Below are 127,692 nucleotides of genomic sequence, written 5' to 3'. Positions count from 1 at the left end.
AAACATTCTGCATCTTCAGCCACTCCTATACCGTCTTATATGTTGCTAATTAAATTACTTAACAAACATTTAAAGATTAAACATGAATAATGTAAGTTTATTTTATCAATTAATTATTATGTTGTAAAACATACAACTTCATTTTTATGAGGTATATATATATAACAATTATTTGTATTCATTTTACATTACTTATATTGATTTAATTAATTACTACTGATTTGACTATATATTGTGATTTAACCTCAGATGAATTAATATTTCGTAAACCAATGCTTTTATCAATTTAATTATTGGTCTCATTATAAAATATTAAACTAAATAAAACTATTTTTAAAAAATATTTACATCGCTAATGCGTAATATTATTTTTATCTACCAAAAATTAAATGGTGCACCAGGATTAAATAATGTATATGTATCCATTATTCACACATGTGAAAAGCACAATTAATTAATAGTCTCACATGACTCATTCTGAGGGGGCATGAATGATATCCATCCTTATCAATTCTCATAATTGGTGCTTCTCTATTCGAGAACAAAATAAATTGCTGTATACAATGACAGTTTTTTTTTTTTTTTTTTTTTTTTTTTTTTTTTTTTTTACCTTTATAATTTGAGAACCAGGTCTGTATATCTAATGACACGTCCTCGTAGAATAAGTTTAGAATAAATTTATCAAAATTTATTTCATCCAATAACTCATATTTTATATCAAATTTTCATGATTTAATTATTAAATTAAAATTTGTTAATGTAAATATCAAATTTATAAATTTTAAAAATTTTAAAAATTTTAAAAATTATATATATAATACTCTATTTCATTAATTCAAATTGATAAATAATCATAAAAATATTATATATTTCAATTTAAATTAATGAAATAAAATATTAAATAATTTTTATTTTTTCTAAAAATTTACAAACTTAATTTATATGCTAAATTTTTTTAATTTAACAATTAAATCATTAAGATTTAATACAAAACATAAGTTATTGAGTGAAGTAAGTCTTAATAAACTTATTCTTGAAGTAAATTGATCCCTTAGACATACTTATATGTATAACAAAAATTCATTTTCTTGAAATAACATATACATGAGGCAAAGTTAAAAAAAATAAAATTTAATTATGTTTTGTCAGGAATTTATTTACTTTTTATCCTAAGTTTTTTGCTTTATAATCACAACTAATTAAATATTTGTATGGTAATAACATTTTGTGTTTCCTAGAAGAAAAATGCCAAACTAATTACACAGAAATCATCTAATTAAGTTTACAAGAGCAAGCGTTATATATATGTGGGTGTGTGATTCCTTTGTTTATATTTTTTTTCACCTATTAATTTATTAATTTCAGCAATCCATAGTTTACAAACACAATATTTCATGGCATTCTTGCTATATTGTTTTTTAATATTACAAAACATTATAATATATGTATCAATAATGGCGATAACAATATAACGGATACACCAACCCACTTAAACATGCAAAATTTGAGGTAGGCAAGATTTGTCTTCACTAACAGCTCTTGTTACAATGTAAAGGGACAAGTAGAGGGTTTTAAGGCTCCAGTTGGTTTCAACGATTTCCAACTTTTCCTACATGGTTCTGATTAAGACTAAATACTCTTCCCCTCAAGTTAATATATATAATCAATTGTTAATATCCTCCCTTATATATGTAAAAAAAATGTTAATATCCACTTGTATGATTAATATTACATCATATTTGTCATACCATGCATACTTTTTTCATAAAACAAAATGCATTATACATAGTATTGAAGCTTTTATATATTTTTGCAAAAGAATTAAAATGCGATAGAATGCTTTTCATTACTAATTATTATATAAAATACATTCCCATCATTCGATATTTATTTTAAAATAATTACAAAACTATACCTATATTACACCAAAATTTACTATTAACAATAATTATTTAATGATAATAAGTTATTTATCTATATTTTATTATCTAATAAAAATATTAATGATTAATAAATAATAGTCACAAAAAATATATTTATAAGAATAATTATTAAAAGTCAATAAAAAGTACGAGTAATTTTTAATTTATTTTGTTGGAAAAAATACCTAGGTCCCACATCATTTAAAGACAAGCCAATTAAAAAGTATACAAGTGGAGGGTAACTCTCACCTTATAATTAAGCTGATTTGTAGGATGTATTTATACCCACGATGGTTACTCTTTGGTAAATAAAATAGTCTATATTGTGGGTGATGACCATGAGGTGTCTTGTTCCCATTAGCCAAACATGGTCGTAGTTTGGATAATAGAATTGTTTTCTTCTCGAATCCTCTTCTTGGATTCATTTTGATTTGCTTGTTGATTTGTCAGCTGTTACATTTTTTAGAGGTTTTTAGTTTTAGTTTCTAACCCCGTTCATGTACCCAAAAAAAAATTGATTTGTAGGATTAAATTAAATTCTTGATTTATTATTTTAAAATAACATCAAATCACTCATCATTTATTCACGTACCAAACTTAATACTATAATTCTTGAAGAAGTGTATTGGAGATCACCCATCATTTATTCAAGTTTCATATTATATAAGTAAATTATAATTTTTACCTTACAAGTGATAAAGACAATTAAAAAGTATATAAAAAGCCTAAATTCTACATCGATTAAAAATAAGATAATTAAAAAATATATGAGTAAATAATAAATTTTACCTTACAAGTAATAAGACAATTAAAAAGTATATTAGTCAGAATTCAAACCAATAAAAATACTAAAAAAATTTATACATTTTTTGATATTTAATCAAACTTATTGAATTTTATTGCACCCTTTATAACACATCGCACTAAACATAGCAGCTATAACATGAATGTATCGCTGACCCCGTCTCATTTATCAACTTTTTTTTTTTCTATCGAAATTTTAATGACACTAAGCTACTAACTTAAGACCTTGTAGTTCAGTAAAAAATTGAACTTTGTTGAGAGATTATATACTCAACTTTGGTAAGAGGAAAAATAGTGAAGAAAAGGTAAAGATTAGAGAGAATAAATAAATTCATTTTATTCTTTTTCTTTTCTAATTTTTAAACCAAATATTCTTAATTTTACTCTATTTCATACTTATTTTTAATTATTGTATTTATTATTATTATTTTTTCAAAAAAAATATGAAACACCTTACAGAGTATGTGTTTAGTATTTTCTGTAGGTAATTTAGAAGAGACAGCATATTAGTAGTAGGTAGGTGGAAGGTAGTGCACATATAAGGCAGTTGGTATCTGATGGTTTGACAACAAAGTACGACACCCAGCTGGCTCAACTCTTCCATCCATCTCATCATTTTGGTGCTTTAATGTTGCCAGTTGGAATTCAATACAATATATGGCCCTTCGCTACACACTTTTTTTCTTTAAATACATGTTTATAACAGTTTTAAGATTTTTTTTATTAAAAATAAATACTTTTTTAATAAAAAAACTCTACTAAAGTTATATTTAAACAAACTTTAAACTATTAATTAACTCTATTTTTAATGTCATCACATTAAGATAATTCATGCTTCATATGCGTTTTTATCATATAACTATTAGCTAGCAAAATTAATTATGCATTTCAACATATACGTACACATCAAGAAAAATAGAGATAAAATAAAGAGAGCTGCAGATTTAATAAGTGATATGATGTAATAATGCAAGATAAACAAAAACCAAATAAAGGGTATCAATTAGGTATATATATATTGCCGGTATGTATACACATATCATTATTCTATAAAGTAACTCCCCGCCAAAAGCAAGATAATAATTGTCTTTTGATATTATCGTACGTGGTTGAGTCTAGCCAGCGAAAGTGATTATTATCCTACAACATACTAAATCACCTTCCAATGTCTATTGAGATATGTGTTTATATTATATTATATATATATATATAAATTTATTTATTTTAATAGTGAGTCTAATTAAATTTATTTTATATAATTTATAATTTAAATTAATTTTTAATAATTTAATCTTATAAAGTGTTTATAAAGTGTGAAGAAGTGTAAGAAAATAAAGTAAAAATAAATATTATTTGTTAAAAGAAAAATAGAAATAAAATATAATGAAAGTTTATTTTTTTTTTTTATAGATATTCTCTTTTAAAAATAAATATATTATTAATTTTAAATAAATAATTTTATGTAAACATAATAAATACTTTTATTATATTTATTATTATTTTAAATAAATAAATATAATATTTATAAATAATTTTATTTAAAATATAAATAAAAACCATTTTTTACTGTCATTATATATATATATATATATATATATATCCACTTACTTCAAAAGAAAGTCTATATAAAATTATTTCATTTAATAATTCATGTTTTACATCAAATTTTTATATGATCCAATTGTTAAATTAAAGTTTCTTAATGCATAAATTCAGCTTGCAAAGTTTTAAAAATTTGAAAACTATTTGATATTCCATTTTATTAATTCAAATCAATGTATAAAATATTTTTACGATTATTTATCAATTTGAATTAATGAAATGGAGTATCAAATAATTTTTTTTAAACTTACATATTTGATATATGCATTAAGAACTTTTAATTTAACGGTTGAATCGTTAAAATTTGATGGAAAATATGACTTATTGAGTTGAATAAGTTTAAATAAACTTACTCTTGGAGTAAGTAGATCTCTCTTCTGTATATATGTATGTGTGTGTAAGAAGTTTTAGCAGTAATTTTGTGAGGCACTTGAGGTGTGTTGTGGGACTATGAGAGTTGAGGAACTCTCATGAGTTTGGTCTTGGGGTCTCTGGCCAGAGGTCCAATTGACATTAAGAGAAAAAAGCTATATAAGATTTTTTGTTTAGAACTGAGCTCTATAAGCTCATGATCTTCAAACCATGGAGAGAGAAACAAGAAAGATAGCCTCTAGAGATTTCTGACTTTTCTTCTTCTAGATCTCCCGAGCTCGTAGGATCATTGTTGATCTGCTAAGTTGGTGATTCTAGGCTGTTGGGGCCCAAAAATCAATGGTGGTGTGGAGTCTCAAAGCTTAGAACCGTTCTTCTTCCTCTCCTCCTTTCTTAACTTGGCTTAGAATTGAGAGATAAGGGAAACTAGGATTGTTTTGGTTGTGATGTGTGGGTTATGCATGAATCGAATGGAAAATGAGTGTGACTATATTGGTGAATTTCATGATTTTTGGTTGAAAATGTTGAACTTGAGTAAGATGAGTTCATGAAGGTGAAAATTGTGTGATTTACTTTATTAGTGGTTGCATATTGTTTCTAATGCCAAGAATGAGTTGGAGGTGTTGTAAATGTATGTTTTTCATGCTTAGGGTTTTTTGAGTTTCTAGTCTCAGGGGCGATTTTCATGATTTGTAGATATAGATTTCTGGTATGACGTTGGGTACACTTCCATTGCTTCAGACATTAATCCAACTAAAGGTCTTTGTCTTGATCACATTGGGTGCAGAATCAATAATGTCGAACGTGAAAAGAGAGACTCATCTCAGGTTAGAATGCTATCGAGTATAGTTTGAATGGTGTCGAGCGTGAGAGTATTAGAAAGTCTTTAATTTGGTGACATTGGGCCCTAAATTGAGTGGCACCAAGCCTGATCAGGGAAGAGGCTCTTTATGTAGATGACGTCAGATGCCACTAAGGTGACATCAAACATGAGTCAAACAAAAGCTCTTTGCCTGATATGAGGTTGGACATGAATTTAATTTTCCACACCAAGCGTGAGGCCCCAATGGCTCCCTACCTTAGTCACATTAGGCGTGGGTTGAGTGTCGATGGACATGGATGAGGTAGAGAGATTTTTGCCTCAGTGGCGTCAAGCGTGAGGTAAGTTGCATCGAGCATGAGTTTTTTTGATGATACATGAGGTTTGATGGGTAAATTGAAGAACATGAATAGAGTAATTGAGCCTATTACTTGTTGTATGATGTATGATGAATGTTAAGCCTATATATGGATTTGTGATGATAAATATAGACATTGTATGGGGTATTATGATTGATATGCTATGAATTGCATGGTTGAAGTGTTAAATAGGTGTTGGTATGCCATTATTGAATAAGTTATTGAGCATTGAAATGCTAGTCTTAGATGAGGTGTATAGCATTAGTTTGCTAATTATGATTAGTGTGATTTGATCTCTATATGCATTGACCTGAGGTAATGTATATAAATGATGTATGATGAGACGTTGATTCTAAGAATATAATGGACATTAAAACATGTTGATTTGCTTAATATTAGAGGATAGGGTGTTGTTGAAAGTTGAATATCTCATATAAAGAATCTTGTTTTAGCGTTTGGGGAGGCCAATGTTTGAAAACACTCCTTGAGTAGGTGTGAAACTCTCAAAGCGGATTTTGTTGAATCTCCACTAGGTCTTTAGTCAATATGGAGTAAAGTATGAAGTCGAGGGCTATAACTCTTTACTGATTGGAAAGGTTGTGTGGTTCCTTGTGGATAGTTAGTGAGTTAACTCCATATGTGACTTGATACTGCATGTCAAGGTCGAGGTATGCCTATACCTAGCTATATTATTTATGATATTGGAAATGGACTTTTCTAGTGCAAGTAACAACACCCAAGAAATCAAAAGTTAGGGATTAATATTTCATTTTAGTTGTGATTGAGCGAATATATTTTGGCATGAAAATCATTGGGTTGGTTTGGTAAGGTCAAACCACTTAGACTACTTTGGTGTATTAAGAGATCCCGTAGGTGAATGCGTGATAACATATTAGTGGTTAAGTATGCATATGATGTGGTGTGAGTTGTTATTGTTGTTCATATGCATTGAATGAGCATATTGTTGTGCTATATAATTGTGGTGAATGTTTGATTGCTTGAGTGTTTTAACTTTCAAACATGTTGGTGTTGTGTGGTTTGGTGAATGTTATAAATTAACCATGTGATGTGTTTTGGTTGGTTTACATTTTGGCAAGTAATATAGATGTTCCTTCCTATACGTACATGTTTTTGATATTTAGCTCACCCTTGTTTTTGTTCCATGTGACATGGATTATGATGATCATGATTTTCATGAGAGCAGGACATGGTTAACTGGAGAGAGCTAGTGGAGCTATTGGTGGGTCATGTTTTGATTGGCGATGTAGTCATTGACTACTTTTGTAGTTATATAGTTGTTCTTGATTGCCACATAGAATTTTATACTATTTTTATACTAGGTAACTGTACATATATTGTATATATTAATATGTTTGTTTTTAGTTGCTTATGTTTATGTACATGTCATAGTGTGCAAACCATTCAATATAAGATAATTTTTATTGCTAATAGTTGTGATCTATAAGTGTGATGGTCATGATGAATCGTTACAATATATATATATATATATATATATATATATACGAGGAATGATCTACTTATTCTAAGTTTATTTAGACTTTTTTCATTCAATATATAATTCATATTTTATATTAAATTTTAACAATTAAATCTTTAAATTAAAAGTCTTAATATATAGATCAAGTTTGTAAATTTTTTAAAAAATTAAAAATTGTTTGATACTTCATTTCATTAATTCAAATTGATGGATAATCATAAAAGCATTTTATACATTAATTTGAATTAATGAAATGGAGTATCAAATAGTTTTCAAATTTTTAAAATAAATTTATAAACCTGATCCATACATTAAGAACTTTTAATTCAATGATTATATCATTGAAATTTGATGTAAAACATGAGTTATAAATTTATAAATTTTCGACGGAAAATTTCCGATGGATATGGATCCGTCGGAAATTTCTGACGATTTATATTTCCATCAGATTTTTGACAGAATTTTTCGTCAGAAATTTTTCGTCAAAAATTTCCGACGGAAATATAAATCCGTCGGAAATTTTCGACAGAAACTTTCTGACGGAAAATTCCGTCGGAAATTTCTGACAAAAAAATAAATCCGTCGAAACTTTCTGCCGGAAATCCATCGGAAATTTCCGACGGAATATTCCGTCGGAGATCTTATTTTTAATTTTTATTTTTAATTTTTATTTTTAATTTCTTATTTTTAATTTATTATTTTTAATTTCTTATATATATTTGTAGTATTAAAAATTTTATATATCTTTTAAAGATATAAATATATATTATAATTATTTATTACAAGTTTTTTATATCTACGATTAGTATTAAAGATGAAAATAAATTAGGTTATACTATATTTTATTATAATTTACTTGTTTTGAACCTAACTTTCTTTAAAAATATATATTTTAAGAATGACTTATTTATCTATCATAGACAATTTTTAAATGTTTGGGTAGAACTACAATCATAAAGACTTATTTTATAATAATTTAACACTATTAAAAATATAAAAATCTATATGTTAAATTTATAAAAATAAAGTTTAATTTATTTATGATAAAAATATGTTTTTAATATCTAATATATATTTTTAGATGATAATTTATTTTAAAATATATCTTATAATAACAATTCTAAATGGAATATAAATCTTATGATTTTTCTTATTTTGATTTTTTTAATCAATGTATACAATTTTACTATTTTGATTTTTTCAATCAACGTATACAATAAATAAAAAATACAAAAGATAAACATGCATGCTACAAATTTTATTTTATCAAAAAATTATTTGTTTCAATATATTACATTATATATGTGAATATTAAGACATATATATATATACATATATATATTATAATTAAACTTTTTTTAAAAATTAATTCATTATTAAGAATTTTTTTTTATCACATGAGAATTAATTTCCTTCAAAAATTTGACAGATATCAAATAAATAAACATTTTTTCTGAATCTATATATTTATTTTATTAGAATATAATTTTTATTTTTTAAAATATATTATTTTTTTAGATAAAAAATTATGTATATGTCAAATAGTAGTGAGGGCAAGTGCCTCACTATTCCAAACGTGCATTTTGTAAATAGGGGTTATAATTATACCGGTGTAATTTTTACTAAGTGTTATGTCGCTCTATAACTTTATATTAAATGTGAATTTTGTAAATCTAACCGTTAAATTGAAAGCTCATATCACTTTATACGTGTATATCAAATTTTGTTAAAATTGAACAACAACTGGAAGATAATCCAAGTGTTCATATTTTAGTGTATTTTGAAATGAATATATTACATCAATTTTGTTTTATAAAAATGAAGTATCAAATCATCTTGGTTTAATATAAAGTTTTGTATATATAATCTATAAGAGATATGAACTTTCAATTTAACAGTTGGATTTACCAAATTCACATTTAATATATATATATATATATATATATATATATATATATATGAGGGGGGTTATAATTACAATGATATAAATTTTACTAAATGTTACACCGCTCAATAACTTTATATTAAATGTGTAACGACCCACCCTAGGTCGTCACATTAATAACCAGCCAAAATAAAATAATATAAAATAAAGAAAATAGAGCAAAAGCCAGCTACGCTAGAGTGTAAAAATTGTTTCATAATATCAAACATAATTATATCAGAGTCAATCTTAGTAAAATTATACAGTAATCCAATAGTAACATCATGAAATATAAGTTAGACACCCTAGGTGCTGGTCAAGCTCTACGTCTAGCCACTTCTCAAAGCAGCTACCCCAAAAGACTCCTTGCTATCCCAAGGCCTCACACCTGATCTGCTCCCCCACATAGTGAGATCATCACAGTCCAAACCACATGGAAACATAAGGGTTAGCACATATAAAACCAACCATAGTATATCATAATAAAATATCATTAAATAGATATTTATCCACATTATTTATCCATGCCAAAAAGTCATTTCCATTCTAAATTTAAACCAATATATTGTATACACATCCATGTCAATGCGTACATATTTTATGATAATAAGAAAATCCATAACCAACGTATACAATTCATACCATATGTATACATATTCCACATCCAAAACAAAGTCACATCACTGTATAATCCATGATGTAACCAACACATCCAAACCAAATGTTGGCCTCGACACCATCCAAACCAAGTGTCAAATACGGTGAAACAGGTGATCAACCCATGTCCCACTCCGAACCTCTCATGGAAAATATACAGTTGGATTGCGTCGTCACGTAACCCTGGTGATCATGGCCACTTCATCCATCGGTATGACTCGACCTTGCCCCCATACTGGTAGCAAATAGAATGCTTAAAGGAGTACTTAAGAATCCACCTAACATCTGAAGTGGTTTATTATAAAACCTTTGAAAAAGTTCCATATTGGAATCCTCACCATGGGATTCCCAATTTTTATATTTTCCAAAGATTATATCCTGATCTCACCAAGAGATCTAATCCATACCATAACCTTACTCGTTTAAGTCCTATTTACTTTTCCAAACCACATACACATAGCATATTCCATAATTAAACATAACCATAACCATGCCAATTTGTCAATATAATAATAATATAAATAATTAAATATCCAAAACAACCATCAATTGATCCAAATTATACTATATGAAATGAAAATCTCCACATAAAATAGCATATTAAAATTATACTATTCCTATCATGCTCATATATACTAGATTAATTTTATAAGCACTACCCTTACTTGTATAAACCTGAACTGAAACTCGGGCAGAACCACCTCCTCTCTCTTGCTTAAACAAGAACCGAAACTCGGGCAAAATCTCCTCTTCTCCCTCCTCTTTTCTCTTCCCTGGCAGAACCTCCTCTACTGGATTCCTCTTTCTCTCTCCTCTTTTCTTTTCTTTCTCTCTCTCTCCCTTCTCTTTCTCTCTCTCTCTTCTCTTTCTCTCTCTCTAAGATTTTCACTTCCCTCAGTATATTTTTTTTCACCCCCTGCCTCCTATTTATAGGCAACCAGAGTCACCCGGAACGGCCCGTATTGAATTCGGAACGGCCCGTTCCGAATCTTTCAAATGTACGCAAATTTTTAAACTGGAACGGCCCGTTCCGAAATCGGAACGGCCCGTTCCGAAATCGGAACGGCCCGTTCCCAAAAAGCAGAACGACCCGTTCTAAAATCAGAACGGCCCGTTCCGAGACTCATCCAGAACGGCCCGTTCTCCTTCCGGAACGGCCCGTTCTCCCTCCAGAATGGCCCGTTCCAAAGTCAGAACGACCCGTTCTCCCAGTTGGAACGGCCCGTTCCAAGTTTCCAAAACACCCCTTAAAATTTTTTTTTTAAAATTGCGAAAATGCCATCAGTAATAAAATTACAAGAATACCCCTATACCTTTATAAAATTTATGAAAATGCCATTGATAATTAATAATAAAAAAATGGGTATTACAAAATGTGAATTTTGTAAATTCAACCGTTAAATTGAAATTTTTTTACTCTTAAATCATATATATATATATAGACACACACACACACACACACACATACACACACACACACACACACACACACACACATATATATATATATATATATATATATATATATATATAGACACACACACACACACACACACACACACACACACACACACATATATATATATATATATATGAGGGGGGTTATAATTACAATGGTATAAATTTTACTAAGTGTTACACCGCTCAATAATTTTATATTAAATGTGAATTTTGTAAATTCAACCATTAAATTGAAAATCTTTTACTCTTAAATCATATATACAAAATGTTATATTAATCGAAGATGATTTCTTATAAAACCAAAATTAAATCTGTCAAAAAATTTATATTTTTGATGAGAAATTTTTTGTAGGAAAAGTTATATTATTGATAGAATATTTCAGACAAATTTATATTTGTCGAAAATGTAAGAACTGATTTTAAATTTGATATGAAAATATTATGATATAATTAGATAAGATTTTAAGTTAGTATTTTATTAATGGTTGATAATTAAAAAATAAAACATGGATAAATAAATTTTTTGAATTTTAAATGTTTGATTTAAGATAACTTACAAAATAACTCTTGGTAAAGTTATTCCGCTCAATAACTCATGGTGTGTTGAATTTCATCGATCCAATTAATTGTTAAATTAAAAATTATTAAATTTTACTAATAATTAATATAAAAAAATTAATTAGTTTTGGAATAAATTATTTGCTAATTAACAATATAATTGAAATATTAATTATTTTAAATTATTTAACTAAAATCTTATTGACAATTTACTATATGATCTTAATATTTTTGTATAATTAATATCTGGTTTTAAATTTGATATGAAAATATTATATATAATTAGATAAGATTTTAGGTTAGTATTTTATTAATAGTTGATAATTAGAAAAAAAAATAAGGATAAATACATTTTTTGAATTTTATATGTTTGATTTAAGGTAAATAAATATATTAAATTAATTAATAATTTATTTAAGATATTAAAATTTAATTTATAAGTATGTAATAAATAAATATTTATAATTTTATAAATTATATTATCATTATAAATTATAAAATTAAATAATTTAAATTATAATTTTAAATAAAAATAAGTAGATGTTAATTATAAAAGTAAGTACATATAAATAAAGAATAATTAAATATATTATTATTATTATTATTATTATTATTATTATTATTCGTAATATAAAATTATTATATATGATTATTATAGTACAAATATGAGATTGTTTATTTGAGGATGACTTAAATGAATTAATTTGTACAAGTTATACTGACAACATACATAGACATTTCGGTAGCTTACTCATCAGAACTTCACAGTTAAGCGTATTTGACCTAGAGTAGTACTGGGATGGGTGACCTTCTGGAAGTCTCCCAGAAATTACACAGGTAAGGATAAAACACGCTAAATAGTGAAATATTGTGAAATAAAACCCTTGAGAGGCCAAATACGAGAGTTGTTACATTAATAAATTTATTAAAATTAAAAAAAAATTATAATTTTCGACGGATTTTTCTGTCAAAAATTTTGACAGCAATTTTCGACAAATTTTTCTGTCAGAAATTTCTGACGGAATTTTTCGATGGCATTTTCCATCGGAAAATTGTCGCAAAAATTATTTCCGACGGATTTTTTTTTCCGACGCCATTTTTTCCGACGGATTTCAATCCGTTGAAAATCTGTCAAAAAAAAGCAAAATCCGTCAGAAATTTACCTATTTCTGTCGGAAATTTCCGTCGGAAATCAACATTTTTCTTGTAGTGTACACTATACTTTAAGAAAAAAAATATTATCTTTAATGATGATCATTGATTGGAACACCAATATAAAAAAAATTATATAAAAAAAATCTGGCGTAAAAGGAAATTTCATTTAATTTCTACGGTAAAATCCTTAAATTTGTCCCAGTATATAAAAATTTGTTGCTATACATTTTCGTTTTTTCTTTTGTACCAAAATCAAATTTATTGTTTTTTTTTTATAAATATTTTTCAGGTATGATGATATGATTTTGTGACTGCAATATGTAATTTTAATGACAAAGCATTTAATTCAGAATCTGTGACACATTGGCAATTCTGTTCTGATCACAAATTTAGAGTCCAATTATATAAATCTCGTGCGCCTCCTTTTTAATTACAACCAAACAAATATTTAACTACTATTAACAAAATCAATGACAGTGATTGGGCGCGTCACGCTATTATCATATAAATAATTTAACTACCATCGGCATCACAATTTTTAATTTTGCCGGTGAACTCACTCAAAGTCTGAATTATGTTCTACAAGCACCAGCGGCGTGTATCATCTACCCTCTACACTAATGCTTGCAAATTAATTACTATTAAATTTCAAATTGAAGATGGACCAGTTTTTTCGCTTGTGATTTTGTAAAACAAATTTCGCCATTATAAACATTAAAATTAGGGGTAAAACGGATATCCTTTCCGATGGATGAATCTAGTTATATTATGCTTGAAAACTCTGAAAATAAAAGAATCATATTTAACATTTCAATATTATAATTATTAACTTTTAAAAATTACATTTAAAATATGAAAAATCACATTACAAATGTGAAATTAATGTATGTTTGACAACATAGTAATTCAAATCGAAAAAATCTTAATCAAGTTTTTTTTATTTGATAGTTGTAAGGTCTGTTATAAAATATAAGAGTTGACTTGGTACTCTTAAATTTAATTTTTGTTTATATTAAAATAATATTTAATTAATGAAAATCACATCTCTTAAATACAGATAATTAATTTTTATGTATCAAATTTAAAACATTACGTAGATTATATTCATGGACCAAAGAAAAAAAAAATGGTGATAGTCTTAAAACTACGTTTTTGGTATGTGGAAATTGTGGTACTATGATGATTTCAACATATATAGATTTACTTTCGGGAAAATTGTTAGTATGTGAAAATCAATAATCATGACTTGAGTTATTTTAAGCTATTATCTGAGTAACTCATGCTTCGCTTAACTCACTCTACTGTACTTGTTAATTTAGAACATTGAGGGACTTATCATTTAGTTTTACACTTAACTCGCTTATTAGAAAGGAATGAAGAATGGTGATAACTATTAGAAACTGGATCGGCAAGATCACTAGGCGGATCCCCCTAGAGAAACACACTGTCGTCAGTAGCTTAGCTTCTTGTCGTTGAACAGCACTGCCTCTTTGGCCACCAAAGTTTCATAAAGTCTCGTCTCACCTCCCTTTGTAAAATAACTCCTTTATAGAAGAAAAATATAAAATGATTAATGTGTCCTTACTAAGAAATTTCAATATAATAAAAACCTATATTATTAAAAAAAAAAAAAGTGGTAAATAATAATGGTAATGATGGTGATTTGACTTGGTATATTTTAGTCAGCGAAGGAGGGGACATTGGGAGGGAAATAATGAAACGTCAAAAGGCATGCAAAACGTTCATTAAAGCCCCCAACCAAACTTTCTCAGCCATTTAATCACATGCATCTAATTTTGAACCACTACTATAAAGCTTCTCTAGTATCCACGCTTCTCCATTACCAGAGGAATCCACAGCATTAACACACACATACCAGGATGAGTCGTCTCACATGGCTATTATTGTTGACCCTAAATCTGGTGGCAACTTCGGAGGCAAGGAATAATATCCCTGCCGTTATAGTGTTCGGAGACTCCTCTGTGGATTCTGGGAACAACAACGTCATAGCCACTGTTCTGAAGAGCAACTTCAAGCCTTATGGACGAGACTTCGAAGGTGGTCGTCCCACGGGACGGTTCTGCAATGGTCGTGTCCCACCAGACTTCATTGCTGAGGCTTTAGGGATTAAACGCACCATTCCTGCTTACTTGGATCCTGCTTATGGTATTCAGGATTTTGCCACTGGGGTTTGCTTTGCCTCTGCTGGAACTGGATATGATAATGCTACTTCTGCTGTACTAGTAAGTCTCTTCTTAATTGCTTTTCCTCTTATATATATCAAACAAACCCTTCACTGTTTTTCATCTCCAAATCAAGTGATCTAACTTCTCTGGGCTTCTTCTGGAATTTGCTTTTAAGGAAATAATTACTACTCCTTTTCTTTAATTTAAAGCTTTTCAAGTTATAAGATTTAAAAATAATAAAAAAACTCGCAAAAATTAAGAAGAGATCAAAAGCATATTAATTATTGGGTATCAACTATAAAATGTATTTCAGATCTCTTAATTTTGGATCAATTAGTCTATTTCCTTAGTTTAAAATCAATGATATTAGTCTTCGTATATATATATATATATATATATATATATATATATATATATATATATATATATATATATATATATATATATATATATATATATATATATATATATTCTTTTTCTTTTGCAATAATGCTATTGATGAATTTCACCATGAATTTAGTTGACCACCTTTAATACAAATTACCTGTTTTCTATTCAGAAATTTCAATCTCAGTATTTAAAAAAACTCAACTTAAATGCACTTGGTCTGACTTGTCGTGTCTTTAATTTTTTATAACGAGTGAATTTTGTACTTCTTGAAACATGGGATACTAAAATAAGAGATAAAATTCACTAATTACAAAAAAATAAGGGGGGATCAAAAATGTCATCTTTAAAGTACTGGAGACAATTTTTTATTAAAAAAAATGAAAATCTAAAACACATCTTACTCTAAATTATTTTATTTTTAATAACTAACTAAATTTTAGGGACTATTAATTGTTGAGAGTGTATATGATTTATTTATTGAGTTAATTACCTATACATTACTAGTGTAAAATTTTTTATACTGACAGTCAATCAAAACTATTAATAATGTCTTTTTTATTTTAATTTAATTAAATAAATAAATAAAAAAATATTATTAACGATTCTGATAAATTTTACACTAGCATAGGTGATTAACTCTTATTTATTTACTTCTATAAAGTAATTAATTGACATGACGCGTTGTTGCTTGTTACATCTTCCAGAATGTGATACCACTGTGGAAGGAGCTAGAGTTCTACAAGGAGTTTCAAGCCAAATTGAGAGCACATGTTGGTGTAGAAAAAGCCAACTATATCATCGGAGAAGCGTTGTACTTGATGAGCCTAGGAACCAACGATTTCCTCGAAAACTATTACGTGTTCCCAACCCGACGACTCCATTATACCGTGTCACAATACGAGGATTTTTTGTTGGATATTGCGGATAATTTCATTCGGAAATTGTACGCACTTGGGGTACGAAAATTAGCCATAACGGGTCTTGTTCCCGTAGGGTGTCTCCCCTTAGAGAGGGCCACGAACGTTTTAGGGCACCATGGTTGCAACCAGGAATACAACAACGTGGCTTTGAGCTTCAATAAGAAGTTGGATAATGTGATATCCAAGCTTAATAGGGGGCTCCCAAGGTTCATGGCTATGTCGGCAAATGCCTATTCCATTGTCAATGACATCATTACACGACCTTCCGCATATGGTACGCTATCTTTGTTTCTTCTCACTTTTGTTCTTCTTTTTAACTTGTGTGCATCATTATATGGTGTTTTGTGCTGCACTTTTCTTTCTTCCTCGTGCTATGCCCATTTCTTGCATTTGTGGATATATCTATTTCCTATACTATTGTTGTTTCTGACTTCAATTTTCCAACTTCCATTTTTGAAATAGTACAAGAAAGCTCAACTCAAGACTTCCTCAAATATCTAACAAATGGTTCAAACAACTTTTCCCCCCCTTTTTATATATAAAAAATACAAATTAAATAGATTTATATGAGCTGATAAAAAAGGAGAAAAATATTAATTGAAATTTTCATTTAACTTAAGGAACGTGAATATAATTTGTTTATATTTATTATTTATATCCGGCCATAAAAAATCTGAATCCGTATGTATGTGCCATGCATGTGATACGCTTTAATTAACTTCCGTATCTGACCTGTGACGCTGTCAGAAACTGAGAAAACATAAAATATAGGGTTAATTGCATAATTAATGTATGTACCAAACCAGGGCATCTGTTCTCCTTATTGAAATTAAAACGGTATGTCAGTTGCAGATTTTCTCCTTCAATCTTTGATTTGACTAATTTATTTGTCATATTAATAAATATTATAAGAGTAGTGGGATATATTATACTAGCATATATATATATATATATATATATATATATATATATATATATATATATATATATCAACAGCTCGTTAATCCGTGTCGAATTTATTAAGGTCGCGTTCAAGTAAAATTTTCTAATAAAGATTAAATCAACAAGTAGTGATATTTTGCGGAAACTCATAATAAGAAGAAACATGAGGGCAGAAACATAACATTTAATTCTGAATTTTTATGGCCACCAAAACTATCGCCCAGTACTGTACTTTAAATTATGTTGCTGATGGAAGTTGATAATAATAGTGATGGTCAGCAAGGGACCTCTTGTGTGATTGTGGCCACACACACATGCAGCTTTTAGGTCTGCTTTTACTTCATATCATTAATTCTAATTTATGGAGACAAGCAACGTACACTGTGGCATATCTACCACCTAGAATGGCCAATTGCTAACTATTTTTGTTAATAACTGTTAATTTCAGGATATGAGGTTGTGGAGAAGGCATGCTGTTCCACAGGAACATTTGAGATGAGCTATTTGTGCAGTGATAAGAATCCACTTACATGCACAGACGCCAACAAGTACGTGTTTTGGGATGCCTTTCATCCTACAGAGAAGACAAATCGCATTGTCTCAGACTATTTGATACCCAAGGTTCTAGCAACCTTTAGATGATATCCAAATTACTTTCCATTTCAGATATATCATATAGCTACTCTTCCCTAGGGCTACTTCGGAACATACATATAGCGATATTTAATATCGGCTTATCAAGTCTCATGCTAGCTAATATGTATACGTTTTCTGTGTTCAGTTGTTATATATGACATGAATTAACAGCTGAATATCATGTAGATGTAGCCATGTACACGGCATTCGACCTACGCATGTTATACTGTGCTTCGGCTTTTGCTTCTTGTATCAGTTGTATTGTATGGCTCTTGGCTTTGGTTCCTTTACGTGATTCTAAGTGCCAACTTTTGCTTCCAACTTGTTTTGCACTACCAGGAAAAACCTAAGTTCCGCATGTCATATATCATTAAAAAAAGCTTGGTCATCGATGATACATGTATCATGTTTAATAATATTAAGTGTGAGATAGTATATTATTGCAAAAAATTTAAGTATTATCCTTCTTAAATCATTTAAAAAAGATTATCCACTATTAATACATGTATCAAGTTTAATGTTTGATGTGAGAGTGTTGAAAAAAACTAAGATTTAATCACATATACACTGTCAGTGTAAAATTTTTTTTACATTGACAATTAATTATATCTCTTAATTGTGTCATGTTAAAAGTAAATGTGTTTACAGTAATATGACACAATTAAGAGATATAATTGGTTACCAGTGTAAAAAAACTTTACACTGACAATGTATAGGTGATTAACTCAAAAACTAAAGTCCTACCTATCTTAAATTTTTATAAAGAATCACGTACTATTTATAAATGTATTTAGTAATATTATACATGAGGAGATATATATCATAGAAAATCAAATTTCATATCAACTAAAAATAAAATAAATAAGAATTTATAATTAAAAAGTAATCATCTCTTTATAACCTAATTTTGTAGAATTAAGTTAGATAAATAATGATACAATCCCATATCGAAATCAATCCAAACAATATACAGACCAATTAGGGAAAAAAAGGTTGCTACTGCTACCCCTAATGTACTAGAAAACCAAGGCCAAGATCTAACCTATAATATTACATCCAAAAGCATACCTACAAATGCTAGCGTTTCTTTGAAGCACAAGAGATCACACAAAGCATTTGTCATTACGAAAAATATGCAATTTAGCGACCACCAAAATCGGTTGCTAAATTGCTAAAATTGGTCACTATTTACCTTAGTGATTGAATTTAATCAGTCGTTAAAACCCTGGTCGCTAAGCTATTTAGCGACGGAAAAATTTTCAGTTGCTAATTCGGTCGCAAAATAGTTGCAATGATTTTGGTCGCTGAAGTGTATGAGACTAAATTAGCGACTGAATAAATCGGTCGCTAAATATTTATTTTTTATTTTATAAAATTTTATAGACGTCGCAAATTTGGTCGCTACGAACCACTCATATTTGGCCTCTTAAGGATTTTATTTCACAATAGCATGTTTTGTCCTTAATTACACAATTTTTGGAAACTTCCCAAAAAGTCACCCATCCCTATATTACTTCAAGTCAAGCACGCTTAACTGTGAAGTTCTTATGAGATAAGTTACCGAAAAGTAGATGCATGTTGTTAGTATAAATAGTACAAATTAATTCATTTAAGTCATCCTCAACTATTCAATCTCATACTTATATTATCTTTGGATCCTTATCAATTTGGTGTATCCGGACCGTTATAAATATATAATAATATATATAATAATTATATTACTAATAATAATAATTATTATATTATATTTAATTAATCTTTATTTATATATACTTACTTTTATAATTAACAATCAACTTATTTCTATTTAAAATTAATTTTATGATACAATTTAAATTATTTATTATAAATTTAAAAGTTTAAGTAATAATTTATATATTTTAAAATGAGAAGGGTTATAATAACATTGGTATAACTTTTACTAAGTATTACACTGCTCAATAACTTTATATTAAATGTAAATTTTGTAAATCCAACGTTAGATTGAAAGTTCATATCACTTTATATGTTTATATCAATTTTTGTTAAAATTGAACAACAACTTAAAAGTAGTCAAAGTGCTCATATTTTATTTGAAATGTATATATTACATCAATTTTGTTTTACAAGAATGAAGTATCAAATCATCTTGAATTCATATAAGATTTTGTATATATGATTCAAAAGTAAAAAACTTTCAATCTAACGGTTGAATTTATAAAATTCACATTTAATATAAAGTTATTGAGCGATGTAATACTTAGTAAAAGTTACACCGATGTTCTTATAACTCTTCTCTTTTAAAATATTATTTTTATAAATTAAATTTTAACATTTTAAATAAATTATTAATTAACTTAATATATTTATTCATCTTATATCTAAGATATAAAATTCAAAAAATGTATTTATCCTTGTTTTATTTTCTAATTAACAACCATTAATAAAATACTAATTTAAAATCTTATCTAGTTATATCATAATATTTTCATATCAAGTTTAAAATCAGATATTAGTTATACAAAAATATTAAAATTATATAGTAAATTATTGATAAGATTCTAGTTAAATAATTTAAAATAATCAATTTTATAACACAACAATAAAGAAATACTAATAGTTAAGAAAATACATTTGTACTCTTCCTATTAGAAAAAAGAGAGGATGTTATAATTCTTTTTTCCCTTAAGATATCACATCTCTTCTATCAATAAAATTTAAATATAAAAATTTATTTAAAAATAAAGTTATCATAAGTTAGAAATATATATTATAAATATGGATCAAAGTAAATAAGAAATTTTAAAAAATTCATATACTCTAATTAAAAAACTGCCTAAAAATCCAATCGTAAAAAAAATACCTCTAAATATTTTTTCACATAAATAACTATTGATATTAATTATGTAGGAGTGCATATAAATATTTTTTTATTATAAATTAATGTCTTGCTCTTACAAAAAGAAAAAATGAGATTGATACTCAACAACAATATTATCATCACTTTTAAGCAATTTATAATTTTTTTAAGTTTTATTTAGTGACCCAATAGAATTTTGTCGTTAATTTTAACTAATATTTAGTAACCAAATAGAATTTCGTTGTTAATTTTAACTAATATTTAGCGACCGAATAGAATTACATCGCTAATTATAACTAATATTTAGTAACCAAATTTAATTCCGTCGCTAAAAAAATCAAAATTTCTTATTTAGCGACGGAATTTAATGTGGTCGCTAAATATTAGTTAAATTTAGCGACTGAATTCAATTTCATCGCTAAATTTAACTAATATTTAGTGACCGAATTCAATTCCGTCGCTAATTTTAACTAATATTTAGCAATCGAATTATATTTTGTTGCTAAATTTAACTAATATTTAGTGACTGAATTAAATTTCGTTGCTAAAAAAATCAAAATTTCTTATTTAACAACCGAAATAGCGACCGATTTTTTAGCGACGACTTATTTTAGTCGCTATTTTGATTATTCATAATCGGTTGCTAAATAACAACTGATAAATTTTAGTCTCTAATTTCGGTCGCTATTTTACAATTTTCTAGTAGTTTCCATCAAGTTTTGCACTTCTTCCTGAAAACAACCCTAAAGATAGTTTTCACAAATATTTTAAGAAACATGAATACCAAACTTCATGAAACATGTTACGTATGTTTAAGCATGATGAGATTGTTTTTTTGATCAGCAAATAAAGAGATATATTATATAGGTACAAGGTACCAAAACCCGTATACAAGGATATCATATTCGTACATTATAGAAAAGCTCTTTTACTGTACATAGCCTACCACTCCCAAGTAAAGAACATAAGCTAATTCTTACTGCAAAATGATAGTGGGAGCTAGAATCCCACAATGATCCGATAGATAAAGCATGATGAGATTGTGATGCCTTGTACTTCTTCAACCATAACATTCCCTTTCAGTAAATTACTTCTGTTAGGATTTGATTCCCAATAATACGCCAAGAGAAAGCTAAGACTCTAGAAGGGGACAATTATGTATGAAAAGCTATTTCGCAATCACGTGTGCATATTTAGATGAAAAATTAACACAGCTTTCCAAAGACCACTCCACATGCCATACAGTTATCTCTAGCTAGGACCACTTACCTCAAAATATCAAACAATTCAGGCGTCAAGATTTCCTCCTAAATTAATCAAAAGAATAGGTTAGAGCCCTCATCCAACTAAACCAAACCCAATATTCAACAAACCACCTCCCAATATCTTACATTACCCTGCATCTAAAATAAAAAATATGATACAATTTATGGAAGCTAGCATTTCCCAATCAACCACTCCCGGTCCTTTTCAAACAAGAGGAAAACCAACCAAAAGAAATTTCATAACTGTTAAACTTGCATACATGCATCCTCACCACCAAAAGGAGGAATATTCACAATTTAGAACTTTTGACGAACTTAGGCAAACTCGCATTAAAATGACCTTACCTAGAACAAAGAGTATTTATCCACCAACCATCTTATTCAGACAGCAACCACCACCTCCATTAATTTTGCTAAATTAAACCATTTCTTGGACTTACAAATCACCTTCTAACTAACACAAGCAATCTTCCTTTCTATCTTGGCCACCACCGGCCTCTTGGCCAAAAGAAGTCTCTTTTTGAAATATTTAATACTAACCTTCCTTAACAATTTAGAAAAGGACAAATAATGGAAAAGGCTAGCTACAGGCCACTCAACAAAACATTTATATAAAACCTAATCTACCACCAAATAAGAGATGTTTACTTTTCCAAAACCCCAACTTCTACCTCATAGCATGGCTACCAAGTTGTTAAGCTCCTAGAATTAGCACCAATCGGAAGGCCTAGATACTTGAAAGGAATACTACCTAACTCGTGATTTAGAAAAGACAAGGCAGAATATCCAAGATACCATCATCCACATTTATACCAATGAAACCACTTTTATATAAAAGTTAAAGTTGAGATCTGAAACTGGCTCAAAGCACCTTAAAATAGATATCAAAACCCTTAAATTAGACCAGCTTGGTTCACCTATCGTATCAGTAGAGCATCGTCAGCAAACTGCAAATGAGAAACTTTTGGACCATATTCACTCCCGAGATTGGGACCTTGAACCTTCCTATTTCCCCTAAAGAAAAGTCAATATAGTTTAACTAATGTTTTTAAAATTGGACGGACGATTCGATATAGAACGATTTTTTAGACTAATCAAATTGATTTTGAACCAATTTTTATTAAATTGATTCCATCAGTTAGTTCAATCTAATTATTAAAACGTTTTAAACCACTTAACCCTCAGCAAAAATAAATGAGAAGGAAGTCAAAGCATCTCCTTGTTTGATACCGATAGGATGTGCTCTAGGCCAAAATAAGAGCATGTTTGCTTTTGCATGATGTTCAAACTTAAAGTTATGAATACTTACTTCTCCTTTATTTTAGTATTTTAGATGTGAATTTAGTGAAAAACGTGAATCTTGGATGCAGATTCAAACAGGCACTAAAATGATTAGAAGATTTTATTAGACATAGTTCACATATGTTAAATATATAATGTTTTATTATTTTTATAACTTCTTAATTTCTTAAGATGGTAAGACTCGTAAAAATTTCATCTACTTATTTCTCTTTTTACTTATTGTTTATTTTATGATATTCTAGATTATTAGTAGCATTTTCTTTAACGGCCTAACATAGGTGCTTTCATTGATTGCACCAATGTTATGAATATGAATTTCTTTAGTCAGACTTTCATTTAATTAGAAGAATATACAAGTTTTTGAGAAGATATAAGCTCTAATCCAAGATATCCATTTCTCCATCATATCTGATTTACCACTAATATTTTGAAGAAAATGCCGATACAAGGTTGCAAGCCTTCTCAATATCTAACTTCAAAATAAAAACAACTTTTACTAGGTTTTTTAGTCCATTCAACAACTTCGTCCAAAACTTGCTTCACAAGATAAATGCAAATTGATCGAAAGAAATTAAATTTTATGCTTCATAACATGATTAAGTGTGTATTTGTTATATCATTTTGAACCTCCACCAGACATTTATATTTTAGGAACAAGATGTGACTGAGAAATTTGAAGGATCGGCTCGACGGAATTTGAATGCGTAGATAAACAATAAATGTCTGTTAGAACTACGTCCAAGACGTGCATTAACCACTGGAACAACGTCCAAACATTTTTAAAATGCATTAATTGTAGAAATTAACTTCTAATTAAATGAATCAGATCCAAGTGGGACGCACCGCAAAAACAAACATGTGCCAAGTCTTGTAGCCAGTTAGTTATTTTGAAGTATATTTGTATATTACGCTTGGCCCATGGAATTGGAATTGCAATTCAAAATTATAATTTTAATTCCAATTTATAATTGGCTTAGAAAAATAATTCGTATGTTTGAGTTATGCAAAAAAAGTTTTACCTCTCGCTAATTAAAAATATTAAATAGGGTTACATTACATTTGAGTAAAAAAGTTTGATCCGTTTGATGGGGGTGGCATCAGGGGATGGTGTGCAGCCCAAAGAAAACCCAAATCTGTATATGGCAGGATCCAAACTCCAAAGGCTGATGATATATACACCTTCATTTTTTTATACATACATCCCATTTAAAAAAAAATATTAAATTCTTAAATTATCCTTAATATTATTTAAAATAAAAAAATTATCTTGGAATTTTTTTTTCCAGTGGTGTATTTGTACATAATTATGGAAAGTTCTTTCCGGAATACTAAAATTACTATTCCGGAAATAACTTTTCGTCAGAATAATTCTGGAAAGTACTTTCCGTAACACTAAAATTACTATTGCAGAAAGTTCTTTTCGGAATTGATGATATATACACCTCCATTTTTTTATACATACACCCCCTTTTTTTAAAAAAAATATTAAATTCCTAAATTATCCTTAATATTATTTGGAATAAAAAAAATTTATTCTGGAAAGTGTTTTTCAAAGGTTGATGATATATACACCTCCTTTTTCCTATAAGTACACCTCTTTTTCAAAAAAAATAATTAAATTTTAAAATATTCTTAATTTTTTGCTTTTTTTCTTTAATTTTACATTCACAACATTTAATTTAGTAATTTTTTTTACAGATCTTTCTTTTTTCTTCTTTTTTCTTTTTTCAATTTTTACATGCACCCCGTTATCTTTCCTTCACTCCACCTATTTTGGTAACATGTAAAAATTGAAAGAGAAAAAAAAGTGTGAAAAAAAGAAAAAAGTAAAAAATTGAAAGTTAAAGGTATAAAATTAAAAAATATATATATAATATTTTATAATTTTTTTAAAAAAATAAAGAAGGTGTACTTATAAAAAAAATAGAAGGTGTATATATCATGAGCCTTCCGAAAAGAACTTTCCGTCAGAATAATTACAGAAAGTACTTTCCAGAATACTAAAATTACTATTCCGAAAATAACTTTCCGTCAAAATAATTATGAAAAATACTTTCCGTAACACTAGAATTACTATTGCGAAAAATTCTTTCCGGAATATTAATAGTGTGTGTATTTGTTACCATAATTCCGGAAAGAACTTTACGCAATAGTAATTTTAGTGTTACGGAAAGTACTTTCCAGAATTATTCCGACGGAAAGTTATTTCTGGAATAGTAATTTTAGTATTCCGGAAAGAACTTTCCATAATTATGTACAAATACACCTCCGAAAAAAATTTTCCAGGATAATTTTTTTTATTTTAAACAATATTAAGGATAATTTAAGAATTTAATATTTTTTTTTTAAAAAGGAAGTGTATGTATAAAAAAAAATGTAGGTGTATATATCATCAGCCAACTCCAAAACTGGTTTCAAATAGCAGTCGTTGTTTTAGGCCCAAACAAGATAATACAAAATGGTAGCGACATAAACAGTTTGACCGAATACAGAAACAGTTGTGGAATACGAGGTTCAACATTAGAAAAAAGAGAAATATTACACACCTTTTAACACATTACTAAAACTTATTAAAAACAACTGCACAAGTTTTTTATGAGATTCACTTTTCATTTAATTGTTTCTTAACTTTATAATTTTTGGTAATAAATTTTAAATAATTAATAAGAGTAAAACGTGTACTATTAATTAAAGAGTGCATTCTCGTCACTCCAAAGCGTAACTTCATCTATGCGATTTTCAAATAAAACCTCGTGTGTTTGGTAACACATAGGTTTGTTTGTAGTGAACGTATATTTCCAAAGCAATTAATAATGGCACTAACTCCGTCTATCTTGTTAGAGTATGCACCTACTGACTCAAATTAATTGATTGAAAATGTGAGATGGAAATCGAGCAGTTAGTTGTTGGAAGAATGGATTAAATAAGAGCATAGAGATTAGAGAGTGGAACTGCTCTGCTCACAAAATAAGTGTTCATGATAAGCAAGTCTCGTGATCACTTAATATGAATCATAATGTAATATTTTAGTATTTTCTAATCAACAATAAATCTTATGTTATTTTTAAATATTGTGGTCATATGGGTATTTCGGTTAAAATTAACGATTGTTGTTGGGTTTCTTAGAATTTTCTATAGTTGAATTTTTTTTAATCATCCTTAATTTCTTTAACTGTTTTATTGTAGGATTATGATTGTAAATCATAAATTATTGAATTTGAAGTTTAACAACACGAGTGATTGTTATGAAAGATCTCAACTAAGAATACGTCAATAAAATATTAGTACTTCTATTATATTTTATGAATTGTAAAACTTGTCCAATAAAAATGAGAAATGATTTAGTAATAATGGTCCTCTATGTTAACTAAGAAAGTGAATACATGTCAATATGATAATTAACCGTTGACTAGTCATAAAACTAATAAAGTTAGTAACTGAATATAACCAAAAAACTAACTTGCAGAACAAAGTTAAAATTTAAGAGTTTAAATGCTAAAAAAAAAATTCAAGAACCTATCAGTCACCTCTACCATCTTTTAAGGATCAAATTGAGTGTAAATTTTTTCTAATATATATTTTAATGTTAGTAATAGTGTATTTTTTCTAATTTTTTTTATAACAAAATCTAAATTTTTTATTTAAATTGTTTTGAACTTTCTCTCTTCCTTTCATTCTTTATTGTATTCCTTGTGATTTAGGATTGTTGGAATACAATATCTTTTATTATAATTCAATTCACCCCTCTTAAATCATTGGGACCACTCAATTTACAAAAAATCTTTGAATTTTATTCATAATAAATTTTAAAGATCATATTATAATTTTTTCACGTTAAAAAACATGGTATAAAAGTATTCATTTTTAAAGTAACCAATAATACAAATCATTTGTTAGCACTATTAATGTTCTTATACAGTTATATTTTTCCTTTATATTTTAAATTTTTTAAATATAAATTACTTTTTCACTAAAAGTTTTTTTTTAATCTTATACTTTGTTAGATTTTTTTATATAATAATATTTCGATAACTTTTTGTCCTCTTTCATCATCACATTTTGTAAATTTGTTCTCCCGGCCCCGTTACTTCAAGGATGTAATTTTGATTTATCCATTAACTTGATATTTATTATTTAAAAAAAAAATGCTAACATAACATTTTATGACACTACCTTGAGCACATCTATGTTGACGCTCCACTGCTGCATCATCAGTCATCACATCAATATTTCTATTAAATGTTAAATTAACGTAAATATATATAAGCAAAAGTTACACGATTGAAATAATAAAAGACCAAATTCTAAAAAAGAATGGACAAATTAATGGAATGAGAATAATAAAGAAATCAAAAGTGTCACCAAACCTAATATCTTTCTATAAAAAAAAAAATAGTATATAATTTAACATACTATGGTTTTTGGTCTGCAATGCTTCTTAAATGACGAGACACCTAATTAAACCCTAAGAGTACGATATATATAATGTGGAAGCAATATAAAAGTTGAGACGATGGATGTCTTTAGTATAAGTTTCTGTTTTTTAATGTATTGTGTACCGAAAAAAGAGTGTGTGATTGAAGGAAACGGTATATATGCAAGTGTTTGTACATGCACGTAATTTATGAAGTATGGTGGTAGCTAGCTAGGCTGCAACATATTCGTTGGGTGCTTGAGGTTACCGTTTGTTTTGTGAAAGAGAGAATATGGTGTCATTTATTGAGTTTAGCAATGCATAAATGGTGTCACCTCCTTTCTTGTTGAGTTAGGATTATTGAATTTAAGAGCAGTGCAGTTGCAACTGCTTCAATGGCTAATTAATGCTGCTGTCGCCTCTCTCTTAAGAGACTTTCTATCTCTTTCGCTCGTGCCTGCTGGAATAAGTCAAACACATGATTCATAATGTTACTGCTATGGACTCTCGCTATCATATTTCTAACTTTTTTTCTTCCATGTATTCGAATAATTCTGAATTATGCTTCTGTTGCCTCTCTGCACCATCCTTTTATTATTACTCCTCCTTTTTGTTTTCATATCACAAATATTACATATATTTTATTATTTTATCAACAAATTATAATCTTTTATATATAAAAAAGAGTAGTTGAGAAGGAAAGACTCAACCAAATTCTCTATATCATAAAAAATTAAAAAGATACGACTTTGTACCATGCAATAAAATGGTTACTCAAAAATATATAGTATATTTTAATAGATTACATTTTTTTTTCTTCATATTTCATGTTATAAGAAGATATAACATTACACTGACACATATATTAACTAAGGTTGGCAATAGCGATAAAATTCAGTAAGTTTACTTCCCGTTAACTCATATACTATCATATAAGTGTTTTACTTTGTTTTAAAATAATAATAATAAAGTTGTTTTTTTTCTTCTAAGAATACACTCATTTATTAATTAGTATCTCACTTAAACATGGCAACGAAGTAAGTTGAGACAAATTTGACTTTTTCATCCTTGTTTCCACAAAAGGGAAGCTGTTTTGAGTCCTGACCTAAAAGAGATGAAAAAAAAAAAAGACTAAGCTCCAACTTCAATCTCATCAGGTTTTACTGGATTCGATAACAAAGAATCTAGCTATCTTATTTTTAATTTTTTAATTCATTTATATATTTTTAAATAAGTTGTATGCTAAGTTATTAATTACAGTATATTTTAATTTAACAATATATAAAATTAATAAATAATAAAGAGCTTAAAAATAAAAAATAAAAAATATATTATATTTTTAGCTAAATATATAGTTTTAACTATGTTCATTAATTATTATAATTTAAATATTTGTGTTGAACCGAAGAAGTAACTAACAACCTAAGTAAAAAATAGTGTAAACATCTAATACGTACTCATATATTGCAATAAGACTTTTTTCTCTTAAAAGATTTCCGAAGAGACTCAAAACTTAAAGAAAATTTATTAAAGTAATAAGTGTGAGTAAAAACAAGTTAAATATATTATATATTAGAGGGAAAAACTCATTTAACTTTTGATGTATATAGTGTCAAATATACTAATTATATAATTTGCTTGTGACTCGTTAGATAAGGAATATATCCTACTATTTTAGCTCTATCAACATATTGTGATGTGTATAGTGTATTGAACTCTTTGTAAAATTTGTACGTGGTGGTCGTCCTCGTGCAGGCTGGTATACTTGTTATTCGATCCATCTCACGGTTTCAAGACTTTTTGGTGTGAATTGACCACTTTACGTTAGTCTTGTATAAGGTGTGATGGGAGAAATATAAATAGATTTAATACGTAGGGTCTGGTAGAAATTTCCAAGATCTTATTCAATATACATTTTTCTACGTACTCACATGAATTATCACGTAAAAATCTCGTATCATAAGATTTATTATAGAGAAATTCATGTCACAAGCCCGCTACTCTCGGTCACATTCACATGACACGCGTCATACTTCGGATGTGATTGGTTGGTTGCTATTTAATTAGGTTCTTTTTTTTTCATATATTTTTATTAACGATTACAAAAAATGAAAGAATGCAAGCAAACAAATTGAAACTCTCGAAATGGGAGAAAAGTAAATAAAAATAAAGCGAGAAAAAAACATTTTAAAGAAGGAGTCAAAACCACAGCAAAAGAAATGAATCCCATCCATTGGAGTGTGGTCTTGTCTTAGCAATTATGGTTTCCAACAACTTCTTCACCCAAACACCTAAAGATCAAAGTTCCATTAATAGTTGTAACTAATATTTATTTTGTCACAAGTTCACTTCCCTAGCACACTTGAAACTACACAATGGAAGGGCATGGAAAAATAATGAGACTAATACTATGCTCCCACTTTGTGCTTCATTTCCTCTCCCTAGTGGCGGAGAGCACGGCCAAGGTTCCGGCGGTGATCGTCTTTGGCGACTCCTCCGTGGACGCCGGCAACAACAACTTCATTCCCACCATAGCTCGGAGCAATTTTAGGCCATATGGACGTGACTTTGAAGGTGGAAAAGCAACTGGGAGGTTTTGCAATGGGAGAATACCAACGGATTTTATTTCTGAGGCTTTTGGTCTCAAACCTTATGTGCCACCGTACTTGGATCCCAAGTATAATATTTCAGATTTTGCTAGTGGAGTCACTTTTGCTTCGGCTGCAACTGGCTATGATAATGCAACTTCAGCTGTGCTGGTAATTCTTCATGGATTTCCCTGCATGATCTCTAGTGTTGTTATAGATCTCGTTTTCAGAGCCAATGTTTTTGTTTGTTTTCTGTTGGAAAATGAGTAAAAGGTAGCCACGTATGTGGAACTAATTCAAACTATACTAAATACAAATATAATTCCTTGTTTGTTTTGGTGGAAAGGTAACAAAGAGCAAGATAAAATTTTGAATTGAAAATTTAAAATAAATAATTTTCTTTTATTTCTATTTTTTCTTAGATCAAACCAAAAAAGTAAATAAAAAACATTGTTTTGTAATTTTTCTTCCTCTGTGTTGTCTTTCTTCTCTTCTAGACAAATCACATGTTTATGAGACACCTCTCTTTTAAGATTTGAAATTAATTTTATTAATTATATTTTCTGTCACTCTTTTATCGTAAGAATGTATATTTTAAATGATAAAATATAATTATAATTATTGATTAGGAAAAATTATACGTTTTCAATTTTGATTAAAATATGCATAATTAGCCTAGAAAAGTCTCAAATAAATAATATAGATTAACAAATAGAAAGATGTGTATAATTCATGTAAAATGTTTAAATCTGAGAATGAATTGTGATAAAAAAAATATTTTTTAAACAAAATTAATCTAAAAAAATGTCACTTCCAAAAAAATATATTCAAATTTGGTATACAAGATTGTGCACGTGGTTAGATTACATAATACACTTATTTATACCAACCTTTTCCACTGTTCCTCACAGCTACTTCCTCTTTGCCTCTCCTCTGTTTCTCTTCTCCCTTTTGTCAAACAAATGCAAAAGTAAAAATAAAAATAATTGCCTTCTTTTAATTATAATTTTTTCATAATTTTGAATTTTCTTTTGGGAAAATATGAAATTTTAGAAATAAACTTGTGAGTCCATTATCCAACATATAATTATGCAAATGATAACATTGGTTGCAGTCTGTGATACCACTATGGAAACAATTAGAGTACTACAAGGGATACCAGAAGAATCTGAGTGCCTATCTTGGTGAAAGCAAAGCAAAGGAGATCATAGCAGATGCACTATATCTAATGAGCCTAGGAACAAATGATTTCCTAGAGAACTACTACACCATGCCTGGTAGAGCATCTCAGTTCACACCCCAACAGTACCAAATTTTCCTTGCTGGGATTGCTGAGAATTTCATAAGGAGCCTCTATGCTCTTGGTGCTAGAAAGATATCCCTAGGCGGGTTACCTCCTATGGGATGCTTGCCCTTAGAAAGAACCACAAATATTGCTGGTGGGAATGACTGTGTTGCCAGATTCAATAACATAGCATTGGAGTTCAATGATAGGCTTAAGAATTTGACCATCAAGCTCAACCATGAGCTCCCTGGAATCAAATTGGTGTTTTCAAATCCGTATTACATTATGTTGAATATCATAAGGAGACCTGAACTTTATGGTATGTTACACAAACCATGTATGCATATATGTTTAAGATATTATTGCCTCTTTCTCCCTTTTCTGTTCTTCATCACTTTTTAATTGGAAGAATACGGATGGAAACGTAAAATAAAGACAAGTGATTTGGTTCAACTTATTCCAGAGAAAAAAAAAATCATATGAATTGGCAAGACAAAATGATTATGTACATATTTTATCTGTTTTATACTGTTAGTACATAACTTACTTTCTCATGCTTCAGTTTTACAACTTGCATTTTCATTTTCACAAAGGGCTCTCCCATTTTATTTATTATGAAAAATAAAAACTTCACTTTTTTCATCCTCTTCCCAAACAAAACCAATTTATATTTTCATATAAGTTTGTTAACTTTTTAAAGTAATTATCCTAAAATTTATATCAAATGATTTCTGATGAGTTAATTGAGTAAAACTTTTACTCTAAGTTCAAGTCTATTAAGCTTATGATATATTCTTCTATTACAATATTTTATATAAATTAATTATGATCTGCATTAACTCATTCATTTTTTTTTTCTGTACAGGATTTGAATCGACCTCAGTGGCGTGTTGCGCTACTGGAATGTACGAGATGGGTTATGCATGCAGCAGGGGGCAAATGTTCAGTTGCACAGATGCTACCAAATATGTGTTTTGGGACTCTTTCCATCCAACTGAGAAGACAAATAGTATCGTTGCTAAGTACGTGGTGCTGCGTGTTTTATATCCATTTTTACAATAAATAACTAGTTCTAGAATTTTATTTATGTACTGGAATCTCTTCATGTTTGAACATTCGCCATAAAGTGCCATTTGGCCTTTTTATGAATGACGGCATGTCGATGTGTATATATATAAAAATGTTAATACAGCACATATGGTGTGCTGATAATTAGAAATAAGTCGTTTTGTTTTGATTGATATAGTATTTATACTTTTCAGACACTTTACCTTGCTAGATTCAGTGTCCTCCGTGTATGTTTTCTTCACACATATATATAAATGTCCTATTATGTTGGGTCTATAGTTTGTAATCTTAATCCAAGGTTTAGAAATGTCAAATCCCGAACGAGAGAATTTCCTGTTTTTCCTTGGTATGGGCAAACCTGCAAAGCCAAATGCCTACCTCATTGTAATGATTCATATACAAATTGGCATAAATTAAGGCTGAACGCAAAGCAGTGAAAGCACGCTAGATAAAACAGGCAAATCAATTAAAACGACAATAAAGAGAATAAGTAAACCATCTACATGATAAAAAAAATATAAAAATAAAAATAAAAAAGTTTTAACACAGAACAAAGACAAAAGTGAAAAACAGAATATAAAATGGTACAAAAGCAAATTATTGTGTTAAGTTACTAGGAATCTAAGCAAAAATCTTAGAGAATAAGTCAATTCAATTTGGTAAATTTTAGGCAGCATATACTATACGTAGTAAAAGCATTGATGGCTCGTAACACTCGTAAGATATACTTTGATTAGAGTTCAGAAACAACAAAAAAACAAGCAGGGGAAAAAGAAAACAGAAGAAAAAATAGGAAAATGGCGGCTCCAAGCAGAACTAGACAAATGGAAAGGTGGCAGAAGAAGATAAATGAAGAGAACGGTATGAAAAAAGTGATCAAGAAAAATGGCTTGGTTCTGCCCCCTGGCAAGTTAGAGTTGCTGGCTAACTTGCTGTGCATCTCTCACTGTAGATAAAAGGAAATGTTTTTGTATAAAGAAATCATGTCATGTATATTGTATATAGAGCAGAAACAGAGTTTGGTGATTAAAAGATTCAGTCAGTAAACTCAACTGTGATTGTGAATATCCATAGATCCACATATAAATAAAAAGTTGCAATTTTCTATCAACATTTTCAGTACTAAAATATTCTCCCACTAGAGATATTAAGCATGTCCTTTTCAATATTCCATGTGTTTGTTTCTTCTTCTGGTTGTTGATTTCATCATATATATGAAGTTTGCTTTCCACTGTTCAGCACTAAATTACTAATACGTTATCCAGTAGTGAGAATCTGGTTACGGATAGGTACTTTTAATTGATAACATTTCGTACAAGAACTTTTTTATTACCAACTAAACTATTTTCCTGGAAATTTTCGCTCCCAGAAATCCTATTCCTAGAAAAAAAAAAAAAGTTATGGAATGTGTTTGGTAATTATTTAACTTTGCCAGGAATAATATATTTACTATCAATTACCATGAAAAATTTTAGTAACTTTGCATTCAATTGCCACAGGAAAGTTTTATTCTCACCGATGAAGATGGGAAATTTTTATATTCACTTATTCATAATTTCATATATTAGCATTCCAATGAATTTTTTATTCCAGGGAAATATTCTCATTCTATATTACTAAACACAGAAAACTTTATTCCTTAGCCACATTTCCAGCAATGTTAAAACATTCTTTGTACCAAACACCACTTAAAAAAACAGTTTCTGTTTTCTGACTAGATTTATCAAACATCTAGTATAAATGGTTTCCCTCTTCAATGGGATTTGTTAAATGGTCATTAATTGTCCAAAACAAAATGAAATAGTTAAAATTGATTCATAATATAGAAGGAAAATTGAGCATACACACGTGGGTAAGATGAATCAACAATTAAATAGAATTTTTATTGTGCATAAAAGAAAGAAAGCCTATTCATTTGCAAAGATATTTCCTATCTAAAAAAAACAAGGTATTTTGGGTAAAATGAATTAGCAAGGCATATATTAAGATAAATAGGCATCTTAAACAAAACTTAAAGGAAGAGTTTGCTCTTATCTTTTTGCAATAACCGCCTTAGATCTTCCCAGATGATTGGACCTTCGGGATGCACATTCACAACGTATTTTACAAACTTTTCATTAGAACATGCAAGGATAGTGCTCAAGGTCATCATAGGTTTTGATGCTTTCCTTTCCGCCACCCAGGCATACATTGAAAATCTGAGCATAATTCTCTCCAAATCATAGCACAAGTATGCTGGAAATGACACAATGCAATCTAATGGATAACCTAAAATGTTTCTCAAGAAATCAATCTTCTTTTGAATCACAACTTTGTTCTGGTTTAGAATCATAGGAGCACGTTGTATCATTTTGATTGCAATGTTATAGTCCAAACCAGCTTCAACCAGACAATCAAACCTCTCCTGTAATTGATCACCTCTCCCTCGGAACTTTTTTACTGCTTTTGCCATCTCCTCAGAGTTCTCAGCATATCCTAACTTCAGCAAGAATGTTGTTTTATCCAGATGTTTACTTGGCTCATCGCAAGATAATTGTACAGTACTATTCTGTTTCAGTTTTGAAGCCAAACTAATTAGCTTTAGTGGATCATCCTTTATGATTTGACATAGATCAGTTTTTCTAATTTTTAACTGCAAACAAACAGATTTAGGACCTTTCAAGGGATGTGCGCTCAAGAGTTGCATGTGGTTAGACAAAATGTTTGAAATGCCATCTGTATCCATTCCAATAGAATACAAAAAGCCAATCACTCCCAATAGATTTTTCACACACTTATTTGACAAGATATGAGGATATTCTATAAAGGAAGAATAAATCACATTCTTATTGAGACCTAACTTAAATGCTCGACCCAAAAATACATACACCTTCTCAAGACCTTCCAATAATAATGCAGGGTTTTCCTTGAACAAATTGTGCATCTGTTCTTCAGAATAGCCCACTTTATGAAGAAATTCCATAGCATCAAGCATTCTTCTTGACTCGTACGTTTTCAAACAAGACAAATAATTCCCAATCCAATCATGTTCAATACCAATTTTCTTCAACCAATCCAAAACCATAACCAATTCACTGCATGTTTCACCAACCAAAAGTGAAGGGCAACAAACAACTAGTTTGATGACCATGGACCTACTCAAACCCAAATTCTCATAACCTCGAAATTTCGACAACAACAATCCACTAGGATACCCAAAAACCTCCTTTGCCTGCTGGTAAATTTTCCCTATTCTATTTCTTGGAACCCCATAGTTACTCAAAGCATGGAAATTGTCAAGCAAAACATGATCATCAGACAAATACATCATGCCACGTGGGAGAAACAAAGGCAACTCATGAGGGCTAATCCCCAAACTCTCAAAAAATGGTTCAAACTCATTAATGGGGTTGTACCTCAGGAATTTCGTCAAACACCTTGCAACATCTTCATCCTGGCCATGAAACTCGGACACCAAACCGTGAACAAAAGATGGCGAGTTTTGGCTAATGAATTCAGCATCCATGAAGCTGTATCCCCTGCTTGAATGCAAGTAATCTAACAGCACATCCTGCACCTTCCCCTTTACATGCCGAGATACCCGTTTCACAGAAAAGTGTGAGTTAACAGAATGCACCCATGAGACTTTAAGATAATGGGTAGCCGTAGAACCGGTAAAGCTTGGAACTTTGAGAAAAACGGAAAATGGGTTTTGTGGTGTCAGCGATTTTACATATGTACCAGGGTAGAAATGAAAGGGGTGGTTTTGATTGAGGTGGGAAATCATTTGGAAGAATACCCTTTTTTTGCAAATAAGGGGTTTTGTGGTGTCAGCGATTTTACATATGTACCAGGGTAGAAATGAAAGGGGTGGTTTTGATTGAGGTGGGAAATCATTTGGAAGAATACCCTTTTTTTGCAAATAAGGGATGAGTGCGAATACAAAGGGCTTCACATTTACAAAGAGCTCGTTTGAAGCATTGGAAAACAAGATAGTAAATTCCCTAAATTACATATAACAAGTTAAAGGGGCAACAATGATTTGCTAATAAAGACCTTATCTTTGTGTATGTTGAAATTAACTTTAGTTCTAATTACTTTTAATCTTCCGTACACTTTTTTGTTTTACTTTTTTAAGGGTTTAGGGTTTATTTTATTTTTAAAATTTTATTTTGATCTTTTATATTTTAGACAATTTGATTCTTTTAAAATAATTATTATTTTTAGTTTTATAACAAAATTTTGAATTAATTTTTATTAATTCAATATATGATATTTGTAATATGATATTCACCTATGTGAATAACAATTAATATTCAAATTTAAAAGGTCTATAAATATAATAAAAATTAATATATATATATATATATATATATTATATGAATAACTAGAAAATAATATAAAATTAATTTTTTTATTTTTACTATATTTATAACACATTTGGTTTGAGTTTTAATTATATTTAATAATTTTTATATAAATGATAGTTTTAAATAAGTAAAAAAAATCAAATAGATTAAATTGACTTAAATTTATAAGATAAATGACTAAAATAAATATTTTAAAATATAAAAGACCAAAATAAATCTATAAAATAAAATAAAAGATCAAAAGTATAATTTATCTTTTAATTTTTTATAACTAAAAAATTTTGTTCCCTTATCTATTTTTATAAAGATTAGAAACTAAAATTTATGCAATTACAAATAAATTAAAAGTAGATCTTATAACTATAAAAACTAAAAATAAATAAAATGGCATGTATAAAAAATAAAATAAAATATTTTAAATTATAATGATTAAAAATAAAAATTTAGAAACCTATTAAGATAAAAAAAAATATACTTTACCCAAGCAAATGTTTTAACTTTTGATAGGTTCCTTAATAAATAAATAAATAAACAACTTTTGACAGGTAAATTTCATTCATAGACCTAGTTCGTATAAAGTTTTCTTTTTTGGTGTAATAAATTAAAATCATTAGAGACAAAAAGTTTGTAATCATTTTAACTATAATTCTTAAATTATTATTATAATAAAAGTTAATAATTTTATAAAATATAATAATTTATAATTGAATGATAGTGTAAAAATATTTTAATTTATAATGCATAACAATAAAATTTATTTTTTTAACCAATTTCCTTTTTAAAGAAATGTTTATGTTATTTTATTTTATTTTGAAACTATCATATTTGCTCTACAAAAATGAAAATACATTGGTTTTTTCCTTTATTTTAAAAATTAATTGTCATCTTTTTTTCACAAATAAAATGATTATATTGTAACGTATTTACAACAAAAACAAAATTTATTATTAATGATAAACACATATACATATTTTGTTAAGAATAAGATAAACAATCCATAATTTTTTTGAAAATTTTTAAAGAAGTTAATGATTGACTTTGATCTTACATAGAATTGTGTCTCATCTTAATCTAAACTTTTCCAACTACCAAACAAAATATAAACATTGTCAGAATATAAGAGAGTCTTACATCATTAAATCGTAAGGAGAAATAAATATATAAAACATACATAATTTTCATTATTATGAGACTTTTTTAGAAAATATCTAAAAATAAAATCATGAATTTTTTTTTATAAAAAAAACAATATCATAACAATGTCGTGTCAGCCCCAAGTAGCCAACAAATATATGTTTTTAGTTTACTTTATTGTTAGCTTGAATAGGAGAACATTTTTATTATCAATTTTAAGAATTTCAAAATGAAATAATATTTTAAATATAATTTTAAAATTGATAATAAAAGTGTTTAATTTTCAAAATGAAAAATACTTTCAGAACTGAAAATTAATAAATAAATAAATAAATAAATGTCGTTGAAGAGTTCATTCATATTGCTTACAATATTAAAAATAAAAAAATTTCTCATATAAATAAACCACGCTCATGCTTTAGCAAACTGCCTAAATCAGATTGCCCAAGTTCACCAAGGAACTTAATGAAAAGAAACTCATAAGAGATAATTTTATTTATGATATCTTTCTTATTGCTCATTGCAACTTCAGCGTCAACATCGGCTGTTTGTAAGTATACCCTTGCTAGTTCGAACCTGGGGAGCACTAGTAGCTTTACCTCTTCTTGACCAAATATTATGATTCGTAAAGTTTTCTACATTGCTTTTACACACTTCCAAGGATTTCCATATCAAGCTGCAGGGTCCTGTTCTCTTTCATAATATTCAAAACTGCTTCTAGTGGCATTGACCAAATGATTGACTCTATCTGATGTGATGCGAGAGAGATGCTAAATGTGCACTTGTTTACGATATCTTGAACTATTTCATTGAGCAAGGACCCTTGGTCATCACAAAATTTATCAGTCAGCAGCTGTGCCTGTGATCTATACACATATTGCTTTTCTTCATCAGATAGAGAATCCACAGCAATTTCCTCAACAATTTTGATTTGGACATCGTTGTTGCCAGGCATACTTTTCCTCAACAGGCAGAAAAATGTTCTCCAAATTGAAATTTCCAGCTCCAGCAATAAAAGTATCTGCAACACTTCCATCGTCTGAGATACCGAGTATACATTCAGATTCCGATTCAGATTCTTTATGCATTATAATAGCTTCAGCTGTACTCTTCTCATCATGAGATGCAGTGGCTGTATGTACAACCCAGATGGAAAATGCTTTTCAAATGCATTGTCAATTGTCATGACCAGGTGGAAATGGTGAAGAAAAAGTATCAGGTGAATTATGGAATTGCTGCATTTTAGTCTCTAAAACAGCTTCCACAGCTGGCAAACAAGAAGCCCCGGAAAATATTCTGTCAAGGTTTCATCACATTTGACAACTGATCCACCTATGCTGGTAATAGAACCTGGCTTAGAGTCACACAATTTGTTTTCACCATCCAATATCGTAGGCAAATATGATGTTTTAGTTCCAAAAGGGTTACTCAGTATTCCAATTGCTTCCTCTTTTGATGGACTCTCCCTTTCTTCCTTATAACATAAAGAAACCATGTTTTCCAGCATCCAAGGTGTCAAGGGAATCACCTCTTTCGCAGATAGTTTATGTACCTAAGCAATTGCTTTCAAGTAGCAGTAAAACAGCATAATAATAGGTAGACAATATTATCAACAATAGAAACATTAGCAAAACTTGGATACATTATAAGAAACCATTAGTTTTTATCTTTATTTGATAACCTTTTTAAACTCTTCCAGACAGCTGGACCTTGAGGATGCACATTCACAAAGTATTTTAGAAAGCGTTTATCATTGGATGCAACTATGGTACTCAAGGTTAATGTAGGATTTACTGCATTCCTCTCCTTCAGCCACGCATACATTGAAAGTCTTTCAACAATTTTGTCCAAATCATGGCAAAAGTATGTTGGGAATCCCACGAGACATTCTAGTGGGTAACCTAAAACATTTCTTAAGAAATCAATCTTCTTTTTAATTATAGATTTGTTCTGGTTTAGAATCATAGGAGCTCGTTTTATCATTTCTATCACACTGTTATAGTCCAAACCAGCTTCTACCAGACAATCAAACCTCTCTTGTAATTGATCACCTCTCCCTCGAAACATTTTCAATGCTTTTGCCATCTCTTCAGTGTTCTCAGTATATCCCAATTTCAGCAGGAAAGTCATTTTTTCCAAATAATTACGTGGGTCGTGACTATCTACCTTTCCATCGCCCTTCTGTTCCTGTTTTGATGCCAAACTAATTAGCTTCAACGGATCATCCTTTATGATCCTGCACAAATCATCTTTTCCAACTTTTAATTCCTTACAAACAGTTTTATGACCTTTAAAGGAACGTGTACTCAAGAGATGCATGTACTCAGACAAAATGTGTGCAATGTCATCTTTCCCCATTCCAATAGCACACAAAAAACCAATCACTCTCAACAAATTTTTCGCACACTTATTCGACAAGATATCGGGATGCTCTACAAAATAAGAATAAATCACATTTATCTCAACACCCACCTTAAGCAACCTACCGAAAAACAAGTACAGCTTCCTCCCAAAACCTTCCAACAACAATTTCGGATTCCCCCTAAACAAGTTGCGCATTTGTTCCTCAGAATAGCCCACTTTATTCAGAAACTGCATGGTATCAAGCATCTTTTTCCAACTATACGCCCTTGAACAAGACAAATAACTCACCATCCAATCACTTTCAATCCCAATGCTTCTCAACCAATCAAGCACAGCAACAAACTCAGAATTAACATCACCAACCAAAAGAAAAGGGCAACAAACAACAAGCTTGGCAACAGTTGACCTACTCAAACCCAAACTCTCATAAGCTCCTAACTTTAAAGCCAACAACCCACTAGCATACCCAAAAATCTCTTTTGCATCCGTATAAAGCTTCCCCATCCTATTCCTGGGGAGCCCATAATTACACAAAACATGAAAGTTATCAAGTAAGACAAAATCATCAGCCAAGAAAAACACTCCACGTGGGAGAACCGAATGCAACTCGGAAGGGTCGATTCCCAAACTCTCGAAAAAGGGTTCAAACTCGTTAATGGGGTTATACCTGAGGAACTTTCGCAGCGAACGGGAAACGTCGTCGTCTTTGTCGTCGATCATCGAGAGCAGTGATTGGAGGAAGCGCGGGGAGTTGGTGGCGATGTATTCGGCGTCGGTGAAGGTGTGGCCGCGCGTGGAGTGGAGGTAATCGATTAGTACGTGCTGAATTTGAGTTCTGGCGAGGCGAGAGAGTCGTTTGGGTGGAGGTGGCGAGAGAAGGGGACTGGGAGGAGAAGGGGCGCGAAAGCACCGAACTTTGAGAGAAAGGGGAGATGGATGTGAGAGGGGTTTTGGAAGTGTGGCGCGGTGGGAGACAAAAGAGGCGTTTAAATTCAGCTGGCAAATCATTTGTGTGTACAAAACCATGCAATTTCCAAGAGAAGAGACTAGGTATCAAATTCAAATTGCTTAAACAAATGTGTTCACTTCGAGAGTAACACACCTGTGTTTTTTGGTTTAATACTCGGAAGAGGAACAATTTTGTCTACTCCAGTTCCAACAGGACTCTCTTCTCTGAAACATACCTGTGTTTTTTGGTAATAAATTTTTATATTAAAATAAATAATTATAACACGTATATTTATTGAAAAATTAAATTAAATTATTTTATTTTATATTTAATTAAAAATAAATTTATTATTAAATGAGTATCTATTTAATTATCTATTGTTTATACTTATAGCTGATTTTATCTACACATATTTACGGATACTTTTTTTTTTGCTGGGTAAAATAATATTTTAATTTAATTTATCTCTTTTTTCATTAAAAATAAAAATAAAAATAAAACGCATACAAACTTTGGGCCTATCTTTAAATCCCGTTCCAGTAACTGGGCCGGGCTGGGTCTTAACGAGTCACAGAGAGCTAAAACCAAAAAGTCCATCAAGTCCAAACGCTCCCATCTGGCCACCGTCAACAACCCCACACACACACACACACTCCAAGCGCACGTTAGCAACTCCGCCGTCTTCGCCACCGTCGATGGAGTCTCTGTTCGACACGATCAACGTCCGCGACCTTCTCTCGGCGCAAGACCTCTCTGACCCGACCTCCCCTCTCTCGGCGCCGGATCTCCGCCTTCTGATCCAGCGCCTCGAGTCGCAGTCCCTCCAGATCCGCTCTCAGGTGCAGTCCTATCTCGTCTCGCACCGCGATGACTTCGCGCGCCTCTTCTCCGTCTGCAACGACGCCGTTTCGCAGACGCGCGAGGTCTCCGAAGACGTCGCCGCCATCCTCCGCCTCCTCTCCGACCGCCCGATCGATGCGGAGGTGCGCGAGGTCGTGGCCGAGACGAGGGCCAAGCGCGAGGAGTTAAGGGTGAAGAGAGAACTGTTAGGGTTGGTCGGGACCGTTGTGGCATTGAACCAGAGGTTGGATAGTGTGAAAGAAGCGTTGAAGAGTGGAAACTTCGAATTCGCGGCGCATGGGTTGAAGGAGTTGAAGGTGGCGCTTAGAGTTGGTGAGGAGGATGATAGGGAGCCTTTGGTCTATGGCTTGTTGAGGAAGGAGTGGTCTCAGTGCTTTGAAGAGGTACTACTATGCTTTCGTGTTGTGCATTAGGTTTATAGTTATGTGTTAATGCGTGGATTTCGTGCTTTGAATGTATAATTGTGCCAATTGAGTTGAAACCTTTCAGAATGTGAAAGTGAAATATGTCTTGGGGAGTGGTAATTTGAAATGCATTGTCAATCGAGTGTGAAAGGAATGGAGTTCATGTTGATGTATGGGAATGTGCAATAAACAAATACAGTATTTCATGGCTTTGTACATTATTTTTCTTTCCATATTTCTCCCCATATAAAGACTAAGTACTCAGTTATATGGAAACAAAATGCTCATTATCCCTATGGTTACCATGGGTCTGGGAGTTCATTTATGAAGTTTGAATTCAGTCAAGTATATTTTACTTGGAAAATTTTCAACTAAATGAAATGATGATAATAATAATAATCATGTGACGACAATGCTGATAATACACTCTGTAGGAAACAGTTGATGCGCTTTATTTCATATGGCAAGCTCATATTTGCTTTATAGACGATGGTTAAGTTATACTTTCAATGATATATTTAACAATATAATCAATTCATGTGATTTGTGTCATAGTAATGATATGGTGGTTGGATAGTCTGTGATTTTTATTGAGTTTGTGATTGTTTTTAGAGGAATTCGATTTGGGTTTGTAGATTCAAGAGGTCCTCATGAAGTTTATGGAAAAGGCTGTACGATTTGATGGGGACTTGAATCAAGTTGAAGTCAAGTATCATTTAGAAGCTGAGAATGTGAATGGGATAAAGTTACAAACAGTTCTGGAGGCAATGGATGTAAGTTAATTCATATATTTTTGTGCACTCCATTTGGAACTTTTTATTCTATTCCTGTTGTGCTGTTGTAAATTTAGAAATTGATGAGCTCAGTTGTATGTATATATGTTCTTCTTCTAATTTATGTCATTTTTAGGTAGTTGGTATTCTAGAGTATGGGCTTGCTAAAGTTGCTGATTTGACGATGAAGTATATTATTACTCCTTTTGTAAATCAAGGTCGACCTCTTTCTTTTCTAGAGGAATTTTATCAAGAATCAGCTGTACTGAAGATACTTCCATCATCAGATAGTAAGGTGAGTGTGATGTGTTAGGGTCATAGAATCAATTATGTTGCTCATGCTTTGCCATTCCATGACAGAGACGCCTGTCAGCACCTTTGGCAGGGGAGAATGTTGCTTGCTTGATTTAGATAAATTAGGAAGCATTTTCATTTAACTGCTATTGTGTTTCTAAATATCTGATTTTCATTTTGCAGTTTGAATATTTGGATGGAGAATTTCTCTATTCAGGGTTGCAGCTCTTTATCAAATTTATTTACAGAAGTATTTGCTTCCAGAAAAGCTCTTGGATGAGATGTTTTGGACGCTTGACATGGCCAAGGATATCAGAGCTAATAATATCTAGCTTTCTATCTAAGGTTTGCCCCCTTCATCTCTATGCCAATAGAAGCTTGATTGAAGACCATATCCATGCATCCTGTGCTTTGAAACAAGTCTAGGATGTGTATCTATAAAAATACCATTTCATTGATTTCAATTGAAATTTGATTAAATGCTGCTGTTGCCTTATGATATGCAAGCACATAAGGTCTCTGCCATCCCTTCCAACAAAAATAAGATTATTCAGATCCTTGTATATCATATGATCTAGAACAGTTATTTGGTGATTTGTTGCAGTGTCTGATAGCAAGAGAGAATGTGGGTATTTAATAATTTGCAGATAGTCACTCAGGGTGTCTGATTTCAGGTTGTCCCTACAGATGCATCAAAACTTCCTGACTTTCAGAAGATCATCAAATGTACATCTGAATTTGAGTCTGCTTTAAAAGAGCTCAAGTACATTTCAGCATCAGATGACAAGGATAACAGGCTGAGCAATTTTGCTGAAAATGTTGAGGTTCACTTTGCATTTAAGAAAAAGACAGAGATCTTGGCTAAAGCCAGAAATCTGCTTCTAGAATGTGACTTTTCAATTCCTCAAGTGAGTTTTCAGACTGGAAAAAATCTTCTTTTGCTATTGTCATCTGTAGTTATTTATGAAGAATGTTGCTGCAGGAGTATACCAGAGATGGTACTATTTGGAAGAATGATGAAACTTTGGTCCAGTCATCCAGCCATGTGGTAGATTTGCTTTTCTTATCAGAGAGATGTCTAGTATCCAAAGCAGCCAAACAATTGATAGAGCTAGTTCATCAGACACTGCAGGTATACCATCCAGAATAATGAAAATATTTTACTAATGACTCTATGCAGCATATTTTATTTGAATCCTGGACTTTTGTTGGTATGTATATACTGTTTCAATCACTAGATGTACACTGGTTTTCACCAGGCCCATCTTATTCGAGTTAATGGTCACTCTCAATATGGCTTAACTGAAACAATTGCTGCTTTTGTTATACAGCTGATAAATTGAAGGGGAAGTATACAAAATAGTAAACTCCCCTCCCCCCTCCCCAGTAGTTCTAACCTTTTCACTCTAGAATTGAACACGCATCTAGAATTGGTCCTGCTGACAAATACCTGTGAATTATATATAGTTAAGGATGTTAAAGGAATAGTGCCATAACATTTGGAAAATCCCTAAATACATGATGGTGGTTAATAGAGTCCAATGGTGTAGTGTAATCTATATAGTCAAATTCACATAGTTGCTAGTGGGATAAGGCTATTGTTGATGTTGACGTTGTTGTATAGCATTGAAGTTACATTGTCTAGGCTTAAAATGATTTTATTTGATAACCTGACAGTTGATGACGAAGTGAATTTTTTTTTTCATGTTACTAATACTGTGATAATAATTGTTTGATTATTAAACCATTCAAATAATCTTAATTTAATTAAGATTTAAGTATTTTCAGTGTGAAAGTATACACAGATAATTATTACCATTACTGTAATAATAATTGTTTGATTATTAAACCATCCAAATATTGTTTGACCTACAATAATTTTTATATTAACAGTGAAGCTGATCTTTTTAAATGAATATTTGTCCAGGATGTTTGCCTGTCATCTACAAGAGTTGCTTTGGAATTTTATCACACAGTCAGAAATGCTATACTTCTTTATGAAGTAGTTGTCCCTGTCAAGGTTAGCCCTTGTTTAGCAGTGGCACTGCTTTTTAGTATTCCTTTTATCATGGATTGATTTTATGGGTGAATTTAATGAGCAACACTACATTATCGTCAATATAATTATTGATTCTAGAGTAATGTCCTTTATACTAGTATTTATACCTTTCCTGAACATTGGCTGAGATGACCTATAAATGACATCCAATCTTTTTGTGAAGAATTTATTTTCTTTATGCAGTTGTTTTCCGTGTCAATGTTACTACTTTATTTGGGTGTTAGTTGTCTGTGTATACTTTCAGCTTACAGTAATAACTTAATGTTTTTGACTTGTGAAGCTAGAGAGGCAGCTCAATGGCATCAATCAAGTAGCTGTTCTGATGCATAATGACTGTCTTTATCTCTCCCAGGAGATACTTGGATTTGCATTTGAGGTATAAATACTTGAATAACTAAGGATGAAGTAAATACACAACATTTAAAATAAAATGTCTATTTTTTATCCAAAAAATCCAGTTTCTTTATTCCTAATGTATCTTTATTATGTATTGTTTTAATGGTAGTTTGTAGCATTTGCTTAAAACATTACTGGAATTAATGAAAAGTCAAGGCAAACATACAATGTAACCTTGTTTATTTTACATCATGTTTTTTTTTTCTTGGCTCATGCATTTGGATGCTCTTTTCTCAGTATCGAACAGACTTTCCAAGTTCTATGAAGGAGCATGCTGTCTTTATTGATTTGGCTCCAAGGTTTCAGCTATTCGCAGAAGAAATACTGCAGAGACAAGTTCATCTTGTTATTTATAATTTGAAGGAGGTACTGCTTTCATTAAAATGCTTGAAGCATCTAACGATATCTTACTTATAGTTGAGGTTTTTTTTACTGATCTAGTACTTTCTCATATTTGCCCATATTTATAGGCTATAGATGGTGCTGATGGATTTCAGAATACTCATCAGATGCAACGATTTGAGTCAGCTAAATTCAGCATTGACCAGGTAATTTTCTTGTCTGTATAATGTCGACATTACACTTTACCTTACTTCCTTTTGTCTTTTTTCTGTACCCAACCTACAGGGTCGGGTGGATTTGTTACTATAGGTTACTAGTATTAGTTTATGTCTTTTTAGTTTCACAAATGACATGAAACTGAGTGTACTTGATTAGGTTGTTTTCATTCTGGAAAAAGTACATATCATATGGGAGCCACTTTTGCTGCCTTCAACTTACAGGAAAAGCATGTGTACGGTCCTAGAGTCAGTTTTCTCAAGAATTGCTAGAGATATACTTCTATTAGATGACATAGCTGCTGAGGAGACTTTACAGGTAGAATTTATACCATAAGTCAACTAATTAATGTTTGTAGTAGCACAATTGTATTTCATTAGTAGTTTGTCTAAGCATTATTCTACTCATTTTCAGCTACAAAGACTTGTTCACTTAATGCTGGAAAACCTGTCGTCATTATTTGAGTCCTTAGGCCCTGGAGAGCAGAATTTGCATGAGTTGCCTGCAGAGTCTCTTGAAAAATTTATCCCTTCCTTACGTAAAATCCGTAAACTATCTGGTATGCAGTGGCATCTTCTTAGTTTATTCTTTAAAAGATATTCGTTGGATTATCATTGACTCATCCATTGACAACTAACCTCTTTGTCTTTCATTTGTCACAGAATTATTAGATATGCCTTTAAAATCCATTACATCATCTTGGGAGAGTAAAGAATTGCTCTCTTGTGGCTTTACAATAACTGAGGTATTATTTGATTATTGATGACTTTATTTCTTGGCCTTCTTGGGACAATATATTTTATTTCCTTCATTTTTGTGTTAATTATTTTTAAACACTGCCCTGGGATTGTGATTTTATGTCAATGCTTCAATCAGCCAATGTGACCTGAAAGGCTGGTGTTTATATATATTTACTATATATCTCTTTGACAAACACATTAATGTAGCCTTCAATCTGACTTTCTCTTTCCAGTTATTCTTTACAACGTTCTAATAATTTCAAACCAAATTTTTCAATCATCTAATTTGTACATTATCATAATTTAGAAAGCCAAAAGAAGGTTTTGCTTGCAAATTAAAGCTCAAACCATTTGTTTGGACAAGTCTCCCCTGAAGAGCTTATCTTAAATAAAGCTATATGTCCACCCTTCATTTAATTTAAAGTGAATCATAATTTTAACTTCAATTAAAGGTTGAATACACCCTTGCTCACATTAGAGACGTTCTCATTTTAGAGTACCTTTTTACCGTTTGTTTCACCCAGAATTTCTCTGTATATGCATGTGATCGGTTTTGTTATTATCAATCTTCCTTTTTTCCTGCGGTTGATTTTTTTCCCTTCTCATTCCAAATCAAATACTCCTTGTTTTAAAGGGAAAAAAATTGTGGATCAAATTGCTACTACAGGAGAAAACAACTGTTTGAGTGATTTATTACATATGATTGACCAGGATGTTTTGTTCTATTAAAAATGATGTCAAATGTGATATATTTATTTCTTTAGTGTCTTCTTGTTTATGTTACATGCAATTTTTTAAAATATTGTATTAGAATCGTACTTGATGAGCCTTTTCTTTGCATGCCTTCTCACTTGTTATATTCCGTAAATGTCGATTGTTGATCTTTTTGTAGGTGGGAGATTTCATTAAAGCTATATTTACAGACTCACCTTTAAGAAAAGATTGTTTATGGAGGATACAAAATGCGGGCTTTTAGGATTCATATAACTTCCCATTACATTTATAAACCACAAAGAACACTGGAGTTTGAGATTCAGAGATGATCGATCACCTACGCAAAAGCTTGCTTAGTTTGAGCTGCCGCTCTAAATATTACAGAAAGTGCAGATTTGAAGCTGATTAGCGCTGATAAATTTTCTGATGAGGAGGCTTCCCCGTGATGGTTTTGTTGACATCAGTCTATGCTGTAGAATAGTCTTTTACATTTTTCTTTTACGTTTAAAGCAAATGTGGGGAGAGGTTTGGTGCAGACTTGTACCTCGTTTCGATTATAGAGCATCCTAATTGTTGTTCATTGATAGGAAAAACAGATATGAATTAATGGTAGATAGATGAAGGCAGATTCAGTTAGACCATTTTTAGATGCAGATAAATAAACTATTGTGGTCCAGTGTTGTGATTCGTATTAATACGTCAAAAATATTACATTTGGTTACAGTGTACCATTGCCAATATGACAGTTATGCCACAAATGGATTTAAATGATTTATAGATTTTATTCAAATTTAATCCAAATGTCTATGAAAGTGTTTATCAAAATTACTCGTCATTGAATTTGCCTTTTTTGTTGTTAGGATGAATAATCTGAAGTCAAGTTCGTGTTGCTAAAAGATTTAGGAAGCCAGTCAACCTAGGGATAAAGACCTAACAAGGAAAATGTTTCGTCTAGCTTAAATGCTACATCTAACCTATATTTGTTAAAGATAAGACAATTATTAGTTACAAATAACATTGGTTAACGAGATAAAAACCTAATCATAGATCTATGCAAAAAATTAAATTCATTTGCGGTGGGGATGCGAAGGAGTTCTCAGTTCCCTTGTAACCTGTTCTAAGGGGCAATTAGGGATGACAAGATAATTTGAGTGCTGCTACTTGCAACTAATTAGATATAATAGCTAAACGGGTATCTTTAAAGTAAAATGATTTTTCTCTTCTCATAAAACGCTAGGGGACATATATTTCAGTACTGATTTGTGTTCATATTAATTATGATGTCAAGGAAATTATGTACAGTACAATGTTTTAATTTTTTGTTTTATTATTTCTATCTCTTTTTTATAAATAAAAATAATAATAATAATCATATTTTAACAAATATTTATAAACACCTACAAATATTTATAAAATCTGTAAATACTCATTTAGGGAATATTTATGCAACAAGTTTTCATCTAATTGGACAGGTGGCAGGAGGTTAGCACTCCATTGCTATCTCTACGGACAAAGATCCACCAAAGATTTAGATTTCAATAGCATTACCCTATTAATTAACAACTTAACGATTTACAAATAAAGATTTAGATCTCAATAGCATTACCCTATTTATTAATAACTTAACTATTTACAAATTGCAGATAAAAAAATCTTTTGTTATAAAGTCTGAAACTGTTGTGTTGGCTGAATGCTCATTGATAGGGGGAAAAAATTATGGAATCATCATGCTAACATTTTTCTCAGACATATCAGAACCACTGAATGACATATCAAAATCCTCATAAGATCACTCATCACTAGACTGGTCTTTAACTTTGGACATGGATAAAAAACAGAACAGTGAGCACAATCATCATGTGAAACGCCTAGCCTGCTAGCTTTAATAATCGGTGGTAGAAACTTTAATTTGGTATAATTCCCATCTTAATTGATCATAACTCATCCTTGCTTGAAGGATCTTCCCCCATTAGTTCTTCAAGAGAAAATTCATCCTCCTCAATTATTTCTCCATCTTTTCCATCCCATGGTTCTGTCTTTACAATGGCTGGAGTGCCTTGCAGTGGCAAATTTCCTTTGCCTCCTTGTCCAGCTTCTTTCACAAATTCTCTGAAACAAATAAGTGGATAATATTCAAAGACGTGTTCTTCCCAGTAATGTTTACTATTTTATCATAAAGTTAGAAGAACAGACTTACATAATATGTTCAAGTTCAAAAGCACTCTTGAGAGGAGCATAAACAGCTTTCTTAAGGTTGAGGGCCACCAAAGCTGGATAACCATACCCACCAACACCCACATGCTTCTCAAGATCTGGTTGTTTATTTGCAGCTACCCAGACGTAACTATCCGCGACAAAAATTCAATTAAAAAATGTTAAAATTTCACCAATAACAATTTTAGATATGTAGAGACTAATCGTAGACTGATAGTGAAGTGTAGAATCTAAACAAAGATTTACTTTTTACTTGCCTGTATGGACTCCTTTTAAACTTCTCTGCAACTGATAATAACTGCTGAATGTATCTGTTTCTCCCCTCAGCCTTGGAATCCAAAATGTCAGGAAGGAAGGCAACAAAACATATTGCAGCAGAACCACATTTCTCTTCCAAAACATCCTGCAGGGAAGGTTCACGTTGATTATCTCAGGCAAAGCACGAGTTAAGGAAATGAAACAAAAGGTGTTAATTAGAAAATAAAGCATTTATTATATTGAAAAAACCATTCAATGCTTTTTTTTAATAACTGAAATCATTTAATAGAATATATATCTAATATTAAATGTTTGATAATCAAGCACTCTCGTTAGCAAGATCCATTATCTTGTATCATCTCTTCCAAACCAATGGAAAAGAAAATGCTTACTGGACTGTGTAGCTCTGTCACTTCTGGAGGAGCAATGTTTGTTTCTAGCTGCTCTAATGCAAATGATTCAATAGCTGAGGCAGTTCTTGCACCTTCATAAGGAATAGGACTATCTTTATCAGCACCAAATACTAAGATTGTTGGGAATCCTTGAACTTTGAACCTGCTCATTAGAGACTGATAACACAAATATCCTGTCAGAATAATATAAACTAAAGAGCATAATTAAGAATTATAAAATAAAACTGCACTTAAGAGTCTTAACCTTATCAAGAGGAGAATAAATAAATTGAAAAGTCATACAGTAACCATTTTGATCACCACCATTGGAGTTTTGACTAGTTCTTATCAAATATATAGACATATAAGCCTACCTTTTCAGCGTCACAGTCAACATGGCCCAGTTTAACCTTCCCTTTCAAATTATTGGATGCTTTCTTCCACTCAGGAGCTAACTTTTTACAGTGTCCACACCTTTGGAAACAAAAGAGGATAAATGTTATTAGAGCTACAAATATGACGTGCAGATAACGTTTTACAAAGTCCACACCTTTTGAATACTTTAGGTTCAGTCAGGTAATAGAACACCATATGCAGCATTAGATTTAGGAACACAGTCAGCACTTACCAAGGTGCGAAAAATTCCACAATCCAAAGTTCTTTGCTTTTGAGGACCAATTCATCAAAGTTGCCAGAGTTTAATTCTACTGAAGAACTGGTTTCTGTCTTTTCATTTGATCCTCCTGTTGCTTTTCCTTTTCCATTTAACCTATCCTTCAAAAGAGCCTTTACCTGTATATGCAGAGAAAATACTTACTGGATATTTTAAAAAAAGACTGTATATTAGGAACACGGGAAGAGGACTAACAATGAGTAACAAATCAAAAAAATTAATCGATGAATTATCACACTATAGCCTGTCAATTATGATTTTTATTTATTTATTTATTCAAATGAAAATTTCCAATGGACAACAACATATCAAACATCAGCCAATAAAACATGCAAACCATGAATACAAGACACTATTGAATGTGAGTGGTTTTTTGTTAACTTTACCTTTTAAACCATAGAATTAAAAACATTCCATTTTAATCCTTATAGTTATACATACCATTATTGTTTTCTTTTAGTCCATATAATTTCACAAATTTTACCTTTTAGTTCCTATAACAATAGACAACAAGGACTAGAAATAAACAAAAATGATATGTAGTCATTCAACTTTTCATAGAAATACAAGAAATTGTTTTGTTTGTTAGAAAAGCGGACGTGTATCCACTCTATCAGATATATTAGATTAAGAAACTTTAGTGGCAAAAAGGTTAAAAAATCTTCCAACAAACCTGTTTAAGTGCAAATTCAGCAATTGGTTTGACATCTCTGGCTCCTTGGTAATCAACTGGTGGTTTTCCAGGTGCAAACACTTTTATAGTTGGAAATCCTCTAATTCCATATTCCTGTGGGGAATAGGGGAAAAACAACACACACACACATGCACAAATATTAATGTTTTTGAAACTTCCAGTGTAAAGTTACAATAACAAATGAAGAAAACAGCCAAAAATGTGAATCATAACTGAAAAAAACTACAAGGATTAAATGAATGTCATGAAAACATGACACAGATTATATGAACAAACAGGGAAAGAAAGAATCTCCAGAGAATACAGAGACTGGGGCTAGATCCAAAAGGAAAAATAAATAAATTAACGCACAATATTTCTTGCATGTTGATATGCCATAAAAATGATAAAAACAAAATAAATTATCTAAAATGGCTCCGGTGGCGAGGTCCAATTCAATTAGCCATATTCGATTATTTGAAACAGCTAAAAGAGGACAAATGATTATGCATAACAGAACTGTGTTTTGATCATGCTTGATCCACAAAAAGGCATATCATACGTAAAAATTAAAGCCTATAAAAATGCATCTTCATAATCCCAAAAGGCTGATTGCAAGAAACAAACGACACATGCAACAAAGTCTCCATTTAACAGACTTGAATATTTAATCAAATAAAAAATGTCATCATTAATGAAGTGATGAACAAAAAAAAAAACCTGAGCCAAAGATTGGTGAGCATCAGCATCAAGTGCTGCCACAGTAACTACACCCTTCAACACAGTAGCTGCCTTCTCCCATATTGGAGTCAGAGCTTGACAGTGTCCACACCATGGGGCGAAAAATTCAACAAGAACAACTCCATTTGAATTCAGAACCTGTCAAGTACCTCGATTCAGCAATCAAAACTGTAATCACAAAATTATCATATAACAAAACCACAGATATCTACATGCCCACATGGATTTCAAGTGCAAAGATGCAAAATTTGACGTTTCTACGCAATACCCAATTGCAAATAATGGTAAATACAGTGGGATCACGAAATGGGGCAATGGAGAAAATGTTGAAAATTTAAATTTGATTCACCTTGGACTTGAAGTTAGAGGGAGTGAGCTGGAGCACGGGTGAAGAGGCTCCATAGAGAGCGTATGAAGGAGCGATGTTGAAGATAAATAACAAAAGAGGAAAAGAAATGAAAAATAGGGTTCTAAATTGAGACTTTGGCATTGTCTTTCTCTCACACTTCGCACTCTGAATCTGCGTAGGGAAGAAACAACCCTTCTTAGTTTTTCTGTTCCAGGACTTTCTATTACCACGTGTGTCATCCAATCATATTTATCCACGTCAGCCTCCATTGTTCTTAAATAAAAAAATAAAAAAAAATCTTCTCTTATTTATTTTTTCTTCGAGAGATTCTTTCTTATATTAATACTTCTAAAAATTAAAATAAAGCAGGTTGATGTTAAAATATATACATAGGTATATATAAGTGTTTATTACGTTTAAATAAATTTATTATAAAAGATAATTACTCTTTAACACTTTTTCTTTTAAAAATTATTAATTTATTCAAAAAAATTAAGATTATTATCTTTTCAAATCAATTTAAACGAAATTATCTCTTAAAAATTCATGAAAGATACTTAATTTGCAGTAAAAGAAACTTTTTTAACAAATTAACACATTTAATAAAAAAATATTAACAAATTTTTAAAAAAATCATCTTATTGTTAATTTAATATCTTAACATGATAAATATCGATACTTATATATATTTTTAATTTCTATAAAATAAATAAGTTTTGATTTTATTTTTTTTAATTTTTTATCCTTCTAAAATTTATAATTATTATTGTGTAATTATTTTTAATTACTTGTTTGTTTCATCTCATATGCTATCTAAAATTTTAGTAATACTACATTAATGATTTTAGATTTTACAAAGATAAAAATAAAAGAAAAATAGTTTTATTAAAAAAAATCAAAATTCACTTATTTTACAAAAATAAAAAAATATTTTATAAGGACAAAATTAATATTTAGTGATTTTAAAAAAATTATTGATGAAAATCAAAATTCGTAATTTTTTTTAATTAAATACATAATCTAATTATCAATTAGAATTGATCCTTAATATTTATAACAATTAAATACATAACTTAAGTATCAATTAGAATTAATCCTTAATATCATTAAATCTTAAAGATTTGATCATCAAAATTGAAAATTACTGTTATTTAATCTCTTAATAAATTAAAGTGTTAATTTAGTCACTAACATTAGAAACTTAATTGAATTTAGACAACGACTAACTTTAAAGACAAATAATTAATATTTATAATTTAAAGTTAACTTTAGAATAATTGTTAAATAATCAAGAGTGAATTTTTTTATTAAAAAAATAATATTATTTTATTTATTATTAAGAAATATTAAAAAATATAATATTAATGTTAATAACACTTTTATTATGGTTTTAATAAAAATAAATTACTTATTAACTTTATCTATTGTTTCAACAATAACGATTAACTGAATTAACAATAGTTTGAGATTAAATTAATTATTCATTTTCTCCAAAAAAGTTATATGCATATATGTGAGAAGTAGGAACATCTTTACAAAAATGATATATAATAATATAACCACAAATAAATATGCAATTGATGTGAGTTATGGAACATTAATTTTATGTGATAAAAGCTTGATTAATGAATGTTTGGATTAGGATTCAGCTGATAGTTGGGAGAATGTCTATTTTATATTAATTTTTTATTTTGGACAACAGATATATAGTAATTGTTTTTTCTAATAACAAACTTTTATCATGTGTGGCTAGTCTGTGATCAGAGTAATGTTTGGTTTCAACACTTCTCCTTTGTATTCCTCTTGGTGTTTTGGTTGAGAAAGTGATTATACTGTGTTTTGGATATCAGATGTTGCATTTCAAAAAGCAAAAATGTGGCATAACACTGTCTTGTAACACGTGATTGTACAATACTTATCAAGGGTCATCAATATAATCAGGTAATGGTTGGAAATTAGTGTATTCAACAATGTGGCCACAAAAACAAATCCTAAACTCAATGGTAAAATATTGAAGAAAATGTATAAAAAAGATTCGACTAGTAAAAGCTTTTGTTATTAAAAAGTTAGTGAAATTAAAGTACAGAAGGGGAGATCAATTGCAGAATACTTGAATGACTTCCAAGACTTGGTAATTAAATTAGTTGGTTTTCATAAAGCTAGTACTAGAAGATGAATTACACGCATTGCTACTTTTGAGTTATCCAAAAGTCGATAAAGGTTAGTGTGATTTCATTAAGCAATTATGCTCTAGAAGGAGAATTGACTGTCTAAAATATGTTCAATGAAAATGCAAGAAAAGACTTGGTATTAAGTAGTTACTGTCAATAAGAACTTTACATTCGATAGAGATGAATGGGTTAATTAATTAACATACAAATAAAATTAAAAAAACCTATATATCTTCTGTATTAAGGTATTAAACAGAGTCAAATTTAAGAATAGTTTAAAAGTACAGGTACCTAGGTCCTTAATTGGGAGGGACTCTTTTTTTTTTAATTTCTCATATTTTAAGAAAAAAATTAAAAACATTTCTTGTTTATTTTCTCATATTTCAAGAAAAATATTTCTTGTCTTATTTTTATATGCACGTTAAAAAAATAGGATTACATACTTATGCTTTAATTTTCATTCAATTTATTTATTTTTTATTTATAAAAAAACTTTCATTCAGTTTTGTATTAAACAATGACACTGAAAAATATATTAAAAAAATATTTTGAAATAAAAAAATTCACTCAATAACATATTAGATTCACTCTCTAAATTTGATGTAAAGGAAAAATGAAAGTTGAACTTAATAAAATAAGTACTTATACTTGAGAAACTATTTTTAAATCAGAAAACTTACTATATATTATTAATATATTCTTCTTCTCTAAAATTATATCACGTACTTAATATAATAAGATGTATAATTTTTTTAACAAAATTAAGCATCTATTTTTTAAAAAAATATATTTTTATATTTCAATTCTTATATTTAAGAGGTCCTAATTTATTATTTTGTCTAAGACTTATGAAATATCAAAATCGATGCTTTCTTAAGTTGATATGTTATATCAAATTCATTTATGTAGTTTATATTGAATTATTAACCAAATTGTTTTCCATGTTTTTAATTTTATATTTCTAAATAGTTAATATCAAAATTAATAATTTAACAATCAGTAATAATTAATGGCTAAGTTCATTGGTTATTCATGGATGAAACATGAAAGAAAGATTGTTAATGTATAAATGTGAATGAAAATTTCATATTATATATATATATATTGAAAAACATATAAGTAATTTTTTTTATAAATATAATATTTGAGTAATATGGTGTTGCTGTATGTTGAAGAAAAGAGTTGTATTATAAATTTGAATGAATTATTGACTCAACGTCATCCTGCCATGCCACTTCTAACAAAGTATTGTTTATGTGTGGAAATATAATCAAATATAGTAATGAAGATTAAAATATTACTCAAATATAAAATTGTATATGTATGTTTTTCGAACACGAGTAAGAACTAAGAAAACGTAGCTTATCATTGTCATTCCTATTTTGATTAAAAAAAAATTGTTATATTTGAATGATAAATCTAAAGAGAAAACACTATTTATATCTCTTGGGCTTGAAAAATAATAGAGAAAATATTATAATATTATTTTATAGCTAAAAGTCCTTTATATGAAATAAATATTTTTAGTCTTTATATTAATCTTTTCAATCATTTTTAGTTTGATAAAAAAATTAGTTCTAATATTTGTAATTTTTTATATTTTAATCTTTGTTATTAATTTTTCTTTTTGTAATATTATCTCTTAATTTGGATAACAATTTAACTTTAAATATTTTATTTTGTTGAATGTATTCTAAATTAAATTTTTTAACGTTTAATATCTCTTTTATAATTTCATTTATGAAGTTCCCTATTGAGATATCATTTTTTATACCATTACAAAAATTAAAAATCTTTATATAAAACAAACAATATCAAAAAAAAAAAAAAATAACAATAGAGGCTAAAATAATGATAGAATATAATAAATAAAAAAATTGTCTTAAATTATAGAGATTGAAAAAGAATGAAAAGATAAATATAATAATTTAAAAATAATTATTTTAAATTATAAGATTAAAAAATAAGATGAGTGAAAATATTGAATAAAAAATATTTGAACCTTATTTTATATATTGAGTGGAAAATATTTAGAGTTTGTCCCTGTTTTTCCCGCGGCGGTTTTCTTTATCTCTGCGCTACCAAATGAAATTTTAGTTTAAACTGACATTATTTGTTCAGCCCAACACATTGTAAGTAATCATGAACCAACCAACCAACATGTGACTTTGTCCATAGCTGAACCAACCCATTTGGTTAACTGTTAGTTTCTCAGTACAACTCCAAATCAAATTTACCATCCAAGTTATGAAAAGAAGTAAGATTGGTGAGTCTTGGTGTGTATGAGGAGAATGTTCTAGATGAAGTGGTCACGAGATTCCAAATAATTTGCATCAGATGAAGTGATCTCAGTATGTTACTTGAGAAAACCCTTAACTGAGTCTGAGGCTGACCTTCGTCATTACAAGACAAGAACATACATTTTAAATTTTCAAGATTTTTGAGTCTCATAAACCGTGTGGGACCCTTACTTAGATTCTCTAAATACATTTTAAATGTCATGGATCTAGATTTTCATTTAAAATTGAGTAACGCCTCGTTTTTTACATTTCCAAACCATAATGTGTCACATATTTTGAGTCTTTAATGTTTATATTTTGTCCTCCCTATGCTGTATTGAACCAAATTCTCACAAAAAGGGGATTCACTTCAGTAAAAAAAAAAAAGAGGTACAGTTCTAACAACTTTATAGTCATCTCTTTATATAAATTATATGAAATATGAATGTATTTTGGAATTGTTAACTAGAGTGCTTTCACAACTCACAAGGTTTTATTCCATGAGAGCTTTTTTAAAAATATTTTTCTTAGCCTTTTATTTCTTGTAATTAATTATTTAATTTATTTTAATCTGTGTATCTAAATTATTTTTTAAAAAATATCAATAATTAAAAATAACATTGCACTACAATATAAATTGCTTTAACAATCTAAATTTTAATTTATATGGTCAAAAAAATTATTTGTTATGAACTTAAATTAATTTTTTTATATATTAAAATAATTATTTTGAAGAAAAGTATTTTTAGAGACCATTTTTCAACCAGAGCCTTTTTGGCTATTTTTTTCAATGAAAATAATTTTAATTTTTTTTTCTTAACATCTTATTTTTTAATTTATTATGTTTATTTTTAATAAAAATAATATTTTTAATATAAATTATCAGTAATTAATATATATATATCAAAATATAATTTATTTATCATAAATTTAAAATATAATTTATATAATAAAATATTTATTTATTAACTATTTTAATTATAATATAACTTATATATTTAAAATAATATTTAATTATTATAAATTTTAGTTATATTAAATAAAAATCTATCATGTGTTTTACATGTTAAAATATTAGTATTTTATATATTAAAAAATAATTATTTATTATGAACGTTTTCTTTTTTTCCCGACTTATCCGCATCTGGCATAATAGTGTCTCTGCAACATTGAATCACTTGTTTCTCAACAATATCAGGATTTATAGTTTCTTGTAACCATTTTAGTATGATCTTGCACCAAATGCTGCACACACCAAGTCCCTCACAATTGCAAACCCAAGTTTGGTTCCAAAGTCTGCTCCTTCCAGCATAGCAACTTAACATGAATAGGAACAGAAGAAATCAAAACTGTGGACAAGTCTAATTGAATCCATAAAAAAGTGAACTTCCACATGGCTAGATTTAGACAAGGGAAATGAGTCGTGAGTCAAACCATTAGAACACAGGCTCATCAAATTAAGGTTGTTTTCTAGTATGAATATTTATTGAGCATAACTGATTGACTCGTTCTTCTTAAAGCTTTATATGGCCATATGAAGAATAGCCATAAGTTCTTCATAGCAACAAATGTGTTTTCTTAGAACTAAGCTGTGATAGTTAAAGCATATGAGAAAAAATTCAATCGCAGGGAGTTTCCCTCTAATGATTCAGTCAAGTGTAATGTTGATAAATCAGCCTCACAGTATGCTATAGAATCTTGATTATTCAAAGACAGGTTTGTGGATTTGCAAAAAGCTACTTTCAAGAATTGTTAAAAAATGTTCCACCAAAAAAAAAGAGGAGAGAGAGAGAGAGAAATTGCTCCACAAGAAATACTGTAAAATCATGATTATAACTATATATCAAAAAACGGTTTAATCAAGCTTTGGATAACACACTGAAGTAAGACTATAAGAATTTCCTTTAATAATATCATCTTCTGTAAAATTACATACTGACATTTCTGTGCTACTCAATTCTATGATTTAGAGACAGGTGATGACAAAATTCTATAGGGAGTATTCTTCACCAGATATCATTGAAGCCTGAAGAAAGATATAAGAGGTTCATATACATCTCGGTTAGCATTTTCACCCATAACATAATCTGCATGTGCATAATCATTTCTGTACTGCACTACAAGCTTATCTGCATCGTGATCTTTAAGAATTTCTAACAGACGTTGAACATCCTTAACATCAGAAAGAGCATCAGCCCCTCCATAACTCAGGAAGAGAGGAAGGTCATTTGGAATTCTTGTCATGTCATATACTGGAGGAGTGGGTTGTCCATAGTGTTTTATGTTCTCATCTTGGTTCTCATAATCAAACATTGCAGTGGTTCCTTCTCTGATCACTGATATACATATATGAATAAAATTCTTATCCACTCATATGGAGGAAAAAAAATGTATATATTCTTATTAAAAGATGTTTGCAGTTAAATTTTAAAAATCTATGCTATTACTTCCTTTTCTTCACGAAGTATTGGTGTCTGCATGATATTTAAATTAGGAAGCAAAATAGAAGTAGAACCACTTACTCTGAGATAGGTGGATCATGTTCTTTGTTGCTGTTGACTGAGGCTCATGATCCAAAAAAACATTGACAATTGAAGGGTTCAGGCAGCAGTTTGGGCCTGAAAGCATAGTAGTGGTGTCAATATAGGAAATAAAGTGTCAAATATAGAGGTTTCCTTTTGGTGATTGGAGTGAGAGAGGTAAGGGTTAACAGCTGAATAAGAACATGAATGTAACCTGTGAAAGAGGTCAACAAGTTGGTGCAATCAATGCCTGTGTTATTGCACAAGTCCTTTAGAAACTTTATAACAGAAACCCTGTTCAAACATGAGAAAAAGATGAAGTCAAATAAGTCCCCATATCATGATTGGTGTCATACGATTAGTCATTTACTCGATTACTTCTCAATTTCGTCCTCCAAACTTATATATCACATTAGTACTTTAAATGTCAAAGATTCGAAACATCACCATGTTAGTCTTCTAAAGATTTTGTCATAATTGCGAGGGTCTAATTTGGAGATAGATTAAATCTTTGAAGAATTACTTTGGCCATAAAAAAATTTGGTGACAAAAAGAATCTATGATGGACTAATTTGGTGACTAAAATGTTTGAAAGACTAAAGGGATGATGCATAAAGCTTTGCCGGATCAAATTCATGGTTTTCTTATATATTAGTTAAACTTAACATTCAATGCGAAGCACAATTTCACATTAGCATGGATTATGGATCTGGTCTTATTCTACCCACCAAGAATTTTGAGAAATGTCTTATATTATTTTCTTACAACATAAAAGTTTGAACCATGAGAAAGTAACATTGCAGCCTTCTTATTCTCAACCACAATGCAAAGAAATGATAGACAATGAATGATAGATGATAAGTGTTACTTACCCTCTCATATTGAATTCAAAGATTCCCAAATTGTACAGTGACTGTTAGGAGGAAAACACAGATTTTCAGTGTCAATCTTACGATTTTTAAGCAGCAATTTTCTTCTCTTTTTTCTTCGGGGAAAAAAACAAAATAAAAGCATACTTATTACTAAATACCTCTGCAATAAAGTTTTCAGCGGCATTTTTAGCTAGGGGTGAAGTCATCTGACCAACATAAGCAATTGGGCTAAGTAAGGCAGCTGATCTCAACATGTTCAGTAACTGATCTTGGGAAAAAGCAGCCAATGCAATCAAAGTTCCCTGCAAAAAAATTCACCACTCCTCAGTCAGCATCACATAGGAAAGACCTAAAACAATAAGAGTGTAGCATGTGAAATTCACCTGTGAGTGACCAACATAGTGCAGCTTTTGTCCAGTTAGATCATGCACATACTTAAATGTGGCTGGAAGATCATATGCAACTAATTCATCCCATGACCAATCCCAATAATCCTAAACAATTAAACTCATACAAGCAAAAGAACCAATCAAATTGCGGACCATAAAAAGTGCAGCACCAGCAACATTAGTAGACAAAACTAACCGAGCTATTAGTAGGTAAAGAAGTATGTTGTCGACTATATTTGGTTCCACGCGTGTTAGCAACCCAAACATCGAACCCATTATCTGCCAAAAGGTATGCAAGAGACTGATTTGAAGGTAGTAATAACCATGTTATGCCATCCTGCAACCACAACATCACATTAATTACCAACATCAACTACAAAATCCATGACATAAAGTTGCTTATGAAATTAATAGTAACCATGAAAAGCCCATGCTGTAGCAGAACCGGTGGCCCCCTTGATTTTCCCACTATAATTCTTGGCAAGTTAAGAACATAACCATCTTGTGTTGTCACCTAAGAACCATAACATACACATAATAACCACTTAGTAGCTGCTCTAAATCTTGCTGATTTCTTACCATAAACAGAAACAGATGCAAGCACAGTGCATACCAAGTGTTCTTCACAAACATAGCCTTGTGTCTTCACCATTGATGAGCAAATACCATCAGTTGAGGGTGATGATAATGCAGTAGAAGTGCTAAGTGGTGATAATTTTCTTGCAGTTGCAATAGTTAAACCCCAGAAGAGAATCACAAGGATTGTTGAGAGTGATGTATTGGCCATGTTCTGTTTCCTGGTACATTAATCTTCCCAATCCAGACATTATTTATACACGCAGAAAACAGGAAAAAATAATAGTAATAAGGTATTCACATGAGGGGTTTTAAACCACCTTTTTTGTCAACAGTGGTTTAAACAAAAGCATATGTGGGGTCTACCAAGGAGCTACCATTAAACTAAAGAGATTTTTGGAATTTTTTGCCACGGTTCTTTAACTGAGCAAGAAATGTGTGGATGGTTTTTCACTGCAGAGGTGACCCCTGACCAGACCAATGTGGTGCATATAAAAAGCCAAAACATGTGCCTTGAACAAAATATTATGTAATACTTTCTCCAAGTTTTGTCCAACATAGCATACCAAGCCTTGCCTCAAAATAAGGCATTGAAAAAACACACCAGAAATCTTGCTTACCATAGATGCATGGAATTTTACATATTTATTCACACTTGGTATAAATTAACAAATTAACTTAATTAATAAGTATCCAATACATTGTACAGATATATAAGATTTTAAAATATTAATTGAAAGAAAAGTATTTTAAATTATAGGTGAAATATGAATGATTAATTTAAATGGATATACAATATAAGACATTCAAGTTTGCAATTAGTATTAAGATAATATGGGATGGTGGGAATTGAATCATTATTATTCATTCCTTTGAGTTAGTGATAAGGATTGAGCAGCTGCGGCTATAATAATAGATATACTAAGCAACCGATAATTAAAATGGAAAAAAAAAAATGGAAAGATATTTATGAAAAATCATTGAATATAAGACGATGATTATGATAAATTGCTTATGTGGCTAAATTATAAAGATTTTAGTTGTAGAAATGATATTTTTACTGCCTGCACTTCAAGTTGTTTGGAATTTTCTTTTTTTCATTTAAAAAAAATTCAGAGCACGAAGAGAATAACTTAATAGCAAAGTAGGGGAAATTAAAAGATATTCATCAGTTCGGATAATGAAAAAATAATAAATCAAGAATGAAAAAGGCTATAAATAATGTAACTAATGCATCAGTTATGTACCGGCATTCTTGGTCGGTAATTGTTGAAAGCACTGGTTCAAATGCTGGTAAAAAAAAAACAAATAAAAAATCAGTTATGTGTGTTTATTTTATGCACGAATTAAAAAATGAAAAGATAATTAAAAGCTTAACGTGTATATAAGCGAATTTGCCAACAATTAACAATAAAGTATATAAACTCCCAAAAAAATAATAAAATATATAAAACAGCAAAAGTATACGGTATGCCTTTTTATGCAATTTTGAACTGAGAAAATTGAAAGCCTTTTAGATATTTATCTTCAAAAGGGATAATTTTCAATGAAATTTCATCTCTTTGATTGAACCATCTTGGATTCTTGGGGATGCCTTCTTAGCCATTATCTAAAATATTAACATCAAATTCATCATGCCGTAATTTTCTGAATCTCTAAAAGGTTGTTTATTTGGGTGAACTATTTACAGCATTTTTAGAAGAAAGCTTTCAAAGTGAAGATGTTGATTCTAGAAAAATTTTACCTCTGTAAAAAAGTTAACTCTCGAATAATGCATTATTATTTTTAATGTCCAACCATTGTAAATTTTTAAGATAACTATACCACTCATAAAGCACCTGAAATTGATTACATAAATTTACAAACAAACAAAAAACAATTTATTATGACAAGGCTAACAATTAAATTATTAAAATAACTTTTAGAAAGAAAAAATTACTATAATCGTCTCTAAAGTAAAGAGCTATTGAAGAATGATGTGGGATTGGCCCTTAATAGAAATTGCACAATTAAAAAGATGAGCATTGGAAAGAAAATAAATAAATAATACAATGGTTACTATAGAAGGTAAACACTGGTTAATGTACTACTGTTAATGGATTAAAGGACAACATTAAAGTAGAGAGAAACAACGTGAAGTAAGAAATCATAGAGATAAAGTGTTTTTTCTTTTTTGGTATATAGAGAAAAGAAAGAAAAAATAACAGCTAACAAGAAACTACATTCTAATGAAACTTAAACTCATGGCTTCCGCCGACAGCAGGCTCCCAGATGAGATGAATATTGATGAATCACTTGAACTCTGACTCTTGAATTAGGGCCAAGTTTTGACAAGAAATATGCTCTCTTATCGAGTGTCTAACAACCACCTTCTATTGACCCTGTAAGAGCTCCTTAATACTTGCCAATATGAACTAATATATGTGACAAATATCAAATGGTAGGAAGAAATTAGAAAGAGATAAAGATGGTTTTAGACATTAGTTATTTATTTAAAGTTAATATTAATAAATAAAATAATGTAGTGGATAACTTCAAACCAATAATAGTGCACAATAGAACAAGATATCTATTAGTTCATGGGCTCTGCAATCTGCATACATATATATTATTTGGAGTGTCACACAACACACGTAGAAAATGAGATTGTAACAAGTATAAGAAGCTAATTTTAATTATCTATTATGTAAAAGGTAATGTTAGTCTTATATTTTACTTATATGACCAAGAATAACCCTTTATTTTCACAAACCACCGTAAATTAGAAGATGTGTTCAAATAAATTTTCAATAAACTTACTAAAATTATTCTCATACATTTTCTCATTAATTTTTCAAAGACCAATTTGTCTATTTAATTGAGATGCTAACAATGTACTCTTTAACGTTTTTTTTCTTCCTAATATATTATTTTATATTATGCAGAATTTATGTGAGACTCGTTTAATATCTAAGTTTCATTTCATCTAGTGAGTTTTATTTACAAGCTAGTGAAATTAGGCCTAAGCAAAAATGATAAATCCGACCAAAATCTAAACTAATCAACAAAAGAAAAATATTTACGAGTAGATTCAAACAATTAAATGGGTTATGATGGTTATATAAATCACAATTGATGGGTTATGACAAACTAAATCGATTTTGAAATATTTTTTTTTGTAAATAACTAAACTCGACTAAATGCATTTATAAAAAACCTAAAATTTATAACTTAGTTAATTCATAAACTGAACATACTTGAACCAACGAATATAAATTAACAAATGAGAACAAATTGCAAACTTTGAAAAGTAAAAGTTTTTTATTTTTATCGATGTCTTTTTATCTTTTGAAATCCAGCAAAATTCAATGGCTGAAAGATGTATAACTCTACGAGTAAAACTCTTTAATAAGTTTTAGTTTTACCCCGAGCAAGAGCTTCTCATTCACTTTAGTACCAATATCAATGTTGAAAGATTTTTTTAGTAGCCATTTTCATTTTGCAAAGTAATGTTGAAGCTCCATTTATTCTCATTTAGTACCAACGTTTCAAAAGGTAATCAAAGGTACAACTTTTATGATTCAAGCTCCATTTTTTTCCTCATCCAGTACCTCCTTCACCCATCTTTAGTTTATTCAAGTTCCACTCGTTGTCTCCATTACTCCTTTATTGTTGCATTTTGTCAACTTCAATTTTGTCTCCACGGGAAACATCAATTTTATACGACACTTGTCCTTAAATCATCCTACAAGAAACGTTCAGATCTACAAGATTTGTGAAATAGAAGACCCGACATAACCCACACACTAGCATCCAAACCCAAACTAATCTGAAGACTAATAGAACGATAACATGTCTAATAATTCTAGATTTTGATTTTCTGTGAATTCAACATTCTTAACCAAAACCCTCTGATGATCACCCCCTAAGTGGAATCCTCATGATTCATGAATTCAACTAATAGGAAAGGAATATTGGAAACAAAGTTTTAAAAAAATAAGTCGCTGCATCTCTTCTTAAATTATTATCTTGATGGACAATTTTGTTGTTGAAATTACACTATAAAGAACTTGTTCATTCCCCCAGGCAACGCAAATTTACTATTCAGACAAGTTTAAATTGAATTAAGTCAATTAACCAAAAGTGAAAAGAGAGTGATCCATTTACCAGCCCCCAAAATTAAAGGATGTGTATTTCCTCCATTATAAATTTAACAATCAAAATAAAAACACAAGTTCTTAAAGCAGTCCTCACATGAAGGATGAAGAATTTATGAAGCTATAAGGGCGAGCAACTGCAGGCCAAAATAATATAAATATCAGTGCAAAAATTGATGATAATTGGTAATAACTATGTTGTTGTTCTGTATCTAATTGAATGCCCAATCCAGTATCTGCAGCCATCTCTATCAATATTGGAGCTTAAAAGAACCATTTTGTAGAAGTAGTATACTAATGGGATTTTCCAGCAATATGTGTGGTAGATGCATCCTTTATACTTGTTTCAGATGTTTTCAGGGCAGTATCAGACACTTTGGATCTCGTAAATTTTCTTCTAAGGAACTGAAATTGCAACCCTCTAGGTTTTATCTTCCCAAGCAATTGCCATCTTCTAGGAGTAATCTGTCCTAGCAATTTCATTTGCTCCTTTCTGAACTTCTTAGCTGCATACCAGCCTCCACCTCTCCATCCTAAGCCATACCTGTACATCTGCTAAGGTGAGACTTTAAAACTAAAAGGAAATTGAATTGTATAAATCCATTGATTGCAAAATATCAAAAGAAAACAAAAGTCAATGTGCATGACCTATGCAGTACCAACAGATTAAGAGAGGAAAGTTGTTCAAGTCAACATATATTCACCAACACATACAATGAAAAAGTCCAATGCAATTCTCTTACCTCTGATATCTTATACGCATGTTTAAACAGTTGCTAACAGATGGCAATGACATATATAACATGGCAATATTCCCTTTTACTGATTAACACATTTTTTTTAATTGATTTTAAGTGAGGCATCTATCAAACATTTATACCAACATAACATGTAATCAAACATATTTGACATCATACTAGTACCACATTCCAAATTCAGAAGCAACCATATTGAGTAATGATCTATGTTTGAGAAAACAAAAAACAGATAAGAAATGGAATGTGAAAAGGTTCGAGAGAGAGATACCTCCCCACTTCCCTGTTTTCCTCCTAAACCCAAAGTCCTTCTCTATTTGCCAAACTACACCTGATATTAATCTTCACCATTGATTGTTTATTTTTGTTATCCTCAAAATTTTAGAAACTTGAGATCGTGAAGCTAAGAATGATCAAATTTATGAATGTGTAGGAAACCATTTGTATGAGTAAAAAATTTTACTTCATGAAACCAAATGTGTAACCTATTAATTTTGTCAACCACATTCCTCCTCACAGTTTATTACCTTGCTCACAGTGGCTCTATGCACAAATCAATGTCCCATGTGAAAACATTTCCCATCACAGAGAAGAAAAATCCAAGAAATATCTCAAAACAGATAAATTGCCAGGGGTATGTAGACAAGGGCAGTCCCAAGCCGAGGTGTAAAAGAGGAGAGTTGTGTTAAGCCTTCGATAAACATCATAAAACTTGTCAAAACCCCAAACATGGATTGAACCAGATCATTGGTGAACAAGGCAAATTATGTACTGATCAACCTTAAGCATAAAGCCACCTAATTTAATCCATGTAAACTATGAGGCAAAAGGATTCACAATGATATGAATAAGAGATCAAAAGCCAATGGGTGACTCGGCAAGATTTTTACACTATAATAACTTGAAGTTAAACAAAAGTTAACTTGTCTAACTAATAATCTACACTATTAGTTTAGTTTATTATGAAAACACTTTAATTATACAGCACCCAAATTCATTTTCCAACTGGGTGGGGCTGGTTACATGCATCAAACAACTTTCCTCAATCTTTCATTCTTTCATAATAAGCATGGCGCATGCTATAACCTTTCATGTTTCTGGAAGTAACTAAACAAATTTGTGAACCATTAATATTCAAACTTTAATATGTTTTCCACAGCATATAGATTGCAGTTGCAGTAATGAAATGGTAAGGAGCATTAGTTAGCAAGTGTGATGAAGGGGGAACAAACCCGATAATCAAGGAAGTTCCGGCAGTGGCGACACAAAAAGGAATAGAACAACCTCCGGAGCCTGCGACAATGTCTTTGAGTTCGGAATGTTGGAGAGTGGAATGGTTCTTCATCTGGCGAAACACAACACAGCATACATAGATGAAGCAAAAGAAAGGGGAGAAAATGAAGATAAGAAAGAGATGTAGATAGATAGATAGAAAGGTACAGCATTTTCAATGGATTGAAGCCTTTGATCGACTTTGGTATCATGCAAATGGCGCAAGGAATAGCCTGAGGGAGTGAGGGAGGGAGTGAGTTAGGGTTGTGATGTTAGGGTGCAAAGGAGAGAAGCGAAGAGAAAAGAAAACAGACCGAACCAAGCAGTGGCAACGGAAGCGAGGGAAGTTCCGACGGTGAAGACGACGCGATGTCTCTCGAAGGTATCTTTTGTGGAAAAATAGGTATCTTGGATGGCAGCCCATGAATTGAGATACTTCTTCCTAAGGTTGGGAGCCGACAACACTGAACCCCTTAATCGCTGCATATCATATCATATCATATCACTTCTTCACCCTTCAATCATCTCCCTCTATAATCAAACCTCCCCATGCCCTTTTTTCTTCCCACTAAAATCTTTCTTTTTTTACATTTTTTTATTTTATTTGAATAAATAAAGTACTACAATTTGGAATTTTAAGTTAAAAATTCACGATATAATATAGAATTTTTTAAGAAAATATTATTTTTTTTAAAAAAAAATACCCAAATAACCACTGTGCAGGTTTATTTACACAGATAGAACCATTCACTGTTCAAGCTTAGAATTCGGTTCCCGGGGAACCGAATTCTGAGCACCAAAATGTATTTTTTTTTTGTTTTTTCAACTCAGAATTCGGTTCCCCGGGAACCGAATTCTGAGTTGCTTTTATATTTTTTTTTTTTTCGTGTTTGCAGGGGAGACGTGGGCTGACGTTGGAAGCGGAACGGCCCGTTCCGAAATCAGAACGGGCCGTTCTGCTTAAAGAAACAGAGTGGCATTTGTTAACGTGAAACGGGACAAGAACGGGCCGTTCCGACGTTAAGAATTAACGTTGAAATAGATGTTGGAAGCGGCCCGTTTTAAACAAATTGTTGTGGCAATTTTTTTAACGTGGAACGGGCCGTTTTTGTTTTAGAACAGCCCGTTCCAAGATAGATATTTACACATTTTTTTTACTCCTGGAACGGCTTCGGAACGGCCCGTTCCAGGAGCTGTTTTTACAAAGTTTTTTTGATTTAGAACGGGCCGTTCTGGTTTTGGAACGGCCCATTCTGGGTAAACAGTAAAAGTTGCGTTTTTTCTATAAATAGTCCCCCTCCCCTTCATTTTTTGATGCGATTTGTACTGCTTCTGATTCACCTTGATAGTAAGAAATTTTTTTTTCTTCAATTTTTATTAACTATATCAAAAATGTTGTTGTGGAAGCAAAATGAGCATAGGTCTGCTTTCATTGGTAGAACTGTAAGTTCAGCACTTTCGTTATATACTTTAAATTTCAATTAACTTGTAACAAATTAGTACTAATTTTGGTAATTATTATTGCAGGAGACTGAGAATATTATTTGTTCTTACTGTCATTCAATGCCAGAACCTCACCCTCTAATTGTTCTTATACTAGAGGAAGTGGGTTTTTCTGGGGTTGCAAAGCTCAGACATCTAAAAGTGGATCACGCATTAATCACAGCTTTGGTTGAAAGATGGAGACCTGAGACTCATACATTCCATTTTCTAACTGGAGAGTGCACCATAACACTGGAGGATGTTGCACTTCAACTTGGCTTAAGAGTTGATGGTTTACCAGTCATTGGCCCAACATTATATGACTGGGAGGAAATGTGCTCCACCTATCTCGGAATCATGCCAGTTAAAGGTGAGTCACTAATTGGCTCTATGATTAAGTTAAAGTGGTTAAGAGATAATATGTTAGAATTACCAGAGGAGCCATCTCAAGAACAACTTGATGCACATTGTAGATCATATATATTAGGGTTAATAGGAGGTGTTTTGATGCCTGACAAAACAGGCAATAAGGTACATCTTATGTATTTATCTTTATTAATAAATCTTAGAAGAACAAGACGATATAGTTGGGGGTCGGCTTGTTTAGCTATGTTATATAGGGAAATGTGTAGAGCTACAAATGTTAGTAGCAAAACAATGGGTGGTTGTGCATCTCTGTTACAATCTTGGGCATGGCATCGCATGCCATATATTGCGCCTATTTCCAGGTTACCAGCATCATTCCCTCTAGTCTGTAAATGGAGCGGGGGCAGAGTTTTAAACTTTCAAAATGTACCTCATAATGATGTTGTTGGATATAGATCAAGGTTTGATCACATTCAGAATGATCAGGTAACTCTTTAAAATCAAAGTTTTATTTTTTTTTCTTTTGTTTAGCATAATATGTTAACTAAAGAAGTTTAATTTTTTTTGTAGTTTTTATGGGCGCCATATGGAGTATTGCAAACAGCAATACCGATGCAAGCATATAGAGATGCTCTGCTATGGACATCATGCACCTCCATTATTTGTTTTGCAATTGTTGAATGGCACCAATCTGATAGAGTGAAATTGCAATTTCGTCTCTTCCAGGATGTCCCTTCTCCACCGAATAATTTGGATAACCTGCACAACATTGACATGAGGGGAAGACAAGATGAAAATTGGGTTACAAGACATGCTCAGTGGATCGACATATGGAACAATAGACGTGAGCACACATTGATGGGTCATCCAATGCAAGGCCCACTGTTTCACACACGAGAATACATGGAATGGTACATGGCCAATTCCATCTATTTTTTATCTGTGCCACGACTACTACAAGATCCAAGGACCCATCAACAACGAAGGACTTCCACAACATTTGAGATTGGTCGAACTTCCATGCGATCGCATGAAGAGACTGGTCAACATGTATCAAATCCTCAGTACGTCACTCCTGAACAAAACATAATTGACAGACGACATTCATTTGCAACAACTTCAGAGGATTTTTTTACAAATTTATTTGGAGTAGATTTTAGAACTCTATCTTCAGCACAATCATACATGCAATCTCTTTACCGTCCACAATTCGGTAATGAACCTGGAAGTTCTTCAGCACCATTTCAACATCCGGTGGTTGATGATGAAGCAAATCCTTCTGAGCAACAACCTCCACGGCGTAATCCAGGCCGTAATAGACGTCGCCCTCGTTGTGGAACTGGACACCATTACGGAGATTGAAAAATGTATATAAATCACTCTATGTTAATGTTATTGTTTTTTTATTCTAATGTACTATGTGTCTTTATCAATGTAATATGAATTTTAATATTATGCATTTTTACATGCGATCTAGACTAAGAAGGTTATAAACTATTATAATTATAAGTATTGTTGCGAACATAATATACGATTTCAACACAATATACGATTTCAACACAATATACGATTTTAACACAAACACAACGTACTATCCGATACTAACACAAAGTAATTAACTTTAATATTACATAACTAAATAAATTTATTACAACTGATTACAACAATAATGATCATTGGTGGCGGGAACTACATCCATGACTAATATTCGGACATGTCTTCCTAGTGTGACCAGGAGTGTGACAATAAGAACAATTTTTGACATAAGTATGTTGTTCTCTAATATCCATCTCTGTTCTAATCCTGGTGGACTTTGGTCGACCCTTCGAAGTTCTCTTCAGTTCTGGATTTGGCCACAAAGTTGGACCAGTGTAAGTAGGCCAATAATCTTCATGTCGAAGCTCTCCAAACTGTCCTTCGTATACCTTTGCAACTTGTTGTAAGGTATATATGGGAGATATGTACCTTTCATAGTCATGATGTGCATGTAAGCATGAAGCAAGCACATGTGAGCAAGGGATATGAACTTTTTGGAACTTGCCACAATCACACCACAATTCATCAAGCCTTACCGCAAATCTCTCAGCTGGTCGAACTTCTCTCGAATGTTGCGTTTCTTCCACTAGAAATCTACTGCTTGATCTGTCAAAGCTGATAACTCTATGAGTATTTGCCTTAGACTGTGCATCTTGAATAGTTTTATTTGCAATTTAATTTCCAAATAAAACCTGGAACATACATTTGCATTGCTTGCAACATACCTGGTAATTTGTTGTACGACTCCTCCCAGTTTCCAAAGATATTCTCAATGGCATGTTGCTTGGCTAACCATCCCTTTCTGTAACTAATTGTATAACCCATGGTGGACTTGATGTGGGCTATGATGGTTGAAATGGATGCCGATGGATCAACCTCAATAATTTCACCAATGCTTTGAGCAATCATTTGTGATCCCAATTTATTATGATCTTGGGAGATAAGTGGGGAAACACATGTGTGGGGGCCCTCAAGGATCATGATTTCCCAATGTTGTTCCCTGGTTCGCAATATACCACGACATCTCCAGGCACAGTCGTGGTGAACGCATTCCATAACAAGCCTACTACTGCTTGAATTTTTAACCTTGTAACTGCAATGGTTGACAATGTGAAATCTATTTATGGCATCCTGCATTTGTTCTTTTGTTTGGAAGCGTTGGCCAACAAATAGTGTTCCAGGTGGATACACAACCATATCACGCTCCAACAAATGGCTATACTCACTGTCTTGTTGGATTTCATTGGGAAACTCTAAAAAGTGTGGAGGTGGGTTGTATATGGCTACTGGTTGTGGTTGTAGTGGTGGATTATTTGGAATTGGGAGGGTTTCTTCATCATCATGTTCATGTGCAGAGAGAATTTCGTCTTCGTCCTCGCTAAAAGGATCAAAGACATTTTCTGTTGGGAGACCAACAACAACATCATCTTCAATGTTGGTTTCAACATTGGGTTGAGAAGCAGAAGGTCTAGCTTGCTCAAATGACTGAGAAGGTATTTGATTAAGGTCCATGATTGGACCACTTAAAAGCTGTGTGTATGACTCAATGTTGTAGTTGGAGGGGATATCATAAGAAGGGCCAGATGGGTTAGTGTACTGGTAACTTTGATAAACTTCGTAAGGTGAACGTGAAGGTGAAACTTGTGGTGCATGTGATTCAACTGTAGTAAATGTAGCATATAATTCAATACCTGATTGAAGTTGATTAGAATCGTGAACATTGAAAACTGCCTCAACGTCTTCATCATCCGTCAACTCAACACAGGTATAGTTACTAACCCCTGGGCCAAGTCTAATAGGGTACCGAAAATGTATGCTAGCCACCCTCTCAGAATCTTGTCGATGTAGCTTTCTGTGGATGACTCTTTGAAGCCTTTCTAGAGTAATTCCCCTGTTGATACGAACTAATTTTGCAGATGGAGAAGAGAAGGTGATTCCTTCATTCGGACATTGGTTAATGGAACCATCAGAATGAACAATAACGTAGATTGAAGAAGCCATTTTATGAAAGGTTTAAAGGAAATTAACGTGATTCTAAGAAACTGATTCAAAAGGGGTACACGGAAGGAATAAAGGAGATAAGCTAATCTGAAATCGTGTGAAAAAAATGAAGGAGAGAGGGTCTATTTATAGAAAAACGCAAGTTTTTACTGTTTACCTAGAACGGGCCGTTCCAAAACCAGAACGGCCCGTTCCAAATCAAAAAAACTTTGTAAAAACAGCTCCTGGAACGGGCCGTTCCGAAGCCGTTCCAGGAGTAAAAAAAATGTGTAAATATCTATCTTGGAACGGGCTGTTCTAAAACAAAAACGGCCCGTTCCACGTTAAAAAAATTACCACAACAATTTGTTTAAAACGGGCCGCTTCCAACATCTATTTCAACGTTAATTCTTAACGTCGGAACGGCCCGTTCTTGTCCCGTTTCACGTTAACAAATGTCACTCTGTTTCTTTAAGCAGAACGGCCCGTTCTGATTTCGGAACGGGCCGTTCCGCTTCCAACGTCAGCCCACATCTCCCCTGCAAACACGAAAAAAAATATATATAAAAGCAACTCAGAATTCGGTTCCCCGGGAACCGAATTCTGAGTTGAAAAAACAAAAAAAAATACATTTTGGTGCTCAGAATTCGGTTCCCCGGGAACCGAATTCTGAGCTTGAACAATGAATAGTTCTATCTGTGTAAATAAACCTGCACAGTGGTTATTTGGGTATTTTTTTTTTTTAAAAATAATATTTACGTAAAAAATTCTATAATATAAGATATTTTTTCATTATTATATATAAATATATGTGCAGGACGACAAAGTGGATACTACAGTATTTATACTCATCCCCATTTTTATTGAATTTTGTAAGTAAATTTATATCTAGTGCTCATCTACATTCATGTGGATTTTTACCCTTCCCTTTGCTGATATTTTTTGCAGCCATTCATAGAATTCAGGTATATTTTATCATTTCTATACAATATATTGCTTGATAGTTTAAGATTTAACTAGTTGGTATTTTAGGTTTGAGTTTGTTCTTTAAATAAAAGTTTCACCTTAATTTCTCATTATATTTTTACTACATAGCGATAGAAATTGAAATATTATACACAAAATTCAACGATAGAACCTCTCATCGTCATTATAATTTTTATTAATAAAAAGATATTTTTATTAACCAAATTCATTACCTCGATCGTAAATAAAACTAAATTAATAATAAAACTTAATAGTTGATTTGAGTATTTTATAATTTTGTATATTCTCGATATGTCACTTCACATGTCCCTCCCATACTAAACCACTATTAAGTTTTAAAACAGCTAATGTGTGTTTGAACTTTGAATTATAATTTATTGTTGTTAAAAAAAATTAATCAAATTTAAAAAAAAAATAATTAAAAACATTGTCACAATAAACTCATCAACATACAATGAACTCACTTTCTTTTAAACATGATTTTCAATTTAAATTCTTATAAATTAAAAAAAAATGTTGAAACTCGAAATTGATCTCTCTGTGAATAAGTCACTCAAGTTTACTCAAGTTAATCTTAACCCAACCCAGAAATAAATCAAGTTCCACAAATAATGACTATTTCTCTAATGCATATATTTATGAGGGGTAAGAAGAATGTTTCTTTGAAACTATTAAGACTATGATTAGGGTAAAAAAAGAAAACATTAAAATCTAGTCTATAATATATACAATACAAGGTATCATCTCATATCTTAACAAAGCGAACATCACTTTGTCCAAATGCTGTTCCACATGCAGGACATTTGCGGTGCCGTAGCTCTAAATTTCTCTGAATACATGGATTGCAAAACAGATGGTAACACTTCACAATCACAACCTGCCAAATACAAATCAATCTTTAGGTGTTGCTGTTACAATAAATTCTATTAGGATACTACATACATTATATGAAATGAGAAGTCCAAGAAAAGATGTCAAATCAGGATTGTATTTTCTCCATTTCAAAACAATCATGATTCATTATACAATATACAAGTCAATTTAAATACAATGTGAAAGCAACAAGTGTGTGTAAATGGATAAGTTGGCTTGTTACCTCCTTTGGACGGTCAGTGCAGACAGTACACTTGATCATGTTCTTGCAAATTCTTATTTCTTTTTCTAGTTTTTGTATTGTGGTCTCTCCCGTTTCAGAAGTCAGTTCAGCAATTTTGCTGTTCAATTCCATTAGTTCTTCCTCCAGCTTCTTCCGTAAACTCCTGCTTGACATATACAAAGATTCTTGAGTTTCAAGACTACTTTTGTGATCCATTGTTCATTCAACCACTAACCAACATTACTGATTCATCAATTTCATAAAACTTGAGATTGAGTCTCTAGGATCATTGTTAGAATTACAATTGTATCTTCAAGTAGTTTTAAAATCTATCCCCAATCCATATTTAAAGCATAAACAACTTCCTTAGAAAGATAAATACCTTTCACTTTTCAATTCCGTTTCAATAGCTTCCGTATCTTTCTGAATTTGATCATATTCTTTCTCTGAAGAGGAAACAGAAGACTTGAGCAACTTCAATTCCTTCTCAGCATCAGCCAATTCCCACTTTGCAAATTCCAGATTGACTGCAAGGTGTTTTTCTTCTTGATTACATTTAATGGCTTCAGATAAAATACCTTTCATCTGCAGGATTCAAATTAGCATTTACAACAGTAAGCTGCTGCTGCAGCAATTCGACATAATATCAAAATAAAGAAAATAAACAGGTCAGGGGAGAGAGAGAGGTCAGGCAGCAGGGGAAGTTGGACCTGCTCTTCACTGTGTGTAATCCTCATCTTTGAATTTTCCATTGAAGAATTAATTTGTTGAAGTTGTTTGGCTAAGGCCTGCTTCTGAGACAGTAAAGTACTATGCACCTGTTTCGTTTTCACGCTATCTGATACAAGCTGCATTAAGATTGCAATATTATAAAAAGGTGGTCTCGCTAATCAAAAAAATTATTTAAGAGCAATTGCACTTGTTTTTAGTAAAAATGGTGAAGATCATAGCAAGGCAGTGTTAACTAAAGATAAAAATAAGACATACCTTAATATTATAGTCATCCCTCTCGATCACCTGGTCTGACAGATTTTGGTTCTGTGTCTGCATATCTTCATATGCTTGACCAATAGTCTGCAAGAAAGCAATTGATTGATTATATTAGAAGAAATGAGAGTTAAAGTAAACCTGACACTTACTGTTCATCTAGCATGAAGGAGAAGAAAAAGTCAGATAGCAAACCTCAATTTCAGATATATATGCCTCTGCCTCAGCATCTTTAACTTTAACAGCCTCAGTCAGCCCCAAAATTTCCCTGAACATAGATAAAACATGGAGAATTGGAGATCGCATCTATCAACAGACTAACAGACAAGCTCGTTTGTACTATAGGGTTTATAATGTAATTTTGTATACTTACATCGAGACTTGAGAGTTGTTTCTCCCAAAATTAATTTAAAATATTTATTCTGCCATAAATACATGTTAATACTTAATTAAACCTTTAGTCCTAAACATGCTTCCGTCTTCCTTGTATTCCTACAACTTTATAATGTAACATTTATATTCTCATTTATAAGGCTAAAGTGTAACCACAAATCTGGCCATTCCCAAACAACATGATGTAGCATAAATTTTTGCAAATATCCCAGACCAGATAAACAAATGGTACCAATGAAATAAATAAAAAATATTGTTTCAATACAGCAATTGCATTCCTCAAATTTACTCCATGGTAAAAACTCAAATGAGACTCCTACAATTAGCCTAACACATCGTCCCAGGGTATGCAGCCATCTATGTAATGCAGCATGGTATATTGGCCAAGAGAGAAAGTCTTCAACTAAATAAACTTTAGCCCATCCACCTTCCACTCCTCATCACCAGAAACTTCTCTCCCAAATTAAACACACAAATATGGGTTTATAAAAGGGGGGAAAAAAAACAATAGACACTACACAAGTGTGTCAATGAAGCAAGACCATAATCAATGTAAAGTACACCTAACGCCAACCTCTCAGATGTGTCCAGCTTGGCCCTCAATTCCTCTATTTCAGCTTCTGCGGCAGAAAGCCGTTGTTCACAAGCAGCTTCAGCTTCATTAGCAGCTTTTACTCTCAACTCAAGGCTATGTTCATCTAAGGCATTTTTCAGTATTTCAGCTTGAGTGTGAGCTTTACTTTCAGATTCTCTAACTTCTGAATATCTGAAATATAAGTTCACGATAGCATATCAAGATCAAATCATCCAAATACAAAGAAGAGAACAAAATTTTGATTTGAATGCAAAATAAATTCTCTAGTTTGTTACCAAGCAAAACTAAAAGTTTAACTTAAGTTAAATTTAAAATCAAAACCTTAACAAGTTGGCTACCGTGGTTTGCGAATGGAAACATTTGAGACCAAAGGAAAACATTAAAAAATACATGTATTTCTAATTGATTACATTGTAGTTATACAAAGGATACATGAATATATGGATACATGGTGAAGCCAAAAATAAGGAAAGTATGGAGCTAAATTTAACTACATGAAACTCGTGCCACTACTTTATAAATTCAAATCAGCATACCTTTTCTCATAATTCTCCTGACCATACATATCCAGAACAAATTCTAATTCCTGATTCTCCTTCTGTAACTTCTCAGTCTGCACCAAAATATCATTATCAGTTATTTGAAAATTAGTTTAGATAATCAAGAAGACCTCTAAAATCACAATGCAAATGATGCTAGAAAATCTTGGAAAACAAAGGTGCATATAACCATATACACATGCATGATACAAGTTGAATGCAAAGGAAAACATTTGCAATCTTACCTGATTCAGTCACAGATATATTAGATTTAGATTTAGAAATAATAGATAAGTGATATCAACCAAACTTAATGCCAGACAAGAAAACTGAGATGTATTACTGCTATAAACAAGCATTGACGAAGAAAATACCAATAGATCAAGAAAGACACAAATGTAAAAAGCCAAGGGCAGACTCACCAATGTTTTTAAAGACTTGATTTCCAAAACCTGTTCAGCACATTTGTTCGCAAGGCTCTTAAGTTCGCTTGTCTGCTTCAAAACAAAGTAATTAACAAAACTTAATGCCAAAATAGTATATGTTGTTTGTATGCAAGGACAAAAACTTCTGCCTATATGCTCTTGCAGAATGTTCCGCCCAACATGATTTCTCATGTCACTAAATTCAAAGTAGTGTTAGTCAACAAAAATATTTTTGGTCTGATCAATAACCACATTTTATCATATATATATATATATATATATATATATATATGTGTGTGTGTGTGTGTGTGTGTGTGTGAGAGAGAGAGAGAGAGAGAGATAAAATGTTTTATCCAATAGTCATGATTTATTACAATAGCAGTGGACATATTTTCTTTTCTTTTTTTTTAACTTCAACCAAATTGAAATTTTCTCATCAAATATCTATAATTTAACATGCTTACAGAACTACATCAACATCATTTCAACAATGAAATTGACACTTGGAGTCCAACGCCTATAGGAATAATTAACAACTTTGCAGCACATTTTATTGAATTCAATAATGTCATTTTACATTGTCCAAGAAGTCAAAAGGACTTTTACTTGTCAGGCTGTCAGGGCATGCTTTATTCCAATTTCTTGACATTCTAAAACAAAAATTAAGATGGCTAAAGACTTATGCTAACATAGGATCTCAGTTCCTTGTAAAATTGACATGTAGATAACATTGCACACTCAAACTAACTAGAAAACTTTCTGTGGAAGATCTATCGCATAGTAGGTGGAAAAAAAATGAAAGGACAAATTATATTGAATCAGTTTGTAAGAACAACCTTCATGTTCAACGCTTCTCTTAATGAATGTGTTTTCTCACGTAATGATACAGCTTCATGAGCTGCATCTTTCCATCGCTTTAATTGAGCTTCCATCATTCCCATTTCCTTAGATAAAGCTGAAGCCATAACATGAAACTCAGATTTGATGTCTTTTCTCCCTGAAACATTTAATATTGAAGAAACTGAGAGATTCAATCACATGCACCACAAGTCTAAACACAGAACAAGTTATATGCTAACCAGTATCCTGTTTAGCTTCTTCCAACTTAATTTCAAGATCATTCTTTTCAATAATACACTTCTGCAATTGAAGCTCTAGCTCATCAATCCTATGGTCAGAATTTTCAAGGATATGTCTTGTACTATCAGCAGACTTCAATTTCAAATTTAATTCATTTTCCCATTTTGCAACATGAACACTGCCAGCCTAAAATAGCGATAGAAAAAGAAAAAGAATGTAAAGGGAGAAATGACAAATATTAAATTACAGTGAAATTGTTATAGAATAAAAGGAAAATCACTAGTCACCTGCAGAGACTCTACCAATGTTTTATATCGGTCCAATTCAGTCATCCAATGTTGAAGTTGATCATTAGCCAAAGAATATATTCGGGAAGAGCGTACATATTTATCATCTTTCAGTTCATTCTGGAAATAAATAATGAAATTAAACTTACATGGAACTCTATAGTGAATGCATAAAATTATGACCAAACCATCATAGATAATACAAACATACAAACCTGAAGATCTTGGAATTGCTTTGTCAAGGTATGATTATCTTCCCGAGCATCTTGAAGCTCAGAAAGACGATCAGCATCCACTATCTATGACATTAAGCAATTGTATATCTGCATTAGATAGAGAACAAGAACAAAGGAATTACAGATAGAGGAAAAGAAAATCACATGACAAAAACCTTTGCTTCCTCAATTGAATCCTTCAACTCACGCAAGCCCATGGTCCTCTCTGCAGTGTTTTCAGGAGATAAGTTCCCATTTACTGAATCTGTGATGGGTGGATTCATCCCAATTGCTGCATCTTTTTGCATTTCCAGATTGACTAGTTTTCTTCTACTCTCTTCTAGTTCAGCCACAATCTCATCAAGCTCGCCTTTACATAAGACAAGAAGACACTCACGAGTGACTATTATGAACAGTCATCGGCCAAAAGAAACAAATCGCATAGTTCTCCATCTATAAGAGCCAATATGATTTCCAAAATTATACCAAAAATCTCTGCACAAATCTAAAGACATTATTTCTGGCCATATCTATTCCTAATTAATTCTGACCTTACCAGTTATAATTACTGTACTTTACTCGATAATTTAAATAAATTATTGAATTTTTCAGTTGCATAATTATTATCCTCTCCTGAACTCAGCACAAGACAAAAGAACACTCATCTTCTACTGGATCTGTTATTACTTCTAAAATATATTGGGATTGCCTTGGCACATCAATAAGGCTGCTGCCTTGTGAACTAAAAGTCACGGTGTCCAAATCCTGGAAACAGCCTACTCGTATGGTTAAGGCAACTTACATCTACCTCCCCAAGCCCCACTTGGCAGGAGCTCATGAACTTAATCACCTTTTTAACTATTTGTCATTACATTTTTATTGATCCACCTTGAATGTGCACATAAATTGGCATATCAAACAATCAAAACTAAAATCAAATCATATCCACTCAAATCAACCAAACTTGTGTGGATTTCTATTTATAAAAACGATATCAAAATCAAACCAATTCCCATTTATAATTTTCCAAACAAAAAAATTGAATTTTATAATTTCCCAAACAAAAAAAAATTAATTATAAACAATATTAAATTCTCAAACAAAAAAAAAGCACTAACAAATTTTCTTCGATTTTCAATGTTTTAAAACCAGCTCATTCCAAACTGCATCGCTTATCATCAACTTTTAAGTTTTAATGACCATCTCCAAGGCAGAGTGCTGATCTAATCAATGTACTGCAGATTTACTTCTGCTTCTACTTATGATCATATCGACTAAATAATAGATTTCCTAATTTAACTTTAGCTTAAATTTTTAATCAAATGGAATAGTACAATTCATCTACAAACAAGTGGCACATGAACATTATTTTCAAATAACAAGCTAACCAATCATCAAAGCACTGAGAACAATAATGTGCAAAAAGATATTCAATGTGCAATTTTAGCTGTAAGAGATGATCCAACTATCTTTTTTAGAGTAAGCTCCCATTTTGATCCTAATTTTTTTCAAACATTCAATTTGTTTCTAGAAAGATTATTACATTAATTCAGTTATTGAATGATACTATTTCAAAGATAAAATTAAAGATTTATTCATAAATCATATAATATTTATAATTTTCACTGAAAATGCTCATTAAACACAAGGAAAATTTTCTTTTATTATACTATGGCACGAACCATTTAAACCACAGTATATGATAATCAAAAATTTTAAAATTCATGCTCTTTTTATTATAAACTTCATAATAAAGTAATTAAAACAAAAGAAAAATAAATATTTCAGAGACCTGCAAGGCGTTTAATGTCAGATTGATCTTGTAAGCACTCATTGATAGAATTTTGAATGCCAACAGTATACTCTTTATGTTTCGCATGGAGAGTATCAATCACTTCGCATAAATTATTTGCTTCCTCTTGCGTCATGTCATCAATCTTATTCATTTGGATTACAGCATCTGCAAATCAACAACGATTAACAACAGATCATTTATATAAATTTCTTGAAACTATCCTACAATATTGACCGATAGAAAAATTAAAAATCAATCATTAACAAAAACTAAATAATTCAACTGGATAACATTATTATAATTTTTTACCTTCTGAAGATAAATCTCCATGTAAAATCTGAGCTATACTGCCTATTCTTTGTATCCTATCATCAATGGAATCTTGCAGGTGTTTCAACAACTCCCTTGTAGATGACTGACGCAAAGCAAGTGCCTCCTCAACATAATTAATAATTTCATCATCAGTAGTTCCTTTAATAGAATCTTTCTGGATTAATCTACATAGAAATATATCCTCAGCAGGACACGAAGGAAGTGAACCTAGAGAGGACGTCAAATTAGTCTCTTAATTACCTATATATTATAAGAAAATAAAAAACTATTGAGTGTGTGAAATGAAAAGTACCTTTGGAATTATCAATGGAAGTTAATCGTTGCAATGTTTCTTTGCCTCTCCCAGCTCTTATTCCAAGAAGAATCATATCGTCAACCAACTAGAAACAAATACGAAAATTAACGAGAGTAATGAGCATACCCTACAAGAATATGCAAAAAGTGCATTCCCTTCCACCCTAAACACCCCACACCACAGTGCCACCAGAGCATGCAGTACATATGGCATTGTCTGAGTTATTTTCAAAAGAGGAAAATACTAAAACCAACAGAGTACAGGGGCAACAGAAACCAGAGCACGATGAGTAATGGCACAAAGAATAACCTGAATCCAGAGTTGGTTCAATGCAATTAACAAGTCATCATAAGAACTTTGATTTCCTTTCAATTCTCTAATTTTTTCTTCAAGATCATGCAAGGCATGTTTTTGGATGTCTATCTGATGAACAAGCTGTTGATTCTGGAACTGTAAGACTCCTGCATCAGCCTGGAGGAAGCATATCATCCCCCGTTACACAAGTAAAACTAATAAACAATTGACATTGAAAAAAAAATGGTTTTTTCATCTCAAAATTTAGTCAAGCACCTCAAAACTAATAAAAACTGTTGTCCATATATATTTCTCATTTCCAAAATATATATCTTTCTTTTTAAATAAAAGACTCTTTGTACCAAAAAATAAATAAATAAATAAAATGAAAGACTCTGAAATGACATGAAAATATCCAATCAAACACAATATAATGTAAAGGATCACAAGACATCAAAATCCATCCTTGTTACTCTTCAGTTCACAGCCCTAGTCAGCAGTAAGTTGGCACTGAGCACAATCAAACTGTCATCCCCTCGTCATAAAGATCAAAACTTTACCCAAAATTGCACTCCCCCAGAACTAAAGTGGCAATTCATTTTGTTCCCACAAGACCAAACAGGTCAGAGGATCCAATCACACACCCAATTCACTAGAATTCAGAACAAAATCATCAACAACAGAACAGAAGAAAGCAGCATAAAAATTATACAAACAGAGACATAGAGAGAGAAAGAAAGAAAAGGGTTACGATTTTGTTGGTGGTGGGAGAGTTGGTGGAGTTTCGAGACATGCGGGAAGAAACAGATGAAGTGAGATGAGGCCTCTTCTTGTCGGGTTCGTCATGGTCTGAGTTTTCCATTGCGATTCTGAAATTTGAAACTAAACCCACCACAGCATTAGTGATAAAGATCAAAACTTCTCAATTCTTTGTTTTGGGTTCTCATGGAATAAACAGGGAATGGAGTTCTCGTAAAGCACAACACAAAACTCCGTTGGACACAGCACTTCTACTCTACCAAGTCTAGGGGTGATGATTATGAACAGTGTAGCCACTTTTGCTCTTTTATTTATATGGAAATTCTAATATTTTAGCAGCATTTATAACACAAATATTTATTTTTATGTATTATAATAAATAAACATTTTTAATTATAAATTCTTATAATTAAATTTATAATAGATTAAAAATTAAATTATATTTTAAATTTATAATAAAAGTAAATATTTTTATCATATAATAAACTTTTACAATTGATTTGGTTGTGAATAATTATTTATGAAAATTTTATTAATTTTCACTGTAATTTTTATTGATTAGTAACGTAAAACTCTAGGATGAATAGAAATTAATCTTTTTAGTAAATAATTTAAATTTTATGTAACAAGAAAATAAATTAGTATAATATAAGGTTATTTTTAAATTTAAATAGATAAATAATTAAAAATAATAAGTGTACAGATAAATAATTTTTTTAAAAAAAGTAGTTTTAAGAAATGTTGTTTTGACTAGTTGCAAAGAAGGTAAGGAATAGATTATTGAGAATCTAATTGAATAATTTGAACTTCATTCTCTAAATTAGAATTACTGTATTACATTACTCTCTTTGTCTTAAAAAAAAATAGCCTTCCTTATGGATAGATTCAATTACATAATACTTTTATCTTTTGTTAAATTTTTTTTTTTTTGTTAACTTTTACTAAAAAAAATATTTTCAAAATATTTTTTAGACTAATATTTTCTTTAAAATGTAAATATTACATCATCCTTCATCTTTGTTAAAATATACACATTTTTCTTTTAATATATACAAATATATTACATTTTAATAATTTATTTCTTAAATTATATATTTGATTGTTATAAATTATGCTAAAATTAATTATATATTTAAAAGAAATAATTTTAAATATCTAATATGTTTTTATATTAAAAAAACAAACAAGTTTGATTTTGTTCTTATAACAAAATTTATCCTCTAAAATTTGGGAATGTTTTTTTTTTTTATCTTTGTAAAATGAATACAATTTTAATTATGATCCTTATAAAAAATTTTAAAAATTTTATCTAATTTTAAAAAATCACTCACCTCTTTTAAGATAGTATCATTAGTTAAAGTGATAATAATAATAATAATAAGTATTATTATTATATTTTTTACATTTATATATGTATTTATCGTTTATTTTTAAATTATATATAATATTATGTCTTATTTATAAAAAAAATTATTATTTTTTAATTTTGAAAATAATAATTTATTAACACATTTTTTAAAATTATTTCTTTAAAATTAATATATTTTTTAAATCACAACACACATAATATTTAAAATATAATTTAAGAGTTAAAATTTAGTTAATTATCAAAATTTATTTAATTGTTATCATTTGTATTAATAATTTATTATATTTTAATAGTGCAAAAATGATGTTATGTTATATAAAAAAAATTGTGTTATTTAGATAAATAAATAATAAGTGATAGAATTTACTTATAAATTAGAAGAAAAATGTGTCACTTAAAAATACCTCATGAAATATTAGGGAAATTTTTCTAAAAATTAATCTTCTAAAAAGGATTAGTCCAGTAGTAAAAAATTAAAGTATCAAGTATAACAAGTAGCCACAGATATATTTATATTAAAAATCTGTTGTTATTGTAAAATTTAATTCTTTTATATATATAGTAATCTAAGTTGCAACAAATCAACAAGAATGATGTTAAAACGTTTATTTAAGAAAATACCAAGAGAAAAAAAAAATCTATAAAAAAATTGCCTTTAAAATTCAAAATTGAACTTGGGGGTTGATTAAACATATGAAAGGTGGTAGTATTCTACGAAGTTTATCTTAAAATAATTACCTCTAGTTAATTAAATAATTTATTTATATTTTTAAAAAATATTTATCTCATCTTCAAATTATTAAAAATTGATTATAATATATACATATATATATATATATATATATATATATATGTATTAACTTATTAGCATATGCACGTTTATTTTATTTTGACAGAGAGTAAATTTTATTATTATTATTATTATAAAAAAAAAAAAAGAGTTAATATTGTTTGTTTATTTTTTATAGAGCAAGGGTGGAAAATCAGAATTACGTAAATTTTTTTAGAAAATATTTATGCGTTACACTTTTATTTGAATTTTTATCTTTGATAAAATTTAAATTTTTAACTATTACAATTCATACATCTTATAATATTTAATTTTTTTATTGTTTTTACTTTTTAGAGAAGAGGTGTAAGATATCTTTCCGTTGTAACTTATGCTTCCATATTTCATGATTGAAAAAATATCACATTAATTAATTATTTTTATAAAAATTTATTATGAATTTAAATTATAATTTTATTTTATTTATCATCAAATAATATATTGTAATTTTGGTTTTTGTTATCAATAACTTTTTAATATAATAGAATATTATTGTAAAATTATTCATTATTATTAATATTATTAATGATGGGAATTAATCAAGTGAGAAATTTGAGTACCTAAATTATATCACATGCTTCTCTTGAGAATGTTTTCATAGGGATAATGCATGCTTTTCCAATGAAATTCTCACAAAATGAAAAAATAAATAAAAATATATGATTAATATGTTTCATTAAATTATTAAAAAAATATTATTATAAGTCAAATAATTTTCACTAGATTCATATTTTAGATACCCACTTAGTGGGATTTATGTGTTTTAAAGGCTTGGGTGGGATGTCCCACCCTGTATAAGGAAAGGAGGAGATGTATGATTTTATTATGAATAATGTGAGACTTTTTAGTTAAAAAGAAAATATTGTAGAATTTAACATTTTTCTCTATCAAATCACTTTTTCTTTTTATTGTAACGACCCACCCTAGGTCGTCACATTAATAACCAGCTAAAATAAAATAATATAAAATAAAGAAAATAGAGCAAAAGCCAGCTACGATAGAGTGAAAAAAAAATTATTTCATAATATCAAACATAATTATATCAGAGTCATTCTTGGTAAAATTATACAGTAATCTAATAGTAACATCATGAAATATAAGTTAGACACCCTAGGTGCTGGTCAAGCTCTACGTCTAGCCACTTCTCAAAGCAGCTACCCCAAAAGACTCCTTGCTATCCCAAGGCCTCACACCTGATCTGCTCCCCCACATAGTGAGATCATCACAGTCCAAACCACATGGAAACACAAGGGTTAGCACATATAAAACCAACCATAGTATATCATAATAAAATATCATTAAACAAATATTTATCCACAGTATTTATCCAGACCAACAAGTCATTTTCCATTCTAAATATAGACCAACCCAAAATATAATGTATACACGTCCATGCCAATATATACATATTTTATGATAATAAAATAATCCATAACCAATGTATACAATCCATACCATATGTATACAGATTCCATATCCAAAACAAAGTCACACCACTGTATAATCCATGATGTAACCAACACATCCAAACCAAATGTTGGCCTCAACACCATCCAAACCAAGTGTTGATACGGTGAAACATGTCAGCAACCCATGTCCCACACCTAACCTCTCATGGAAAATATACAGTTGAATTACGTCGTCACGTAACCCTGGTGATCATGGCCACTTCATCCATCGGTATGACTCGGCCTTGCCCCCATACCGGTAGCAAATAGAATACTTAGAGGAGTACTTCAGAATCCACCTAACATCTGAAGTGGTTTATCATATAACCTTTGGAAAAGTTCCACATTGGAATCCTCACCATGGGATTCCCAAATTTCATATTTTTCCAAAGATTATATCCTGATCTCACCAAGAGATCTAATCCATACCATAACCTTACTCCTTTAAGTCCTATTTACTTTTCCAAACCACATACATAGCATATTCCATAATTAAACATAACCATAACCATGCCAATTTGTCAATATAATAATAATATAAATATCCAAAACAACCATCAATTGATCCAAATTATACTATATGAAATGAAAATCTCCACATAAAATAGCATATTAAAATTATACTATTCCTATCATGCTCATATATACTAGATTAATTTTATAAGCACTACCCTTACTTGGATAAACCTGAACTGAAACTCGGGCAGAACCTCCACCTCTCTCCTTAAGCAAGGGCCGAAACTCGGGCAGAATCTCCTCTTCTCTCCTCTTTTCTCTCCCCTAGCAGAACCTCCTCTACTGGATTCCTCTTTCTCTCTCCTCTTTTCTTTTCTCCTCCCCTCTTTTTCTTTCTTTCTCTCTCCTCTTTCTCTCTCTAGGATTCTCTTTTCTCAGTATATTTTTTTTTCACCCCCCTGGCCCCTATTTATAGGCAACCAGAGTCACCCGGAACGGCCCGTATTGAATTCGGAACGGCCCGTTCCGAATCTCTCAAATGTACGCAAATTTTTAAACTGGAACGGCCCGTTCCAAAATCGGAACGGCCGTTCCCAAAAAGCAGAACGGCCCGTTCTAAAATCAGAACGGCCCGTTCCGAGACTCATCCAGAACGGCCCGTTCTCCTTCCGGAACGACCCGTTCTCCCTCCAGAATGGCCCGTTCCAAAGTCAGAACGGCCCGTTCTCCTAGTTGGAACGGCCCGTTCTGGGCCCGTTCTCACTAAAAAAATTTAGTATAATTTTTAAGCTTGGAACGGCCCGTTTTGCTTTTGGAACGGCCCGTTCCAAGTTACCAAAACACCCCTTAAATTTTTTAAAATTGCGAAAATGCCATCAGTAATAAAATTACAAGAATACCCCTATACCTTTATAAAATTTACGAAAATGCCATTGATAATTAATAATAATAAAAAAAATGGGTATTACAATTCTCTCCAACAACAAAAATTTTCGTCCTCGAAAATTCACTTACTCTAAAAGAGATATGGGTATTGATCCTTCATCCTTTCCTCCAACTCCCAAGTAGCTTCATTAGTAATCTCATCCCAAATAACTTTCACCAAATTGATAGATTTACCTCGCAACTGTTTAACTTTCTTATCTGCTACTGAAACTGGCTGTTTCTCAAAAGTTAAATTCTCCTTAACTTGTACTGCCTCTGATTCCAATACATGATTTGGATCGTGAATATATTTCCTCAGTTGTGAAACATGGAACACATCATGCAGATTAGAAAGGAATGGAGGTAATGCAATCTGATATGCCACTGGTCCAATCCTCTTGAGAATTTGATACGGCCCAATAAACTTAGGATTCAACTTCTTAGCTTTGATAGCTCTTCCCACACCTGTGGTAGGAGTTACTTTCAAAAACACATGTTCTCCTTCTGAAAACTCCAAAAGTTTCCTCCTTTTGTCTGCATAAGACTTTTGCCGACTCTGAGCAGCTCTCATTCTTTCCTGAATTTGTTTCACCTTTTCAGTAGTCTGTAAGATGATCTCTGGCCCCACCATCACTGATTCTCCCTCTTTAAACCAACACAAAGGTGTTCGACATTTCCTCCCATACAGAGCCTCAAATGGTGCCATTCCTATACTTGCATGAAAACTGTTATTATAAGTGAACTCGACCAAAGGCAACATCTCTTCCCAATTCCCTAGATGATCCAAAATACAAGCTCTCAACAAGTCCTCCAAAGATTGGATAGTCCTCTCAGACTGCCCATCAGTTTGTGGGTGATAAGCAGAACTGAGCCTCAACTTAGTCCCTAACGCTTGATGCAAACTTTGCCAAAATCGGGATGTAAAACGAGGATCCCTATCAGAGATGATACTGGAGGGTACACCATGTAATCTAACAATCTCCTTAATATACAATTGAGTTAACTTTTCCAAGGACCACTTTATATTCATTGGAAGGAAATGAGCACACTTAGTTAATCTATCCACGATCACCCAAATAGAATCACAATTCTTAGCAGATCTTGGTAATCCAACAACAAAATCCATGGTTATACTATCCCATTTCCATTCTGGCACTTCCATCATTTGTAACAAACCTCCTGGTTTTTGATGTTCTACTTTAGCTTTTTGACACACAATGCAAGATGCAACATACTCAGCTATCTCCCTCTTCATACCATTCCACCAGAACATTTTCTTCAAATCTTGATACATTTTTGTCATACCCGGATGTACACTCAATTTACTTTTATGACCTTCCTCAAGTATCAACTTCTTCAACTCTTTATCTTGTGGAATACAAATTCTACCCTTGTACCTCAAGATTCCATCCATATCTTGTTCAAATCCTTCAGCTTTCTCAGAACCCAACAACTCTCTAACCTTATTCAATCTCATATCCTGAACTTGTTTTTGTTTCACCATCTCCAAGAAATCACTAGTAATGGTAGTCATACCACAACTAATAAAATCTGAGGCAATCACAACATTAAGATTCATATCCCTGAATTTCTCTACTAACTCCATCTCTTTAACCATCAGGTAAGACATATGAAGAGATTTTCTACTCAAAGCATCTGCCACCACATTTGCTTTACCTGGATGGTACATTAACTGAAAGTCATAATCTTTCAAAAACTCAATCCACCTCCTTTGCCTCATATTTAACTCTTTCTGATCAAACAAATATTTCAAACTCTTATGATCACTAAACACATCAAACTTTGCTCCATAGAGATAATGTCTCCAAATCTTCAAAGCAAAAACCACCGCAGCCAACTCTAGATCATGCGTAGGATAATTTCGTTCATGAGTCTTTAACTGCCTAGATGCATAAGCCACAACCTGTCTATCTTGCATAAGAACACATCCTAAACCTTGATGAGATGCATCACAATAAACCTCAAAAGATTTATTAGGATCTGGCAGAATCAACACTGGAGACGAAGTCAACTTTTCCTTTAACTCTTGAAAACTCCTTTCACACTCCTCCGTCCATATAAAAGGATGATCCTTCCTGGTCAGCTGTGTCAAAGGCATAACTATTTTAGAAAATCCTTCTATGAATCTTCTATAATAGCCAGCCAATCCCACAAAACCTCTAATTTCAGTAACTGATTTTGGACGCTCCCACCTCAAAATCGCTTCCACCTTAGTAGGATCAACTGCAATTCCTTGTGCAGAAATCACATGACCCAAGAACTTAACTTCAGATAACCAAAACTCACATTTTGACAACTTTGCAAATAATTGTTTCTCCTTCAATACCTGCAAAACTATCCTCAGATGTTCTCTATGTTCTTCCATAGATTTAGAATAAACCAGAATATCATCAATGAACACCACCACAAACTTATCCAGAAAGGGTCTGAAAATCCTGTTCATATAATCCATGAAAATAGCTGGAGCATTCGTCACTCCAAAAGGCATGACAACATACTCATAATGGCCATACCGAGTCCTGAAAGCAGTCTTTGGTATGTCCTCTTCCTTTACCCGAATTTGGTGATATCCAGATCTCAAATCAATCTTGGAGAAAATAGTAGCTCCCCTTAACTGATCCATCAAATCATCTATTCTTGGCAATGGATATTTATTCTTGATTGTCAATTTATTTAACTGCCTGTAATCCACACATAACCTCACACCACCATCCTTCTTTTTTACCAATAACACTGGTGCTCCCCACGGAGATACACTAGGTCTGATCATCTGCTTCTCCAAAAGTTCTTCAACCTGCTTCTTCAATTCAGATAACTCCGCTGGTGCCATTCTATAAGGAGAAATGGACACTGGTCCCGCCCCTGGTATAAGATCAATACTAAACTCTAACTCTCGCTTTGGTGGTAATCCCGGAACATCATCCGGAAAAACCTCTGGAAATTCTCTAACAACATCAATACTATTCAACAACTTTTCATTCTCTACACTAATAAAAGATAAGATCATAAACCCAAGAGCTCCATCCTTCAACAATCCATCTACCTGTCTATTAGAAATAAATCTCTCCTGTTCATCAGTAGGAAAGATTAATTTCTTCTCTGAACAATCTATCAAAATCCTATTGGCAGAAAGCCAATCCATCCCTAAAATCACATCCAAATCGGATAGAGGTAAACAAAATAAATTCACTTTATAACAACGCCCTTCCACCTCCACTGGACATCTCAAACAAACCTCAGAAGTCAAAACAGACCCTGAAGCTGGGGTAGAAACAACTAGATCCGCACACAAAGAACTCACAACTAAATTTAACCTTGCCACGCATTCATAAGAAATAAAAGAATGTGAAGCACCAGAATCAAATAAATTAGAAATATCATTACCATCAGCTTTGCCCTTTCCTTTTACCAGCTCAGATGTCGTTTCAGCTTCAGCACCTGTTAAAGCAAAGACACGACCTGCTGCAGTAGGCCGATCCACTTTCTGGTTCTCTCTAGCTGGAATATTTTTGACAATGCAATCTTTAGCCATGTGACCCACCTTGCCACATTTAAAACACGTATAGTTCTTTGTAGAACAGTCCTTCATCATATGTGGGCCTCCACAGATATAACATCTAATACTCTGAACATCTCTTGTGGTAGTAGTCCCCATCGATTTCTTATTAGCATTTCCAATTTGAAACTGAGATGGTCTCTTTTGAGGATGTTTCCCCCTCTCAAATCCAGATGATCCCTCTAGACCCTTTGCCACTCTATTTCCTCCTTCAAATCTCTCAACTGTTTTTGCCTTTTCAACTAGAACTGGGAATTCCACAATCCCCATAGGGACAATAGTCTTTTTCAGCTCAAATCTTAGACCCTCACTAAACTTCCTGCATCTCCAGGCTTCAGTGATAGCTTGAGAATAATACCTAGCCAAGTGTTCAAACTTGACCACATACTCTTGTACTGACATATTTCCTTGTTGCAATCTCAAAAATTCAGCTTCCTTAGCATATCTGGCGCTATCTGGAAAATATTTCTCTAGGAATACCTTTTTGAAATTTTCCCAATTTATCACCTCCCCTCTAGTTTCCATCATAGCTTGAGCACCTTTCCACCAGAAACTAGCCTCACCCACCAACATATAAACAGCATAAACTAGCTTCCTTTCCTCAGGACAATGCATCACCATAAAGATTTTCTCCATCTCTTCAATCCATTGATCAGCAATTTCAGGTCCATTAACACCTGTAAATTGAGGAGGATTCCCTTTTCTGAACTCTGACAAGCCCCTATATTCATCAGATACTTCAGTCCTAGCTGCTTCAGCTGCAGCCCGGTTGGTCTCCATCTGAGCCAACAAAGTATTCTGTTGTCCAATAGCAGCAGCAATTAGCTCCATAGCCTGAGCAATCTGCCGCTCATCTACACCTGAAGAAGGATGAGAATGGTTTCCCCTACCAACCATCCTAATAAAGATAAAAGATCAAGGAACCCATGAATTTACACTAAAACACATAAGAAATTCCTTTCAAAAAAAAAAATCTATTTCCACTCAACAGAAACATAATAAGACCATTTCCCACAAACCCTAAAGAGACTCGACCAGCTCTGATACCAAAATTGTAACGACCCACCCTAGGTCGTCACATTAATAACCAGCCAAAATAAAATAATATAAAATAAAGAAAATAGAGCAAAAGCCAGCTACGATAGAGTGAAAAAAAAATTATTTCATAATATCAAACATAATTATATCAGAGTCATTCTTGGTAAAATTATACAGTAATCCAATAGTAACATCATGAAATATAAGTTAGACACCCTAGGTGCTGGTCAAGCTCTACGTCTAGCCACTTCTCAAAGCAGCTACCCCAAAAGACTCCTTGCTATCCCAAGGCCTCACACCTGATCTGCTCCCCCACATAGTGAGATCATCACAGTCCAAACCACATGGAAACACAAGGGTTAGCACATATAAAACCAACCATAGTATATCATAATAAAATATCATTAAACAAATATTTATCCACAGTATTTATCCAGACCAACAAGTCATTTTCCATTCTAAATATAGACCAACCCAAAATATAATGTATACACGTCCATGCCAATATATACATATTTTATGATAATAAAATAACCCATAACCAATGTATACAATCCATACCATATGTATACAGATTCCATATCCAAAACAAAGTCACACCACTGTATAATCCATGATGTAACCAACACATCCAAACCAAATGTTGGCCTCAACACCATCCAAACCAAGTGTTGATACGGTGAAACATGTCAGCAACCCATGTCCCACACCTAACCTCTCATGGAAAATATACAGTTGAATTACGTCGTCACGTAACCCTGGTGATCATGGCCACTTCATCCATCGGTATGACTCGGCCTTGCCCCCATACCGGTAGCAAATAGAATACTTAGAGGAGTACTTCAGAATCCACCTAACATCTGAAGTGGTTTATCATATAACCTTTGGAAAAGTTCCACATTGGAATCCTCACCATGGGATTCCCAAATTTCATATTTTTCCAAAGATTATATCCTGATCTCACCAAGAGATCTAATCCATACCATAACCTTACTCCTTTAAGTCCTATTTACTTTTCCAAACCACATACATAGCATATTCCATAATTAAACATAACCATAACCATGCCAATTTGTCAATATAATAATAATATAAATATCCAAAACAACCATCAATTGATCCAAATTATACTATATGAAATGAAAATCTCCACATAAAATAGCATATTAAAATTATACTATTCCTATCATGCTCATATATACTAGATTAATTTTATAAGCACTACCCTTACTTGGATAAACCTGAACTGAAACTCGGGCAGAACCTCCACCTCTCTCCTTAAGCAAGGGCCGAAACTCGGGCAGAATCTCCTCTTCTCTCCTCTTTTCTCTCCCCTAGCAGAACCTCCTCTACTGGATTCCTCTTTCTCTCTCCTCTTTTCTTTTCTCCTCCCCTCTTTTTCTTTCTCTCTCTCTCCTCTTTCTCTCTCTAGGATTCTCTTTTCTCAGTATATTTTTTTTTCACCCCCCTGGCCCCTATTTATAGGCAACCAGAGTCACCCGGAACGGCCCGTATTGAATTCGGAACGGCCCGTTCCGAATCTCTCAAATGTACGCAAATTTTTAAACTGGAACGGCCCGTTCCAAAATCGGAACGGCCGTTCCCAAAAAGCAGAACGGCCCGTTCTAAAATCAGAACGGCCCGTTCCGAGACTCATCCAGAACGGCCCGTTCTCCTTCCGGAACGACCCGTTCTCCCTCCAGAATGGCCCGTTCCAAAGTCAGAACGGCCCGTTCTCCTAGTTGGAACGGCCCGTTCTGGGCCCGTTCTCACTAAAAAAATTTAGTATAATTTTTAAGCTTGGAACGGCCCGTTTTGCTTTTGGAACGGCCCGTTCCAAGTTACCAAAACACCCCTTAAATTTTTTAAAATTGCGAAAATGCCATCAGTAATAAAATTACAAGAATACCCCTATACCTTTATAAAATTTACGAAAATGCCATTGATAATTAATAATAATAAAAAAAATGGGTATTACATTTATCATTAAGAAAGATTAAAAGAAACACCTATTATAAAGTTGATTTTCATCATGATAAAAATAAATTTTGGTTTTTATGCTATAAATAACAATTATAGGTCTTTTGTTAGGCTTTCATTCATGTAAAAAAAATCTCAAACAAATAATTATAACTCAAGATATTACGTTAAAAAATCATGACTCTCACTATAAAATAACTTGTCATTTTTATCAAATCATCTGCTCCGGATTGATTTTCATCATAATGAAAATGGATTCTAGCTTGTATGTTATAGGCAACAATTGTAAAAAAAAAATTCCAAAATTTTCAATGTGCAAAAAATATTTTAAATGGATAACTATAACACAAAACATTGTAAACCCATGAACTTTAACATAATAGCTATAGTTCAAGATTTTTCTTTTTTCTTTTATTTTTTCTTTATTTTTGACAATTTTTCACATAAAAGGTGTACTATTTGTCTTGTTCAAAGAAAACTAAATAAGTGGGTAATTATAATTGATAAACTCAAAGCTATCAAACACATAGTTTGGAGCTATCAAACACATAGTTTGGAGCTATCAAACACCTAGTTTGGAGCTATCAACACCTAACTCAAAGTTATCAACAGCTAGTTCGGAGTTACCAACAATTAACTTAAAGCTATCAACAACTAGCTCGAAGCTAATAGGCAATTTGCTTTAAGCGAACAAAATTTGCTTAGAGCAACTAAAATTCACTCTAAACAACCCAAATTAGAAAACATCTTTGAACAACCACAAGCTCGCTGTGAACAACTCCCAGGGCCCTCTAAGTAACTAAACCCAACAAAAAGGCATGACTTCGAGTAAATCCAGCAACTTAAGAACAACCTCAAATCCTCTCAACCCATATAATAATGCATGCATGCAAACACATAATCTTCTAGTTATAATAAAATGCAACTCATAATTTGAATAAATGAGACATGCAACAACCACACACCAATTTGTCATCATCAAACCTCCCCTTCTTCACCAAGAACACCAAGGATCCACAAAATACAACACCCACCCCCAAAATCAAATGTACTAGCAAACTTTCAACAAGATTCAAGGTACATGCAGTACCACAATCTACTAGGATCAATTTTTAGCTCCCCTTACATTAACTCTAAGCCAATCAATAATGGAGAAGAGGAAGAAGGGAGAAAAAAATGGTTCCAAGCTTCTCACCTACACCAGTGATCCCGAGCTTAAAATGTTTGAAGTAACAATTGATCACTAGCAACACGATTCTAAGACTCCCGAAGAAACTAAAAGAAAAGATGAAAAGGGGATTCAACACCAGAGACTCTCTAACCCACCACATGCCACTCAAACAACATAAAACCAAGTCAAGCAAATTGTTGATCCAACAAGTACGGCGTCACAAGCATAACTTTCTAAAAAAAAAAAAAGCAACTATTTATTTATACCTTATAATGTCACCAGATCAAGAGTCACTAAAGAAAATTGCCATTAAAATTTTGTGTCGCTAATATGAATGACGGTAAATAATTTTTTTCACAATTTTATAGGAATTGCATTCATTTCTTATAGTGAGTACATAGGTGTTTTCTTTTACCAAAATATATACTAAATGGAAAGGTTATCGAAGTGGACAAAAATTTCTTCGTATACATGACTATAAATCAATAGAACACGTAGTGCAACTTGTTGGTGATACATAGATGCTTTTCTCCTTAATGAATGAGATATGTGAATTTTTTACCAAAATATTATTTTTTTTTAAAAAAATTACAAGATTAACAACTGTGCAGGTTTATTTACCACACTAGAACCATTTACTGTACATGCTCAGAATTCGGTTCCCGAGGAACCGAATTCTGAGCTTCAAAGTGTATTTTTTTTTGTTTTTTAAACTCAGAATTCGATTCCCGGGGAACCGAATTCTGAGTTGGTTATATATTTTTTTTTTTTCGTGTTGGTGAGAAATTTGGGCAGATTTTGGAAGTGGAACGGCCCGTTCCGAAATCAGAACGGGCCGTTCCGCTTAAGCCCACAGAGTGAATTTTTTGAAATTGAAACGAGCCAAGAACGGGCCGTTCTTAACTCTGGAACGGCCCATTCTTGGCCCGTTTCAATTTCAACAAATTCACTCTGTGGCCTTAAGCGGAACGGTCCGTTCTGATTTTGGAACGTCCCGTTCTGATTTCGGAACGGGCCGTTCCACTTCCAAAATCTGCCCAAATTTCCCACCAACACGAAAAATAAAAATATAAAACCAACTCAGAATTCGGTTCCCCGAGAACCGAATTCTGAGTTGAAAAAACAAAAAAAATTACACTTTAAAGCTCAGAATTCGGTTTCCCGAGAACCGAATTCTGAGCATGCACAGTAAATGGTTCTAGTGTGGTAAATAAATCTGCACAGTTGTTAATCTTGTAATTTTTTTTTTAAAAAATAATATTTTGGTAAAAAATTCGAGATATGTCCCCATTTGCTGGATCTGGTAAACCTCCGTTTACATTCACGTAATGCCGTTTGTAATTTTGAGTATTGCGTTTGACCACAATTGAACGCAAAGTGTCTTTGTCCAAATATTGTTCTCGCATTTTGAGGGGTTAGTTTTCCATTTTCACAACAATTTTTCCAATTTATTCTTAATTACAATAATTTATCAAATATTATATTATACTCATTTTGGTAACGTCGTATCTAAACCTATATCAGTTTCCTTACCATCAATTTTACTAAAATCGATTCTTACGCAGTTAAGCGTGTGTTTGCTTATACGTTGAAAACGTGGAAAACCACGTTCAACGTAGAAGCTATTAGTAATAGCTTCTACGTTGAACGTGATTTTCCACGTTTTCAACATATAAGCAAACACACGCTAATATTACCTAATTTTAAAACAAATCGACACATAATCTAATTGTGCATGCGTAAATGATTTGTCTTTTCTTCGGCAAAAACGAAAAATTATAGCAAAACTTTGCAACAAAAAGAATGGTGTGAGAAAGCATCAAAACCCTATTTCGAAAGAATTGTTCAAATAATAGTTCTCTACAAAAGCAATGGCATCAACCGAGAGAACCCTTTTCTTTCGAACTCCGTTCTACTAAACGCATACCTCATCAATTATGTGAACTATTATTGGATTTTCCTTTAACTATATTTATAATGTTATATATATGAGGTGAAACAATTTCTTACTCTCAGAACATATGGAAATAAAATAATGTTTGGTGCACTTAAACACCAAATTCATCAACTCGCATCGATTGATCTATATATAGTAGCTGAATCTAAGTAAAAAATAAAATGAAACCAACTATAATTAAATGATTAAAGCTATATGTAGATACAAAGTATTATTATTATTATTCATGGAAGTATGCTTCCTTTCGCGAATACTTTTAAGTCAGGTTTATTTTTATTTTTATTCTTTCCGGCTTTTCTTGATGCTTTTAAATCGTGAAGGATAATTTTTGTTCCATCTTTCTTGTTTTCACTGTAAGCCATATGTATTTGTTAAAAACATCAATTTACACGAGGACGTAAAAGGATATTCGTTAAACAATAAACCATTACAAAGTTGGATTCTTTTGTTTGTAATAACACAAAAAGATAACAATATCCATATCAACAGAGGAAAATCGCATTTTTCGCATCTTATTTCATTCTTAAAAAATGTTTAATATAACATAAAGATGTTTTTTCATATTGGGAGGAAAGTAGATATAACTAATGTTCCTTGCGAAGAAATAAACTTAAGAGTAACTTTATGCTATTAAATATTATACGCAATTGGTTTACAAAGGCAACAAATAGCATAGTATCTACTTTCTGTTAAGAAATAAATCATCACCGAAGAAGCTCAGAAAATTATCCTTCGGCAACACACTTTTATATGTCTTATCAATAGGGTTATTTTTTGTTGTTACATCTATCAATAGGGTTATTAAGATTTAAGGTACTATTCTCGAGCTAAATCCATTAAGAATTAAGATTCAAATACCTAATTTATCGATATCTTTGCAGAGAGCCTCCCTACGCTTAGGTATACCAGTGTATTCACTATTTAAAAAATTCCAAATTATTGTTTGGATTTCGAAATTAAAAAAAAATGCAAGTATTATTGTGGTTCTATTATCTTTTAGGTCAATAGTTTAACGAGTTTGAAAACACAGACACAATGGAGAGAGTTTCTTGATAGTTGAAAGTAGAAGGCCTTGCACATAGCGTGAGTGATGGAGAGTGAGAAAGCAATGGAGATTAAACAAGAGGAAGAGGAAGAGGAATGGGATTAGAATGTGATTTATTGTATGATCTGATTGGCATAATTTATGTACAAAAAAAGGGGGGGAAAAGAGTGAGTTGTAATGGGTAAAGTAAGAAGCAGATCCATGAAGAAAGCATAAGCACCAACCAGTTTTGAGATGAGGTCCAATGCTATATGAGAGAGGATCCAAATAACTTACAACAACACAACCACCACACAAACCTCGATGCTATAATACTCTACAACACCACAATAATCTAACAACTCGGAAACATTAATTAATTAAACGAGAGCCAGGAAGGAGGATTATACCGGGCAGATCCATCAGAGGCAGAGAGCCGTCGCAGGGAGGTCATCAGGCGGAGGGAGGTTCAGATCGAAGGGCAGCGGTTGCCGGAAGGAGGAGGTAAGGACGCAGTCCTCGTCGTCGTCCACCACGGAGGAGGAGGAATCGCAATCGCTGTGGCAATCGTCCAGAGGGGGAGCGATAGGGTTGACGGGCCTGCGAGGGTGGATGGTGTGAGAAGAGGGAACCCTAGGCCCGCTGAAGGACTCCACGGTGCTGCTCATGCCGCTGGTGGTGGGCCGGTTCACCTGGACCACGGGCTCGAACTTGGAGAAGCCGTGGGCCTGGTAGAGGGGAATCTGGTCGGGCTCGGGGCTGGGGCTGGGGCTGGGGAAATTGGTTTTGGCTTTGGGCCCGCGGAAGGATCGGGCGGCGTTGTCGTAGGCCCGGGCAGCATCCTCGGCGGAATCGAAGGTGCCGAGCCAGACGCGCGCCTTCTTCCAGGGATCTCGAATCTCGGCTGCGAAGCGGCCCCAGGGGCGCTTCCTGACGCCGCGGAAGCGCGTCTCCTTGGGCGGAGGGTGGTGGTGGGCGGCGGCGGCTCTCCCTCGGCGCATCTGGGTGTGGAGGGTGCGGAGAGTGGTTGTTGGGAGGAGGAAGAACCACCAGGACGGTAGGTTTATTGCTCTTAATCCATTTTTTGTTTCCAATAAGCAATGGATTGTGGAATTACATGATTGCCCTTGTTCCCAGTTTTGTCCTTGTGCGGTGCTGTGACGTGATTATTGTGGGGGAGTGTTAGGCGTTTGGCTGTCGTAATTATTGTTGTTATTGCCCATTTTTCAGACCACAGGTGCCACTTCTCTACCGCCTTACACTTACACGCTTACATTTTCTTTCCACCAATCTCCCTCCTTTTTTATTAACTCAACCAATCGCCTACTTCTACTTCCCTCACCCCACATTTTTTTCATCATAAAACCTCCATTTTTCTTTTTCTTTTTCTTTTTTAAATCTCTTCACAATCATATTACTTTCATTTTTATTTTTACATCACAATCACTTCTTCACTAATATCTAATAAACCAACCAAAAATGTATATTTTCTAAATAATAAAATAATATCTTTGGTCATTATTAATTAATTCACTCATGTTCATATTTTTAGTTATTTCATCATCATTTGAGAATTCATAACTTTTAACAATATAATTAATATATTTGAGTTTCTTATATACAAGTTAGATAATCTCAAATCAAAAAAGTCAATAAATTATTTTGAAAAATGTAAACTTCGATTAACAATAATAATGTAATCTTTGGAAAGGGAGTGCAGTTATACTCATTTTTTCCATCTCATCTCTCAAGTCTTTTCTTTCTTTATAACATACTCTCTTTTTTTTTCAAATCTCAAATCTCTATTATATGTCATTCTTTCAGAACTTAAAGACTTTCATTTAATTTAATGATTCAATATTAAGATTAAATGCTTGTGAGAATGTCTTCCACTTATCAAAACTCAACATAAAGTAAGGAGACATATTTTTTCCTTTTTTCCATTTTTGAGAGCAATGTACACACAAGTTTTTGTGAAAGGTCAAAGTTTTTGTCAAGCATTTGTTAAGCATGACTTAATCACCAACATGAACTCTTTTAGATTTTATTTTTAACATCTTTAATTCTATGTTTTTAATGTTGTGTTTTCTAACTCTAGCATAATAGAAATATGAATTTTCTTGAATTTGTCATTTTATGCTTTCTTGTAGCTTTATCATTCTTGATTTTGTTTGAAACGATAAAAAAAAATTTCAAGTCAATGTAAATTTTACTCAAGCCTTTTTATTTATGCTTGAATCCTTTTATTACTATGATTTTTATATCAAAAACAATTTTTTACTAATATGTAATGAAACTATCAAAAATAAAAATTGTTTGATATTATTTTGATTTTTTTTCTAAATATACTCGTCAAAGACTGTTATGAACACCCAAGAATATAATTATCCATTACATGTTTAATTATTTAAACTTAAAATTGATCTCAATTAAAATAATATAATTATCCTTTACATGTTTTTCTATGTTCAAAATGTTACATGACAAAGCTTTTGTTCGCTTAACTTAAATTTGCTTTAGTTATTAGTTTATTACCTGCTATTGGAAAGTTAAATCTAAAAAATTCTGAAAATCTATGAATTGGAAACTAATAAAGAAAGCCTAGAAAGATCCAATAGCATGGTTTTAATTATAGTGCGTATGTTGTGAATTTTTAATCTGGAATTGTAAATTATCCATTGGGTTACTTAAATCATGATTTGCAAACTATAATATATAAATAAAAAGTTAATTATCTATACACTGTCAGTGTAAAGTTTTTTTACACTAACAGTCAATCAGAGCTATTAATAGTACCTTTTCATCTGCTCATTTAATTAAATTAAAATAAAAAAATGTATTATTAACAGCTCTGATTGATTATTAGTATAAAACTTTTTACTAGCAATTTATGGGTGATTAACTCATAAATAAATATGCTATACAAAGTTAAAAAGTATCTGAAGTAATTTTCTCCTAGTTTACATGAATTAAGATATTTAGTTTTCCACACACTAAATTTTCTAGTGGGCTGGGTAGAGCTCTGGCCCAAAAAATGACTTACATTTATATATATTAAATTTGAATTTCTAGTCACATGAATGAACTCATAGCCAATACCTAAAATAGGAATCTATTTCCATATTATAAATAACGAGCATTATTTTACACTATAACATTAACAGCATAACCTAAACATGCGTATATTTAAATCGGTCCATCATGGGAGCAAGCACATTTAAGTGCCATATCTAATCTTAGAAATTGTGGCTATTCTCATTTGCATTCATAAAATCCTAGAACAAACATACTCCTAAATTCTTGAATTTAGTAGCTTAAATTTATTCAACTTCAATTTAGGAGAATTTGAACTACATTTTCATACATTTACGTCATGGTTAAAAATAGCAGATGCACATTTATGCCTAGTTATTGGAAGCGAGGCTCAAAATCTTGCTTTATAAATTAAATTAAATATTCTTTCCTCGGAAAATATACATTTATGACAAATTTATTATTTTAACATCAAATAATTTATTTGATATATTTCCTTCTCCGAAAGAAAAAAATGAATAAAAGATGAGGAAGTTAATTGAACCCGGGTAGGGAAAACCAACGGAAGACGTTACATTTCATTGTCTTTAAAAAGGAGATTTCTAAAGAGAAACCCAAGTTTCCATAACACTAGTATAATTTTTTTTCTTTTTATAATTAAGACATGATAAAAGGAGAAGGAGAAGTATATATTAGAATTGGATAAGGTAAGTAATGTAATGGAGCAAACTAAGATAAAAAAATATATAAAAAGTATATGTAAGAATGATATAATTCTAAATGACATGGATTTTTTTTAATAAATAAAGGAAATTGGTGAGGAACTCAAGAGTTAGATAAGTGTTTGAATTCTCTCTAATATTATTTGATCCAACCTCTGTAAATTCTTTTAATTGAGTGTAAGTGACACATTTTTATTTCATTTTTTTGTGTTAGTTAAAGTTTATTGAAAATTTAATTTACGAGAGAAGTTCTTTAAATAATAAATGAGACACACATTATGATTTATAACAAAATTCAACTAATAATCAAAAGAGTGTCGCATAATCTTAAATTGCATGACTTAACTACTAATGATTGACTTTGAACTGATATACTCTTATGATTTGCCTTTTGTAACCTTTACAATAAAACTCTTATTATGATTTAAATGAGATTCAAACTTTTATACTTTAGCCACAATTTTTCCTTTAGAAGATAGAAAACTTCAATTAAATACAACACCATTTCATATTAAGATAAATTTTTTTATAAAGAATCAATACAAAATATAAAGATGTAGCTCGACATTCTTTCACATGAAGTTGACATGATTCCTGTGTTTCATTTATTTGATTTTTCATCTAGTTATTATTGGCCTAGGCAACCCTATATATTTGAGATGAATTAGATATTTGATTACGAAATCACCCAAAATTACATAGTTTGAGGAAGGTTGTTTCATTGAGTATTTTTCATTCCATGTTGTTTGATAGTAATAACAAGCTAATTTAGAGTTTATTTTTAATATTTTTTAATTATTGATCAAGCTCAAGATGAAGTTATGATTGTAGTTGATTTTGATGATTACAAATGAGTTTATTGAGAAATAAAAGTGCAATTTGTACTTGATTTTGAGTTTTGAGTTTCTTAATAGATAAGAGTGCAAGTTGTATTTTATTTTATATGATTTTAAGCTTTGTTGTTTGTTTATTTTGTATTTGATAAGTAACTTAACATTTTCTCTCTATCTAGATGATGATTGATTATTAAAATAAGTTATAAAATTGAACTGTTAAGAGAACTTAAATGAAAAATCAAGATATCAAATTTTCACTGAAAACAGTTGATTATTTCAAGTAATAATCGATTATTTATTACATTTTTTAGTTACCCGAGGAGTAGTTACTATAATAATCAATTATTCAATAAAATACTTGATTATTTTAGAAACTAGTTTTTTGAATAATCGATTATTGTTTAAAATACTCGATTAAATTATTCTTGGTTGATTTTTAGAATTGTTAAGAATCAAATAATCAATTGTCCATATAAATAATCGATTATTTCAATCAAAAAACTTATATATATATATATATATATATATATATATATCATTTTCACACCTTTAATTGAGAGACTTGATTTTTTATAGTATTTTTTTCAAAAATATTATTTGAGAAACATTTTTCTTTACAAGAAGAAGTTCTTTAACTTCTATGATAACCTCAAAAAAGTTTTCAAGAATTGAATTGATCACTATGTTTATGAAGTGAAAGGTTAAGCTACATGATTGATTCATCTACTCTGATATGTTTTGTATACCAAGTGAATTTGTTCCTTAAACTTTTATTTTTTTTAAAATAAGTTTCTTAAGAAGGGAGAATCTTATATCGAAGTGTTACAAGTGAATGCTTCTTAGGATACAATAAGTGATTTCTTTAGTAGTGTGAAAGTGTGTTGTATGTGATATTGTGATTGTAAAAAATCTAATATTAAAGATTAGTGAAAATTTTAATTAGGTTGATGGAGGGTTGGATGTGAGTCACAAGTGAATGTGACTAAACCAATGTAAATTAGTTGTGCATTTTTCTCTTTCTCTATACTTGACTTTACATTATTGCATTTCCATTTTTATGCTTATTGTTATGTGTTGTGAGACATGAACATTACATTAAAAATTGAGTGAACTTATAATTATATTAAATCTAAATTAAGTGTCCAATATATATCTATAAATCAAAACACCTCTTTAAAAAGATTTTTAAAAAAATTAAAATCAAGATAATTGGGCAAGAGATTTTTAATTAACCAATTTACCCCCTTAATTAAACCATCTTTTTAACACAAACTACATCTTTAAGGAATGTCATTTATATTTTTTCAATTTACATTTTACATTTCTTATTCAAAGGTCAGACTTTATGTTAATTAATGCGACTTAATGTTTTTCTGAACCTTATTCAATTGACCTTTGACATTTCGTCTTCCAGTTCTCCCAAAACTTTCCTAACAATAGTTGATAAGAGAATTAAACAATAGATGAAATTGTATCAAAATGTAGTGGCTATTTGTTTATTTATTATTTTAGACATAATTTAACCTATATAATTTATCAAAGTAAGCTCTTTTAGTCCAAACGTACTATTACATTTAAAATACAGAATATATTTAAATATAAATTTAGAAACATTTTAAAGAAGTTTTTTAATTATTTTTTTTTAATTTCAATAGAAAAAATATATTAAAAAAAATACTTCTAACTTGTACAATTAAAAATTCACAAAAAATGAGAAGCTATTTTCGAGCGTCGGCAATTTGATATATATAAACTTGTGTGTAATTTCGGACCATCGTAATGAAATTTGTAGTTTTATCTCATTACTTTACTATAGTTGTCTTCTTTTGTTCTCGTTAATCGTTATTGCTTTACATCCTTATTTTCGATATAATTTAGCGATGTTAGCAACATGTTTAAAACTAACTTAATAATTCGAATAGTGTCTTACCGGGAAGAATTAATATGTTATAGTTACAATATATACACTAGTTGAAATAACTATCAAATTTGAATGTAAAAAATTAAAGACGAAAATTTAGAAAAATTGCTAGTTCGAATGAAAAATATTTTAAACGAATTTCACTTAAAATAAATACTATTAAATAAACCGTATAATGCATAAATCATAATGTTCTAATTTTCAGGAAGAATCTTCAATTAGCATCTTGGTACCCCATCTCATGTGTCGTTATAAATCCTTTGAGTAGAATAATTTTTTAAATTCCACATTTACTTGTTTTATTTTTGTCAATTTCTAATTTTAGCTTGTTTATTTAAAATAGAGATATTTTTTTAAAGACAAATTTAACATTTTAGTTATATTATTAAATTAATATTTATTAATCGTTAAATTTTGATATTATTTATTGACTTGTCACATCTAATGAGTTGACATATCATTTTATTATTAAATATTATACTAGTAAATATTATATCATTTAAATAATAATAAAAATTAAAATTTAACAGTTAATCACCAAATTTTTATGGAGATCAAAACTTTTTATATTTAAAATTAAATAGACTAATTTAAAATGAATGGACTAAAATTATAAATTGACAAAATAAAAAAAATATATAATTATAATTTATCCAATTTTTTTAATTATATTATTAATATAAAATATTTGTTAATTTAATTAATGATTAATTTTTATTGAAGAATTTTATTAATTATTTTTAATGGAGTTATTATTTTTTAGTCACACTTTTTTATATATAAAATTTAAATATAAGATTTTACTAAAAAGAGGATGAATTTGAATCGATGTTGTTTGTTAATAGAGAAAGAAAGAAAAAATCATAGCGGCAATACGTGTTTTGTGGCTGTCGAAGAGGTGCAGCCATGAGGTTTTTATTCCCAAGGCAATTTGGTCCAATTTATTCAAGCAGCCACCATGAAATGAAATGATAGATTGATGTAAGAAGTCTATATTCCATGGTGGTGTGACATGACATGAGAACCACGAACCCAACACCCTTTTACTTATTGCTATTCTCTTCTCCAATATTCCTAACTCAAGGAAAATATATACTTGCATAATTTTTAGGTGTCCAAGTTAGCTGCATTAACCAATGTATAATTATAATATTTGATTAATTAAGTATGATTGATAATGAGTTAATAATTATTTGCCTAACTCATCCATCTTTAGTTGAGTGTATTAATGGGAAAAGTTTCCATTTGGAACAATAAGAATCGTTTCAAAGAGTAAAGAATGTGGACAGATCAGAATATTGTATATATCCATTGTTAATTCGGATTGAATGTACGTGATATTGGTTGTCTTTTTCCCCCCCACCCCACAACGTTTTGATTTATGGATTGTTATTTCGGAACATTCCTTTCTTTTATACTATACTTCTTTTATCCCAAACACATGCCAAAGCAGGCAGAGATCAAATTTCACCCATTTGGCTTTGTTTTTGGTTCAACGATTATCATTTGTCTCAAGGAGCCCTTTCTGAAAATGAAGTCATAGAACAGTTTATGAAAGAGCAAAGGGGTGAGATATCACAGTTTAAGTACAAACTGATATGGTATGGTAGGTACATCCATAGGCTTTTCTATTTTGTTCATCTACCATTGCTAAACTGCCTAATACAAGAATATTCTAACATTAAAATCCAGAGAGGATCTATGTACTAATTTATAATTAGAGGAATCGAGATGTGTTGTTCAAAGAATTTTTGTATAAATTTGTTTTTGGTATTTGATTTAAAATAATTTATTATTTTTTTATTATATCAAATTTAATTATTAATGATCATGATTGGAAACGTTACCCAATTTTGTCTATATTTTTTGAAGATCTAAAGAGACATAATAATTGAGTATAAAATCTTTATCTTAAATAAAATACACTTGTGAATGCTCTAATTCAGAACAAATGACTAAATTATTTTCAAATCAGAAAAATAATAAAGGAGGTATAGGGAGGAGAATGGAATAACACAAATATCACCGAAAGAATCTGCTTCATATTCGATCTATATCAACTAATCAACGCTTTAGTTTAAACTTGTGTTTCACATGTTAATATTTTTTTCATAAATATCTTACACAAGAGTCAGAATGTCAGATCCTATAATTCCTATTTGGGAACACGGTCTAAGACTATGTATAAATATATATGTAATGTATATCTCATCTTGCAGAAATTTAAACCAACTCTCAATTTTATATGCTAATACGTACATCACTTGTCCTATTCTAGAATTCAGATTGCGAAGACAATGTACAATAAATTTGTTCAGTTTTCATTTAAGGCTAGATACTTGCGTACGAGTTTCCAGTTAAAGCCAAGGCCCATTACCAAATTCAATCTAAAAATGAAAGAGACTATTTAACACAAGTGGTTGTGGTTCAAAGATCTCTTAATTATATATATATATATATAATCATTTCTTTTTAAATCAAACAAGATCATATCTTACTATATAAGAAAAAGAGAATCAAAATCCATTAGAAAACCACCACCGACAGCGTATTGCTCATGGATTTCGCTTGTTTTATCTTCTTCCATTTTTTTTTTCTCTTCAAATTGACATTTTGAACCATGGCACCAAATAATTAAATCCTCTCAAGTTCCTTTCCTAAATTACGATGAAAAAAAAAACACATATCTAATAGACCCTACAACACGTGAGTATAAGGTTTCCTGTAATTAGTTTCTCCTCGCATTAGGAACATGAAAGACAAAGCACCCGACATTAACTTGAATTTCCAAACTCCACATAGCCATCCACATTCTTGTTTATTTAAAAATCAAAGAAAAAGAATAAAAGATTTTTGTAGCCTAAACCGGTCAAAACTCTCGATCTGAAAAAATCAAGATTTAAGAATCCTATCAGTTCTTATAATTTCAAGTGGACAAATGAAAGTGAATAAATAGTCTACACATTGACACTCTGAAAAATACTTCATATATGTTAAAAGTCTATTTAAATAATTTATTTTACATAAACACTTTTTTAAAAAATAAAATTTACTTTTTCATAAATTAATTAAAAATAACTTATGAATTAATTTGTAAAAATACTTTCTTATTAATTTTACTAAAGTCTTAATTTTAACTAATGTATCAACTAATTCTAACTTCTGATAAACTTTTTTATTTTATTTTTTAACTAAAAGTGTTCCTAAAAACATTTATTCAAATAAACTTTAAATTTATTGACTTTTATAATATCTACTTCAAAAGTCATACCACCAATAATAATCTTTGATTAGTTATCGATATAAAACTTTTTACATTAACAAAGAAATTATACTAAAACTATTTGAACCTCTGACTTGTTATTTTTATTTTTATTTTTGAAACAAGTTAGTTAGGCATGCCCTTAAAAAGCAGGGTTAAAAATTTGGTGATAATATTGTCATACATGCCTGACTTTTTTCACTCTGCAATTTTAAGTGCATACCAACCCAACCCCAAGAGAGAGGAAAGAAAAAATTGTAGGACCATAAACTTTCTACCTGCATTTTATTCACCACAAAAAATGCCTTCCATTCCCCACAAGCTAGTGGTTGTCACAACAACCTCTGAACAAACTATCCAACTCCACAAAATTGCAGGTGAAAAGGGGGGAATAGATGGTATGTATAATATACTTCTCGTGAAAATGTGGGGAAAAATAAAATGTCCCATAGAAAAAAATCAAACTTGGAAGTAGTTTAGTCATGTAAAGGCTCTGAGGAGGCTGGGAAGGAATTTGATGTAGTATCAGCCTGTGTGGATGAATCTTCTGTAGCAGCTTTTGTACCAGAGTTCTGAAGCTTGTCAGTTGATAATTTAGATGGAGATGTCTCTGGTGGTTGTACACTTGATAACCCTCTGGGGTTACTAATGAGAGGAGTATCAAGTACAGGTGAGGTCAAGCCATAGTTCTGAGGCATAGTCAAAACTGGATGATCAAATTTGCATGTTGGCCCAAACTTGCACATTCCATAGATTCTGTAATAAGAGCATACAGCCTGCCCCTGAAGATAATCCAAGACAGGAATCAAGAATCTAAAGGCTTAAAGAGTAAAGACCATATATGGTAGCCAATATGAACTATAAATTTACCTTATGGTATTAGGGAGGACAATATGAACAAAACTGATTAAGTATTTCATGTTTTGATCTTTTACACTGTCATACAATCACACACAATCATGTATGATAAATTTGTTGACTTTTATAATTACTACCCTAAAAGTCATCAGGTTGACTTCTGATGGTTGATGGTGTAAAAACTTATATACTAACCATGAATGTCTATCAAACTCGTTTTAAATTAACTAGGCATCAGGTAGAAGGTGAACTTACAGGTCTCACAGGAAGGCCAAGTGGATTAATTAATGATTGAGCTATTCTTTCTTTTGGGTGGTGGAACTTGCAATCAGATCCATATTTGCAGGTCCCAGTGCTCATAAAGTATCTACATTCTGGTTGATCAGGTCTATTTGGGAGAGCTGAATTTATTGCCTGCCCTCCAAAAACTGACTCACCCAGATTCATGAAGTCATAAACAAGATTTGATCCAAGAAAACCAGCAGGCATTGCAGGGTTCATACTTCCCTATTTTGAGAACAAAGGTCACAGTCAAAACAAGATTTAATTGAATTTAAAGAAAGTACCATTAATTGTATGCAGTAACCGAAACCCAACATAATTGATCATCACAAAAGGCAAGATGCTCCTAAGATTTCCTCAAGAACAAGGTACGTTCTGTTACAGATATTAATTGGTACATGAATGCAAATGTGCTTGACAATTAATACAAAAAAATAAATGAGATGTGTGAGGTATAACAGTATTTCCATACACAGATCACTTCCTCCAAAGTTCCTTGTTATGCCTATGACATTTGGTAGTTTAACATGGCAACAATATTATGTAATCTCCATGCATTTATTTATCTAGATATATCAGACAACAAAATTCAAGGTACTTCCAAGTAAATAACTATTGTCTAATGCTTCATGCAGTGAAACTAGTATGAAAGGAATAACATTTCATTAAGACGACAAAAGAGATGAATACAATGTTGGGCTCCATCTTTTTTAGCATATAATATAAGACATGCTCAAAAAAAAATTCTATAAGCACTTCTCATATTAGTTCATACATAAGTTTAATTTATAGAAACTTTCTCATATTAGTTTCTCTAAAATATATTTGTTTATGTATAAGTTAATTTTACCTTATTGAGAAACTTATTTCATTTTTTTTCTTCTCTTAGAAATGTTTTTGGAGAAGGTTATCCATACAAGCCCATATAACCCTTGCAATTATTCATGCAAAGAAATAATACCACTCAAATCAAATTAAATAACAGGATAACCACTGATCCGAAGAGAGAAAAAACAAAGAGTAGAGCAAACAGCAAATGCATAGATAAACAGGACTTTCAACATCCTTAACTAACCATGTAGCTGTTCCAGCTCTGCACGGGTACAATGCCTTGAGAAGAAGGCATAAATTGAGGCACATAAGATTGAAGGCCCTGACCAGATAAATACGACATTCGTGGTGCTGACCATGCAGGAAACCCGCCAACATATGGTAAACCTGATGTTGGAATAATTGTTGAGGTAGGAGATCCAGCCAAGGGGTATGCTCCAAGGGAGGCATGCTGTGGATGATGAAACTTGCATGCAACACCAAACTTACAAGACCCAGTTCTCATGTAATAGGGACATGATTTTTCTTCCTAAAAGAAATAATCGAAGAATGTTGAAAAAATTTTACGGTTTCTTTCACCAACATTCAACACAGTAACAACAATCAATTGGAAGAAAATAAAAATAAAGCTACATGTGCAAGGGATGTACAAACCTGACGCATGGGAAGTCCTAAAGTATTGAATGACACAGGAGCAGCACCTCGCCTGTCCTTTGGATGGTGATATTTACATGTTGATCCATACTTGCATGTCCCTGTCTTAAGAAAATACTGCAATGCATATTTCAAACAAGGTCACGAGTTACTCAATTGAATAGCACTGGAATAGTATAATAAATCTCCCATGAAAATGGACTTTGTAGTACGCAAAATTCTTCTGATTATACATCAGTTCCTGAACCTGATATTTATGGTATAAAGGATGTGAAACTTAAGTTCATGTATTTATTTTCCTTTCCTAGTTCAAGTATGTCATAGCTGGCATCAAGTAAAATTTAGCCATCATCGTCATAATGAAATCTGGTAAATAAGTTCTACAGGACAAAAACCACATAATAAGTCCACTAAAAATAAAACAAATCATCAATAGAAAACAAAATGGTAGACGTTTACACTGACATCATAACTACTCTAATTTTTGTCCAGTTCAATTGGTGTCCTACTTCATTTTCTTTCCCTTCATTTATTGGTTTTCTAACAGTGCACTAGTAATCACTAAGCTAAATATTTCAAACGGGCCAAATCTATTAATAAAAGGGACCACAGAAAGGACAAACATAAATGCAAGAAAGCAAGTTTAGTTCCTGCCAGAGGGACATTGCAAAATATGAAATTCGTATCTTTAGAACTTCTAATGGAGTCTTCTACATACACAAGAAACTCTTTTCTTTTTTTTACAAACTAAAAAACCACAAAGTTTATATATAAAAAAGGGAAAAAACTTCATCTGATTTTAATCTTAACATTCTTGCATAAAACACATCCACATTCTGTCATGACTCATGAACCCATGACTATCCCAAAGCAAGTTGTTAGGTGAAGACACATAAATGGTTTTAAATTACATCCCTAACAAATTCAACAAGAAAAATGCTTCAAAACAAATACATTTTCAATCACCAAATAATCATACCTCGCAATCAGGTTGCCCGACCCTCTGAGGGAGTTCTTCACCATAATGAGTACCCTGAAAATCTAATAAAGTATGAGAAACTTCGATTTGTTTGCACATATGATAAAACAAACAAGGGGATTTAAGAGTAAGTTACAATAGAAATTAAAAGATTACAATTACACAAACAACATCTTTGCCTAATATTTGTTCAAAAGAACCGCTTCAAACATATCAAAAAGACATGGAATGAAAAGGAAATAAAAGAAAGAGCTCTTACAATTGAAATATGAGCAGGGTGATGGTAGCGACAGTTACTCCCATAACCACACATTCCAGTCCTCAAATAATATAAGCAATCAGGTTCACCGGGTCGATCCGGATATTGGGTAGATTGAGCTGCAGCATCTCTATCCCAATTATCATTGATTTTCAAACGTTGAATTGCTTCTACAATACAGATCAGATAGGGATCAAACAAAGTCTACCCAAATTCTCATTTAAACAAATTTAGGGGAAAACTCAAATTAGTAGAATCAGAGTGCAGCACAACTAACAAGATCAGAAACCTAAAATTTTTACCTCATTAACCACACTATTACTGGCTAAAAAATTTTAAGATCAAAACATACAGGCGATCCTTTGTAGAACCATGTTTGATCAAACAGAACACCTTAGTTTAGGAAAGAAACACGAAATGAGAAGCTAAGCCATGTTTAAAGAAATCCTCATAGGTCTCTCACAATACATTGTGTGAATCATCAGAATTCTCCGAATCACAATCATCGTACCAAAAAAAGAAAGCCATCATATATCATATATATCATAAATGAAACAAAATCCTTGAGTAAACATAATCTAACATTAACATCTAACACTTCATAGCAAAACAATACAAAGGCATCATCATTAAACGATGATGAAAACCATTCAAACCACGAATCGTGACAAAAAAAAAAAAGAAAAAAAAAAAAGGAAAAATCAATCACCAGAAAAACCTGAAGCACCTTCAATGTTGTCACTAGATGGTGTAGAATCCGCATTCCTGAGAACCTGCCGGTTTTCTGGCATCTGGTAGCGTTGGAATGATGGGAGACTCTTTTGGTTGTTCGATCAAACCCAGAAGACCCTTTGAGCCTTTAAGAAGAAATCAACGCACTACACTCTCAAATTAACTCACCCCACATGGTAAAATGATCATCAGGAGACAGTGAAAATTGACCAAAGACTAAAAACAATAAATAAAAAATTTCCCGGAAAATCAAAATACTAAAAACAAAACAAAGGTATAAAGAGAGAATGAGAGATAAATTTGAGAAGAATCAAATGTGAAATCTTAAAAAGAGATTTAACAATATTCCAATTGGATGAAAGTTGGCGTGAAATTAGATTAGAGTTTCCTGGCTGTGGCTCTGCAATCTTCGGAACATTTTGGATCTTTGAATGTGAAACCCGACAAGTTAATAATAATAATGTTAATACAGTAATACTAAAGTAAGGTTCTTACGCGCGTGTACGAACAATAAATTCTGTGTACCATATTACCCTCCACGTGGCTGCTCCACAACATGTTTACGTCAACCAAGATTTATTATTCCCACCACGGCGCGTGCACTGCAATCTCTTCTACAATTTGTTAAGAAAATTTAATTAGCCTGAAAAAGTAGATGCCAATTATGGTAATTCGTTTAACTGGCCTTCTAACTTTTAACTTTTAACCTCTCATTTTATTCTCACCTCTACAGATTTAACCACTTAAATTATTTTCATAAATAGACCTCTCTATTATTAGTCTTTACCTTCCCATTCAAGTACTCATAATAACTTTCAACAAACATCTAGTTTTCTATTGCATATCAAATTATTTTATGTCTTTCTATTTTTAATTTGCCTATTTTATATTCATTGGGTCTAAAGAAATTTTAAAACATCCAAATATCGTACATATAAATTATAGCATATTCATTTCATCGATATATGACGGTTTATGGACTAATCATAAGGTCTATAATAATTCACCTAAGAGAGAGATTACAGAGAAAACTTTAATTTTAAATTGAGAGTTTTTATTTCCACTTTGTAAGAAAAAATATTTAGTGGAAGTTTATTTGATAAGATAGTAAATTTACAATATCAAACAATAAGTCTCAATTGACTTATTTATAGTAAGTGGCTCAATCTATCACAGGTCACTTTTAACACAAATCTCAATAAAATATTTCATGATGAAATAATAATTGATTGTCAATTAATCATATTTGAACAATTACATAATCTATGTATGATAATGAAATAATATTTAAGTTTTAAATAATTATTTTTTTATTATTGATCGATGTTAATCCAAGATTAAAATATTTTAACATTCTTTCGGTTGAGTGATATTAATTAATAATTAATAGATGAGAATTATTTAGATTAGAATGATAATTATGATATATATATATATGATGTATTTATTTTAAGAATAAATTTAAATAAATTTATTTTATTTAATAATTCATATTTCACATCAAAATTTAACAATTCAATTATTAAATTAAAAGTTTTTAATGTATGAAATTTTTTTAAAAAAATTAAAACTATTTAATACTTCAATTTATTAATTCAAATTGATAGATAATTATAAAAATATTGTAAATTTGATCTATATATTAAAAAATTTCAATTTAACAGTTGAATTGTTGAAATTTAATATAAAACATAAATTAAAATATAATAAATTTAAATAAACTTATTCTTATAGTAAATGAATCTTATATATATATATATATGTGTGAAATAACATAACTTTATCAATTAAAGTATGAAATTTGACAACTATTCCAAGTATTTGAAGAAAAAAATTAAGAAATATGATATAAAAGTAATGTCATCAACTATAAATTTAGTATAGAAGAAATTATTATATAATTAAAATTTATGATAAATTATATATAAAATAAATATTATATAAATATATAAATTATATTTATAATTTGTATTAATAGATATTTTTAAACATATAAATTATATTAAAAAAATTATATCGTGATATAAAACTATTTTTAATTATTGATAATTTATTTTAAATATATTAAAATTTAATTTATAAATAAATATAATAAATAAAAAATTGAATTGCATAAAATGTTTAAAAAAAAAATCTTTAAAAATTCTCATACGAAGAAAAGTGCCTAAACACTTTATGGTGATCTTTTAAAAACGTTATTGCATTATATAGCTAATCATATTTAGTATATAGAAGTGACTTATTAGGTTAATATTTAAAATAAATGGCTTTACAAGTCTACATTTAAACGAACTAATCCAAATATGTTTTATATATATTGTGAGTAACCCTCGCAATTCTCTTCAACTTACACTTCATAATACATAAGGGTAAGTGGACAGTTGCTGATGAAAGTAATGGTGCAACACTATTCAAAATTTAACTATTTGGGAGATTTCACGTTTTGAAAAACTATCGTTTTCTATCAACAAGGTAAGGATTAATATAAGAAAATAAAGAACAAATGATAATCATATATATTTGGGAGATATGATTGAGATTGTATTTTAACAGAGAAATGGACTAATAACATGAGTAGAGTAAGGCAAAGCAAAATCAAGAAATTGAATTTGAAGCAGAGTAAGTAGTGATACCATTTTTTGCACAATAGTCTTCTTTAAAAGCTACTGTTACTTGCTTCTGTACCTTGTTGAGTTTCTTCCACGTCAAGCTCTCACCCCCATTCGTCACGCTATTTATAGACTTTCTTTGAATTTCATTTGTTTCATTCTCTGAAATTCCTTTTGAAAATGGACCAATACCTTTTTTAGGGAGCAAATGTGGTGGCAATTGGGTTCTTGAAGAGTTTTGCTAAGATATCACACGCTTTCAGTCTTGAATGCAAGATTAAAACAAAAGTAAATATTTTATAACGATTAAAAGGGGAAAAAAAATCATCATATTTTAGGAATTAAAATATTTTTAATTCCTAAATAAATATAAACTTGTTATTCAATAAAATTATTACTCTTGAATTTTATCCAACTATAAAAATTATCATTTTCATTGCAGTCATATTGCTATGAGTAAAAAAAGTTGTGTAAAAAGTAATAGTTCTTTTAGTATGAAAAAAGTGTTATATTTTAGACAATAAATTGTGAAGTTGTTTCTGTTGATTCAAAAACTCCAAAGATAAATTTTAATAATATAATTATAATTATTTAAAGTAAAAAAAGAATGAAGACTTCAATTTTGTTTCCGTTGATGAGAGATATTTTGGAAGATCTTGGCCGTCCAATTACTTGACCGTGTGGTTCAAGTTATGGTCGATTCGTCTTCGTGTGAAACTGTGGAAATTTTGATGGGTCGTTATAAGGGCAAAAATGTGATTTGAAGTAGTGGCAGAAGTTCTGAGAAAAATATCATGACGATGCGGCATTGACGTATCAGTGTTGCGAAAAATCGTCGCCGTTAAAGTGAACCATTCAGAAGCAAAGCTTGGATACGCGGCACGTGGAAGCGAATAAGCCATTGATTGGAAAAGTCAGTGATAGGGCCATAGTTTCTTCTTGTCGGCAATTTTATTTTAATGAAGCATGCGTTTTTGCATCACCAGTGACACCTATGATGTAATAATATTCCTCTATCACTCAAATTTTTCATTAAATGCTAATTTCTTGTAACTATACACAAATTAAGAAATTTATGATAATTTGACCGCTTCTCTAACTAATTAAGAAAAAAACCTACTACTAATAATGATCGGTTCTTAATGAGATTTTTTTAAAAAAATTATATTAATCATAACACTGTTAATTTTGAAGTATTGATTTAATTATATGAATTATGTTATTTAGTTGTTAATTGTTGTTGAAAATTCTAGTCGTCAACGGGAGCTTCAAAATTAAGTTGGGCTATGATATAGTTGGTATGAGTTATTATAATTTAGCTTAAAGAATTATATATAGGAGTTTTTATAAAAAATGTGAATATCTTTAAGTTTTAACACTAGTATAAAAGAGATATTTTACGTCGGTTATTTTGGGATTTTTACGTCGTAAATAAGTTTGACTTTAATATAGGAGACGTAAATTTACATCAAATCCACCATCTTCGAGGTAAAACATCCTCCTCGTCATCGACGACGTCTACCTTTCCGGCGTCGCTGACCGGAAGCCTTAAGTTGGCTTCGAGGTCGTCCTCCTGGCCCTCTACGCGCATGAAACAACCTCACGCGCCGCTCAACCGCTCTCCATCACCATCCCCGACCTCACAAATCCTAACATCTACCACGACGCCAAAGCGTCCCCCAACAAAACTCAGAAGATTAACCTAGGTCAGAAAACTCAAAAATAGCAACGAAAGGCTCTAAAACTTAGAAATAGCAACTCACCTTCGCCTAAAACTCAAAAACTCCCTTCATCGGATTCCAATCGGTCAAAAAGATGGAGAATGACCCAACAATGACGAGTTGCCATTCGCCGGAAGTCGCTGGAGATCAAAACGCAACCAGAACTCATTCTCACCTTCGTTGGAAATCGCCCAAACGCTTTTCAGATTAACCTAGGTCGAGCGTGCGAGAAAGACGAAGGAGCACCCAGGGATTTAAAAAGGTTTTTACGTCGGACTAAATAGGGGTCTGACATAAAATTTCAAATCTCCTTCGGTTGTGGCTTCTGTCCGACGTAGATTTCAAATTTTATGTCGAACCCTATGTAGTCCGACATAAAATAGTTTGACATATTTTCAAAATTGCCACCACGTCTTTTTTACGTCGCTTATTTTTATGTCCGACGACAAAGAGATGACGTAAAAGATTGATTTTCCACTAGTGTAAGAAAAACTATAGAGAAGTTAGAGAGAACCTCCATGTAAACCAAATCTTCCTTCTCCTCTTTGTCTACTAAAATTACTCTTTTTACCCTTTCCCTTTTCGTCATTATTCTGTTGTTTTTGGAGTTGATGAAGGGGAAACTTTGTGAATTGAATTGTGATGTTGTATAATTGTTGTTTTTGTTGCCTAGATTCATTATCGTATGATTAAAGTGGTGAAAATTATGAATCTAAATATATTAGAAATGCTCTTAAGGGTTCTTAAGTGATTTTGATTTTGGATGTTTGCATGTGTTGCTTTGACTTGGCTTGGTGTTATTTATGGTGCATATATGTTGTATGTTGGTTTACATATTGTCTTGGCTGGTTCGATTGTAGGTTTTGAGACATCGTGGTTATGTTATGTGTAGAAACAAATATCGCGCCAGATGTGCCTTCATTGTGTTGGGCATGACTCAAGTTAGGGAGCTTTTTACCTCGATCACACACGAGCGCGAGATTGGTAGCGTCAGATGTGGATCAGTGAGGAATCCTATGACTTGGTCATGTTAGGTATGAAATAAGTGACGTCGGGCATGAGAACTCGAAAATTCTAACTTGGTGATGTTGATCCCCAAAGGTGTGTTGCCTAGTGAGATCAAGTTAATAGATAACTACCTAAATGATGTTAGACATAAATAAAGTGGTGCCAGACGTGAATTAGGTAGAAACTCTACACGTAAGTGTGGATTTTGCCAAACTAAGCATGAGAGGCTTAGAGGTTTTTTTGCCTTATCCACACCAGGCACGGTGGATTGACATTGAGCGTGAGCGAGATAAAAAGTCTCCACTGTCTTGATAGCATTGGGCATAGAAAGAGTGGCGTCGGATGTGACTTATTGAAATGAAGCATGATGTTCTAAGTTGTTTGCATGTTGAAGTGTGATGAATTGTTTATTTGAATGATAATATATGATGATATTTAAAGTTGTTTATGATGAGTATTGACGAAGCTGATTAAGTTGTAAGATGTTGATGTTTTAAGTTGTATCTTAATAAATGATGATGTTGTATTGTATGATGTTATAGATGATTGAGTTATTAAGTTGTTGGTCATGTGATAAAGATATATGTCTTTGTTAAGATACATAAAAATTACAGGAGAGTAAAATATGTTTATGAAATTAAAATATCTCATTATACGAATATAAGTTGTAGTACTCCGAGAGTCTAATTAAAATCCTTAAGTAAGCTGACTTTTAAATGAGTAATTATTTTTAAAGACTTATTAAATTGTTACATTAATTTCTATAATACAGTATTTTGTGACTGAATAGTTCAATTTTTATTCAAATACCAAGTGCCAAATAATTTTAACATGATATGAGACATTAATATTTGGTAAAATAGTGAATGCTTCTTTATACATATGTAACATGATATATAAATTAGCATTCCGGTAAGAGGAAAAAAAAAGTTAGCTAAGATTTAGTGAAGGAAACACTAGAATTGGTAGGGATCGATAGAAACCTCACTAATTTAAATTTAATTACACAATGCATTAGTTATGTTATTATGGTTATAAATTGGAATGAGTCTCTGAGCAAAATTATTGTGCCCCTAAAGCAAAATTAGATAAGGTGGTGAATTGATCACACAGCACCCTACTTGTTTGGGCTGGCATGGAAAGATTTGCACCACCCTATTAGCTACTATATTGAAGATGCAGTTGCCTCTAATGATTGGTGTCCCTTTAAAATGGGTTAAGGGTGGTCCAAATAATTTATCTCATTTGTTATTTTACCGATGGCATTATCCTTGTGGGGTAGGCATCAACCAACAAGCACAAGTCATTAACAACATTCTTCACCATTTTTGTTTATTCTCAGGTCAGAGAGTTAGGTTGCCTAAATATTATTAGTCGTGTTCTCCAATAATGTGAGCCAAGATTGTTATTAAAAAACATGCACCACACACTATAATATAAATGTAATTGTTTCATGTTTAATTTATAAAAAAGATTGATGAAAAACAAAACAAAAATTGTATATTTTTTTTGTTATTCATTAAATTATGAAATATTTTTTTTTATCTCAAATATAAAATACTGAAAAGACCAAAACATCCACTATCATTATCAGAAGAAATGTCACTCTTGCTTATAGGACAAGATTTTTGAACTTAAGAAGAGTGAAGCTCGGAAGCTCTTGGTTTTACTAATGCCTCGTGTATATTTTATTAGTTGCATTGTCATGGTTGGAGTTGGAGATCGCGCGTTATAAATAGTAATTGATAAAGAAAAATAAATAAATAAAAGTTGTTTGAGAGATATTATCATAACTCTTTTTAGTTATTTTTTTTTACAAAAAAGTTGTTTATGAAAAGAAAGGTTGTGTTTTGGACAAAAGCTTAAATTTGTAAAAAAAAAATTATTTTAAAAAAAGTTATTTTTATGAAGTTGAAAATTTGAAATTTATCTTTATTTTTCAACAAATTTTCAAGCTAATTTATGAAATAAAAACTGATTTTTTTAAAAATTTAAACGAAATTAAACATCTTAAATTTTTTTTTCAATTTATTAACTTACTCAAACAAAATTTTATTTTTATTATAATTGATATAGAAAAAAGTAAATAAAGAAAATTATAATTATTACTTTTTTTTCATTCAAAATTGGTTGGAAGTGGGCTATAAAATGGCTCGTTATTTGTAAAATCTGCTTTCACGATGTAACTAATTTTTTCATTAGTTCCAATTTTACTTTTTATTTTTTGAAAAATCTGGTGTTGGAACTGGCCTCAAGATTAGGTGTCATTTTTGAAAGATTTACATGGGTTGCAACTATCTTAGATATGATGAACATAGGCATAAAAGGTTTTCTTACAGCTATCCCCCATATGCCATAATGCCCCTAAAACTATTATGCATCTTTTGCGTCATCTTAAAGATGTTGCAGCCTTATTGATTCTCAACATTGGACTTCGTTCTTCAATTTGGTTTAGATGCGAGTGATTGTCCAAAATCTTCAAGAGGGTATTTTTTTCTCTCTAAAGATTAGTGTAAAGATTCTATAAAGTGATGTATTTTTAAATTATAAATTAAAATAGGATAAAAAGTTTTTTAAAAAATAAAACGGAACTTAACAAAGAAATAGAAGGTCAAAAACACAATCTACTAATGTTTTAATCAATAGTATTTACTTAGCACATGGTTTATTGTAAACTTGTTTTTATTATAATATGTTATTTTAGTAAAGTCATAAGTATATTATATTAGATTTATTTTATTTTATTGCCTACTTACAATATATCAAATTGTATGCCAGTCGTCATATATTTCTAACTACTCCAATCTCTCATCACTCAACTACTAGGTTAACTTAGTGGTTAAACATTCATTTATTTATTTTGTAACAAAAGCTAGTAAAATGAGGCATGTTCACAATTATATATACCAGCATGTTAGGGTTCTAGATAGAGATCTTGTATAGTAAGAATGTTCAAAATTCAGTCAATTTTTTTCTTTTTTTCTTTTACTGAATAATTGCAGATTGTTTTAAATAATTGTGCTAATAAAAAAATGAAAATTAATATATAATATACTTTTGAGTTCTTATGGTAAAAATTAATGTAAACCAAACCAAATCATCTATGATAATATATAAAGAATATATCCTCTTCACTTTTTAAAATATATTTATATCCTTATTTTATATTTTAAATATTTTTTTACTGGTGTATCTCTTAAGAATGAAATAAAAAGAAATGTGTATAAAAAAAATCTGATCATTCATTGATAATAATTATTTAATTTTATTTTTCTTTTCACATAAGTACGAAATATCCTTTTCTCTGTTAATATATTATACTTATATTGTTTTTTTTTATTTCTTTGTATAAATTTCATAATCTAAGTTAAATTCTAACTCAATTTTGACAATGATAATATGTCATTTCATATTTTTTTTACATAATTTTTTTTTGGTTACATATGTGATTCCATATGTACGTATTAAACATTTTCTAATTATGCTAAATGATAAGTTTATAACATTGATAGTGCACAACTATTTAATTGTGAATGGTTTGTAATCTGTTTTGTTTTTCATAACAAGTTTGTAATTTAGTCGTGTATTTTTTGTTGCTACGTGCCAAATAATTATGTAAATTTCATTTTGAAGGGTTGATCACGACCCAATAGTTATTTATTTTTACTTTGTATCATTTTATTTTATTAGTTTCAAATTAAAAGAATAGTTCACTAAAAACAAGGTCAATACAAATAAATTAGAAAAGAATTAACAAACCACTAAACCTCTCCAAATGAGTATGATTTGTATTTTGTAACCAAAAAAAAATGTGAAGGCATTGGGCACAAAGGACGAGGAGGCATTGCACCTTTCATTCTCACGGCAGACAATGCAAGATTTGGTGGTCCTGCGATGCGTGGGAACAATCGGAGTAACGAATAGAAGAGAGACACGTGTCACATGAGCACTCCTCGGAATCAAAAATTGCATCAGGTGGTGTCCAGCAACAGTAACTGCATCTTTTGGCCAAGTCAACAAACTTTATGACCCTCCCTACGAGGGAGGGTGTAGAGTGTAGACTATGTTCTTCATAGACTACTACAGGTGGTAAATTCTGAGTAGATGAATACTTTAATATCATTTTTAGGATTTTAACTTTTTTTTTTACTATGTATATAAAAATATGTTAGGTTAAATACATTTTTTGTCCCTTACAATGTTTTTTTGTTTCAATTTAGTCCCATTTTAATTTTTTGTCTTAATTTGGTTCCCAATAATTTAAATCGTTCCAATTTGGGACTTTCGTCTAAATGATTTAAACGGAGTTAACTGGTGGTCACGTGGATGCCAAGTAGGTGGATCCAAAAATACTTGAATACACCTGAAACCAGAACGGCCCGTTCTGAAACCAGCACGGCCCATTCTGGTTACATTATTGGTGTGTAAAATTTGCACCTGGAACGGGCCATTCCAGGTCGAAAATTAACACATCAACAGTGTAACCAGAACGGGCCGTTCTGGTTTCAGAACGGGCCGTTCTGGTCCAGAATTTCGTGCACAAAAAAAAACAAAATACAAAGCATTTTTTTTAAGGAAAATATAAAGCATTTCAAACACTAGATTTAGTAATATTGTTAATGAGGATTAATAACTTCAATCGCTAAACATTTGGGCTATACAGTATATCATTAAGGATGATGCAGTGTATCACTAAGGACAATGGTAACAAGTTTTATTTCATTGTTAGTCAGACTGGAGTGAACCACTTACTACCAAATTGACACTATACAGTCAAGGATAAAACGAAACAGTGTTTTTCCTTAAAGTCATTGACGATGTACCCCAACAATAACAACCTGTTCTTGAGGAGGTACCCCTAAACCCTGAATTTTATTTTCAATTTTTGAAATACATTGTGGCATTTTAGTCAAGATTTTGAACTGGATAAATTCAAATCAAAGAAATATTTTAGAAGGTCTTATCTTATTTGATTTTTTTTTAGTTTTATTCATAAATGAATATTAATTTATTGTATTTTATATTTATTAATATAGATATAATAAAAAAAATATAATAAAAAGCATGGCGTTCTAGAACGGGCCGTTCTGAATTCAGAACGGCCCGTTCTGGTTTCAGGTTTTTTCAAGAATTTTGGCGTCCACGTGCACATCCACGTGGCATCCACGTAGATGCCACGTGGTCAACAGTTAACTCCGTCTAAATCATTTGAACGGAAGTTCCAAATTGCACTAATTTAAGTTATTGGGGACCAAATTGAGACAAAAAATTAAAGTGGGACTAAATTGAAACAAAAAAACATTGTAAGGGACCAAAAGAGGTATTTAACCAATATGTTATTATATTAGTACTTGAAATTAATAAAATACAAATAAATCTCCAAAAATATAAAATGAAAATCACATTAATTTAAAATGCTAAAAAGGTGCTATTAAAGATATATTCAATAACCAAAACGAAAATAAATAGTTTAATTCATGACTTGTTTGATATTTTTAAAAATTATTTAAAATTCTTAGTTTAAAAAATTATTCAGATAACACTAAGTACTTTTAATGGCCAATACTTACCAGAAAATGGATACTTCGAAGTCTCCTTACAAAAAGTCAAGAGTCTTCCGTTCTTTGTTTTTTCCATGCATGTGCTTTGATAACTTCTTAGTAAAATAGGTAACTTTGAATTTTGATGACATTGAAACACTCATGTTAAAAGATCATTAAATTGCATGTAATTATTGTAAGAAATATATCAGTGTACCTTGTTATTATATTATGTCTTGTTTTATGAGTGTTAGTTACACTGCAACTCATTTAAATAATATAACGATTCTATTCTATTAGTTATTGATGATAATGACAAGTCATGTAAACGTTACTATACGTTTTACTTACCAATAATTAGACGGTTGTCAAATAGGTTATTTTAAGGAAATTATTAGCTTTGTAAAGACATTCACTCACTCCAATATGAGCAGTATCTAAACTTTGGTAGAGAATACACCTACTAACGTGAGGTATTTGATCATACCGAAAAGCATACTAGCCTTATTTGATATAATAACTATTTATTTCATTCAATAATATTCACATCTTGAAAGAAAGTTAATGTTGCAATAGCATTTTGAGTATTGGTATAGAAAACACTTGTCACACTATATAGACATGAAAAACAAGTGTTTCTTCCCTCAAAATTGGCCACATTCCCCCTTTTGTGACTTAAAATGGGGAAGGGGTAACTTGTATGCAATAAACTTTGGGGGCAGCATAGTGGGGTCACTATATGATAAAAGCACCCGGCGGCGTCTTCCATGGTCAAACTTTGGCATAAAGCATCAACATATGTACTCAAACTTTACATCCAAATGCTAAGTAAAATCAACAACTTGGTAACGCCCAATATTTGTGAAAGGGAAAGGCATTAAATTTTCATAAAAAACGTACCAGCCACCACTTGTCACACATTTCAACAAAATCTCGCTGATTGAAAAGGCTGAAAATAGGTTTCGTATATCACCCAGAATATAAAATATCTCAAATAAACTCCTATTTATAAATAATGATTAATTTACTTAATTTTAATAAAAAATATTCAATTTATTTTGACACAAGTACAAATATAAATAATATTTAATTTATTAAATTATGTATGCAGATAAAAATAAATAATGACAAATTTATATATCATGACTCATCTTCGCATTATAGTGAAAATGAATAAATATATTTATAGATTTTTTATTCATAATTGTTTTGATATTATTTTTTTATTGTTATTTTTCTAAAATTAATTATTTATTATTTTTATATTTGTATATTTGATAACTAATATGTATTTACTGAATAATATGTTTATTCATTTTCAATGTACTTATTTATTCTCCAACTATCTAAAGAGAATAAAAAGAAAATAATAATAAATACTTTAAAAATTGAAATATTAATCATTTTCTTAATTATTGTGCATAAATCTTAAATGTCAAACAAAAAAAAAACGGCGGGAGTATGATAATAAATATAAGATATGAATTTAAGAACAGAGATATTGAAACTCGTACTCGTCTACCTAGTTGTCATTAGGGATGACAAATATACCCGTACTCGCGGGTAATACCCAAACTCATCCCGATTTTGACGGGGAATACCCAGTTTGACCGGGTACGGGTACGGGTAAAACCCGATATATTAAATCGGGTACGAGTATGTACTTACCCGACCCGTACTTGTATCCGTACTCATCCCGTTCCTATTTTTAATTTAATACTCACTTTCAATTTAATTATATTAAAGAATTTTAATATTTTTTTATGTGTGATTATTTATTATAATATGAGATAGAGAAATAACCTAATTATAATTATAATATGATAAAAAAATAATTTAAAAATATTATTTTTTTCCAAAAAATAAAAAATAAAAAATAAATTTGACAGGTACGGGTATACCCGATACCCGATGGAGACGGGAATGGGGATGAAAATCACATACCCGACGGGTACGGGTACGGAGATGAGAATGAATTTGGCTCGCGGGGACAGGGACGGGTATCATGAAACCCGTACCCGACCCGCCCTATTGTCATCCCTATATATCACAACATAATCTCTTATTTTATTTATTAAAATAGTCAAATTTGATTTTTTTAATTAAAAAATAGTTTTTAAGCTTAAAAAATATAATTGATAGACCTATTTAACATATAATATAGTATTATATATAAAATTATAATTGATATTTATAAATAATATATAGTAATTAATAATATAATTTTTAACACTTCATTTATTGATTTTTATATTAGGTCAACTTTTAAATAAGACAAGTATTTTTTTAAAAAGAGTTGTAACATTTTAACATTTCGTAATAATGATATTAATATGACATATTTATTATCAAAAGTAGTGATTAATTTTTGTTAGAGATCATGAGTACACATAA

General features: G+C 30.9%; 12 protein-coding genes across 16 annotated transcripts; 4 read left to right on the top strand and 8 right to left on the bottom strand.

Annotated features, from left to right (window-relative positions):
• The first annotated feature begins 14,949 nt into the window (after positions 1-14,949).
• On the top strand, positions 14,950-18,527 carry LOC109810357 (GDSL esterase/lipase At2g42990). The gene is made up of 3 exons (XM_083063707.1): positions 14,950-15,375; positions 16,413-16,902; positions 18,019-18,527. The coding sequence occupies exons 1-3, from the start codon at positions 15,013-15,015 to the stop codon at positions 18,210-18,212; spliced, it is 1,047 nt and encodes a 348-aa protein (XP_082919833.1). The 5' UTR covers positions 14,950-15,012; the 3' UTR covers positions 18,213-18,527.
• An 11,874-nt stretch (positions 18,528-30,401) lies between these two features.
• Positions 30,402-33,140, top strand: LOC109815104 (GDSL esterase/lipase At2g04570). The gene is made up of 3 exons (XM_020379706.3): positions 30,402-30,785; positions 31,729-32,218; positions 32,765-33,140. Exons 1-3 carry the CDS (start codon positions 30,402-30,404, stop codon positions 32,959-32,961), a joined length of 1,071 nt encoding a protein of 356 aa, XP_020235295.1. The 3' UTR covers positions 32,962-33,140.
• A 1,167-nt stretch (positions 33,141-34,307) lies between these two features.
• Positions 34,308-36,948, bottom strand: LOC109815096 (transcription termination factor MTEF18, mitochondrial-like). Its single transcript, XM_020379694.3, has one exon. It carries the CDS (start codon positions 36,731-36,733, stop codon positions 34,979-34,981), a length of 1,755 nt encoding a protein of 584 aa, XP_020235283.1. The 5' UTR covers positions 36,734-36,948; the 3' UTR covers positions 34,308-34,978.
• Positions 36,949-38,758: 1,810 nt separating this feature from the next.
• On the bottom strand, positions 38,759-41,996 carry LOC109810366 (transcription termination factor MTEF18, mitochondrial). Its single transcript, XM_083063132.1, has one exon. It carries the CDS (start codon positions 41,838-41,840, stop codon positions 40,107-40,109), a length of 1,734 nt encoding a protein of 577 aa, XP_082919258.1. The 5' UTR covers positions 41,841-41,996; the 3' UTR covers positions 38,759-40,106.
• A 264-nt stretch (positions 41,997-42,260) lies between these two features.
• ATZW10 (centromere/kinetochore protein, putative (ZW10)) lies at positions 42,261-49,357 on the top strand. 2 transcript variants are annotated; one of them, XM_020349972.3, is made up of 14 exons: positions 42,270-43,007; positions 43,664-43,801; positions 43,938-44,096; positions 44,279-44,440; positions 44,770-45,003; positions 45,078-45,227; positions 46,023-46,115; positions 46,435-46,530; positions 46,788-46,916; positions 47,021-47,098; positions 47,268-47,426; positions 47,523-47,667; positions 47,771-47,853; positions 48,741-49,357. In XM_020349972.3, the coding sequence occupies exons 1-14, from the start codon at positions 42,459-42,461 to the stop codon at positions 48,822-48,824; spliced, it is 2,259 nt and encodes a 752-aa protein (XP_020205561.2). In that variant the 5' UTR covers positions 42,270-42,458; the 3' UTR covers positions 48,825-49,357. The 2 variants fall into 2 exon arrangements, with proteins under 2 accessions (XP_082919257.1, XP_020205561.2); XM_083063131.1 differs by lacking the exons at positions 47,771-47,853; positions 48,741-49,357 and having other exon boundaries at positions 42,261-43,007; positions 47,333-47,426; positions 47,523-47,662.
• An 842-nt stretch (positions 49,358-50,199) lies between these two features.
• Positions 50,200-54,060, bottom strand: PDIL2-2 (PDI-like 2-2). Its single transcript, XM_020381554.3, has 9 exons — positions 53,863-54,060; positions 53,493-53,651; positions 52,773-52,886; positions 52,055-52,218; positions 51,801-51,900; positions 51,427-51,603; positions 51,034-51,179; positions 50,760-50,906; positions 50,200-50,671 (listed from the first exon to the last, which is right to left on the bottom strand). Exons 1-9 carry the CDS (start codon positions 54,001-54,003, stop codon positions 50,497-50,499), a joined length of 1,323 nt encoding a protein of 440 aa, XP_020237143.1. The 5' UTR covers positions 54,004-54,060; the 3' UTR covers positions 50,200-50,496.
• Positions 54,061-60,126: 6,066 nt separating this feature from the next.
• On the bottom strand, positions 60,127-64,976 carry LOC109792584 (triacylglycerol lipase 2). Its single transcript, XM_020352004.3, has 11 exons — positions 64,894-64,976; positions 63,919-63,961; positions 62,709-62,905; positions 62,514-62,609; positions 62,292-62,432; positions 62,090-62,200; positions 61,865-62,008; positions 61,707-61,747; positions 61,049-61,128; positions 60,835-60,930; positions 60,127-60,648 (listed from the first exon to the last, which is right to left on the bottom strand). Exons 3-11 carry the CDS (start codon positions 62,880-62,882, stop codon positions 60,329-60,331), a joined length of 1,203 nt encoding a protein of 400 aa, XP_020207593.1. The 5' UTR covers positions 62,883-62,905; positions 63,919-63,961; positions 64,894-64,976; the 3' UTR covers positions 60,127-60,328.
• A 1,836-nt stretch (positions 64,977-66,812) lies between these two features.
• Positions 66,813-69,390, bottom strand: LOC109792585 (triacylglycerol lipase-like protein). The gene is made up of 4 exons (XM_020352005.2): positions 69,149-69,390; positions 69,003-69,067; positions 68,795-68,907; positions 66,813-67,351 (listed from the first exon to the last, which is right to left on the bottom strand). Exons 1-4 carry the CDS (start codon positions 69,318-69,320, stop codon positions 67,102-67,104), a joined length of 600 nt encoding a protein of 199 aa, XP_020207594.1. The 5' UTR covers positions 69,321-69,390; the 3' UTR covers positions 66,813-67,101.
• Positions 69,391-69,707: 317 nt separating this feature from the next.
• On the top strand, positions 69,708-72,775 carry LOC145951843 (serine/threonine-protein phosphatase 7 long form homolog). Its single transcript, XM_083063966.1, has 2 exons — positions 69,708-71,168; positions 71,253-72,775. Exons 1-2 carry the CDS (start codon positions 70,398-70,400, stop codon positions 72,042-72,044), a joined length of 1,563 nt encoding a protein of 520 aa, XP_082920092.1. The 5' UTR covers positions 69,708-70,397; the 3' UTR covers positions 72,045-72,775.
• Positions 72,776-75,868: 3,093 nt separating this feature from the next.
• On the bottom strand, positions 75,869-84,565 carry HUB2 (histone mono-ubiquitination 2). Its single transcript, XM_020381976.3, has 19 exons — positions 84,271-84,565; positions 83,535-83,696; positions 83,223-83,310; positions 82,907-83,137; positions 82,595-82,762; positions 80,979-81,172; positions 80,803-80,886; positions 80,588-80,707; positions 80,300-80,486; positions 80,057-80,217; positions 79,218-79,289; positions 78,793-78,869; positions 78,236-78,427; positions 77,464-77,536; positions 77,269-77,355; positions 76,992-77,129; positions 76,664-76,866; positions 76,282-76,444; positions 75,869-76,062 (listed from the first exon to the last, which is right to left on the bottom strand). Exons 1-19 carry the CDS (start codon positions 84,379-84,381, stop codon positions 75,931-75,933), a joined length of 2,643 nt encoding a protein of 880 aa, XP_020237565.1. The 5' UTR covers positions 84,382-84,565; the 3' UTR covers positions 75,869-75,930.
• Positions 84,566-100,168: 15,603 nt separating this feature from the next.
• On the bottom strand, positions 100,169-101,322 carry LOC109790503 (ethylene-responsive transcription factor 3). Its single transcript, XM_020349670.3, has one exon. It carries the CDS (start codon positions 101,050-101,052, stop codon positions 100,474-100,476), a length of 579 nt encoding a protein of 192 aa, XP_020205259.1. The 5' UTR covers positions 101,053-101,322; the 3' UTR covers positions 100,169-100,473.
• Positions 101,323-110,080: 8,758 nt separating this feature from the next.
• On the bottom strand, positions 110,081-114,945 carry LOC109816650 (zinc finger CCCH domain-containing protein 3). 4 transcript variants are annotated; one of them, XM_083063437.1, is made up of 8 exons: positions 114,398-114,945; positions 113,689-113,858; positions 113,430-113,483; positions 112,451-112,567; positions 112,041-112,325; positions 110,939-111,190; positions 110,696-110,761; positions 110,471-110,607 (listed from the first exon to the last, which is right to left on the bottom strand). In XM_083063437.1, the coding sequence occupies exons 1-7, from the start codon at positions 114,477-114,479 to the stop codon at positions 110,705-110,707; spliced, it is 1,017 nt and encodes a 338-aa protein (XP_082919563.1). In that variant the 5' UTR covers positions 114,480-114,945; the 3' UTR covers positions 110,471-110,607; positions 110,696-110,704. The 4 variants fall into 4 exon arrangements, with proteins under 4 accessions (XP_020237324.1, XP_020237317.1, XP_020237331.1 ...); XM_020381735.3 differs by lacking the exon at positions 110,696-110,761 and having other exon boundaries at positions 110,081-110,607; positions 114,407-114,888; XM_020381728.3 differs by lacking the exon at positions 110,696-110,761 and having other exon boundaries at positions 110,081-110,607; positions 114,398-114,887.
• Between the last annotated feature and the right edge of the window lie 12,747 nt (positions 114,946-127,692).

This window comes from Cajanus cajan, chromosome 9 (assembly GCF_000230855.2).
Source record: "Cajanus cajan strain Asha chromosome 9, NIPB_CcT2T_4, whole genome shotgun sequence".
NCBI lineage: Eukaryota > Viridiplantae > Streptophyta > Magnoliopsida > Fabales > Fabaceae > Cajanus > Cajanus cajan.
This window is presented reverse-complemented; position numbering and strand designations above follow the sequence as displayed.

Excerpts from the sequence above, each read along its gene's own strand:
- LOC109816650 (XM_020381728.3), bottom strand. The coding sequence starts at position 114,479 with ATGCCAGAAAACCGGCAGGTTCTCAGGAATGCGGATTCTACACCATCT. Across the intron at positions 113,859-114,397 it reads AGGTGCTTCAGGTTTTTCTG|AAGCAATTCAACGTTTGAAA; the intron begins GTGATTGATTTT and ends TCTGTATTGTAG. Across the intron at positions 112,326-112,450 it reads TAGGACTTCCCATGCGTCAG|GAAGAAAAATCATGTCCCTA; the intron begins GTTTGTACATCC and ends TATTTCTTTTAG.
- LOC109815104 (XM_020379706.3), top strand. The coding sequence starts at position 30,402 with ATGGAAGGGCATGGAAAAATAATGAGACTAATACTATGCTCCCACTTT. Across the intron at positions 30,786-31,728 it reads ATGCAACTTCAGCTGTGCTG|TCTGTGATACCACTATGGAA; the intron begins GTAATTCTTCAT and ends CATTGGTTGCAG. Across the intron at positions 32,219-32,764 it reads AAGGAGACCTGAACTTTATG|GATTTGAATCGACCTCAGTG; the intron begins GTATGTTACACA and ends TTTTCTGTACAG.
- ATZW10 (XM_020349972.3), top strand. The coding sequence starts at position 42,459 with ATGGAGTCTCTGTTCGACACGATCAACGTCCGCGACCTTCTCTCGGCG. Across the intron at positions 44,097-44,278 it reads TTCCATCATCAGATAGTAAG|TTTGAATATTTGGATGGAGA; the intron begins GTGAGTGTGATG and ends TTCATTTTGCAG. Across the intron at positions 46,531-46,787 it reads TACTTGGATTTGCATTTGAG|TATCGAACAGACTTTCCAAG; the intron begins GTATAAATACTT and ends CTCTTTTCTCAG.
- LOC109815096 (XM_020379694.3), bottom strand. The coding sequence starts at position 36,733 with ATGATTTCCCACCTCAATCAAAACCACCCCTTTCATTTCTACCCTGGT.
- LOC145951843 (XM_083063966.1), top strand. The coding sequence starts at position 70,398 with ATGCCAGAACCTCACCCTCTAATTGTTCTTATACTAGAGGAAGTGGGT. Across the intron at positions 71,169-71,252 it reads ATCACATTCAGAATGATCAG|TTTTTATGGGCGCCATATGG; the intron begins GTAACTCTTTAA and ends TTTTTTTTGTAG.
- LOC109792584 (XM_020352004.3), bottom strand. The coding sequence starts at position 62,882 with ATGGCCAATACATCACTCTCAACAATCCTTGTGATTCTCTTCTGGGGT. Across the intron at positions 62,610-62,708 it reads ATGTTTGTGAAGAACACTTG|GTGACAACACAAGATGGTTA; the intron begins GTATGCACTGTG and ends TATGGTTCTTAG. Across the intron at positions 60,649-60,834 it reads CATGATCCACCTATCTCAGA|TGATCAGAGAAGGAACCACT; the intron begins GTAAGTGGTTCT and ends TATGTATATCAG.
- PDIL2-2 (XM_020381554.3), bottom strand. The coding sequence starts at position 54,003 with ATGCCAAAGTCTCAATTTAGAACCCTATTTTTCATTTCTTTTCCTCTT. Across the intron at positions 53,652-53,862 it reads CCTCTAACTTCAAGTCCAAG|GTTCTGAATTCAAATGGAGT; the intron begins GTGAATCAAATT and ends GGTACTTGACAG. Across the intron at positions 51,604-51,800 it reads TTGACTGTGACGCTGAAAAG|TCTCTAATGAGCAGGTTCAA; the intron begins GTAGGCTTATAT and ends TTGTGTTATCAG.
- LOC109790503 (XM_020349670.3), bottom strand. The coding sequence starts at position 101,052 with ATGCGCCGAGGGAGAGCCGCCGCCGCCCACCACCACCCTCCGCCCAAG.
- LOC109810366 (XM_083063132.1), bottom strand. The coding sequence starts at position 41,840 with ATGGTTTTGTACACACAAATGATTTGCCAGCTGAATTTAAACGCCTCT.
- LOC109792585 (XM_020352005.2), bottom strand. The coding sequence starts at position 69,320 with ATGCAGCGATTAAGGGGTTCAGTGTTGTCGGCTCCCAACCTTAGGAAG. Across the intron at positions 68,908-69,002 it reads TTCAATCCATTGAAAATGCT|ATGAAGAACCATTCCACTCT; the intron begins GTACCTTTCTAT and ends GTGTTTCGCCAG. Across the intron at positions 67,352-68,794 it reads GGAACTTCCTTGATTATCGG|GTATGGCTTAGGATGGAGAG; the intron begins GTTTGTTCCCCC and ends GCAGATGTACAG.
- LOC109810357 (XM_083063707.1), top strand. The coding sequence starts at position 15,013 with ATGAGTCGTCTCACATGGCTATTATTGTTGACCCTAAATCTGGTGGCA. Across the intron at positions 15,376-16,412 it reads ATGCTACTTCTGCTGTACTA|AATGTGATACCACTGTGGAA; the intron begins GTAAGTCTCTTC and ends TACATCTTCCAG. Across the intron at positions 16,903-18,018 it reads TACACGACCTTCCGCATATG|GATATGAGGTTGTGGAGAAG; the intron begins GTACGCTATCTT and ends TGTTAATTTCAG.
- HUB2 (XM_020381976.3), bottom strand. The coding sequence starts at position 84,381 with ATGGAAAACTCAGACCATGACGAACCCGACAAGAAGAGGCCTCATCTC. Across the intron at positions 78,870-79,217 it reads TCAAGTCTTTAAAAACATTG|ACTGAGAAGTTACAGAAGGA; the intron begins GTGAGTCTGCCC and ends ATTTTGGTGCAG. Across the intron at positions 77,537-78,235 it reads AAGCTGGACACATCTGAGAG|GGAAATTTTGGGGCTGACTG; the intron begins GTTGGCGTTAGG and ends ATCTATGTTCAG.